This window comes from Hippoglossus hippoglossus, chromosome 17, assembly GCF_009819705.1.
Source record: "Hippoglossus hippoglossus isolate fHipHip1 chromosome 17, fHipHip1.pri, whole genome shotgun sequence".
In the NCBI taxonomy this organism is placed as follows: domain Eukaryota; kingdom Metazoa; phylum Chordata; class Actinopteri; order Pleuronectiformes; family Pleuronectidae; genus Hippoglossus; species Hippoglossus hippoglossus.
This window is the reverse complement of record NC_047167.1, coordinates 9169219-9277012: the sequence shown is the minus strand read 5'-3', so window position 1 is coordinate 9277012 and position 107794 is coordinate 9169219. Positions and strand designations below refer to the sequence as shown.

The 107794-nt window shown below is 41.4% G+C and overlaps 8 protein-coding genes and 2 long non-coding RNA genes across 22 annotated transcripts; 7 read left to right on the top strand and 3 right to left on the bottom strand.

Annotated features, from left to right (window-relative positions):
• Positions 1-2452: 2452 nt before the first annotated feature.
• grk7a (G protein-coupled receptor kinase 7a) lies at positions 2453-8916 on the top strand. The gene is made up of 4 exons (XM_034614517.1): positions 2453-3524; positions 4678-5133; positions 7641-7921; positions 8210-8916. The coding sequence occupies exons 1-4, from the start codon at positions 2928-2930 to the stop codon at positions 8547-8549; spliced, it is 1674 nt and encodes a 557-aa protein (XP_034470408.1). The 5' UTR covers positions 2453-2927; the 3' UTR covers positions 8550-8916.
• Positions 8917-13261: 4345 nt separating this feature from the next.
• Positions 13262-17024, bottom strand: atp1b3a (ATPase Na+/K+ transporting subunit beta 3a). Its single transcript, XM_034613280.1, has 7 exons — positions 16617-17024; positions 15169-15297; positions 14797-14895; positions 14509-14702; positions 14252-14302; positions 13619-13705; positions 13262-13527 (listed from the first exon to the last, which is right to left on the bottom strand). The coding sequence occupies exons 1-7, from the start codon at positions 16726-16728 to the stop codon at positions 13360-13362; spliced, it is 840 nt and encodes a 279-aa protein (XP_034469171.1). The 5' UTR covers positions 16729-17024; the 3' UTR covers positions 13262-13359.
• Positions 15525-22558, top strand: LOC117778059. Its single transcript, XR_004616721.1, has 3 exons — positions 15525-15535; positions 16308-16311; positions 22403-22558. It is a non-coding gene; the product is annotated as an uncharacterized LOC117778059 (long non-coding RNA).
• Positions 20037-28506, bottom strand: gk5 (glycerol kinase 5). Its single transcript, XM_034613278.1, has 16 exons — positions 27829-28506; positions 27645-27738; positions 27240-27315; positions 26972-27065; positions 26697-26828; positions 25931-26006; positions 25576-25637; positions 25413-25486; positions 25140-25200; positions 24533-24659; positions 24340-24444; positions 22919-23013; positions 21795-21898; positions 21651-21710; positions 21223-21356; positions 20037-20297 (listed from the first exon to the last, which is right to left on the bottom strand). Exons 1-16 carry the CDS (start codon positions 27952-27954, stop codon positions 20125-20127), a joined length of 1593 nt encoding a protein of 530 aa, XP_034469169.1. The 5' UTR covers positions 27955-28506; the 3' UTR covers positions 20037-20124.
• A 48-nt stretch (positions 28507-28554) lies between these two features.
• LOC117778056 (nucleolin-like) lies at positions 28555-38065 on the top strand. 8 transcript variants are annotated; one of them, XM_034613270.1, is made up of 19 exons: positions 28555-28708; positions 29315-29381; positions 29500-29607; positions 29691-29840; positions 30354-30497; positions 30743-30823; positions 30919-31042; positions 31136-31284; positions 31469-31598; positions 32337-32497; positions 32648-32777; positions 32864-32997; positions 33514-33640; positions 33738-33925; positions 35369-35495; positions 35592-35791; positions 36570-36696; positions 36794-36963; positions 37751-38065. In XM_034613270.1, the coding sequence occupies exons 1-19, from the start codon at positions 28694-28696 to the stop codon at positions 37810-37812; spliced, it is 2394 nt and encodes a 797-aa protein (XP_034469161.1). In that variant the 5' UTR covers positions 28555-28693; the 3' UTR covers positions 37813-38065. The 8 variants fall into 8 exon arrangements, with proteins under 8 accessions (XP_034469161.1, XP_034469162.1, XP_034469160.1 ...); XM_034613271.1 differs by having other exon boundaries at positions 29497-29607; positions 29691-29796; positions 30352-30497; XM_034613269.1 differs by having other exon boundaries at positions 29497-29607.
• Positions 38066-38398: 333 nt separating this feature from the next.
• On the top strand, positions 38399-57803 carry LOC117778471 (probable cation-transporting ATPase 13A3). 5 transcript variants are annotated; one of them, XM_034614044.1, is made up of 33 exons: positions 38400-38578; positions 41060-41129; positions 42272-42445; positions 42672-42830; positions 42975-43045; positions 43189-43272; positions 43418-43487; positions 43832-43966; positions 44154-44226; positions 44473-44604; positions 44957-45124; positions 45650-45807; positions 45889-46077; positions 46787-46848; positions 47463-47613; positions 47890-48012; positions 48156-48173; positions 48710-48860; positions 49008-49128; positions 49786-49910; positions 50003-50163; positions 50964-51095; positions 51232-51311; positions 51440-51482; positions 52178-52287; positions 52600-52696; positions 53106-53178; positions 53286-53463; positions 53925-54106; positions 54923-55011; positions 55102-55182; positions 55444-55539; positions 56203-57803. In XM_034614044.1, the coding sequence occupies exons 2-33, from the start codon at positions 41079-41081 to the stop codon at positions 56383-56385; spliced, it is 3720 nt and encodes a 1239-aa protein (XP_034469935.1). In that variant the 5' UTR covers positions 38400-38578; positions 41060-41078; the 3' UTR covers positions 56386-57803. The 5 variants fall into 5 exon arrangements, with proteins under 5 accessions (XP_034469940.1, XP_034469935.1, XP_034469936.1 ...); XM_034614045.1 differs by lacking the exon at positions 48156-48173; XM_034614047.1 differs by lacking the exon at positions 55444-55539.
• Positions 57804-65392: 7589 nt separating this feature from the next.
• On the top strand, positions 65393-67410 carry LOC117778185 (transcription factor HES-1-B-like). Its single transcript, XM_034613543.1, has 4 exons — positions 65393-65681; positions 65788-65883; positions 66318-66405; positions 66692-67410. The coding sequence occupies exons 1-4, from the start codon at positions 65574-65576 to the stop codon at positions 67135-67137; spliced, it is 738 nt and encodes a 245-aa protein (XP_034469434.1). The 5' UTR covers positions 65393-65573; the 3' UTR covers positions 67138-67410.
• Positions 67411-74798: 7388 nt separating this feature from the next.
• zgc:153913 (carboxypeptidase N subunit 2) lies at positions 74799-77364 on the bottom strand. Of its 2 annotated transcripts, XM_034614486.1 has the most exons (3): positions 77135-77364; positions 75462-77038; positions 74799-75393 (listed from the first exon to the last, which is right to left on the bottom strand). In XM_034614486.1, exon 2 carries the CDS (start codon positions 77030-77032, stop codon positions 75464-75466), a length of 1569 nt encoding a protein of 522 aa, XP_034470377.1. In that variant the 5' UTR covers positions 77033-77038; positions 77135-77364; the 3' UTR covers positions 74799-75393; positions 75462-75463. The 2 variants fall into 2 exon arrangements, with proteins under 2 accessions (XP_034470377.1, XP_034470376.1); XM_034614485.1 differs by having other exon boundaries at positions 74799-77038.
• Positions 77365-78488: 1124 nt separating this feature from the next.
• cldn1 (claudin 1) lies at positions 78489-81623 on the top strand. The gene is made up of 4 exons (XM_034614462.1): positions 78489-78883; positions 79701-79865; positions 80061-80145; positions 80978-81623. Exons 1-4 carry the CDS (start codon positions 78661-78663, stop codon positions 81138-81140), a joined length of 636 nt encoding a protein of 211 aa, XP_034470353.1. The 5' UTR covers positions 78489-78660; the 3' UTR covers positions 81141-81623.
• Positions 81624-85851: 4228 nt separating this feature from the next.
• On the top strand, positions 85852-86683 carry LOC117778712. Its single transcript, XR_004616831.1, has 3 exons — positions 85852-86135; positions 86168-86462; positions 86567-86683. It is a non-coding gene; the product is annotated as an uncharacterized LOC117778712 (long non-coding RNA).
• The last annotated feature ends 21111 nt before the right edge of the window (positions 86684-107794 follow it).

Genomic DNA, 107794 nt, shown 5'->3' with positions numbered 1-107794 from the left:
GGAAAGCTTTAAGGGGGACCATAAGAGGATATAGTCAGCCCACGTAAAGACCATGTAGTGGGCCATGTGGAAAATAGGATATGCTCTGTTCATCTTAACCTTTACTCCCTCCTCAGTCCAGCGTAATCCTCCCAAGGTTGAAGGAGCAGGAAGCTCAAAGAGCAAAACATCTAAAATCAGAAAAGATCATACGTCTAAATCACAGCAGGGACGTAGAAGAACACCAGTTGCTCTTGTGTTTGTATGTATGCATGCACCTCTGCTCAATTTCTCAATATCTCTAATTTATATAATAACTCAATTTTTTACAAGTTTTTTAAAAAGCTGGTGCCCTACATACATTTTTCTTGAATGAATGCATTAATATGTGATGGACCCTTGATGCCAGTCCCAGTGCTCTGCAGGGATCCAGTGTAGCGTAAAAAGCGAAACTCATAGAGTGATGTGTGAGTTCTCCGTTCACCTCTGACTCTCCTGACCCGGTAAAGATGAAGCCTGTGGCCTATTTTTATCCAGTCACGAGGCTTCTGCACTTTACTGACACTTTGATCCATTTACAAGATGGATTTTACATTTACAGCAGGTCTCTTTACACAAGGTATATCAAGATGCCTCTCTCCTTATCTGTGGTAAAGGTCCTTGTTCACTGCTCTTATGTCCCTTCTTCCTTTCCTACAATTTAACCATTTGCTGTTTTTCACTTTTACTCTTGGCACAAATCCAACTAAAATCTAAATTTAGCTGAGGGAAATAATTATAAATAATTTCACTGATTGCTGTGTTTATTTCATTCCTTTTTATTTTCAACCTTTTGCCCACGTCCATCTTTTTTGCTCCATGTGTGGGCGTCAGCGTGGGCATTTGTAAGTCAAAGGGCTGAGTCTGGAGCTCTCTGACGGCCAGCAAAGCCCCTGATCTACTGCAGGGCGCTGACGGCTTGAGACCATTTGAGAGAGGATTAGCTAATATTATCTGAGGTTAATCGCACTGAATTAGCCCACATCACCATAGTTGTGGCGTAGGGTGGCTGCCAACAGCAACAATGGGGGAAAGAAAGTACCAATTCATCATATTACACGAGTACAAAATGATGACGGCCCGTCTGGTGTGAGAAATGTGCTGCAGCAGCTAATGCAGCTGTAATAAAAGGAGACAGCGGATTCACATACAAGGAAATGTAACACACTGGTGTTTGTCTGAAAAGTTTTGGGTTTCCTCTCGTGTGTGTGTGTGTGTGTGTGTGTGTGTGTGTGTGTGTGTGTGTGTATGGCATCGCTGTTAGTTACCAGCTGCATCACAGGTCTTCAGTTCTGTCCTCAGGCTGTTTATCATAAAACCCTTAGAAACAAGCTTTGCTCCCACAATGATCTGATCCCCTGAGTCTCTGTGGTGACTCGTGATTTTCATAACCAATGCTACATTGTTGCTTGTTACATGAAATATATGTAGTGTGGGAATTTGGGAAAATTATCAACTTGTGTTCAAATTCTATTTTTATTTTGTGTTGTTGCTCAGTGGATAAATGGAGCAAAAATGAATTGATGGTAGAGAAAGCAACTATTGTGATCTCATACTCACCAAGCACTTACTCTGTTATTACTGATATCCCTTACAGGCATCCCACTGGGCACCTAATGTTTCTCCATAGACATGAATGCATTACTTCTCCAAATCAAAAACATATAGCAGACGCGTGTAAGTGTAGAAAGCTGTTATCCACATCTCTATTAAACGGAGACTCAATGTAAAATTGCTGTTTAATGGCGTGTTAGCCAGTATTTTGGATTATATTATAAATACAACATTTTGAAATTCCCTGAGGAGAACGTTTGAGTTTGACATATCTTATCTGTATTCATCCGGATTAGTATTTACATACTTGTAATGATAGTCCTAACATGACAAGTAAACTTTGTCACAGTAGAATATAGCAGACATCCCTCCGCCCAATCTGGCAATGTTTAAAAAAGTGTATCCACCCCCTAATCAAATCCTCAACCCCAAAATTGAATGGGGTCTTCCATGGCCCGTTCCAACCCTTCCACCAAGTTTCAAGAATGTGTGTCGTTTTTTGCGTAGTCCTGCTAACAGACAGACTAATGTCTGTTATGACCTCCTTGGTGGAGGTAATAATGCTCTGTAATGTTCAGCAGATTTTCTTAAATGTTCAAAGTTGCTGTCATTGTAAAGGTGTGGTCAATGAAACAGTGTGAGGTCAGAGAGCGAAGCAGACAGGGGATGAGTAAGCTCTCTGATGTAGCTGCTCTGTTGAGACTGGGAGCAGGACAGAGAGGGACATGAGGATGCATGAGCTTATACAGCCATGTCCTAGAGCCATGAATCACTATAATGACTTCTTCAATTAAGGTCATCTTTATTCTGCTCAAGGCTCCAAATAAACATTTATATCCATATGTTATCGTATCAAATGTAGAGACTTTCTCCAGAAAGTACAATGACAGTTATTTTGAAAGGCCTCATGCTATTTCCAGGGCATCTTCAGCCTCTTTTACTTTTGCTTCATCTCACCATGAAATGCATAGCTAACAAGACATTGGACCACTGATGGAGACTACTGAACACCATGAACAAATATAGAGGGCTACAAAGCCTCTTAGGATAGAGCCCGCTTATGATTCCCTTTACGTGCACAGCATCCTCGAATAGGCCACACAAAGATCCTTAAGCCAAAATCCCTCCCTGGTATTTAATTCTAAATGAGTAATTACTGGGTGTGTCAGTGTGTCTTAGGTTTGCAGGTAGGTTGGGCGAAGGAGCTCATTTGCACGCTGGCTTCAGAGAGAATTGCACTCTCACACAGACACACAGATTCTGAAAGAAGCCACGTCGATTGAAAGAGGGTATCCCTGGGGAGCCACTGAAGATTCCAGTTTCTGAGGGGGGACAGACCACATACAGCCGCCAAGATGTGTGACATGGGGGGACTGGATAACCTGGTGGCTAACACGGCCTACCTAAAAGCCCAGGGTGGTGATGACAAGGAGATGAGAAAGCGGCGCCGCAGCTTAGCTCTCCCCAAGACTGAGCAATGTGCAACAGTAAGAGCCGCCATTGAGAAGGACTTTACGTTGCTTTGCGAAAGGCAGCCTATTGGCAAAAAGTATTTCCGTGAGTTCCTTTCAAGTAACGCTGAGTTCAAGCTTGCTGCTGATTTCCTGGATGAGCTGTATGACTGGGACCTGGCTGAAGGTGCAGTCAAGGAAAAGGCACGCCAAAACATCATCAAGAAGTTTTGCAAGACTGATTCCAAGACCTACCTCTCATTTCTTACCGGGGAGATTGCTGACAAATGCAAGTCTGTGACAGATGCCAACTTTGAGGAGGTGATGAAAGGCAAAGTCCAGGATGGTGTAAGAGAATTTCTGAAGGACAAACCCTTCTCAACTTACCAAGCCAGTCCATTCTTTGATAAATTCCTCCAATGGAAAGAGTATGAGAAACAGCCCATCAGTGACAAATACTTCTATGAGTTCAGGACTCTGGGAAAAGGAGGCTTTGGAGAGGTAAGCATGCAAACATTTTATTCAATATGTAGAAATATGTGTTATGGCAAATGAATTATCTTTAAAATCTATAAACCTTGGTTGAATGAGTCTCCTCAGGTAAGATGGCGTAATCAATTAAAAAAAATGTGTATTACATCTATATTTTTTAAAACATAAGCTAAAATTGCAAGATAATATGCATTCAGTATCTTTTGAAATTGTAATGATAGAGCTCTAGTTGAGCAAATCACAGTTGTGCAGTGTCAGTGTCTTTGGAAAACCTGAAGTAGGAACGTAGGTGCGTTACAAAAGGATAGTATAGCACAAGTGGTCCAACGTTGCATACGTGAGGATTTACCTTGTCTCAAGGTGACCATGAAGATATCTGGTATACAGGCACAACCTACCTAGCGAATATAAAATCGAGAGAAAAAAAAAAGCGGAAACTTTGTTTAATGGTTCTGTTTTAAATGATGAACTTTATGTGGACAAATGACAAAGTCAAACATTCTCTTCAGGTAACTATGTAAATTGCAAGCTCTAAAAGCAGTGTTCCTGTGAATGAGATATATCAAGCTGAACAAGTCAGATGCATATAAGATTGTGTAATCTCTGTTCATATTTTTAAAGATTACTGATATGAATTATAAAAAAACAGAGGACCTACAATCAACCCTTAAGGGAACCCCTTCACTCCGTCAAGCTCTTAGCAAAAAGCCTACGTGTACAACCGAGAAGAACTTACTGTTTTGCTGTTGTCTAAATCTATTGTGATTGTACAATACTGTTTTCTTTAGGAGAAACACTCATGTACAGTGGTTCAAAGTTATACAAACCACATGATTGCTTTTTTGATATATGAATATATCAATATTAAAAGATGTGATGACATAGTAGATTGAGGATTTAGAGTATCGGGCAAATTTATTTTACTGCCATAATACTGAAGATCCTTTTTTATTTTTAAAAGTTTCCCTAAGAGAAATGTTCATTCCAATCACTGTTTCAAACAGAGCATGAGTAGTAGTCACTACTGATCAGTGTTGTGCAATGGTTACGGTCAGCATGTCACTCTGGTACCATGCGTGGTGGGATTGATTCTAATCAATCAATAAGGAGAACAGCTTGTACAGTGGCAGTAAAAAATACTTTCAAATTTGTCTTCCTCAAGGTATGCGCTGTACAGGTGAAGAACACAGGCCAGATGTACGCCTGCAAGAAGCTGTGTAAAAGGCGACTGAAGAAGAAGAATGGCGAGAAGATGGCCCTGCTAGAGAAGAAGATCTTGGAGAAGGTTAACAGTCTGTTTCTGGTCAACTTGGCCTATGCTTACGACAGCAAGACCCACCTGTGCCTTGTCATGACCCTGATGAATGGAGGAGACCTCAAGTACCACATTTACAACATAGGCTATGATGGCAAGGGTGTAGACAAGGGCATCGAGATGAAGCGCATCATCCACTACACAGCGCAGATCACCACCGGCATTCTGCATCTGCACGACATGGATATCGTTTATCGTGATATGAAGCCGGAGAACGTGTTGCTGGACAGCCTAGGCCAGTGCCGACTTTCAGATTTGGGTCTGGCCATTGAGATTGTTCCAGGGAAGACAGTCACTCAGATGGTGAGTAGATGCGCACACGACAATCAAATGGCTTTTGAAAGACAACAAACGGGTGCACTGAGTACACCAAGTTGCACTCTCAAACCATTGGGGTGCTGTTAAGATGAGAACACCTAGCTGGGTAATAACCGCGATGATTAATTGGATCCTTGTTAGACTTGTACAATACACCAATGGGCAAATAAAATCAACCCCAATTCTGTGCAACTGAAATATTTCAAGTCAAGTCATCATCTGTATGCTTGGACTACGTTTAAGACCACAAACATCCACACACAATCTGCAACAGAACAGAAGACCACGAGCCCAGAGACCACTGGTTCCTGTCTTTGTTAATTTATCAGCAGAATGAGGCTAAGGCTAAAACCTGAACTCAGGTTCTTGGACAGGTTGTCAATCTTGTTGGGGGTTTTTGCTTTAAATCCGGACAGGGATTACTGGAAAGCTTAAAGATCTGTGCAATGAGAGTCTCTGAATCCATTATATAACTCATTTGATCCTTTAGCAGTCAGATTATACAATGGCCATTTATAGGCTACGGACCTATGTAGGGGCCCTGTTACAGAACTCAGAGGTCCAGTGTTTGATAAAGCGTTTCGATAAGTGTATGAACGTTTCTGTCAGTGACTTGGAGGCACAGATTTTGTTAGTTTTGTGAAGGTGTTACCTCGAGAATGTTGTACGGAAGTTTCTTCCCACAATTCTTCACAAACCCTGTAATTCCTCTTCTTGCCTTGAGAAAAATTGTGAGTTCAGTTTAATGTGAAACCACACTGGCTGCACAAGGGTGTTCTTGCATCTAACTGCAGGTTACATGACAATTTGCAAAGCACAAGTCATTATCACTGTGACAGTGCATTGTGGTAGACACTCAGGTCAAACACTGCTTTAATAATGAACAAACACAACCTTTTAAAATCCGCCGGCCTAATCTATGCAACATTATCTTCAAACATTACATCACATACCTGTGCTAACCTATGGATGACCTGAAAAAAGATAGAAAGTTTGCTGCAGGGTGTCCTTAGGCCTTGTGGCATCAAAGAGTAAGCTCTTAGCTCTATGAAGGTCCAGTAAGCTCATTATCCAGTACACTGATGCTCCTCAGCCAGCCAAAGTGACTGGGCTAACCTTCTATAGGCAAGGCTGGCTTTGGTCCCCAAATCCTCTTAGTGAGCATTACACAAGTCTGTCCCCGACTAGATGGTCAGATCCAGGTAAAAAACCTACACTGAGTATGTTTAGACATGGTAGTTTGCAAACAAGGTCACTTCAACCCAGCTGAAAAATATCTACAGATGGGTCCCTTCGCATGAACCAAGATCGGATTAACTCATGTTATAACTTTATCGTGCGGTCGTACATGAAAACACTTGAGTAACCAGAGAGTGCAGTTTCTTTCTTTGTTAGTAAGTTTTTCTTTATAAGTTTACCAACACACACACACACACACACACACACACACACACACACACACACACACACACACACACACACACACACACACACACACACACACACACACACACATAACACATATGGAAGACGTTTGTGATAACGCAAACGTATAATAGATTTTTCATAGACTAAAAGGTTTTGCATGCAAACCTTTTATTAGCCTTTAAGCTTAAGTTTGGTCAATGGAGTTGTACTATCATACCTTCACTAATCAGTCAGGGCGGCTGGTCCAATCACATCCTTGGCCAAGTCGTATCACACCATACTTTATATCAGTATAACAGTAGCAGAGACTAAATATCTTATAGCAAATTGGCTATAAAAGGACAATGCATCCTACAGTTCTTATGATAGCTACTGTTTATATATCGCCTCACCTGCACCAATCTCACCTGAAAACGATTTTTGAAACAGGGTCCCTGCCAGATTAAGATCCAGGCTCTATGCCTGTTCACAGCATGTGTGTGCATTGTTCATGTTTTGGCTGTTGTGTAATTCTGCTGGTGGCGATCACATCCAGAAATGGACGGTCTTTATGCAGGAGGCTGGACAGCTCTGTCAGCGTGTAGACACATATGACTCTTGACAGGTAGTAGGCTTAGCATTAAGATTAAGCTCCTGCTCCGAGGCTGTGGATGAGGTCGTACAGGGAGATGCAGGGAGCCACGGGGGGTGGGGGGGGAGCAGAGGAGCCGGGACAGAGTTGCCCAGAGAGGGAAAGGTGAAGATGGCGAAAACTAGATTAAGGTTTCTTGTAAACCAGGCAACACATTTAGTTCAAATGTTGTTCTTTAAAAGTCTATTGTTCCACAAGTCCCTCTCTCCGTTCTCTATGTCTTTACAGGAACTAAGTTTTGCACTGTTTGCATTGCTCGTGTTTCTGAACTATACATAAATCTGTTAATTTCCTTATCCTGCACGGAGAATCTGAAATCGTCTAAACATACACACAACACTATGCATTCAAGCATCTTCAAATGTACTATAACGGCATTTATAGGTGAACCCTATTTCCAGTCTTCCCTCCTGACCGCCTCTCCCTTCCTCAGGCTGGCACTGGAGCGTACATGGCCCCTGAGCTCCTGAACAAAACCCCGTACAGGACGTCAGTGGACTGGTGGGCCCTGGGCTGCAGTATCTATGAGATGGTGGCCGGCTACACACCTTTCAAAGGCGCCGAGGCCAAGAAGGAGAAGGTGGAGAAGGAGGAGGTGCAGCGTCGCATCCTCAATGAGGAGCCAAAGTGGGAGCACAAGTGCTTTGACGCCACCACCAAGGACATCATCCAGCAGTTCCTGAAGAAGAAAATCGAAGAGCGCCTGGGCGTGAAGTAAGAGGGTCTTGTATTCTGTATAGCCTTTAGCAAGAAACATAGTGTTAATGGCTGTTCACAATGGCTTAGTGAAATTAAATTCTTCTTTTGTAGTTAATTTCTCAAAAAGGTCACGTCCACGTATAATATGGTTGTATAGGAAAGCTTAGTGGAAATGAACTGTTGAGAAACCCTTTACCTCAACTGTAACCAAAGTTTTGCACGACTTTGTTCTTCTTTCATAAAATCCGACATCGCAATCTTGAAAATCTGACAGAGAAGACTTTTTTTTTTGCTTCTCTTTAGGAACAACCTGGAGGATCCCAGGAAGCACAACTGGTTCAAGGCCATCAACTTCCCCCGCCTGGAGGCCGGGCTGGTGGATCCTCCTTGGGTACCCAAGCCCAACGTCGTCTACGCCAAGGACACCGGCGACATTGCAGAGTTCTCGGAGATCAAGGGCATCGAGTTTGACACCAAGGACGACAAATTCTTCAAGGAGTTTAGCACTGGCGCTGTGCCCATCCCGTGGCAGCAGGAAATGATTGACACTGGACTATTTGATGAGCTCAGTGATCCCAACAGGAAAGAGGGTGGAGGAGATGTAGATGACGAGAAGAAGTCCGGCACATGTATATTGCTGTGAGCAGCAACAACCACGTGTTTGATGTATCACATGCCAGTCATAACGCTCTATATTTTGTTTGTTCTCTCACTAATATTGCAGGATCCTGTTTCATGAAACATGCGAGCGCCAGCGTCGTTTAGAAAAACGTCCCTGACTTGAATGTATGCTCATGGTTTAGAGATCTACTGCTTTCAGGGTGAGGTCCAGTAAAACATGGAACATGTGATGATGTATTTTGAGCATTTTCTTTCTGGTTCACAGCTTCTCTTGCAGTTCTAATGATGTAGACTCCAAAAAACGTAAGTTTGGAACCTGTTGATAAAGAATACTAGTGTTAGAGGAGTAAGATAAAGGCCTTGGTGCCAGAAATACCATAGTAAATACGATATAACTTTATGAAGAAACTCTACAAATCCAAGCTAAAAGTATTTGCAATAGAACGATAAGCAATGCTGATGCATTCAGCACTAATCTTTAAACAAATTGGAACAAGCACAAGTCCTCTATCTATGAAACTGCTCAGTTTGAGTATCTTCTAGTGGACTGTGTAAATTTTATAGTATTTTTTAGCGCTCTCCCTCCCTCCCCTGCCCTTTATTGATACAATCACAAGGTCTCACTGTTTCTACTACAAAAAGTGCTTTTTAACCTCACATGGCAGAAATAGTTCTCACCTTTCATTTTATATGTGGTGATATTAAACCTTCTAATTAAGGCCGATCACTGCATTTACATCCAGGTGATTTTTTCCTTTGGTTCGACATTTTAGTTTTATAAAAATCTATGAAAAAAATTGTTGCAACTGTTTGTATTGTATATAAAGAAATATATTTATCTATGCACAGAGATAAAGAAGAAGATGTAAGTATTAAAAGTAGGATTTGTTTTAAAAGGAAATGAAAAATACTGAACCCCCCTTTTCACCGAGTCCCTCTACTGTCGGTGCTATGAGGCTCAGCTCGGTGAGGAAGTGGAAACTGTGTAGCCCCGGGATGCTGGGAGAGAAAGGAGAGCAGAAACAGCAGGTCACTGCTGCATGTGGAAGATGTGGAAGACTTAGAGGAATTGGACAGTAAGTTCCTGTACCAGGAATGTGCAGGATGCCCCCGTTCACGGCCCTGAAACACTGATATTTCAGGGCTTTTTTTCTTAGTTTGAGATGAGTATAAATAACTCAAACTAGCCAGATTCTGAGAAAAATAAATAAATAAATAAAAGAATCCACTGCTGTGGTTGTGAAGCTGAATTTACTTTTTAGAGACTTGGGGTAGTTCAAAATGAAAATCATTTTTATTCTTGTTTACTTGTCTCAGGGTAATTAATCGTTTTTAAATTTCAAGAGTTGAGTTTTTACAGTTTATGTTAATACAATATATACATATATGATACATGTACTTGTAAATATAACATCAGAGGAATTGCTACGATAGAAATGTCAGATTGTAAAGCAGGAATTTCCTTGAATCTTCAATCGTTTGAATAAATTAAAATATTTCTTTTAAAACCTGTTTCTTTTCTGTGGTCATGAATGTTTCGGTTTTATTCGCTGGGGTCTTGCAAATGTTCCCATTACACATGGTTGTATTATTATACGGAGGAAAGTGCTGCTGACAAATCTTGGAGTAAAACCTAAAGATATCAGCTGCATTAATCCCTTGCAGGGTGCTGACTATAGCCAGGCTGTGCTCCAGGCCGCCACAAATTGGCAAGTTCAACTCTTAGCTGATAAGGCGATAACCAGTGTTATCCTTGAGTCCTCTTTTCTTAAATCAGCTTCGGAGGCCCTCAGGTTCTGCAGTGTTACTGCCAAGTGAAGGATCTGAGGAAAAATCGGCAGCTACAGAGCTGGGCTAATTATTTACTGTATGGAAGAAATTAAAAGACAATTGTAATGTTGCATGTAAGTGCCTAAAATTTGGGGAAACCGAATCTACCGATGGAGTCTAGCAAATCGTTGCAACGTAATTATAGAGGATACACTCACAAGGGTCCTTTTCCAGCTCGGAATTTAGGTACTATTACATTTACAACATTTACAGCATATTTTTGCCCACTTTTTGACCAAAGGGATAAAAAACAGACAGATGAAAATATTTATTTTCCTTTGTCTCAGACACCACTTGTTTATAGCCTTCAAACTCAAGGACAGTAAGAGCTTAGGAGGCACTAAGGTGGATTCTTGGGTCAGCTAAACCCCAAGAGATTATCTCACGTAGAGCAGGAGTCGGGTACACACTGCTGTTCACAGTGAAGGGCAGAGCTGCTGCCTCAGGGGGCGGTGGGAGCCGGTTGGATGGAGGAGTAGTCAAATTAGAGCAGACAGGTGTGATCGGACTTCTTTTAATACCGATGTGATATAATCTGATCTCCACCAATAGTTTAAAACTATTGACACAGTGATTAGGCTGCAGTTTATGGCTCAAAAAACCTCTCAATAATGAAAAATGCAGTAAGACTATGTGGGTCAAAGCATCTGACATAACTGCTGAATCAAGCTTAAAGATGTGGTTTGGAACCATTAACAACATAAGAAAGGGGTTCAGCCAATAAGATCCTATCTCTTCTTTTGATAGACACTTACTGTTATCAGGCCTGCGGGCAGCACCACTCACACATTTAATCCCTGTGGCTTGTTTGTGGTGCCCTCGTGTGGCTGCAGGTTTGTGCTGATGTGGTGATGGTGGGAATGTGATGGAGTGAAACCCAGTCACAGCCATCTCATTCAACCTGCCTGGTTCCTCCTCACTTTAAACAACATGCTTTCAATTCAAATTCTTTTCTGTTAGATAATCTCATTTTACACCCACATTCATGTAACTGGGTTTTGCTCCATTCCCCCGCGACCCATAATAGATAAGATGTAGAGAAAATGGATGGGTATATGTATTTATTTAGATATGAATGTGTGTATTATCATTTCCAAATCAAAAAATCTAAAGCGTGTCAAACTAAGATTATAAGTTTAAATACAAAAAAATACATTTTACAGTTTACATTGTATTTTTAAAGATTAAACCAACCTTTTCAGGCTTGTGGCCCTTTACAAGAAGGCAATGTTCAGTTAGGGTCCCGTGTCACATTTCACATGTCTATACATTTTTTTTAATTTCAGATATAGGTTGTTTTTTTTATTGCTTCAGATTTAAGGAGGTAAATTGATTGCTTCCTGTTTTTTATTTTCTCCAACGCATAAATCATCTCATGCAAGTTTATCTTGTGATGCTTCTGTAGTTTTATATAAATATGATTTTGAATTCAAGACTTTTTAATTTTTAGATTCTTGAGTTTGAAACATTACTAGAGGGACTGAATACTATTTCCACCATTGTCAAAAAGCTACAGCTCGGTTAAGAAATGAAGAAGGAGAAACATTTTTCTTCAAAATCACTTTTATTCCACAATTTATTTCATCGGGTCTTAAGGCACCCTGAAGAGATGTTACAAGTTGTTCTTTCAAATGCGGGTTCCTTTTAAGACTGTGTAAACATAGCTTTGAATAAGATAATTTCCTGTAAATCTTTGCTTAAATGATTTCTTTACAGTGCACAGACATTGTGTTTTGTGACAAAAATACAGTGTGAATTAAGTAAATATGATAGTGTATTATATATATACATTGAAGAGTAATAGATTGGCAGACAATCAGATCAACAGGCTGAAGAAGAGAGAAAACTAACAAACAATCTTTGAGACCCAGAGAGATATACAGATCACGTAAAGATATACAGTACAAAGTTACAGTGAACCTCCTCCAGCACCTCTCCGCCTAAAGAGCATTTCAACACTGTACCTTCTGTGTGTGTGCGTGTTTGTGTTTGTGTGTGAGTGTGGCCTCAGTCATCATCGACAAAACGCAGCACCGTGCGAGGTGAAGCGAGACAACTCTATCCCGTCCTGGAGGGCTCACACACATGTCGGCTATTGCAGTGGAGAGGTGAGTAAACAGGAAGACAGGCAGACGGACAGACGGACATGCAGACGGACAGACGGACAGACAGCACGAGACTGGGTTGTGGCAACGGAGGCCACAACACAAAGATCTATCTATAATTCCCTAACTATGGTCAGGATCACAATGTATTTATATGTCGAAATGGACTCTTGTAATTGGAATTCAATATACAGGGATACAGTGGCTATACTTGATTATCAAGGTACGATCCTATGAAATCTTTGTGATGTGAAAAATGTGAATACTCTGGAGATGTGTCGGAAACCCACTACTTTCTCAGATACACTATACAGCAAGATCCAAATCCTCTCAACGTCAGCGATGATACAGACGCTCATACAGGTCGGAGAGATGAAAACAATACTCCTTTCCTGGCAGGAGGAAAAAAATCGAAAGAACATTGAAAAGAAAGTCGTATCAGCAACTACACAATAGCTCCAAATGGCTGGTTGCAATGGCAATAAGTTACCTAGTCACATCAATACTAAAATAAAAAATAAACTGAGTGGAGGATGAGCAGTGCAACGGGTGGAGGTATGAAAGGACGGATGGGTGGATGGATGGATGGATGGATGGATGGGGAGGAGCTGAGCCTGTGTCTTGTTCTGGGAATCTTTGAGGAGGTCAGCAAGGAATCGTGAAGGAAAGAAGAGTCACAAATGTCAGCAAAGCAACATTCCATAAATCTGTATCAACCGGAAGCCAAAACCATCTGCATTTAACGCTTCGGCCCCATCCCAACATGCAGTCTTTGAGACACATCTGACACTTCCTTCCTTTTCGTTTTTTTTTTTTGTTCTTTTTAATCTTTAAACATAAATCCTTATCAAACATGGGCAGCCTCTGCACCCGGTTTCCCTTCTACCGGCCGTCCTCTTACTCGACCACCTTGATCCTGAAGATGACGCGACCCAGGAACTTATCCCTATCGTCGTTGTTGTTGAGGTCGGAGCCCTCTATCTTGCACTCCACCGTCAGCTCCTTGTTGTAGTCCTCCTTGTTGAGCAGCAGCTTCACGGCCACCAGGGGCTGAACGTAGCTCTCCTGCGTCAGGGGAAAGAGGCGGCCGTCTGTCAATAATGTGTCAACGTGTCGACGTAAGCCGACATGATCGGACTGGGGGATGAGTACTTACGTGAGCTTTCTTGCCGTAGTAGGGGAAGTACATCTGATCAACAAGGCCTTCTCTGGGGAAATAATGCATCTGTACGGGAGTGTCTTTCTGTGGAGGAGAACAATTGTTTAAGCGTGTGGCCTTAAAGAAATGCATTATGTTGCATTGTTATCATATTTGCAAGAACACATGAGACAGGACGTGGGAAAAAAAGGAAAAGCAATGACTCTGCTGTTTATTGAAGATGTTTGAACGACTACGTGGAAAACGTGTCGTGTTCTGCTTTAATCTGCGAAAAGGACGTTTGAGGCTGAAAATAACGCAGATTAGATTAAAACAACTTGAAAAATGACACTGAGATGAGTTAAGAGGCACCTGCATGATGTTACATAATGAAATGTGCTAACACCCCTACTGGCCTTAATCCTCATCATTTACATACTGTATGTCTCTTACCCTAAAGCCATCAGAGACAGCATGCAGAAAGAAATCACACACAAGAAAACACAAACAAAAAAAGAAGGAAAAAACGAAAGAAAGATGAACAGAAAGAAAATATTGAGACTTTGAGATTTTTGTATGAGAGAAATAAAAAAGGAAAAAAAAACACATACAAGCAAGTGGCACGTGCATAGTCAGGACAAACGGGTTTACTTTTATTGCGCAGCTGATGTAAGGCTTCCCGCGCGGCAACAGGCCAATGATCTATGAAGGAGACAGGAAGAGTAGAGAATTTTAGGGGGAAAAACAAACTTACATTTTTTTTTGTATTATTTTGGGGACTAAAACAATGTGGATTTGAAGGAAGCAGAGGGGAGGAAAAGGTTGAAAGAAATTAATGTAATAAAGTGAGACAATTCTTAGGCTTCTGACCACAAGCACGTATCAGTCAAAGTGGAAGTGCGCGTTACCCTGTTCATTTTCAGCAGCACGCACGGTTTTCCCTCAGAATATCCAAAGTTGGTGTCAGAGAGGCCAGAGCAAAGACTCAGGGAGGATCTCTTGAAGCGGCAAGCTTTCTTCGTCATGTCCTCAGTGTCGTCCTGCAGAAAATGTTGTCCTTGAATGCACTCCTCATTCTTCTCCTGCTCTGTTTCGTTATATCCTGAGAGAAAGATAGAGATACATAGTGTGGAGAGTGGAATTAATGTTATTATCCGGGTTTATTAATCCGTGTTTTGGGGGAGACTTGCACTTACTTTGCAGGAAGGACTCCAGGTGTTGGACGTACTGAGAGTACTGTTGCGGGTCGGATTTGTTGAATGCGATATCCAGAGTGTTGGGTCGAATCACCAGCCCTGCAACAGAGACGGAAAGTAAAGTAAACATTGTAAGTGATTCCAACAAGAGAAACTAATGCACAAGCAATTCTCCGTCCAGCTGCACTCATGTTATCTCACAGGATCAGACTTCAAAACAGGTCGATGCAAAAAGCAGCTGTAATGTAGTACATTATTGTGACAGCATCTCATTGGTGCAAGTATGAATAATGAATGGCTCAAAGAGAAACGCTGCCAGTTACAGTACCTGACAGCCCCAGCTCTATACACTGACCGTCCAGACACACTAACCTGGAGTGGGGACGCGGTCTCTGTACTTTGGCACATAGTCATCCAGAGTGAGCAGCATCACCCACATGGTCAGGGCGAACATGCCGGCCAAGAAACAGTAGAAAACCAGGTAGAACAGCAGGATGAGGCCTGGAGGAAGATAAGAGAAAGACAAGGAGAAAAGAAGGAGAAATTAGACATAACGAGGGAAGGAGGCAGAGAGGGGACATGTATTATTAACTACAAGCTTTAACCTCACACAGGCTTGGACAAATGCCTTCAGATGTTCTTTTACCGCTCCTCGGCTGCAGCCTGGAGAAAGCTGTCATTTGAGTGTACTATCCCTTTGAGAGGAACCATTTTGGAACAAGGGGGGAAATGCTGCTCAGTGCTAACAAACGTGGAGCCAGCATTCACAGCAAGAGATGCTCCATTTTAAAAACACTGCAAGTTTGAGGGAAGATGCTGCAGCGCTCAGAGCAGCTGCTGCCTCCTCCATCCTGGAGAGGAGGAGGGGGAAAAAGAAAGGGGGTCATAGCTATGGAAAGATCTGAGTCAAAATGGTTCACCACCATCCAGGCTCTCACAGCACGGATGCCCTCTAAGTTGACAGGCAAAAAGAAGGGATGGACCCCTCAGCTTCTTGCTGTACAACCCTCCCCCCCTCTCTCTCATTCCTCTTCAACAGTGTCCCACAATGCACCTGCCTAGTGCGTGAAAGAGAGAGAAAGAGGAGAGAGGGGAATCCCATTTGACCTTGACAGGCATGCTAATGTGGGCGGCCATGCAACTGCAATGGAGCATCCTACTGCACAGCAGCACAGGGGCCCAGGCAGCCTGACAGCCCGTGTGCTAGCCTATAGGAGCTGGCAGCTGGAGGGAGGGTGCTGTGGTTCTACCTCGCTCTGGAATTTACTGGGGGATCATTACATAAAAATGTGTGGCCTGTATCAGCTATGGATTCAGCTCGGGGAGGCTGGAGCACTCTCTTCTCATATGATTAGGTAATGATGGGGGGTTTCATCATCAGCTGCGGTCTACCGTGAGAATGTGATTTCCCTGGTAATCCTATTAATACAAATGATAAATATTAATAAGAAGATGCTCATCATCATCATCATCATCATCCTCATCACCTGGTGATTTCTGACTAAACAGAGGCTGGTGCGCACACACACACACGCACGCACACACACCTTTCATAGCATCATACATCTTGGTGAGCCTCTTGGTAGAGGCTTCTCCTTTACACCTTCATGTAGGCCTGTGATGGCCCCTCAGCTAATCCATTATCTACATGGCAGTCATTGTATTGCACACACTAACACACAGGCACATATATATAAATGCATAGATAGAGATTGAAGAGGAACACCTCTATAATGATTTGATATGGATTTTTTAAAAAAGGGACCAAATGCAGAGTCCGCTCATCCCCTGATTGGGTGCAGTGTGACGGGGATCCTTACCCCAGCTGCTGGCCGTGCGTCCCAGCAGCTCCCCGGTCCTCGGGTTGTAGATGGAGTCCTTCCAGCTGGACGTGTTCTCCTTGTTAGCCGGTTTATCCTCGGTGGTCGCCATGGTGGTGGTGTTTTTGTTTTGCGTCTCTGTCTTCCCTTTTTTTTAATATATATATTTGGTCCAAAATGTGCGGTTTCTTCTGCCCTTTAAAAAAAAAAGAAAATGCAGAAAAGCGCAGCGGGGCGATGCGATGAGGCGAAGGGGCCGGCGAGGCGGCGGTGAGTGGTTGGATCAATGGTTGGGAAGGAGTGGGCGGTGTAGAAAAGAGGGAGAGCAGAAGGAGAGAGATGCTCTGGTGGAACAAAAAAAACGAGAAGGGGAAGGTGAGGAGAGAGAGAGAGAGAGAGAGAGAGAGAGAGAGAGAGAGAGAGAGAGAGAGAGAGAGAGGGAGGGATAGAGAGAGAGAGAGAGAGAGAGAACGTCAGTGACGTCTACACGAACCCATAAATAGAGCGCACATTATTTCTCCTCATCGTCACTCATGTTATAATGGCCACCGTGTGATTGGGGAACAAACTGGAGTCTCCAACATGTCGGCAGGATGCGGGGGTCGTTCCAACCGCGAGAACGGAGAAGTGACACTTTACGCGGATTTGATGCATCCAAGCGCGTCCGTGGCGCTCAGCAGAGAAGCTGCTCCATGGCTTCTGTATTATACATCACAGTCTTCGTGATTTGTTATGGGTTCGCTCCCCCTCTTCTTCTGCGTACAAGTCGTGCGCACTGAGTCACCAAACCGGTAACCAATCCAACAGAGGCTGGAGTCCACAGCGGATGCGCTTCTGAGAAAAGTCTACACATGCACGCGCGCGCACGCGCGCGCGCACACACACACACACACACACACACACACACACACACACGTTCTTATACATACTAGTAGATGATGCTATTTATGACTGACTGGCTGAGCATGGATATTTGGGGCATTTGCCAATCCTTGTTGCTATGGCAATTGAGCAATACTGAAACTGGAGAGCGTGTGCATGTGTGCGTGTGTGCATGTGTGTGTGAGAGAAAGACAGAGAGCATACAGTGTGCATGATTGTAAACAGATGTGTCAAAGTTAAGAGAGAGAACACTTCACCGCAGAGTGGGACAGAGTGCAGCCTTTTCCCCATCAGCATCCAATTGTAGGACAAATGTATCATCTGCCATGTGATGTACATTGATGTACTGCTTTGGCAATATGTGTGCACGCGCATGTTGTAGCACTGACAGGTTAACTAAACTGAGAGAGGGGTTAGTAGACGCCCAGGGAGCAGGGTTGGGGGAGAGGATGAGACACTGATAGAATGAAAAAAGACAAAAGCTTAACTTCTAACCCCCTGACACTGCAGCCAACAATCCCAATGTGTCACATAGAGAGAGAAGGGAGAGGGGGGAGTTATATAATGACCCTGGTGCAGGGTTCAGCTCATATGGGGGAGGGGGCTTGGAGTGGTCACACTGCATCTAGTTCCTGCTGTCGGAATGAATTTGTTGCAAGGCAGGGCCCACCACTACTCATACGATGCAGCACCAGGCACAATACCAGCGCACGCACACACACACACACACACACACACACACACACACACACACACACACACACACACGCATTTAACTGATTAGTGTGAGAGCTGGCGGCACTGATTCATGGGTTAGTCCTATAGTCTGCCTCACTCACTCAAGAACATTTTTCTCTGTGCAGGCATCCCCACCGTGAGCCAAGCCCACCGGCAAAAAAAAAAAAAAAACGGCCCCTGTTTGAGTTAGAGCGCTGAGATTGACAGGTGGTGCAGAGAAGTGTGTGGGTGCAGGGGATGGACGCCTCGATGCAGAATAAGCTATACAGTATTGATGTGTGCGGTGTTCCTCAAACGCGTTAACAAGTGCACAATCCTCCCATTGTTTAGGAGAACCCCCTTTCTGTGCTCTCAATTAGCAGCCCCCTTCACCATACCAGCACCATGAGCAGGAATACACACCCCATTTGTTCTCAGTCACTCCATCCGCAGGCTGCCATAGCAACCCTCACAGTGAGGTCAGTCACATCAATGGGAAACAATCCCTACACTCATCTAACAGCCTACGTTTCTGATAATTCCCCAGGCACAAGACAACGGCACTTCCCCTGAGTCCATGTGGAGGTGAATCCCTTCAGGCAGCATCTGTTCACGCACTGTGTCAGTGACACGTACTGTCGGCACGACACGCTTAAATCACCACAAGGACACTGCTGATTATTCATGTTTTTAATACTAGCCCTTTTACACCTTACAAGATACCAGGAATGTTCTGTAATTAGGTAACAGATATGATACATATATTAATGATTGGTTATGTCCCAGCAGTTTATGTTCAAGTGTTAGATAATCTTACATGTGATGACCTGAAATGTCATTTTGATCTGATGTGGTTGTTCCATAGTGTCACTTTGCATAACAAGGATAAGTACAAAGAACCATGTTAGAGCATTAAGAAAGGTTAATTATATTTTAGAACTTTTCTAGACTGAGCTTCACAGTTCACGTTGTGTACAGGCAATCGTAACACGATTAGATCGGATAGCTCTGTCATCAGAGTTCGTCAGGTCAGGTAAAAGACTTGAGTCAAAACATTATCATATGACATCAACGCGGCTATCCCTCTGCACAGAAATACGTAAGGCTGGAACAAATCAACAAAAAACACACTAGTAACTAAAATAATGGCTACACAACATGGATGGACAAGTAATAACACTTAGTACAAATTTGAGCATGTCCTATTTCTGTTATGGGTCACTTCAATTCATGTCAATATTACTTTCTGAAAGGCAACATGCAAATTTGGGTTTCTAAACAAGACTCACACCTTCAAATAATAAAGAAAATACCACGTTTAAGAAAAAGGGAAATACTAAAATGGGTTTGTTGTTGTTTTTTCTGTAAGTGGAGCCTTTTGAATCTTGAGGTATGAAGAGCAGAAAGATTAAGTGCAGTCTTTATTCCTCCGCAGAGGATCGTGTGTGAATCTGAGATGAATTATTTTAATCTGCGGCTCCTTATTGACATGTGGCATGTGGTTGCTATGGCAAGTCCATCAATTACAAAGCTGTAAAGTCAGTCATTAGCGCCCCCGTGTGGAAAAATACTATAACAAATACGATTCAATCTGGATAAAATACTAAGAAGACGCTGCAGTGACCTGAGATCGAGAACAACAAGAGGATTCATCTGAAAATGTTGCTACAGTGTGAAACAATCAAGTATAGTAACGTGGACGTTTTCCACACTCCTGCAGTGCTATACTATGACATCAGTGTGTCTGACGTTTCAGCTTCTCTGTTGTCAGTTTTTGGCATCTGGACCAGATTGTGATACACAAAGATTGACCCTGGGACTAGTTTAGGGATGCAGCTAATTGTTGTTAGTTCTGGACCATCTGTATTCAAACTAATTTTGAATGTGGTCCATCCCTGGATCTCCACTGTCAAGGTTTGTTGTACCAATTCATGGATCGTCGGAGAGCTCTCTCCCACCTCTGGAGGACGGGGATGTACTCCCGATTCCGGCTGTCAGCACCTCCCTTGGGAACCACTTGAGGCAAGAACACCCTGTCAGTGCTATGCAGCTTCTTCAGCTCTCCCTGGCTCCTCCAGTAACCTGCAGTGACAGATGAGGACAAAGGAAGACTTAGGGAAACAACGTGAAGGCAAAGTCTTTTTTTAAATTACCCAGGAAATCCTAGAATTTATCAACGTGAGTGATGCAAATGAGTTCATTCCCCCAAATGAACAGGAAGTCAATGACTTACAGTAGAAGGTATTGGATATTTTGGATATCACTCAACACTATTGTCCACTGATCCAATATGAACTAATGCTCCTCAAGCACATAAGCATTCGTGACCACTTGCTCCTGTCCTGTTTTAAAACAACAGGAACAAATCCTTCTTGTCTGTTTGATTTGAATAAACACTTACTAATGTATAACACTCTAATTACATAATGTGAATAATTAAATAGAGAACAGGTTACATAACAAAACATCAGCTTTTCATTTGCTTTCCTCTGCCATTGTCAGCAAGAATAAAAATAGGACTTTTGATCACAGATTTTCAAACGAAACTCAGTGTCATGACCAAGGGTTGGAATATTTTTAGAGAAAAGTGCTGTGAAAGAAAAGAGTGAAGGCTTGAACTGTTTGACGCACAACTTCACACAGCTGGCTGCTGTAAATTAAAAGACTTACAACTCTGAGGACACTTGCCCCCTAAAAGCCTTTAAACATGTACAGTATTGGTATTAAGTGACTATTTTATATAAATGAATAAACTGTGGATTTAATAAGCACTAGCTGAGTTCCTGTTCTAAACCTGCCTGTTTGGAAAGGGCTGTTTGCTTGGCCTGTGGTAATGCTGCTGACTGTAGCTTTCTTTCTGAAAATGTCAAAGTGACCTGCAGTAACTGAGCCACAGCAAGTACAGACTGACTGCTGGACTCAGTCTGCAGAACCCTGAACACCACTTAAGTCGATGAGTCCAATACAGCATAATGAAAATATTGTGTGTAGATGTGTCTCTGCGTACCGGCTCCCAGCCCAGCGACAAGAGCAGCCCCCAAACACGACATCTCATGGTGTTGCCGTCTTGCTACCTTCCTGCCGAACAGGTCCGCAGTCAGCTGCATGACGAAGTCATTGGCGGAAACACCACCATCCACCCTGAGAGGGAAGGAACCAAAGACAAGGCCCTAAGTTACACTGCAGCTCACTTTACTGGAGGGGTCCAAGAGAAACATGAAGTAGACATGTAATGGATTGCCAATAAAAACTGGAGAAGCAAAGTACACAAGAGTCCACTCTGGTAAATTCAGACTACTGGATAAAACCTGCATCCTACGATCAGATATTGCACAGTAAGCTGCAGTGGCCAGACGTGAGTTAAAGGCGTCTTTTCCCCCAGCAGATCCAACCCACATTACTATAATCCCATACGTACTGACATGCACAGTGTACCTGATCTTTGTGATAGGAATCCGAGTTTCTTTCAGCATCGTCTCATAAAGCTGCTTGTTTCTGCAAAGAATTAAAAATAAGGAAGACCATGAATTATCATGATTCAGGAGTTAAAAAAGAAACAATCTCTTCAAAATGACGAACCTGAAGGCGACAGACTCCAGTATGGCACGGACCAGATGGCTTTTTGTGGTTGTAGGTTTGAGGCCCATGAGTGAGGCACAGGCTTTAGGGTCATTCAGAGGAGCCTTAAATAAATAGGAGTGTGTACATAAACATGTCGAGTGAAAAACAGATGTGACGCAAAGGAGAGGTAAACAATTACCTCATATCTTTTGCAATAAAGTGTAACCCAACAGTCTCTGGACAACAAACATGTTGTCCAGAGATCAACTTTGTTCTACTTGGTTACCCTATGTAACAGTAGCTCTAGGTTAAACAACCAGAAGTGATTTGTAATCATATCTTTGCAAATGAACCGTTAACATAAGGACACACACTTACAAAGGCCAGTGCACAAAGGAGGGCATAGAAAAAAAAGAGACACACAACCATGTTACAGTGGAAAATAAGGCAAAACTGGACACACATGCATGGAATGGCTAAATATCATTATTGTCAATCAATGTGCACTAACATGTGCTGCAATACATACACAAGTTTTTGCTTTGGGTGAATAAACTGTTATATCATCTGTTTAAGTGTTGTACTTCTGACTACTGCAACTCCCTCCTGGCTGGTCTGCCTGCTAGGTTTTCAACCTACTTAAGTTCTCTCACACTACACCGCTCCTCCGCTCGCTTCACTGGTTACCAGTGGCTGTCCACATCCGCTTCAAGACACTTGTACTTGCGTACCGTGCTGCAAATGGATCGGGCCCAATCTACATCCAGGAGATGGTTAAACCTCACACCCCAGCCTGTACATAATCACGACTGTTTGCTGTCCTGGCTCCCAAATGGTGGAACGAGCTCCCCATTGACATCAGGACAGCAGAAAGTCTTCACATCTTCCGCCACACGCTAAAAACACATCTCTTCTGACTACACTTTGGTTAAGAAGTTGACGGTCTAATAAACATCCTCAAAAAAAAAATTTAAGTTTAGTTGCACATATACTGCACGTTGTAGTTTGGCTTTTTTGAAGCTAATTGTACTTACATGATTCTTGCGGTTCTGAGTTTGTACCCTCATGGTTGAATGCACTTATTGTAAGTCGCTTTGGATAAAAGCGTCAGCTAAATGATATGTAATGTAATACACGTCTACCTGCAGGCCACTGAAGGAAGGTACGAAGCACACGCCATCAGAGTCACTGACACTGTAAGCCATGTCACTGGTCTCCTTGACGTCAGAGAAGAGCTCTGTAACAACACACACATTACATCTGTCACTAACTGACTCACTCAGCGATTTACTACACTTCGATAGATTTAAAAGCTATATGATAAGATTTGTGTCCACTGGGGGCAGCAGAACAATCTGAAAACAAAACACAAGCATATTATAAACTTTTAAAGTGGCTAAGCGCAACATGTGGAAATGCAGTTGCTTATTTAAACATCCTGCAGACACAGAGAAATATTAGCCTTCACTTGGGGTCATGTTTCAGGCCCCTTGGCAAATATCACGTCCCCTGTTTGCTCTGTTTTTAGTTCCCACCCACTCCTGAGGGATATATCCGGCTGTTTAGCTGCTACATTCTTCACTATGTTCTCCAGCTAGTTGCTAAATTTGTGTGTCATTTGGTGCTGAGCAGCCTGAAAACTGAAAACAGCCATGATGGTTTGAACCCTTCACACAAATACCTGAGGACCTGCTCAGTGTCTGTATATTTGGGTTGTGTCCCTGTGTTTTGCACTGTTAAAAGACAACATCAATACATGTGAATGAGCACATGAAAAGATGAAGATAAATTATGTCAGAAATGCTGCTTGTTTTTACATAGACCATTTTCCTTAAAATACAGTTTGGTTTTATTCTAAAGAATGTAAAAATAATTTGAATGTTATGATTCTCTAAATCCACAGTTCGGATTAGATCTGGATTTTTGAGTCACAGTTCACTTCATACTTTTAATTTTTTTTAGTTTATGGTTATGAACCACCCTGAGCTAATCATACCAACTTTTACTGCAGACGTGATCATTCAGTCATGATGGGATCAAACCAGTCATGTGAGACAATAAAATATATGTCATGTGCAATTTTTCCTAAACATACAGCTTGCCCTACACTTCAAATAGAATATATGAAATAAAAAAATGTGTTTTGTCACATGCAGCAGGGGCATCTGGTTGGGGTATCGCTGTTCTGTTGTCCTGAATCACGAAATGAGATTGTATACGTTCAAATCATGGTTTTCGGGGTCAGTTTAAAAAAATTGATGTAACTACATATATTGAATCTTGAATCTTGAATGTTATACACCAATCTTTCGTAGAGGAAACTTTTTGATTGCTTATCTCGTCCACACACACATATTCCGCTACGCAATGCAAAACTGATCAAAACTAGGTTTGCTTGTCTGGGCCAATAGATACGTGTCTAATCAACAGTTGAAGCCATGGCCCTTTCCTTGCTGTGACTATGTATGGTGATGTATAGTATGAATAGGACAGTACTCAGAGCTCCTTAGTCAGGTCATATTGTCCAACACCACCCCCCCAGCTCATTGTGTATACAGCTCACCCAGATTCTGTGCCCATTTGATGGCAGTGCCTGTGTCTGCAGAATTGCCCTCTGCAAGGTAAACCACCTCTGAGCCGATCTTCCATCCCACCAGAGGATACAGACCTACAGAGAACAAACACTGGTTTGTAATTTGCCTGCATATGTGGATATATAAGTATGGAAACTCTCATCTTACTGTGTTTTGATTTACCTGCTACAGATGTATGTGGTTTGCTTCCAGTGTTGATGTCCATGAAGGTGCCTGTTCCCATGGTGATCTTCACATCACCAACATCGAAGCAACATTCTCCGAACATGGCCGCCTGCTGGTCCGCCATCTGCAGCAGAGCGACAGTTTGTTGCAAACACACTGACTCCTAAGCAGGTTTAGTCTCAATGCAGCAACACTGAGTTTATTACTCACACGGTGTATGATATGGGATAGTGCAATTCTTATGTCCTTGGTTTTACTTCTCTTCTCTATCAATTCATTCCTTCCTTGTTTTATTTTATATGCACTGTCTTGTATATTTTTAATTTCTACCATGAAGGAGCTATAAACATAATGTAATGTTTAGCACATATATTTATATTAATTGTATCTAATTAACATTTTTTAATCATCATCAACTGAATGAGAACCTGAATAAAAGCCTCATGTTCCCAGTTGCTGATTAACTAAGTTCCTGGGATTAATATCCTTTTTACAACATAACGGTAGTGACACGCTGGCATAGATGCAGAAGGTCGCACGTAATTGGTTTTATAATCATAATCACACAGATAACATGTTTGATGTCAAGACTTTGACAACTCACCATTGACATGATTGGAATGGACACTCCGAAGATTGATTGGTCTGTGGAACCAAAGTTGTGGCTGGTGCACCATGAAGGAGAGACCAGAGACAAAGCATCACTCTCTGTCAACCCCCCCAACTGGAGGCCATGGGTTTGCAATCATAATTATACGTCTCTATGCTATGATTCAGTATTTTACAGTTTCAAACATTGCTGTGACGCTGAAATGATTTGAATGTTTAAATAACTTTGAAATGTACAGTGAGCTGGAAGTTGAGATTGTTGACTCACCCTGTGTTTTCTACTTTGGGCAAAATAGAGAGAGGCAGAGATAAAAGAGAGCACAGAAAACCACTCCAACACATCTGTAGAAAAAGTCACAATGCAGGGAATTGAAAAAAAGGTAACTCACACCGTACACACAGACAGAATCAGAATGTGACATACACCAGACCTGATAGGAGTCGAAAATGCCTGTTGAACTGGCGTTAGAATAATCTGTGGCATGAACGTGTCCTAAAACAGAAAAGTTGACACAAATGAATGTATCAAAAACAAACATTTGTTTCTGCTCTTGGACATTTTTCCAGCTCACCCTCTCTCACGAGAGTCGGCTGAAACATTTCTGAGGAATTTCATCGCTGACGCAATAGGATTGGAAACACAAAGAACATTCAACCTGGGTCTTACAATCCTGTTTAACACTGAAGTAAAAGTAATCCACCGGACAAATTATATATATTACTGTGCTGTGTTTAAAAAGAAACTAAGCTTATAGACAGATGGCTTACACGTGGACTCAAGCTCACCTTTAGTGAGTTTGAAGAGTAGCCAAGTGTCTATTGTTCCAAAGCAGCAGTTTCCTTCAGTTACCGCTTGACGAACCTGGATGAAGAGGGAAACAGGATGAGGCCGAGAAGAGAGGTGAACCCACAGCCTGGTTCTACTGTTCTATGCTGTATAATAACATAATAAGATGAAAATATGAATTTTGCATTGGTCAATACATCGATTATATATTAGTATTCATTTAACTTTTAATTGTGCTAGCAGTCTGTTTGACTAACTTTGCAACAACAGTGCGGTGCAGTTGAAAGCTGAAACAATTTATACTTATTCTCTTTGTCGAAAATTATTTGCCATTATTTTGATGATAAATTAATTATTTCTGTCATTCATTTTTAAACTAAATGTGACATGTTCTCTGGTTCCAACTTTTCAGATGTGAAGATTTGACGCGTCCTCTGATTTGTATCATTATAAATTGATCTTTGGAATTTGAGCTGCCACCTTGAGCTTCAGAACGTATTATAGGACATACATTATAGTTCACACAACGGTCTCACTAATCAGAACAATCATTGCTGTGTTAATAAACAAGGAAAATAATTAGTTGGATGGAAGTCTTCTGTTATCAGGTGAGACACATTATTAGGGACTTTGGTTTACAGTGCAAACTTAATAAAAACAGTGGATCAGACCAGCACACACGTAGCACTGACTAAACAAGCAGTTTGCATTATCACTGCTCTAGGATCATTTTATGTGCCTGCACTCATGGGTGAACTGACTCACCTGCTTGTAATGTGCCAGGACCCAGACTAGACGAAAGGTCACATGTTGAGGGGAGAAGACAATAAGACTTGCTGCAAGTAACCGCTTCTGCCTGCTAAGGAAATACAGCACCTTCATCACACCATGGATTGCCTGAGGTTGTTTGAGAAAACAAAAAAACAAAAAAAATCAATATTTTGTGATGGAACTGGTTTCAAATAATTTTAAAGTTCTACTATTTCATCCCTCCTCTCTAGCTGTATTTCTTATTCACTATACTAAAGTCAAAGACTCACGTTCATGGTGCAGGATCTATTCCAGGACCTTACCAGGTCCGCTGCCCTCTGGTCCTGCCAGCTGATGAAGTTATGATAGGGAACTCCAGTTTGTCTGTCAGATGAAAAGAAGATGAAGTAAAAATGAAGCTGAAATGAAACCGGGATGGAAAAGAACTCCACAGAGGAAGGTTCAAAAGTGTTCAACAGTGATTATTTTCAAGTCTGTGCACAAATCACATATAGACAAGTTAAAACTAGTGATTTGATTATTTTTTTTTCATTTTACCTGTCCCATGTTGTGAAGGTGCTTCGTTGAGATGAAATGCCAAGGGCTTCTATCTGGCGCATTTGCACACCTGCATCTATAGCAGCGGACACACACGCGCACACACACACACACACACTAACAGTTTTGAAACTGGAACTTGCACATAGTGATTATTGTGTGCTTTTCTTCCATTATAACAGGGATGTTTTAATGTATCCCGGGCAAAACAACCATTCACGTTTGGTATAATGTAATTCGATAAAACAACAGCACAGAATACAGACACCAAAAAAAAGCATGGAGTTAAAAAAATACCTTTCTGAGAGGAATAAACGAGTCTGGTGAACAGTAGAATGGTCAGGTTTGAGGAATGCAAGATTCACATCTAACCCTTGATATGATTGTGTATAGATGCAACTGTACCTTGCACAGCTCCCTTGACCACAGTGATGAACCCTTTCCATAGAGCATCTGGGTCCATCTCCACATGTCCAACCTCTGGAAACAAGGGAACAACCTGGAGAGAGCATTAGTGCAGAATAAGAATCAATGAATGAATAACACAGAGTGGGTTGTGTGGACGCCAGAGCGATGTAAAGAAGAAGACCTGGGTGGTGCATGATCCTCGGATCTTTGCCTCCTTGTCATAGACGTAACCCCTGATGGATGTTGTACCGATGTCCACTGACAAAATGAACTGTTCCTTCTTAAAACCGTTCCTCTGAGTCCCCATGGTGAAAGAATCCTGTCCCGGGCAGTAGTCCTCAAAACAGCCGCACCACGTCCATCGTCATCTCATGCGACTCATGTCAGCCCGACAAAAACCTTTATCTGCATCGGGGGGGATGTTGCGTTGAGGCTGTAACTTGACCTTCGGACCAAGGCTTCCCCCTCCAGTCCCAGTCCATGTAGCAGTCCCACCTCCTCAAAGCGTCCGGATCAATGCGTCGCTAAAGTGAGTTTCCTGTGGGACAGACGCGGTGTGATCAACATAGCGAGGTTCAGTTCTGTTGAGAGTCAGATCTGTTCAAAAACAAGCCTCAGTACGCGGGACTGCCGCCGCAGAGCAGAAGCAAGGGGTCTGCCACCTGCAGTCGAGGCTCGGTTCACATCAGGCTAGCTCATTGGCTAGCTGGCATAATAGTGAAACCTGAGCGCGAAAGTAGCTTGGACTAAATTAACCGTATTTTAAAACAATAAACTCCACTATAACAACAGTACCTGCCTCGTATGTGATGATACATTAAAGATCAGTTCGTTCTTTCGCCATTATTTTCTGTTATTATTATTGTGGATTTCCCTTTCGTTGAATCGCCCAAACGTCACTGACAACTTCAGTCCTTGTCGGCACACGTACTATCCCACTCATGCGCAGTGCGTCGTTTCAAACCAGTCACATGTGGGTGTTTGTAGCTGAACACACGTGTGAACACCGGCTACCACTTTAACTGTTTGTTAACGCGACGCACATCATGGCGAAGACAGACGTAAGAAAAGCTTTTTTCAGCACATGTACTATTTTTCATATTAGCCAGGCGTCACCGTGCATTAAGTAACTAGCTCGAAGCTAACGGTTGTTTGGTGCTATTAGCTGCAGACTGACTAGCTAGCAGTTAGCTGGTGAGAGTCTTAGCTGAAACCAGATTTCGGCCTGTAAACACAAACTGGTTCAACTGCAACTGTACGACATTGTTAACTAGTTTGTTTTAAGCGGGTAAAAACTTATAATGATGTTATTATGTTTTACTGTGAAATTCGGCTGGTTAAAGTCTTTTAACGTGGTTGAATTGACACATCTGGATCACTAAGAGTCTCTGGGATTCCTCTAGGACAAAGTTGGTTTTAGCCTCTGGAATTTCTACGGGTTTTGTTATATATCACTCTGGATTAGTGAGACAACACTCGTCTTTTGGAGACATGACCTTGGTTTCTGGGACAAGTCAATGAATATCTCCACTTTCTGTGATTATATAACGTAAATGGAAAATTTAGAAACGTAATTGTCTAATGGAATGGATTTTAAGCTGAATCCCTTCTCCTAAGAACTCACCATCACGCCTACATTATGTAATTAATGTATTTGTGTCTTTCAGACTCCGAGACGCAAAACAAGACAAAGTCAAGTTGTCACAGATGAAGTTGGAGAAGGGCCCAACACTGGTAAGTCAATCCTTTGAAATAACAGAAAATGTACAGTGACCATGACTGATTGGACTTTACTTTCAAAATGTCAGCAAATAATTATATTAATGATTTAATTTGTATGAATTTTCAGAAGAACAGACTAAGACTGTCTGTTCAAGTGAACTACCTGTTGTCACAGAAGAGGGTGCTGCCACAGGGAGCACAGAGACGAAACAGGAGGAGAAGAACCAAGATGAACAAGGTGCTGTAAATACATCACTTATTTGGTGTGTGACTGAATTTCTGAAGAACGATAGTAATGAATGAATGTACGTACCTGTTCAGATGCTCAGATGGACTGCGTTATCGAAGTAAAGGGAAGCACACCCACTGTGGCTGTATCCTGGGAGAAGACGAATGAAGGAGAGGGTGATGATTCAGAAAAGAGAAGCAATCCAAGTGATCAGCTGACTGACCAGGAGATGAAGGGGAGTGGTAAGGCTTTTTACAAGTTAGGAAACCTTTCACTGAAATGTTTGGCATACAGGTCTTTATGTTGAAACTAAAAATATAACTCATTTGAAAAAAAATACAGCATTGTGATTTGTTAGACTCGAAAAGGACAAGGCATTGTCTGATTACCTCACAAGATTTGTAACCACTCATTACACAACCTTTTAGCCTGAATGACTACACAACCTTTTAGCCTGAATGACTACACAACCTTTTAGCCTGAATGACTACACAACCTTTTTAGCCTGAATGACTCATTTATTTCCCAAGTGAAAATATGTTTTTTGATTCAAGTTGCTGGTAACCTCAAATTATGAAACTCTCTAGAAGCTTGAGCAAGTTCTACAAAATAGTTAACTGTTTTTTCTGGAGAAGGCAGGCTGAATTCACAACAATTAGAGGTTCCAACGTGTTTACATTGTTCTTATATTGTCCTATAAACAATGTGCCCGAGTGCAGGTCTGAGCGGTGCCAGTAATGAAGTTTCCCCTTTAGAATCTCAAATGGACACTGCCACTGGAGAGAATGAAAGTACAACCACAGTAACTGAAACTGGGACAGAGAAGCCTGAAGGACAGAGCATCTCTATTCAACAGGAAACCAATGGAAATGAACAGATGGTTGTTGAAGAGAAAACAGGTAAGGACAGTTAACATTTCTTAGTCAGTGATAAAACCTCTGCTTCAAGTAGTTCAGACCTGGGAATAAAATCTGTCCTGAGTGATATAAGCTCTAAGTAGCGGACAATCTCCCGCTGCGTTGGTCATTTGTGAAAGGCAAAGTCCAAATGCTATTTTGCAGACATCCTCTTGAGTTCATGCCTAAAATGGCTTTAGTGAACAATCTTGTAACCAAATAACTAACTTGTTGTCTATATGTTACAGTGGAAACAAGGAAACGGAAAAGCAAGGCACAAGCTAACGTTGAGACTTCTCCAGCAAAGAAAACAAAGATCATCAATGACGGTATGAACTCAAAATGAGACCAATTGTTAAATTCATTCAAGTCCCTACGTTTCTTAGGTTCTGTCATCACATTTTCACTCTCTTTGTTGTTGTAGGTTTTTGTCTTTATGTTGGCAACCTGAACAACACCAAAACATTTGAAGAGGTGAAAGATTCATTAGCAAACTACTTCATGACACAAAGTCTTCTGTTTCAAGACATCAGATTAGACCGGTCCAAGTGAGTATTTGTTTTTTACTCTCAGGTTATTTGAGCAGAAAACCTATTGTAGATGAATTTGACAGATTCTAAATGAACTCACCTCTGCTGTAGAAAACATGCACATGTAGATTTGGCCTCCGAGATGGACCTGACCAAAGCCTTGACGTTGAACGGAGAGATGATCCTGGAGAAGCCAGTGAGGATTGCCAAAGCAAAGGTCAAAAGTGCTGTCACAGTGCCAACACCGGAGGAAAAAAAAGGTAACTCCTTGAATTGTTCATTTACACATTAATTTAAATCATGTTTCACTTGTCACTAGATAAAGATGCAATGGTTATGGCTCTGTTCAAAGCACAACCACAGGCAACAATCGTGATTTATGAATCCAGGAATACAAAATACAAAACATAAACATTTAATGTAAGAGGACTGCTCTGTCTACAGCTGCCAGAGATACCCGATGTTTGTTCGTGAAGAACCTGTCATTCACTGCAACAAAAGCAGACATTCAGAAAATCTTCCAACGCGCCATCAACGTCAGGTTTCCTGATCGAGCTCAAGGACCAAGCAAAGGGTGAGAGTTTTAAAAACCTCTACAATTGTGTAAAATGTGCATAATAACCTTCTATTCAGGAATGCAAGGACAATGGTGTTTCTAAGAACACAAGAAAAATGCGTATTGATATTTAGAATTCATGCTGCAGTATTAGGGCCACTGAGGGAAAAAAATCTGAGATGTCGAGAATAAAGTCAGAAATTTACGAGAGTAAAGTTGTAATATCATGAGAATAAGGTCATTGTTTTAGGCCACAAGTCATTTTAGAGTTCAAATATCAGAAGATCAGCCAGTCATCAGTGTTAAATTGTTATACTTAAGAATAAGTTTCACAGATATTAAAATACATTATCTTTCGGCTCATCAGCACCACAGTATCATTGGTATCAGGAGGATTGTACAAGAGTATTCTTAAGAAAGAATCGCACAGATTTGGAAGAAGTTTGGTTTATTGTGAGGTTATTGGTTGTATCTGCGTGTTATTCATAGAGGTTTTTGTAGTTTCTCCAGAAACTGTGAGATTGGTATTCAGGATTTTGGAACCAGAATGAGTGAAACTCCAGGGAGCACAGGTTCCCCTGCTGCTTATTCCTAAAATGTCTCTTTATTCTCTTAATATTATGACTTTTTTCCTGTTGAATTACAACTTAATTCTCGTAATATTACGACATTCTCGGGGGGAAAAAATCTTCAATATGGCTCTAATACTCTTTTGTGGTAATGTTTACTAAATGAAATTTGTTTATTTGTCAACAGGATTGCCTTTGTGGAGTTTAAAAATCCAGCCATTGCCAAGGATGTACAGAAGAAAATGCAAGGAGTCAAGATCGAAGATCGAGTTTTGATTGTGGACTTTGTCGGAGAAACAAACGTGACTAAAGTCAGCAAAGCTTCTGACGCCAAAAGCAACACAAAAGGTAAATTCTAGACAGTTTACAAATCTACTGTGAAACGTTAACATAATACTAAAGCTAATTAAATTCATTTAGTTTTGTTCTGAACATCAGTTAATTAAATATGGACTCTTTTAGCAGTTTTCACAAAAGGTTATCCCTCATTTCTCGCAGCTGTTGCTTCTCCAAACAACACGTTATTTGTGAGCAACATGTCATACGACTTGAAAGAAAAAACCCTCAAGAAATTATTCCAGAAAGCTATTGACATCAAAATGCCTCAAAGCCAAGGCAAATCAAAGGGGTAAGTACACCGGCCCACGTTGTCCTTTGTTTTTCAAAGAAGAAAGTGTTTGAATATTCTCAAGAAACATCTGTAATTCTCTGCAGATATGCGTTTGTTGAGTTCGCAACCGTGGCAGAAGCTGAAAAGGCCTTAAAATCCACCCAAAAGGTCAACATCTTCAAGAGGACAATCAGAGTGCAATTCTTTGAAATGAGAGCGGACTCAGATAAGACAAAAGGTATGCGTGATAAATCCATGTATGTTACTCGTCTCATAAGCTGCTTGATCAGGTCAATTTGATACTTAATAATGGCAACAATCAAGTGTTTCTGCAGTCATTTTGGTTCTCTTCAGACCTGGTATAAACATCTGTCCTGAGAGAGCTGATCACAAGTGAACAGCGTACCTGGCATTAAAATGAGTCCTGAGTGTGTCTCCTGTGACCCCTTGAGATTGGATCTCACTTCCCTACTCTATATACAAGTTTATTTGTTTATCATTTGTGTTCACACTGTTTGTTTTTTCACACACTGTGAAAACAATGTAGTCACATGCGTTCCAGACCAGTTCCCAATATGGTCTGAGTGATCAGGTCTCGGGACACATTTGGGTGTGATCAGTCCTGTACTTAGTGCTGACCACTTGTGATTGGATCACTCAGGACGCATGTTAATACCAGGTCTGAGCAGGGCCGTTGAGTTTGTATAAGTTATGAAAATCTTGAAACCAGAGTTGTGTTTTATTCCCTGTTTAGCGGATTTAAAAACACTGATAATAGGGAACCTTTCTGAGAAGACGACTGCGGAGACTCTGAAAAGTGCCTTCGAAGGAGCCCTCACTGCAAAAGTCGCTGTGGATAAAGAGACCGGAGCTTCAAAGAGGTGGGTGGCATCAAGTTGATCATTTACTGTGGCGAAAGTGTAAAGATGTCGCCTGTTCTTCAAGTCTCCTTTACAATGTCTGCTTCATTTTTCTCAGGTTTGGTTTTGTGGCGTTTGAGAGTGAAGAAAATTGCAAAGCTGCCAAAGAAGCCATGAAAGACTGTGAGATAGATGGCAGCAAAGTGACTGTGGCTTACACAAAACCAAAGGTGGAGCGAGACGCCAAAGGATTGTTGTCGGGACATCCCGGTGGTCAGCCTGCAGGTCGGGGCAGAGATAGAGGAGGTAACTGGTTTATCAAGGAGATGGCAGTAAATGATGAATTTAATTTCAGTGTAGGTTTATAGCTGCACAAATCTATATTGTTACATTGACATTTTTCATGAAATTCAATTTAACTAAGTGATGATATGTGTATTTTGTAATCTTAGTCTGTTGTGCTGCCGTGACAAAAAATACTATGAATGCAGCTTGAATAAATAAAGTTTAGCTAACCCCTCACACCACTAGGTAATCTATTGGATCTACCATGTCATGTCGGACTAGACTTAGTTGAGAAAGTTCGTCACTTTTACTGGATCAAATATTTTTTCTTTGTCGGTATTTTTTAAATTTATTTATACAGTTTTTTCCTTTTAGTAAATTAGGGGAGTTTATATTAATACAATTTCAGAAAACATGCCAGAGTTATACAAAAAGAATCCTCTCGGACCATGAGCAGGCAAAAGAATGTTTATGAAGCGCATTCAATGGCTGTGACTGGGGAGGTAGAGGGGGTCGACCATTATTTGGTGAGTCAGTAGTTTGATCCCCAGCTCGTCCAGTCCGCATGCAGAAGAGTCCTTTGGACAATTTTCCTCCCTGACGGCTGTGCTGTTAGTTTATGAATGGATGCACGACTGACAAAGTGCCTGATATAGGAGATAAAGCTGCTTGATCAGGTCAATTTGATAATTAATAATGGCAACAATCAAGTGATTCTAAAGTTTTGGTTCTCTTCAGACCTGGTATTAACCTCTGTCCTGAGAGAGCTGGTCACAAGTGAACAGCGTACCTGGCATTACAATGAGTCCTGAATGTGTCTCCTGTGACCCCTTGTGATTAGATCTCAGTTCCCTACTCTATACAAATAAACATGTATATCATTGTGTTCACAAAGACCAATGATGTTGTTTTTATCCTGTGTGTGTGTGTGTGTGTGTGTGTGCGTGTGCGTGCGCTAGCTAGCTAGACAGAGGAGTCAGGAGGCATTGAATGAATCTTGTGCTCCTCTGTCTAGCTAGCTAGCTAGCTAGACAGAGGAGTCAGGAGGCATTGAATGAATCTTGTGCTGATGGGAAGAAAGATTTTAGCAATTTAAGAAAGTATCAATCATTGTGATCAGTTTTGATATTGTGACAGTGGCCTCAAACAAATCAATGGATTGACAAAGAGAAGTGTACAAATATGTTTGATTCATTGTGAAACTGTAATTGGCCAGAGTAAGTCAGCTGTGTGTGTGTGTGGGGGGGGTGGGTGGTGAAAACAATGTAGTCACATGCGTTCCACACCAGCTCCCAATGTGGTCTGAGTGATCAGGTCTCTGGGTGTGATCAGTCCTGTACTTAGTGCTGACCACCTGTGATTAGATCGCTCAGGACGCATGTTAACACCAGCTATGAGCAGGGCCGTTGAGTTTGTATGAGTTATGAAAATGGTAAAAACTCAGTTGTGTTTTTCTCTGTTTAGTGGATTTAAAAACACTGATAATAAAGAACCTTTCTGAGAAGACGACTGCTGAGACTCTGAAAAGTGCCGTCGAAGGAGCCCTCACTGCAAGAGTCACTGTGAATAAAGAGACCGGAGCTTCAAAGAGGTGGGTGGCATCTAGTTGATCATTTACTGTGGTAAAAGTGAAAAGATGCCCCTGTTCTTCAAGTCTCCTTTACAATGTCTGCTTCATTTTTCTCAGGTTTGGTTTTGTGGAGTTTGAGAGTGAAGAAAATTGCAAAGCTGCCAAAGAAGCCATGACAGGCTGTGAGATAGATGGCAGCAAAGTGACTGTGGCTTACGCAAAACCAAAGGGAGAGCAAAGCGTCAAAGGAGGGATGGCTGGACCTCCCGGTGGTAAGCCTGCAGGTCGGGCCAGAGATCGAAGCAGCAGCACAGCAGGTAACTGGTTTATCAAGGAGATGGCAGTAAATGATGAATTCAATTATGGTGAAGGTTTATAGCTGCACAAATCCATGCAGCTTTAATAAATGAGTTTTAGCTAACCCCTCACCGGCCAGATAGTCTGTTAGATCTACCATGTCATTTCAGACTAGACTTTGTTGAAAAAGCTTGTTACTTTTACTGGATCAAATATTTTTTCTTTGTAGGTATTTTTGAAATGAATTTATATTTTATTTTTCCTTTTAGTACAGTAGGGGAGTTTATACTAATAAAATATCTGAAAACATGCCAGAGTTATACAAAATGACTCCTCTTGGTCCATGAGCCGGCAAAACAATATTTATGAAGCACATTCAATGGCTGTGACTGGGGAGGTAGAGGGGGTCGACCATTAATTGTAGAGTCAGTAGTTTGATCCCCAGCTCGTCCAGTCCGCATGCAGAAGAGTCCTTTGGACAATTTTCCTTCCTGATGGCTGTGCTGTTAGTTTATGAATGGATGCATGACTGACAAAGTACCTGATATAGGAGATAAAGCTGCTTGATCAGGTCAAATGAATAATTGCAACAATCAAGTGATTCTAAAGTTTTGGCGTTTTGGTCACATGTGTTCCAGACCAGCTCCCAATGTGGTCTGAGTGATCAGTTCTCTGGGTGCGTTCAGTCCTGTACTTAGTGCTGACCACCTGTGATTGGATCACTCAGGACGCATTTTAATATCAGGTCTAAGCTATGAATTTGGTGATAGCACAGTTGTGTTTTTTTTCTCTGTTTAGTGGATTTAAAAACGCTGGTAATAAAGAACCTTTCTGAGAAGACGACTGCAGAGACTCTGAAAAGTGCCGTCAAAGAAGCCGTCACTGCAAGAGTCATTCTGGATAAAGAGACCGGAGCTTCAAAGAGGTGGGTGGCATCAAGTTGATCATTTACTGTGGCGAAAGTGTAAAGATGTCGCCTGTTCTTCAAGTCTCCTTTACAATGTCTGCTTCATTTTTCTCAGGTTTGGTTTTGTGGAGTTTGAGAGTGAAGAAAATTGCAAAGCTGTCAAAGAAGCCATGGAAGACTGTGAGATAGATGGCAGCAAAGTGACTGTGGCTTACGCAAAACCAAAGGTGGAGCAAGACGCCAAAGGAGGGATGGCTGGCAGAGATGGAAGTGGCAACAGAGGAGGTAACTGGTTTATCAAGTTAGTTGAGAAAGCTCCTCACGTTTGATGGATCAAATTATGTATCTTCTTTGACTTAGTGAGTGTCTGAAATCACTCACTAATCACTATGTAGTCCACTATTTGGTGGGTTCGCCATTTTGCAGAGCTGTCCGAATGTTCAGGGAAATTTTTAATACCCTATACAGTGGATTCATTGTTTTTCGCACAATGCATCGTGAAAAGTAGTGTACAACCAATGGTCCCCAACAGAGCAATATATACCATCATGCATTGTGCTTGCGGTGGAGAGGAGAGAGTGCAGCAGGAACATCCAGACCTGTCGTGCAGATGTAAATGAGAGCAGAGCATCACAGCCCGAACTGCATCAAACAAGTTTATTTCCACATTTAAATATGGTCATTCAGTGTGGTTTTTATTACCAAATTTAAAATGTATTATTTTAATAATTTTTTCATTTTACACCGGCCGATGTTAGTTGTAAGACTGCGACTAAAGTATTAAGGGCAGAAAATGCACGGGTGGTGTCTGAAAATGTTTTTTCTTTTGCGAATGAGCTCCCTATGTAGTCCTCTACATAGAAGACACGATAGAGTAAAGTAGGTGTTGGTGAATGAGTGGGTGATTTCAGGTACAACCTCAGAGCATATCTGATTCTGGGTAGATTTCCATCACCAGCACAGGACTGTTGCTTTCTTTCATTGGTGTCTGAACATGGTGATTGTCTCTGCTGACTGACTTGAATTAGATGAGTTTTGAGCCAAAGTCATTTTTCTATTTATTTTTTTGCAGGAAGAAGACGTAGAGCCAGGACACCACAGGGAACTGTGGAAAAAGTGACAAATAAAGTCTAACTTTGTACAAGACTCTGACTTTGGGTGGATGTACAGACAAAGTTTGTGAGGCTGTGAACATGTGTACAATATTGTTTGTCCTGACTGTAGTACATGTGGCATCGTGTCATTTTTATTTTCTATTAATTCATAGCTACTATGAAGACATAAGTAAGAAGCCTGACTTGTTTTACCATTATGCAGGTTTGTCACGTGAAATGTTGAAGATTGAATCTGCTTGTAATCATGTGAAGATAAAGATTTTAAAATGTGATCAGTTGTGTTTTTTTATTGAAACTATATTGTGATTAAAGAGGGTGACAGCAGGGCTCTGGTGACACTCACCTGGAATAACACCAGACCCACAGCTAAAACATGCCCCCCCCCCACCCCCACCAGTGGGTAATAATCCAACACTTAACATTTGGACAGAAGTAAGAGGAAAACTGGGATTCCTCCACATTGCACAGTTGGATCCTGCAGCTCTGTGCACATGTCGCTGCAGGGTCCCCACGTTGTAGCGAAGTGCTCGGATTGAGCCCAAACGTGGTGTGTGTGTGTGTGTGTGTGCGTGTCCTCTAATGACCTCACATCCTGTTTTCCCACTTCCTTCACAGCGGACCGGTTTGGGACGGTCCGAGCGCAGCGCAGCGTGGAGGGTCCGCTGAGTGCAGTGTAGGCGCGTTTCTCCACACACATGTCAGCTGAAGACATCCTAACAAACTTTTAACACAACTGGCTGACAATGCAGCGTGTCACTGACTGACCGAGAAGAGGAGAAGCGTCGGTAGGTGGATTAAAAAGCGACGATTTGGGCTCTTTCCCTCGGTGTTTGTGGTTGTGTGGCGGTGAAGTGGACGCGCTCCATCTCTGCAACAGCAACGTGTTAAACTGCGATCCGAGTTTCGATCATGTGGGTGGAAGGGACAAACTTGAGCTGAAGGTTCACCTTCACTGTGTTTGCACATGGGTTCGTGGTGAAACACTAGAAACTGATCTCGGGGGGTTTTCAGTTTTCTCATTTAAAGCACGTTGCAACTCGATCAACAGCACAGTGGGTTGTTCAGGGTCCGTAGAAAGAATCCACTGTGTAACACGTTGTTATAATGACTTGTTTGTATAACTGGAACTTGTTGATGCATCTTATGTATCTTAATGTAGATTTATTACAGTAAACATAAACCACTGGTTCAGAGTGGATTTTCAGTGGAGGATCCTTTTGCAGCTGTTACACCCTTAGATCCCTGTGAGCAAGTTTGCATCAGCCTTGCACATCTGGACACTCCAGTTGTATACATGCATAACACGGCTGAACGATATGGGCAAAAATATCAAAATTCAAATCTTCATATCAGTTGATATTGTTAATTTTCACAATAAAAGTCATGTCTTGATTAAATTTTGCTCCTTAGTGGAGGTTGTGGTTTTAAACTGTTCTTTGTGATCAGAGAATGACAAACAAATCTAAAGTCGATCAGTTATGTGTTATACCTCTATGTGCTGCATGATGTATAAAACATATCAATATATTATATATATAATATATTTTGACATGGCCCTCAGGGACCTGGAGGGAGCATTCACACAGGTTGGTGCTGCCACCACCAGGGTTCACGTTAGAGATGGTTTTCATGAGTTGTTTAATGCTCCAATCGGGTCACAGAGCCTCGTTATACCTTTAAATTAGTTTTAATAAATGTAATTTGACATGTGATCCTGTATGTCATTGTCATAAGTTTGTGCCAAACTGTGATCAAGCACTGCAGCATAAGTTAAGTATAATTAGTTTTTTGTGTTTAGAGGTCTGGTCAGAGAGACTGTAAACCATTAGTCAAACATTACTCTAGGTGTGACTGTTATTGAGAATGTGTGCATGGTGCAAAGGTTTCCATGTATCTTTGCTTAACACCACAACAACGTTTCACACCGATGTACACATTTATCATGAAGGGTTTCACGGCTTGACGTCAATAGAAATGTTAGTCGATCAAATCGGGATCATGCAGAGTGACAGGTTAGTGTGGCGTGAGGTTCGGCTTGTTAAAATCCTGCAGGTCGGTTGTGTCGATGCATGTATTAATACATTCGGTGACGCCACAGGAAAGTGCAAGTGATTGTTTCAAGAAGGAGTCTTAACTCTGCAGCCCTGGACCTGGGAGGTTTTTAACTGTCCTGAGTAAAGCTGAGCCCGACTGGATCAACACTTGGAGAACTGGAATTATACCAGGGCTTTAATTTTCCTCTCAGCTAATGGTGAGTGAATAATATCAAGAACTATGAAGGAGAAATTGGGCGACTGTAAAAAAGAACGTGTTGCAGTTTGTTCAGGTTGTTGCAGGGAGTCATTCATGCTTTTATTACCTCTCAGTTACATTATTGTTGCTCCCGTTATGCAGGTGTAGAACTGTTTCCTCAGCTCGTCTTCTCACTGGAAAAAGAAAACCCAGTACTGACCTCTCTTTGGCTTCATGTCAAATTCCGGATTGATTTTAAGATTTGAAACCGTCTGGCAGTGACACCATTTAGCTGAACTGTTGCACCTTCATACTCCATCCCGTGCACTGAGGTTGACCAACCTGTCCTAAGATCTATAGTTCCATCAGTAGAGGTGACCGGGCCTTTGCAGTGGCTGCTCCTAATCTCTGGAACAGTTTACCTTTTCATATCAGAACCTAGAAACATTTAAATCACTGCTAAACACCCACTTCCTCTCACTGGCTTTCCATCCGAGTTTAGTTTGACAACTTGATTTAATCTGCTATTGTGCAACAGTTTAATTCTCAAATATTTACAATGTTTAACATTTTATTGCTTTTTTGTATTTTCTGTTCACTCTCAGTTTTGATTACATGTGTTTTTATATATTTTTGTACTGTCGCATTTTAAGCCTGTTCAGCACTTTGGTCAACTGTGGTTGTTTTTAAATGTGCTATATAAATAATCTTTGACTTGACTGGTTTTTGCTAAACACAGAGTTGTATGTCTGTGGTTTCATATTCAACTCCAACACATTCCACTTCTTCTGTTTGTCTCCAGCGATGAAAATAAACTCAATAAATAAGAATGTGAACAAATAATTGACTTCTTTTCTTTCCCTGGATGTTAATTTGCTTTAAAATCTTTAAAACTGAATCTTTTAATATTTTCTTAACTGGAAGTTGTGCTGTCCTTGCTGACCAGAGTCATAGACGTCTGTGATGAGAAACCTTCAAACATCATTTGAATTACATAGTGACTAAAAGGTTTTGTCCTTGTCTTTCTTTTGCAGTTGTTGCTCTTGTGACAGAATGAAGACGGGAGAGGTGAAGATTATAAACAAAGGCCTGGAGGATGAGATGGTAAATATCACTTCCCATCTTAAAGCTGTAGTTTCACGAAACCAATTTATATATTGTGTTGAGCAATGTATCGTCTCTGTGTTGTGTTTTTTCTCCTAAAATAATCTTCAAATTAGTAGCTCGTGTAGTAACAGTGTGATGTGTGGTTTTAGTTTTTATGTTTGTGATCACGTGTTTGGTGATGTATCGTAGAGTGCGTTGCTTTTTAAAGACTTAGGTCGTGTGTACATGTGTTAGTGTGGAATTAAAGAATATAGCATTCAAGTTTATTCCAAATCTTTCTACTACACATACTGAAACTACCCACAAGTCATTTGGAGAATTTAGAAATTTCACGGGTGATAACATTGACCTCAGATTGTTTTATGTTCCCGGGGGATATAGTTTGACATTTTAGGAAATATGAATATTTATTATGATGCTGAGTTTAATCTGCCTGGTGAAAATGAAGTTACAGACAGTTCCTTCACTGAAAGGCCAAAAAAATACACCAGCAATTCTGGTTATGTTGGAAGGGAATACAATCGGTCTGCCAGCACCACAATCAACCGCCTGCCAGTTGATTCAACAGACGGTTATTGTCTGTCTACCCACATCTACCACAGAGCTCCATTGTCGTCCAACGATTAAAAACCCATCATAGAGCGATCGGTTCTTCTTTCAGTGTGGAGTGTGCTTGTTCTCTCTGTGTCTGTGTGGATTTTCTCTGGACGTGCAGATTGGGATTAGATTGGAAACTCTAAATTGACCGTAGGTGTGAATGTGAGTGTGAATGCTTGTTTGTGTCTGTATGTCGGCCCTGTGATACGCTGGCGATCTGTCCATGGTGTACCCCGCCTCTCGCCCAGTGTTAGCTGGGATTGGCTTCAGATCCCCCCCGTGACTCTCAAAGGGAAGGCGGTACAGATATGGATTTATGGATTTATGGGTGGATGGATCATTGAGCTTCAAAAATAAGGGCACTTCCTTTTATTTTATATGCTGCCCTGCTGCTGTAAAACTCACATCTGTGTTAATCCACAGATGAAAATAGTCACTAACAAATGCACCATTTACTCATGTTCACTTAAATCTACTGAGGCAGAAACATCGCAGGCATCAAATCTCACACCCAGTCTTTACATCGGTGCTTCCCTGTGCAGGAGGTGTGGGGCTACCGGCCCTGTCTGTGGAAGACCATCCTGGTGGGTGTGGGTGTTGTCTGCTCCGGCGGTCTCCTCCTGCTGCTCCTCTATTGGCTGCCTGAGTGGGGCGTCAAGGGCACCTGCACACACACCTCGCTGAGGGACGCACACACGCTGCTGCTCAGGACCACAGTACTTGCTTTCTTTTTTTTTTCTTTCTCACTCTTACCTCTTATACGTTGTTTCCACACCAGCAACATGCATGGACACACACAGGCAGTTGCTGTCGAAACATATTTGAATCAGATTGAATGACACTTGGTTGGCACACACACACTGTAAACAGCACCCATGATGAACAGTAGTGTGCAGCCTCACAGCCAAGGAAGAGAGTCATTCTTTTGTATTGTTACCACAGGATGAGTTCAGGCAGTGGTTTCGAGCCAAAGCGCATGTGATGCTCGCTCCGTGGAAGAAACCCTTCGACAGCTTGGATTTGTCCGCGACGGCTCAGCTGCCGAACGGAGACCACAGCGAGGAGCATTATGGGAAATTGGCTCAAGGGCAGCCTACTCAGGTATTTCAGTGGAAACTGTTTGCCTCTCCTTCACGTTACATGCATCTAATCAATAGAGATGAGGTTAAGTTCTTATCTGTGATTGGCTGTTTTGAAGTGTAAAGTTGTTTCACAGTCGATATCTGACCTCCTCCTCCTCTTTAGATCCACTTCTTCACCCACCACAGCACTAAATACTACTGGGATGATGAGACGCAGAACTTTGAGACCTATAAGTAAGAGTCCCGTCGTTTTCTGCTTCCACTGCTCTTGACACCATCATTTATTATAACCTTTATTTCCTTTAATGCGACCAGAAACAAATCTCCATAATGAATCACAACCGCAGTCGACATGAATGTGTGTGTGACTTTTCTAGAGGCTTGGAAGATGTGAATGTGAGCTGTGCAGGAATCCACTCTGAACACAGCTCTGGACTCTGTAAAACCCTGCAGGACTTCAGGTTCAACACACACACACACATTCACACTCAGCATGTTTCCCTTAATTTGTTATTTATGGTACGTTTATATACTTATTGCCTTAAAAATGTCATGTTATACAACCTTGTATCAAACCCATACCGTTTCCTGACTCTTTTGCAACAGGAGGTTGTTTTTCGGGGAGAATGAGATCGCGGTGAGAGTGCCCTCTCTGTTCAAGCTCCTCATTAAGGAGGTGAGTTCTGATTTCATTTATTGAACTTCTACACGCCAGGAAAATAAACAACGGCATATAAAGTTTTTTATCTGTGAATCCTGAAACGCGTCAAAGCTGACGGAGCTCCTCATTATCAACAACAACAACTCCAACTCCAATGAGTATCTTTTTGAATCAAGAACATAGTACCAAAAGTAATGAACTAATAATAAGTTAGAGAGTTTAAGAACACAAGGAAAAAAATTGAATTTGTCTATTTTGTTTCTGATCTTATCAAGTCCAACACTTCTTCTATTAGTCTAATAAATAATATGATACGTTCTCTTTTTTTTAACGTATATGTGTTTCTCTTGCTACATCAGGTCCTGAATCCGTTCTACATCTTCCAGCTCTTCAGTGTGATTCTGTGGAGCGCAGAGGACTACTACTATTACGCCACGGCCATCGTTTTCATGTCCGTCATCTCAATAGCTACCTCGCTGTATACCATTAAAAAGGTGAGTCGTGCCTGATTGTAGGAAACTGTGACGGGAGCTCACAATCAGAGGGAAAGGGCAGTTTCAGTCAAATCCTCTTAAGAATCAAATTCCAAAATAACCTTTCAGGGACGGCCTGTATTCTGCACCAGTTGTGTGTGTGTCTGTGTGTGTCTCATTTGTTGAATCAGTGCGTCTCTCATTTCAGCAATATGTGATGCTGCATGACATGGTGGCAGCTCACAGTGTGGTGCGTGTTTCAGTGTGTAAAGGAAATAAAGGTGAACGCTCCTTACTGAATGCAACATAGAGCTGTATATGAGGCCATGTCATTGTTAATTATTGACTTTCTAAATTGAGCTGATGGTGTAAAGCAGATAATGTGTTAATCATTTCACTAGGCAGTCCCCCAAAACATTTTAATAATACATGAATCACATTAATTATTATCCTCGTGATTCCCTACACAGTGTACAGAGTGCATCACGTCATTTCCACTGCTCTTTCCCTCTTATTGTTTTACCCAGAAATTGCAGAAGCCATGTCGACAGAGCTCGTTCCCGGTGATGTCGTCATTATTCCAGCGAACGGGATGATCATGCCCTGCGACGCCGTGCTCATCCATGGAACCTGTATTGTAAATGAGAGCATGCTGACAGGTTGTATTTCCATTCGGCTGCCAAGCCCTCATAATTCATAAATGCTCTTAAGATAAGATAAGTTAATTATTTATCTGTCCCACAATGGGAAAATCTACAATCTGCCGCAGGTATGGTTTCAGCAGCCAAAACATAATCTCCTTGGCTGAGGTAATAAAGGCTTCACTGTCAGTACTAACTGAAACAAAAGAGATTTAATTGGGGGTCATTTTAAATGTAACATGAAAAGGCAAATGTATTTTTGATTTAATGACATGCTTTCATTGTGCACTGTGTTGTGTTTACACTTGTGGACACTGCAGAAATGTTTCTGTTTGAGAAGAAGGTTTCCTTGGATGTGTGTTGTCTGTAGGAGAGAGCGTCCCAGTTACCAAGACCAGTCTGCCCAGTTCAGGCGAGGATGCAGCCGTGAGTTACAGCATGGAGGAGCACAAGAGACACACCCTGTTCTGTGGCACCCACGTCATCCAGACCCGCTTCTACACTGGTGAACTGGTGAAGGCTGTTGTGGTCAGAACAGGTGAGATGGTGGGAAACACAACGGGAACTATAATGTCACCCAGTGGCGGGAGTTACAGGGTTTCTAACTCTATTTGTTACAATACAGCAGCTGAAAAAAATGCCTGCTCCACCATTAGGTCCAGATTGTTATTAGAATCTGCACCAAATTGCCCACACTCATAAGTATCAGTCCCATAAACATGCCGGATTAAAAAAAATAAAGATCCACAAATTATTCTCTGAGAAATCAACGAAACTGTTGAAAAAGCACCATCTCTCAATGTTAAAGATAAAATTCCTGGCTCCGTCCCCCTGATCCAGATCTGCACCGGAATGTAATGGGGTTATACAGTATATGTTCTTAGGTCATTTCCCACCCCTCCACAAAATTTCATGGAAATTAGTTTCTGCATAATTGTGCAAAATAACAAACAAACAAAGATGAAAATGGTGGAGGTAACAACAACTTGTGGCCTTCGTGATTAAAATAGATTTGTTATTAACAGACTGATCATCCACATATTCAGCCAATGTGTTCCCGCAGGCTTCAGCACAGAGAAAGGCCAACTGGTGCGCTCCATCCTCTACCCTAAACCCACGGACTTCAAGCTGTACCGAGACGCCTACCTGTTCCTGCTGTGTCTGGTGGGGGTGGCAGGGATCGGCTTCATCTACACCATCGTCCTCAGTGTAATGAACCAGGTAAAACTGCTCCTACAGACGACATGTGAATGTGTAAATGTCACTGCAGGTCGGTTGATGACGGTTGTTTCTGGATTCCAGGTTCCTGCTAAAACCATCATCATTGAATCTCTGGACATCATCACCATCACGGTGCCCCCGGCCCTGCCAGCAGCGATGACGGCCGGTATCGTGTACGCACAGCGGCGTCTGAAACGCGTCGGCATCTTTTGCATCAGCCCCCAGAGGATCAACATGTGCGGTCAACTTAACCTGGTTTGCTTTGACAAGGTAGGTTACGACGTCTTTTTTTTGTTTTTTTTGTTTCCTGCACTCGTCATGTGTCCCAGGAGTCTGCGAACTTGACTTGACTTGGACTGAATGGAGTCTTGGCTCAGAATGCAGAAAATTGAGTTATGAAGCGTTCAGACCCACTTCCAGTTCAAGCACAAGTTCCCGTTTGATAATGACTTAATGGTTTTGTGTTAAAACCATGCTGTGAAATGTTGTCTGGAGGCTGTGCTGCAGTTCTATTAGGCCACAACGTCAAGCACCACACATTTAAAATATGTCAACGCCATAGTATTGATTACATTTAGTATATGTTATTAGATATTAGAGCTGGATAATTTGCCCTAAATCAAACTTTGATTTGTGATATTACAAATGTTTTTTCTTTGCATAGTTGACATTGTGTATTTATGTGTATAGAACATCTGTATTGAATCAGCAGCAACGTATTTCGGTCTCAACAGCAACTTTGAGGTAGCTCATGGTTGTTTTAATTCTTAAACTCTATTTCTGTATTTCACCGAAAATATGAGTGTGTGTGTGTGTGTGTCTACATTTAGTCGTTAATCTAAAGTCAGACCAAATGCCTGTCACTCTCAGAAAAGTGACCTGTTTAGACAGCTGTCATGTTCTGAGGTGTTATTACTGTAACACATGGGTTTGTTGCTTCCCCAGCATTGTTTTAGATCTGTGTGTGTTTGTCCTCCAGACTGGTACTTTGACTGAGGATGGTTTGGACCTGTGGGGTATCCAGAGAGCTGAAAATGGCAGGTACAGTAAGAGCTGCCCTTTGCACTGTGGTGTTTGTTGTCCTATGCAAACACATCTGTATCGGAATAACTGTCAAACTGAGCAGAATCAAACATCTGGAGAGATATGATTACAGCAGCTGGAGCAGATGTTGTAGAACTGTGGAAATGTATTTTTGTATTCAGGCTAATGCCAAAGTAGATGCTTTTCCTTTTCTTTTTCATTCCTCAGAAGCTAAGGTTGACTTGAGTGTAATCTGAAAATGTTTATTTTGAGATATGTTTCACAAATAAGATTTATAGAGTAATGTAAAATGTAAAAAAGATATATACAAGCAAAGAAGTATAGAATAAAGTTCTTTAATAAATATAACAAGTCGAACAAAAGCAGTTGCAAAGAGCACACAATAGCAGTAAAGTGACTGATATAGATATAAATATGATAAATAATATGAATACTGCAAATTGCAGTCAATGTGTTGATATTGTCCTACATCTGTCAGGAAAATAATATTTTCTCATGTTGTCATAAGACGTCATTAGTTAATTACATGACCAAGGTTATACAGGGTTATATCTCCTGTCGTCGTCACAAACAGTCAAACTGCTGAGTCAGATCCTGCCTCTCTGTTGCAGCTTCTCTCCCCCAGAGTCCGAAGCAGCTGAACAGAGTCTGGTGAGCTCAGCGTTCGTGGCGGGCATGGCCTCCTGCCACTCACTGACCAAGATAGAGGGCGAGCTCTCCGGAGACCCTCTGGACCTCAAGATGTTCAGCGCCACAGGCTGGGTAAATAACATTGATCAGCCCTGACTCCCAGCATGCTTAGTCACAGGCACCGCAACCAGCATGGATACCAGTGTGTACATGAATTATGCAGCGCCACGCTCACTACCTTGGCAGAGCTAGTTCACTAAAATGGTGCCGTCATCCATTGCACCAACTCACTAAAGTCTGGCACCATGGATACTCTGAAATGCCTCTTTCATTTCAAGAGGAAAGTGGGAATAAGAGTTATAATCTCAAGACATTAAGTTACGGTGGTGTTATGTTATTTTTGTTAAGATCCTGGAGGAGCCCACTGAGGAGGAGACGGCGCTCCACAACCCCCTAATGCCAACAGTGGTGCGACCTCCAAAGCACGTCGTCCTTGAAGCCAATCAGAACAATCCACTGGCTCAAAACATGGTACAGTGGCTCTCCATGTGTTTACCTTGTGATCAGTGTATCTGTTTATGGCTGTACAGAACTACTTTATATTTATATTTAGGTTTATTTAAGTTCCTGTCTAATTTTAATATTCATTCATTTACTTATGTTTCTTTTCCCAGGAGCTATCTCAAATATCAGTGAGTTGTTCTTTCTTTAAATTCTTAGAGCAAAGAGTTTTATATTGTAGAAAATATATTTATTTACATTCGTAATTTGTGCACAGACGTGAGAGTGCTGTTATGAAAGCACATTTCTCAAAACTATTAAATTAAATTACTTTTTCTTGCAGAAATTATTTGTATGAAGATTTCATTTTACTTTGACTTGCTGTTTTCCTGCGAACCTTCCATTATCCACGTCTACTTCAGTTTTCTATATTTATCAGAATGACAGCAAACATCCAGGAATGTGCTGCCTAGAAACAAGTTGTCGTGTGAGCCTGTAAATGAGGCTGGAAAACCAGATGAATTATTTATATCAGGCCAAGTCTCTGGGGCTGCTGTGCCTTATATTGTCATTGTATTGTGTTATGATTTGTTGAGTCTACTATTGGTGGAAAAATGTACATTTTAAATGTCATTTCCATGATGGATTTCTCTCTTTGTGTTGTTGTGGGTGCATCAATGGAATATTTAGCATTTTTTAGTCTGATATTGGGATTTTTGCTCCTCAGTCCTTTGAGATCGGTATCGTGCGTCAGTTCCCCTTCTCGTCAGCGCTGCAGAGGATGAGCGTCGTGGTCAGGAGGTTAGGGGAGAAGCACATGGATGCCTACTTGAAAGGAGCGCCGGAGATTGTGGCGAGCCTCTGCAAACAGCACACAGGTCTGACACTTAACCTGCACCCTGAAGCTCGGGGGTGGATATGTCTCCTCGATTAAGATACACAAAGCAGTTGACAGTAGCTAAAGTCTCCCTGCTCAATTTTTAAAAGAGAGAAACAGACTGACATGGCTCTGTCTTTCACCTCAGTCCCACAGAGTTTCACAGAGACTCTGGAGAGCTACACCAGGCAGGGCTTCAGGGTTATTGCCCTGGCACACCGACAGCTGGAGTCCAAACTCTCCTGGCACAAAGTCCAGAGCCTGAGCAGGTACGTCTCCATTCACAGATAACACCGTCCACAGTACATGCAGCTATTGACGGGGGAAGTTCCTCAAACATGACACCCTAAAACGCTGCTAAAATAAAATCTTTGTTTGTTTGAAGATCCTCCTGATGTATAATTTGATCAATTTCCACTGATAACTGACCAACCATCAGGTGAAATTACGTAATATTATATATATAAAGTTTTCTAAAACATGAGGACATATCAGAATTTGGTGTCAGGAATCTCTGGCTCACAACAACATGTGTCCATAGAAAAAAGATTGAAAACATATAATACAGTGCAGCTACAATATGTGGTGCAACAGGACTTAAAGGTTTCCTTGCCTCACTTACAAGCTCACATGACGACTTGTTTCAAAGCAGCACATTCCTGGATGTTTGCTTTCCGTCTGATAAATATAGAAAATCATTAACATGGATAAGGAAGGTTTGCGGGAAGGCAGCAAGTTAAAATCAGATAATTTCAACTCCTCAGCTGGTGTGAAGTGAGCAACACAGATTTATTATCTCCCATAACAAATTGAATCCTTTATTGTCTGTCACCGTCACTGATTCCCTTAAATCTGGATCAATATAGTGACTTGTGCAGTGCCGATGATAAATGAATGGTGTTTATATGATGGTCTGTTATTTTCAGGGACCTGATAGAGACCAACATGGAGTTCCTTGGTTTGATCATCATGCAGAACAAAATAAAGCAGGAGACCGCCGGGGTTTTACGTGAATTACGACAAGCCAACATCCGCACCTTGATGGTCACAGGTAACCCAGCTCAGTGAACGTGTTGACTTATCTGGGGCTGAAATCATGAGCATCCATGTCACATCCCTTCTCTCTCCTGTATCCCCTGTAAGGTGACAACATGCTGACAGCCATATCGGTGGCTCGAGACTGTGGGATGGTCCGTGCACATGAGCAGGTCGTTATAGCAGATGCTGTGCCCCCTAAAGATTTCAATCCTGCCGCTATCATGTGGCATTACACTGAAAACCCTCAGACCACCAAGGACAATCAGGTAAGACTTGAAGCGGCTTTCAAAAATGCGCTGAACACTGCAAATTTCCCTGAACTTTTCCTCCCAATCCTGTAAAATATCTGAGTGAGCCCATGTGAGAATTCACCCTGAGCGCGTTGATGCCTTTTATACGGTTCAACAGATGTGAAACTGGAAGAATGCAAATATCTCAGGATGATAAACCGGTACACGTGTACACGACACAGATGAAGATGTTAACTTGGAAAGATAATGAGACGTCATGTCTGAAAACGGCTTGAAAGTCCTTGAGCCACTCAATAAAAAAACATATAAACAATATCCACATGGTCTCACAGGTAGTTTGTTCATCATCTATCTGTGAGACGACGTCGGCGTGGGACAGTTGTACTAGTTTGAAAAAACTGCGTGTGATTGTCTTCACTGACTCCTTCTCTGGTATCCCTGTGTCTGGTCAAAATAATGATTTCTGCTCTCGTTTGTTTTAAAACGTGTCAGACCTGCATGTTTAGACGTCTGTTTGCAGTAATTTGCGTCACAGTAATGTGCTCAAATGTTTGAACAAACTAAAGCAAAGAAACACACAGTTCAGCTTTTGAAGAAACCACTCAAAAATGCTTGGTGTGAATGTCTCTTTGCGCTGTCGGTACATGTATATACTTGGATTTTAGTCAAAAGCCCTGTTTGCGTGAGTCAGAAACAAGCATGAGAGGGGGGCTATGAAGATGTTTGTCAGAGACCCTACAGTGTTATTTGTCATGCAGATAGTACAGTTCGGCAGTTTTCTGCTCTGGTCTCCTGACTCACCCTCTCCTCTCTAGTCTGTGGAGATAAATCTGGAGGAAAGGGCGTATGACAAGCGACAGCCTCCGCAGGAACAAAGCTATCACTTCGCTGTGAGCGGCAAAGCCTTCGCTGTTGTCACCGAGCACTTCCCTCAACTCGTCCAAAAGGTACAAGCATGGCGATGGACAAATAAATATCTGCACATTCCCATTAGTATTAGGTGCACATTCTTTTTAAAGCAACGTGGTGTTTCCTTTTTGACATTGCTGTAACTCCTTGTCTCCCCACATGGGGGCGCTGCAGCTCGCGCTAAGAGCCACAGTGTTTGCCCGAATGGCTCCAGACCAGAAGACGCAGCTGGTGGAAATCCTGCAGAGCATCGAGTGAGTCCTCCATGGATTTTGTGGCTTCAATTTTCATCTGTTAATGAGCTTCCTCATGTGATGTTATGGCATCATCATCATCATCATATGTGGCAATTGTTAACCCCCCCACTCTGTTTACCTTCCAGCTACACTGTTGGGATGTGTGGTGATGGTGCTAATGACTGTGGAGTAAGTACGGATTAGATTTTCCAAATATGCATAAACTTTCTATGTGTTTAGTCTGAGGTATTTTAGTGATGCTTTCATTGGTGTATTCGGTGCCATCAACTGTGAACCAGTATCTGATTGGATCCCGTGAAAGTAGCGGTCAAAGTTGCAGTCTTTAGTTAGAGCAGAGAAGTATGAGTGTATCAGTAGAAATGTACTTTAGTGTCAACAATATACAACAGTATAATGCTGAATAACGTGTTTTAAATCTACCGCAGCTTTTTCTTCTTTATGCCGTATAATAAAAGACACGTTCACAAATAGAATAGAAAAATTTGTTATCGTCGTTGCACAGAGTACGTCATTAAATAGCAGTGGTGTAGGTGCATTGTCAAAAACCTGACAACAGTTAAACAATAAGAAATTAACAAAGATATAAACATAGATATAATATGTTCAAATAATATATATTATTAATAATAATAACACTAATAATAACTTTGCAAAATGAAGAATCGATTGTAATAAAAGATATTCTGTTCAGTTTAATTTAAGAGCCAAATCATAACATGATAAGGTCGAGACCTTAAGTGTTTATCTTTGTCACTTTGTGTAAACCAGTAAAAAATCCATGTAATGGAGTGAAAAGGAAATAAAAACAGTAGAAAAAAACAGAACCTGGACTAGTAGATGTTCCCTCTCTTTCTCTCTCTCAGGCTCTGAAGAGAGCTCACAGTGGGATTTCTCTGTCTGAGCTGGAGGCGTCTGTGGCTTCACCGTTCACCTCCACCACCTCTAACATCTCCTGTGTGCCCAACCTCATCAGGTATTCACTCACTGATGAGATTCCTGAATTTCATTTATTACTTAAGTTTAGTGTTCAAAGAATTTAACAAACAAAACAAATACAAACCAGTGTTCACAGCTACACTCATGCACAGTCAATTCATTAACAGGTTTGACAAATATCCTGTTATTCTAGTGGAATAAATTTCACGACGGTGTATTTTGCTGGTGTATTTTGGTGTCAACTGTGTGAACTGACCCTTTAAAACTTTGCTGAGCAGCAAAACATGGAATATTGTTATATTTATTTTTATCTCATCCTGAATGTCTCTTCTATTCTTCCCATCCACAGGGAGGGTCGAGCTGCCCTCATTACGTCATTCTGTGTTTTCAAGTTCATGGCTCTCTACAGCATCATCCAGTACCTCAGTGTCACCCTGCTCTACTCTGTAAATACCATGCTCTTTGTAATATAAACACTCTGCTCCACATTTCAGTCCCATTCAACGAAACAGTGTAAAGATAAACAAAAATATGTTATTGACGCTACTAGTTTTATTGGCCTTTGTGGTTAGCACCATTGTGTTACAAACCCTGATATAGTTCCCACATGAGATGTGAGGAGCAGGTAGAAGCAAGTTCTGCAAAGTGTGTCTGTGTGTGTGTGTGTGTGTGTGTGTGTGGGCGTGTGTGGGCGCGGGGAGGGGAGGGGAGGGTCTTGTATCAATAGTCAAACTAAGCCAGAGGCCACAGAGTTTTATGTCATTTTGTTTCTGGAAAAAGTGTCAGTAAAATAAATTGTCATTCATCTGTTGCTGTGTGATTATTAACTTCTCTTCGACATTTCTGATTTTATAGATCCTCAGCAACTTAGGAGACTTTCAGTTCCTCTTCATTGACATCGCCATCATTCTCATCATCGCCTTTACGAGTGAGTAACACGAGGAAAAGCACAGAGAAACACTTTTGATCCATGTTTTTACTTTGGGGATCAGACAAAAGCCTCCAAATATGAATACATCAACTTTTGGTTTTCAGTGAGTCTGAACCCTGCGTGGAAGGAGCTGGTGTGGCGTCGCCCTCCGTCCAGTCTGATATCAGGCCCACTGCTCTGCTCCGTTCTGACCCAGATCCTCACCTGCCTGTTCTTCCAAGTCCTGGTTTTTCTCTTAGTGCGGCAGCAGAGGTGGTACGAGACATGGACCCCTCAGTCAGAGTGAGTGACACGTCTGAAATGAACAACTGCCCAATGACAAATGCAGACATATTAATTGCACACTAAGCGTATACCGTACATTTCATCCTGGTCCCTAACCTTTGGTTTGCTGAGCACATCTGCAGATTAAAAAAATTCAAATTATGACCAGGAAGTGAAGAATCAAAATACAGTAAAAACACAGAATCAGTTGTATAAATTAGTTTTTTACAACTCTGAATTTCCTCCTGCCTTGTTTTTATTCTCACAGTATCTGATTTTAGAAACAGATTAATAAAGAATTGAATCAGTGAATCAAACTATAATTAAATTTGTAAACAATATAAGCTGATCAGCAGACAAAAAGAAACAACAGAACAGATTTTTTAAAAACCTGAATACATTGACATTTTAGAATTTGAATACTTCTCCGAGGTTTGTCTGAACTGTACATTACATTTCCCCTCTGTCTCATCCTGCAGCGCCTGTAATGTTTCCAGCTACAGTCTCACTCACAGCTCGAACGTATCAAGTCCTCACGACCACAAAAACATCAAGAACTACGAGAACACCACCCTCTTCTACATCTCCTCCTTCCAGTACTTGTCTGTGGCCATCATCTTCTCCAAGGGAAAACCATTCAGACAGCCCAGCTACAAGAACTGTAAGACTCATTCAGCTCAGCTGAGGAGAACATCCGCCTGTAGTCTGTATTAAAATGAGGAATGTGGAGAATCTGAATGGGTTATAATTTAGTTTAAGTTTCAAAAATACTATATGATAGTTAATCTTTTCACTTCAGCACCACATTAATATAAATATCAGAACTTTGAAAAGAGTGTCTAAGAAACTAAAGAAAGAATCACATGGACTTTAAGGAAGTTTGTGAAAGAGGAAATGTTTGATTGTTGTTGACTTTAATCTGCGTGATATTCAAAGAGGTTTCATAGTTTCACAATGAGATTGGCTCAAGATTTTGGATCCAGAAGGAGTCACACTTTTTCTTTATTTTCACAAGATTATGACTTTTTTCTCTAAATATTACGTCTTTATTGTCACAATTTTACGACTTGATTCTCACAGTGTCATGATTTTTTTTTCCTTGGATCTACCCTTTTGTCTGAATCTGCGCAGAACTTTAATGTTTTCTTTTTTTGACACATGTTCCATCATTCCACCAAGTGAAATAAGTTCCATAGTTTTTGCAACAAATATAAACATAAACCTTTTTGGTGGAGGTAATTATAACACATATTTAAAGATAGAAAAGTAAATGTGATTCCTGTAGAATTTGACAATTAACTTTCCTAAATCCCTCAATTCTTTGTCTAAATCCAGTTTTTAATACTTAAATATGAGTCTAACACACATTTCTGGCACTAGTCCAGTCTTGCGTACATATGTTTGATGGTCGTGAAAGTTGAAATTACCATAAACATCAATGTTGTTTGTCTAAACCTCCTCATGTTTATTCCATCAGGGCCGTTCATGCTTTCCTGCATTGGTCTGTACACCTTTCTCCTCTTCATCATGCTGTATCCTGTCCCTGCTATCGACAGCTTCCTGGAGGTAAAACCTGTGTTTCTCTGGGTTTTTTTCTGGGTGCTGCATGAAGTTGAATACGTTGTGTTCTCATCGTGCTGCTCTGCCTCCCCTCAGATCGTGTGTGTTCCCCACGACTGGCGCGTTACCCTGGTGGTTATTGTTGTAGTGAATACGGCCGTGTCTTTCATGCTGGAGGTACACGTTCTGAGACACCACACCCCACAAGCTCTCTGTGACTGATCTCCTGTTTTGAATTAGAAAAACTGTGATTTGCATGCATTGATTTTCTTTTCCCCCTGAGTGAATTAGTACATTTCTGCCTTATGAATGAAATCAATGAATCTTTTTGGAGTTATTTCTGTCTTTGTGCATTTCCGTGGCTATAACCAAAATCTTCAATCCTTCCTCTCATGTTTGACGGGCTGAGTCTTAAGTTCCCCCTGAAATCTCCCATAGATTTTGATCCTTGACATCATCCTGTGGAGGCTAGTTTTCAGAGGCAATCAGGGGGGAAATCGCCCCTCAGCGTCCCCCGCTACTGCCAAACCTCAGGTCGGGAAGCTTTTCACTACACGCTCTTCTGTTTTGCCTGGTTTCACTGGGTGGATGGTGATGCATTTCCCTGCTCTATAGCTCTGATCCTGCTGCTTTTCTTGCATATTCTCTGCAGGTGATCTGTTTCACATCCAAATCTGTCAATAATACATGCCATCACAAAAGTGACTCTATAGATTATCTATAAGCATGTATGTTATTCCGTAGGTCATATTTAACTCCACATAGCACATTATTATTGCTGTTTTTAAGGCAACAGATCTGTTCTATTTTTGCACAGACTTGGAGATGCACAACTAAAAATCAATATAGCAATAGTCTTTTTAATATTTATGCAATAGTCTCTTGGATTTTGACCTCACACTTTCACATAACCTTCAAACTATTGACTGTATATAAAGATGGATGTCTCCACTTCTCCCCACTATCCAAGCACTGCTGTCTTGTACGTTTGGAGTCTGTGCAGTAGTGATCAGGGAATCGAGCCAAACACTTATAAGAAAGACCTAAAATTACAGAAGGCATCTCAAGTTTAGTGTTAGATGTTCTGAACATCCAATCCTGAAGTGACTCACTCATCCATCCAGTGGAATCAACATATAAATATCCGCTCACAAACTTTTTTTTTTTTTCTAATTTCCTTACTGCACATATTCTCAGGAGGCCAACAGCCGCTGGGGCTCGTCCTTCCTCTCTTGGCTGTTCTGTCGGAGAAACAAACCTCCCAGGGTGCGCTACATGAACGTGGCCCTGGAGCTGCAGGACGACCCCGACTGGCCCCCCGGACCCTCCACTGTCACCTACGCTAGCGATGCTCAGTCCCACATCTCAGCCGCCCTCTGACGCCAACGTGACCAACAGGCAAACTGCGGCAAGTCCCAAACAAGTTGATGGAGCTCAGAGGTGCGACGGATGGTCAGATGATTTTATTTTGGATGTGGACAACAAAGAAGCCTTCATAAAGAAGAGGCCTCCTACTGTAACAACTAACTGACACTGTGAGCTGCTCTTACAAAATATTCTCTTCAATTGTGCCTCGTCAAAAACATCAAAATGGACAAACTCGCTGCACTAGGATTTTAGCCGTACTGTCATGTCTCGCTGCTGAAACGGAAGCCAGAGGCCTGTCAAAGGAATAGATCAGTGTTTTCAGAAACACTGTGCATTTATCAGCTTTTCTTGCTGCGAGGTTGGAACAACGTGGTCGTGTTTTTCAGATTCTTCTGACACTATGTGAATGCATTTTTAGTGTTCAGGTATGACAGTTTTTGATCTTTTTACTTTACATGAGGTATTTCACCAAAATGATGTGCCATTCCGTCAATGTCTGATTGTCCTCTACTTCCAATGGCATACAACATGCAAATACTACACTGGACAGTGAGTGTCATATGAGCCTTTCCATTGTTTTACACAGTTTTCATTAGCTGATCCTGTATCTGAACCAAGTGGACCAAGGCACATTTTCATCAGATATTTTTAGTTTAACATCAGATTAATTCATCATGAGATACAAAAAAAAACGTCTTCCACTAACAGCTGCTGCTAAAATATAAAAGCTGTGAAGCAATATGAGGTCACATGGATTCAAAGAAACACGAGGACTTATATCTGTTTGCAGTTTCATGAATAAGACTCGTAGTGATGTATTTCTCTGACAGAAAACATCCTACTGCTGCGTTTTCTTTCTTAGAGTCGCTTCAGTTGAAATTCTTCCTGTGGAAGAGAGAAACAGATGATTGTGTCCCTTTTTAATACTTCGCCTGTGTGTGTGTGTGTGTGTGTGTGTGTGTGTGTGTGTGTGTGTGTGTGTGTGTGTGTGTGTGTGTGTGAGGCAACAGTGTGCCAGTAAATATTAGAATCAAAACAAACCATTTCAGTATCCCTCAGATGCATCATGAAATGTTCTTTTACTCAACACATGAATATGAAGTTAATTACAACATTTAACATGACTGAGGAACTGAACAGAGGTGATAATGATTTAATTGATTAATGCAAACCAATTAATCAAAATTAATCTTCAAGACACTTGCTGCTGTGATCATTTTATAACAGTTGATTTTAACACGTGAATTTTATGTAATATTTCTACTGTTTACAGCTGTTGTACACATGTTTCTTTCTAGTTTTTAAGTGTAAAAAAATGAAATAAATGTGAAAATCTAAATATTAATCACCAAAATGTCAAGATTATTACTATAATAAAGAGCAATATATTATGTGTTTTGGAAAATCATAATAAACTTATTTTCCCATTTGTTTCAATGTCACAAACATATTTCAGTCCGTCAAACAAATCTCACGAGTGTTTGCTCTGCAGAACTCTCATTACTTTTCCCAATATATCTGTATATGAAGCCTCTCTTGCGTGCGTCGTGGGGGGCTGACCCTGGTCACACTTTTTCAGCCAAGACTTACTGATCAATTATGGGCTTTCCCAGCCTCCTCGCTGCCTGGCATATGGGCGCTTTAGGGCGCGAGAGTGGAGGAGAAAGAGGGGTATCATTTCATGTGGAGATCAGGGCCTATAGGCAGTGAATGGGTGGATTTAGGGGGGACTGAATAAGGGACGGGGGTCCTCACTTGTACCAAAAAGAAAAGAATGTCCCACAGATCAGGGAAGAGCCTTTTTGGGAATATTCATGATGAGGATGAGGAGGCATCATGAATTCATGTGTGTCTCCCTGACTTGCACGGATCATCTTTTCTGTCAACACCGATGTGTGCAGAGCCGCGATGTCTTGCTTTCGCCCGGTGTTTGCGGTGCAGTTCTGTGGATAGTGTTGCCTCTCCACAAAGCAATATGGGTTTTTGTGTACTCTCTGCTGTATTCTCTTTGTATCAGTAGAGCAACAGATGGAGAGTGGTGGAAAGACATAAAGACGCTAAAACACACAGCCTTTCTTCCTCACAGCTAGATACTCGCTGGAAAAGATTTTCTCAAGCTTGCACTCAGACGTGTGCTGGTTCAAACATTTTGGACTTCATCTCCTTTCTCTTTTACCCATACGTTTCTTTGTCTGAGTCGTGTACTTTCAAGATTTGAGCCTGTGCACACAGTCTTTGTCTGCTGTTTCTTTGCTTACAACGGATCCCACAGAGCGATCAGACCCGCTCTGAATATTTTGAAAAGTAACTGCCACTGTAACACAGTTTTCTCTGCGCTAAAAGTTGTTGTAAAAAATCCAGGCACTTTCCCGATGTGCTTGTTCTCACCGTGGCCACACATGCGTTCACTTATTCTTTACAAAGTCTACATGCAGACACCAGTCGGCTGCGTCTTCTCTAATTGTGGCCGGACACTCATAAGGCCCTAGTCGTGATTAATAGTCAGGACACAAGGCCAACCTGATGCTCACTTACGGTAGGCCTCATTTTACAGATGACACAAAGGCACCCACGTCTGGTAAAAGGTCTGTGACCCACCAGACGGACACAAAGCCCTTCTCCTCCCTCCTGTCCCCTAAGTATGGGCTTCTTCCCTGGGCCTTCATGGCGTTCCTTGTCCCCCTTCCTTTATCAGTCCTCGCAGGCCTGAATGGGCTCTGTGGTTGGTCAATAAATTCAGTGATTCAGGGGGTGGACAGTTGCAGCCGTGTTAACGTTTGTTCACAGGCTTGTCGGAGGGACGGGCCCCGCCCCGCGGCTCTTTGTCTCCCGTGGTCCCTCAACAGGTTAGAAGTCAATGGAGGGCCTTGTGCGGAGGTGGCAGGGGCATGGATGGAGCCGCCTCTCACATGGCGTTCACACAGGGGGAGGACCGGCTCGGATCACTGTGACACTTGTTAGTGTGGGGCCACACAACATCGCTGGGGTTGCCTCTCTCCCTCTCCCCCAAGGGCCGTGCGCGATATTCAGCCCTTTAAACAAACTAATGGTTGAGGCTGCGGGGTTGCTTCAGGGTAAGACGATCTGCACTCAGAGGCCTGCGGTGACCACAAAGAAGCGAAGTACACAAATGTATCTCACAATCTCAGTTTACCGATCGGACTTACAATTAAATGAGGTCAGACCTTCATTTGGGCCACAATCTGCAATGATGGTGAATCCAGACTTTAAAACGTAGATGAGAATGGAAGAGATACACATTTGTGGCCCCCGAAGGTGCCGCACCGCTGTAGAGTTTTGAAGACTCTGCAGGGCCAAAGCATGGGAACATCCAAACTGGGAGAAAGGAGACAGAGAGCCATAGATAGAGCAACACACAAACAGAGGACGGCTTTGGGAGACAGAGAGCAGCGGGCAGAAAAAGACGCACAGAGGCTGAAGAGGGACTTAGAGCCATGACTGAAGCCTAACTGTCATGAGAAGATGAGGGTTGCCATGGCCACCCAGGAGCCACCCAGCAAGCATGCGAGCAGGGGAGGCTCCGGGGCCAGGGGCCTGGGCCTGGGCTAGTGGATCACATGCACTAACCAGGGATTATGTGCATAAGTGATGAGCGCTAAGCCAGCAGGTGAAGGAGGGAGGCCCTGGGACAAGGAGCGCGCCATCCCTCAGGACAGCTCCCCCTGTGAAGAGTGGGGACTTTTTTTCCCCAAGTGAGGCTGATCTGCCGTGTGAAGGAGACTCAGCCAGAGGTCCTCGAGTGCTGAAAGGGCATCCCCCAGGCTGCTTTCACCGCGTAAGTGGCCAAAACGCTGGTCTTGTGAGTCATCTTGAGCGGCAAGAATGGGCCATCTTCACATTCATAAATCCCAGAGCAAACACACTCATGGATATGGACTAAGCTTGGATGAGGATAAGCACCACACGGCCGGGCATCAGCAGGGCTCGGGTTTTTCGGCGTGACGTTTGCATAAAAGATTCACCGTCTTTACCCATCAGAAAGAAAAATAAATCTAACTTAAGCACCAGCTAGGTTATCTTTACTGACTTACTAGACTTGTAAAAAGTGTTATTTTGCAACTGAGGATCAACAGGTTCACAGGTTGTTTTGCTGCAGGGAAGCAATCCTCATAATATCCATGGCCTTACAGGAATGTGTTTGAACCTTGATGGCACAAAGAAATCACATTCTCATGGAGCACGGAGAGAAAAAAACACAGTTAACCAGCCTCCCCCCAACACCTTTTCAAGACGATAGTGTCCCTGAACATATTAACATGTAAATACACTTAGATACTTTGACAATGCAGTGAAATGCATATAATCTACATGCTAACTAGTCCTTTAAAGAGTTTCCACTGCTGAATGTGGTGCAGGAGCACTTTCAAGTCTGGGTTTTAAAAATTAAATGTGAGGCCTCTCTCAGAAACTCTAAAAGCGTTTTTCAATTTGATGAGGGATAAGGCGATGACTGGGTTCCCATTTCAAAGGAGGAGACCCAGAGTTCAATAAGACTTCAGTCTCATTGCCTTTGCCTCCAAGTTGAAGATCTAAATGCTGGCTCCTTTTTTTTTTTTTTAAGAAAGAACCCACCACGTTAGGTGACAGATGGCAGGTTGTTATGCTGAAATACCAGTTGCTATGGTACCCCTTTTTCCTCCGCAGCTTCACTTGCCACAGCTAAGCATCCCCTCCGAGGCCGGTGTACTGACTTGGAATAAGCTGACTTGAAACCGCTCAGGTTGTTGTTGACAAACATGAGCCTAGATGAGTCTCCTAATCTCCCGCTCCTTTATCCGCTCTTTATTGCCGTATAAACAGGCCTGAATACGCTAAAAAAACTAAACCTCTGTTTTCAGCCCTCTCTTATCTCACACAGGGTTTAATCTAATGCCCTCTACCCTTTTTACATCTCTGCCTCGGCTAAATTCGACCATATTTTTGATTCAGCGAATCGCCATGACGACCAGTTATTTCCCATCCTGGAGCCCACCCCCTCAAGCTCCTCTTCTCCATTGATACTGCTACCTCCCCCTACCCCTTCTTTTTTTGTCCAAATAAAACAAAGCGCGGAGTGAATGTGCTCTGAGGTAGGTAAATGTATTCAGTGACATCAGCCAGGACGAGTCTATTCTGCCGGATTCCTGTACCACTTGTTTCCAGCCTTGTCTGGGGGCCGGATACTCTGTTGGCTCCATTGTCCCACGTGTATTCCACACAGGCCCGCAATTAATGGAAGCCTTGTCTAAGGCTCCTGGAGCAGAAACTGCTGTTGGGGAGGGGGACAAAAGGCGGGCAGAGCCAGGGGCTGGGAGTTGCTATGGAAGGGCCCCCCTTCCCTCTTTAAGGGGGAATTCAAAGGCAGAAGGAGGGACGCAGAGCGAGCGGAGCGCTGGATGAGATGTTTAAGTGATCCCTCTGTCTGTGCCCTCCCCTCCTGGCCTGAGATGTTTTCATACCAGCAGTTGAAAGGGAACCTTTGCGGTATTTGATGATGAGGATGGTCATTTGACTGCCCAGACAGCAGAGGTGGCTGGGTGGAGGAGAGACCGAGGACCACTGTGTTGGGACTGGGATGGAGAGCAGTGTGGCAACTGTCCATTGCTAAAATATGTATTAAAATATCATTTGATATTGAATCAATTTTACTTTGCAATGTGTCACATCTGCCTCCACCACATGAGCAGAGGTATCCACGCGCTTTGGCCCCTCAGACTTATAATTTCCAGAGATGAAGGTTCATTATATCCATAATAAAAATATTGTATATTCTATAGAATGACATGAAACCAACTTTCTCAAGTTCTTTGCTCTGATATGTAAAATCAGTCAGCTCTCATTAAAGAGGATAAAAGAGTTGGAGACGGGTTAAATAGGAAAGGATTTTGCTATCTAACTTCTTTTCCACTTGGGTAAGACATCAAGATCAGAAGAACATCATCGGCTTCAAAATCCTCCCATATTCATCTGGGCTGCATTCCTCGTACAATTCATACGACCTGGCTTTAGAAGCCCTGGATGCAAATGTCTGAACTACATCTGGTATAGGGAGACAGACATACTGGACAAAGAGGGTTTGAAACTATTTGTCTGCTCAATCCAGAGTTCTTTTGACTATAGTTCATGGTACTGGTCCCTCATAGAGGCCTTGAAACAGCACAGAGTTAGAGCCTTTGGTTTGGAGTCAGTGAGTGATGGCAAGTTACAGCTTAATAATTTATCATTTTCAATTAAATACTAGTTTATAATTGTGTTTCACGTACATCAGGAATAGATTTTTCTTCACCAGTTTTAAATCAAGGTGAAGTCAAATCCTTCTGCCAATTGGACACTTCCTATAGGTGGAGATTCTTAATAATAATTTAACTTGTGCATCTTAAACCTATTTCAAAATATATATATGTTTCAACTTTCTAACTTAACTTTCTAATCTCTTCATCTTGATCCGGAGCATTATTGGACTGTGTACCCCCCCGGGACAATGAGAGAAATAAGTCGGATGTGTCATTTTATATCAACAAAAGCAAACCCAAATCAATAGTAGCCCAATGCACGTCTTCCTGCCACAATTTCCTGTCACAAGCTGGACCTTGATAGCTTCCATCGCCGTCTGGACCCCCCCTGCTGCAGGGTTCCCACACTGATACAGATCAGGAGCGTGCTATAAACCTCATGTCTTCATCTCCATCTGCACAATAAAGGCTTGTTTGTGGCAGAGCAGCAGGCTCAGGGAAAACACAACTGATAGGACATAATTTATTGTTTCGTGGCCTCTTCTCCACAAACCTTCTCATCCTGCTGTGGAGACGGAGCTCTGCCTCCTTTAAAGCAGCATCATGTTAAAATATCCAGTGAGAAGATTAACTGAGCACTTTGTGTGAGCGGTCGTGGGGGGGGGGGGGGTGCAGAAGTGGGAAACTGAAATGTTTTTTCTACCAAATTTAATATATATATGTAAAGTAAAAAATATTCAAGATGAAAATGTATTATATGACTTAGCTTGTGATAAATAATTGTGTTTGTTTCGATAACAACAAGTACAACACTGACTTTAATGCTCTGTTTTCAATAAAGAACAATAAATCGTTATTTTTCTTTTTTTGGCTAGTGTGTTAATTACTTATATATGTATGGTTGAGCTCATTCGGCTGGAGGTTTGATTTAATTTAATATTGACTCAGGTCAGGAAGCCAGTGGTGCTTGTCGTCGGCCTGCTCGTGCACACAAGAAGCTGCGGATGCAAACACTGACCTGCTTTTGGGGTCATTTCACCTCTGAGGATTTAGGAGCTTTACAGAGAGTGTTTGAAGTCCATCAGATAGGAAAGAGGAGTCTCACAGTAAACATGGACCAGACAGAGATGTCTGTCAATAAATAAAACACTGAAACTACATGGTACAAGTAACATATGCCCTGACAGTGGGATTAAAGTGGTTCTTTACTTGTTGTTAAGAAAATTCTACTCTGTAATAAATACTGTGTAAAAACAGTGGTACAGACCAAATGATTTAGGTACGACATAAAGTGTTAATTGTCACAGTACTACTATTAATAATAATAATCACAATTTCTGTTTTATATTTATCCAGCAATGCAATAATTTCCATAACAGAAAACCATGTTTTATAGGGAGAAAAATAAAAACAAATATTATTCAAGATTCATACTGTGCTTAATATTTTCTTGAATATGTGGAAGGAGAAAAAATAAATAATGTTTGATAAATAAAAAGAAAAGAACAATAACAGTGTAAAGTTTGAGTTTTGTACCCCAGTTACCTTAAAACAATTATTAGCAGTATTTTATTAGATGTATGAAATAATCAAATAAGTATCCCAAAACATACGAGTTTCTGTCAAACAAGTGACGCCTAAAGTTGACAAACTAAAAGATGAGGAATAGAAAATGAAAATAAAATAATAACTTTAGTCATTGATGGATAAAAGTAAAAACAACTGCAACTCACCAACAAGAAGCTGCCACACAGATTGTGGAGATAAACACTTGAATCCTTTGATATATTTTCTAAAACCTCTGAATTGAAATTCTTGGTCAGACAGGTTTTAAATAACTCCTCAGCCTCATGCCCAGTCACTGATAACAGACCGGAGGTGTCAGAGTTCATGGCAGTGAGAGGACAGACTGAGTGTGCAGGAGATTTTCTTCTTCACTGGACATCAGGCCTGGAGTGTGTCAGAGGATGAGGCCTTCACTGCCTCTCTGAAGCACTCACTGACCCCTGAAACCAGAGTGTGTGTGCACCCGAGAGAGGTGAACTGCTCTGTTTCTCTATAGACACCTTGTTAAACATTCAACTTTAACATAATGAGAAAAGAATCAAGCTATGCTGTTGCAGAGGATGAACCCAACTGAGCCATGAGGCTGTTAAAAGTGATTTCTATTCTCCACTTCATCAGAGTTATTATGGGATACAGAGCCACAACACTGGCATTCAAAAAAAGATGATATAAATGTTATGCAAATGTGATGAGTAGTGATTCATAAAAACACATTTAAAGAACACATTATTTCCATGTAGCCTTTTTATGTTTTTTACATTTTAGATGTATAGACGATTCTTAATCCTTTAACTTTGTTAGGATGAATAGGTAAATAATAACTAACTCAATAAAATAATGATAGATGTCCTTAAGGATGCCACAGTACAGGATCTTAAATGAATGTGACCCAGCAACAGGTGGCAATTAAATGACAAAAACTACCAATTGCTTTAAGATTAATGGAATTTATTGGGTTTAACAGCTGTTTGTTTTCACTTTTACAACAGTATTAGTTTCAGATAAATTCTTATAGCCACATTTGCACACTTGTTCAGTGCAGCAGCTTTGCATGTTGACAGCAGCACTTTCCATCACACCTCACTCCCGCAGCATCCTGACAGCTGGTAACCAATGGCAGCGCCCGGTCGCACGAGCCCCGCCGCCTCCCTGCGCGCTCATTGGCCGCACCGACGGAAGCAGGGAACCCGCGCACGAGCCGCTCGCGTGCAGACTGCGGCTCTATAAATAAGCATCGAGGCGCGGAAACAGGAGACAGAGTCAGTCTGACATTTACCATCAGATCAGTGCGCTGAGGTTCAGTCAGGAGACGGAGGACCGCACCGGGACTGGACTCGTCTCTAACACTGATAAAGTTATTTCATTTTTTTACTGTTACACACTGTTTCAACTCACGGGAAGATGCCTGCAGGAACTTTGGCGAGAACGTCTCCATCCGCTGTGGCTGCAACTCCGGCAAGTGCACACTCCACACCGGAGAAACCCCGAGCACCGACGGAGAGCAGAAAGGTGGGTCCTCGCAGCGTTTTCATTTGAAACCTGGATTCATGTGTTTGCTGAATGTTATAATGAAAACTATCATAATAAAAGCATTTTCAACCTTTTGTGTCTCTAGTCCTCCAAACCCATCATGGAAAAGAGAAGACGTGCGCGCATCAACGAGAGTCTGGGGCAGCTGAAGACCCTCATCCTGGACGCACTGAAGAAAGACGTAAGCACATGCACAGATACAATCAATACAATGCACATGCACAGATTTCTAATTTTAACATGCTCAGATTACTACATTTTCATTTTAACATGCACAGATCAATACATTGAACCTGCACAGATTTCTAATTTTAACATGCTCAGATTACTACATGTTCACATTAACATTCTCAGATTACTACATTTTCATTTTCACATGCACAGATTACTAATTTTCATTTTAACATGCACAGATTACTAATTTTAAAATGCACAGATCAATACATTGTCATTTTAACATACAGGTTTCTTATTTTAACATGCTCAGATTACTACATTTTCATTTCCACATGCTCAGATTACTACATTTTAATTTTAACATGCACAGATTACATACACACATTTTTGATCTTTTAACCTAAGTTGTGAACTAACTTGTCACTTTTGTGTGTTCAGAGTTCCAGACACTCCAAACTGGAGAAGGCCGACATACTGGAGATGACTGTGAAGCACCTCAGGAACATGCAGCGACTTCAGATGACAGGTATTGTAACATAACCATTTGTGGATTGACCACGTAGATGTGCCTGTCATCGTTCTGGGATGTCTAACTTTAGATGCTACACATGTTCCCTCTGCAAGATTTACTGCCCCTGCATGCACAGCTGTATGTGTTTACCCTCAGGCTGCAACTGCATGAATATAATCAAACTTTTCATTATTTAACTTAGACGATTTGTCAAGTAATATAATATAATATAAAAAAATCGATCGATCTATCTATTTATCTATTTATTTATATATTTATGAGTCTTTCTTTTCTTTGGCAGCTGCTGTGAACACAGATCCATCTGTCCTGGGTAAATACAGAGCCGGGTTCAGCGAGTGTGTTGGCGAGGTCACCCGCTTCCTGTCCACGTGTGAGGGGGTGAACACAGAGGTGAGGACTCGCCTCCTCAGCCACCTGGCGGCCTGCGTGACCCAGATCAGTGCCGTCAACTTCTATGGAGCTCACCCGGGCGCGCTCGGACAAACCAATACACAGATTCCAGCTGCCTCAGCCCCACAGGTGCCTTGCAAAATTGGCTCGACGATGCATGTTTCCCCGGAAGCGATGAAGCTCTACGGTGGCTTCCAGGTTGTGCCTGCGCCAGATGGACAGTACACTTTTCTCGTGCCCAGCGCGGCTCTCATACCTCTGGGTGTACAAAACAGCCACCCCGTGTCACCCGTCGCACCGCCGGTCACCTCAGACTCTGTGTGGAGACCATGGTAGAAAATCAGCCCACAACAGATTGTGGGGAGAAAAAGGACTATCACAGAATAGAACATATTTTTGTACATTTTGTAAATGATTTTTTAAAAACCTACCCGAGAGGGATGTTTACACTTATTTGTGTTTTTATAAGGATAATAGATATTCTTGGCCTTATTTTCTTGGCCTGTGATTTCTGTTTTGATATGGCACAATTCATTTGGCTCAGGAGGTCAAGGAAACCCTTGAAAAGCTCTTGAAAAGCACTGTATTTTTAAGATGAATAAAATGTTTTTTCGATGTTTACAACAATTTCTGCTGCAGTGGTGTCCTGGTCATTTCTCTTCTTCCAAAAAACCTCCATCGGGTAATGTTGCTGATGTCCATTCATACAGAGGCAGATGAGCCTGTGCAGCCTTCGGGTCACACTTCACCTCAGACCTGTGGAAAGTCTTTATAAATTAACATCCCTTGCACATGCACAGCAGCCGTTTAAACACAGCCCCCCGTCTGCGTGCCGTGTCCACACCTGATAATCCACTTTGCAGCGACATGGGAATCTGTTTTCTGGCTTGAAATAAATACCTCCCTAATGTGGCTGGGAACCTGAGATGTCGCGTTGAGCCCAAAAGGCGTGCTGCCAGGCAGTTAGGAGGGCGGGACAGGGTCTGATGACACGCGCGTGCCTGTCTGCCCTCCTGCCAAAGGGGAAGTGTGAAATAGATAGGGCATGGTGGCGAACCTACTAGGGTTAAATGATGACTGGGCTGAACAAGATACTGACATTACTTAAGGATTAAGTGTATGTTGTTACTTTTGAGGATTATTCTTTGCACCTATCTGCTACCAGAAGATATCTGATATTCATCTAATGTGCAGACTGTCGATGTGACCTGAAATGATTTGATATGTGTGTTTGAACAAAGCCCCATGATCATCATCAGCGACAGCAGCAGCCGCCCCTGCAGAGTCAGTCAAATCTTTGTCCGTTTAGTGGACAGTTGAAGGCCTGACAGTCCCAGCGTGTGTCCTGAGCGTGGTGCTCACACAGCAAGCCACAAGCAGAGCGTGACCGGAGGTCACAGGTGCCCCTCATTCACGCTGCCGAGACAAGGGCCGCGCCGACAGCATGTTGCCCTAAATCTGGCAACCCATCAACCGACCTGGCAGCCCATCACCAGAAGACAAGGCCTCCCTTTGACGGCATCAAACAGTCGCACCTCCAGAGGCAAACTCTCCCACAATCCACAGCCATTTGGTTGTTCCTGATTTACTATTCATGGAATTTAAGAGATTATGTCGCAACAGAAGCAGAAGTAACCACTAGTCTCTGAGTAGCCTCGGTTTCTTTGAAGAACAGGTGCACAATATTTTCCACATACTGTATGTTGTTGGAACAAAATCCTTAATTAGAATTTAGTTTGCCAATGAAAAGTTATTGAAAATGTGCCAATTTGTGCAAAAGTCAATTAAGTTCACATCTCTGCTTTGGCCCGGCTGAGAGAAGAGTGGCAGTAAGGAGGACTTAAAGACAAAAATAGAGCTCCCCCTCATATCAGAGCATCCTTTGAGAAAGCCGTCCGAAACACAAAAACAAAGACGGGCCCCTCAGTGGCTCAATGGCTCCTCTCTTTGTGACCCTCTCCATCTTTATAAAGGGCCTTCCCCTTGTTTATCCAGGCAGAGGTTTAATGGCCAGGAGGGGGTAGGACCATGCTGTCACTTTCACCGTGCTAAAGAAGGTCTTATTGTCGGCTGCTCCCAAAGGTCCTGGTCCTAAAGGCTGTTTGAGAACTCTTCAGGCCGGGGCTGCACTCTTCAGATAAGAGGAGCTGTGAAGTGCCAGGTCGCTGCCACAACCACACCTTTAAGTGATGGAGGAGCTGGAGTGGTTCTGCGTGAAGCCGCTTCAGTAAAATATGACCATTCTTGATGAAATTTGCTCTGTTTACCAGTAGCGCTCCCCTCCCATTATGTTTTGTCTGATTGTGTCTCCCTGCTCCTCCCCAGTCAACACCCCACTTTTAAGTAGTATTTTCCCAAAACCAGTAAAAGCAGAGAACAGTAAACACGTAGCTGGGCCGGGCCTGAAGTCTGTGATCGATGGCCTCTTCTCACAAACACAGTGACAAAGAGTGACAGGTTCCCTGCCTAACGACACTGTCTCCCTCTGACACACACCGGAAACCTCCACCGCCTCCGCCTCTGAGGGGGAATCGGCGCGGTATTGTTCATAGGGTTGTTATGGTGCATGATGGGGGTGGAAGTAGTCAGCGGTGGTTCACATCAAGGCAAATGAATAGATTATGCACTGGATATCAATGGTGAATGGACAATACTCTTTGTCCCTTCACTCCAATTCATCCCTTTTTGATTTAGCAGGTTGTTTTTTGGAAAACTCACATAAACTGGTGGAAGTGCAGCATCCGGGGGTGGATTTAGTATCGCCATGGCTCGGTAACACTGAAGTGGGAAATTTATAACCTCGGACCCACACAGAGAGATGATGCTGTGGCCATTAATACTGAGTAGCTGAGGTAGTACATCACAAGTCAGTGCATCTTCAAAAGAAATGTGTTGAGTGTCGGAGAGGAGGTGCGAGGTGGGGGTCTTGTTTACGCTGTAGTTCTTGGCCATATGCCCGTGGAGGCTTATGAAGAGGACCATAAAGATGCACTTACACTGCAGGTGTTCCTTCAAAGTGAGACATCCCATAATACACGTGCTCCAATTACAGCCTTAACGTTTGGTCTGGCTTAGCTGATAAGACTGAAAAAACATGTGTAAGGGATCGATTGAATTAAACTGAAAGAGAATGAAACAGTCAAAGTGAAGCTGAAAGGATAAATCTGGTTCACCGAGGCATTACGTTATTTGTGTTACGGTTATTTCTGTAGTTTTGTCCATTTCTCTTACAAGTAATAACATTTTTCTTTTCAAATTTGACCTGCCGTACCTGCATTTATTGTGTGTATTGTAATTGTAATAGTTTTGTGAGCTCAATTTTACTTGAAAATAGTCCAAAACACACACAAGTGCTGGAGGAAAACCAGAAGAAAGAAATGTCTGCATGTATCGTGGCCTGTTGAACTTAATGCAGCAATGATGCACAGCAGTTACTTTGGTGAGATCACAGAACTAATGGAAGTATGACCAAAGCTCAAAGACACGTTCTGCAAGAAATGTACTGAAACCCTAAGTGTCTGAAGGAGAGGTATCGCAGGTCGTTCCTTCCTGCAGCAGTAAGACTGTACAACCAGCTCTGCTCCCAGTAAAACTACATGCACCACCACTATGGACTGTCACTTATCAACTGTGCAATATTCACTGTACTATATTCATTTGTAAAAAAAAACGTCTGTGCAATATAAATGGTTATGTGCAATCCATTCACTGTTCATATTCTGACACATTATCTTTTTCTTTACACTGTATATACCGGTATAATTACATTTATATTTTTTTCTCTATATTTCTATTTCTTTATATTCCTTAACCCAAGTACTGCATGCTACTTATTTGATGTCTTTCTGCTTCTGTAACATTGCAAATCTCCCCGTTGCGGGACTAATAAAGGACTTCTTAATTATAACACAATAGAGATTCGGTAGAAAAGGCTCTTTTAATGATGGGTCACTCAATGTGTCGAAGCAAGAGAAATAATCCCCCTTAATAAACATCGGTAAAACAATCTGGAAAAGCAATGTAGCGCATAAGGAGGAGGTTTAGGTGTTGGAGGTTTGGCTTGATTATATGTAACAGTCAGTGTTATAATGGCTGCACTGTACACATGTGCAGTATGAATATGTTTCTAGGCAGCTGATGAGGAAGCCAAAGACTGGGAAGCATGAATGAATGAATGCAAGTTTTTTTGGCTAAATGTATAATGAACCAAAATGATTCTCTAACTTTCAAGAAAAACGATATCTGGTAACACTGCTTCAACAGGATTCAAAATGTAACTAATGCTTTATAAATGTTTAATAAATCATTTATTATTGGGTTAATTCAAAACATATAGATGAGTAATAGCTGAGTAGTAACCTATAGATGATTAGTCAGAAATTAAATTCTAACCCTAAGGGTTGCCAGGTTGCAAAAAATCCTTCCTTTCGGAGCTGCCGTGGATGTGGCCAAAAACCCATTAACACTTTATTAACATTTACAACAGCCAGAGGTGAGGTGTACATTTACCTAGTTACTGTACTTTTCAAGTATCTGTACTATACTTAATCAGATTTGTTTCCGGGTACTTTACACTACATATAATCTGCAAATATCTGTACTTTCTACTCCACTATATTTTTGACAATGCATTGTGTTACATGTTCACATTTCTTTTTTAAATCTTTTTTTCATATGTATTTTTTTACTTTTGAATATTTGTATTTAAAAGCAAGTAGCTACTTATATTTACTCAAGTTGAAAAGTTAGAGTGATAATTTTGCTGTTGCTTTGGCACATTTTGGTCTATTTGTTTGTACTTTCACTTGAGTAAAAGGTTTGAGGACTTCCCCCACCACTGACAACAACAGGCAGTTGTTTTATTCAGTGCTGCTGGGAGACGATGCCCTCTCAATTTTGATGCTTACGTTTAGAAGTTAAGCAAGTGAACGTTTTCCTCTGAAAACAGGAAGCTATGACTGACTTGCTAAGTGCTGGACTCATGTTATATTGAAGATTATGGTTTGCAATATCTTTCTAAACCAGCCTTCTAAAGCATACTCAAACATCTCCAGGACTCGTTCTCAGCTGCTCATATGCAACTGGACATACTTGAGTTTCTTAAAGGACGTTTCACCTCTCTCCTTGAAGTACTCAAGCGTTCTTTTATCACGTCTCTACATCGTGAAACAAAAGCCTCTTCAGAAATTACTTCTGCCTCTAGAAGTTGGAGCGTGGGAGGTATATGTCAGTTGTTTTGCAGCTACGTTTTGCTGTGACTCTTCTCTATATTGTAATATACAATGAGGGGCTGCATGCATGCATAATAAAAACCTCTCCATCTGTGGAGCTGGAAACAAAAAGGTGGAACGCCCTATAAGAGCGAGGTCCATGGGGCCACAGATCCTGATTCATCCTCCATAATTGTAAAGTGATGATAAGGAGCTTATAGCTTCTTGTTATCCTCCAATAGGAACGGACAAGACAAAGGGGCAGTATACCGGTATGCAAAAAGATTACCATTATGGTGACACCTCCCCGTCCACTTAACACCCAGATCAGGTCATCTGTCCTTAATTTGGTCAGCAACACCAATTTGGCCTCCAGCCGGGGGTCTGGGTGCACCGAGGGGTAAATATTGACCCTTGTTTGTAAGCAAGCCTCTCGTTTAGAGTCTGCAAAATGGCCCGTTTGTGTTCCTGAGATGTTCAGGTCATCGTATCATGGAGGATGTGTGTCACCCTCTCACAGGCTGTCAGAGAGGATCTAACAGACACCTGTTCACTTTAGAGCCGTCGTTTGTCACGACTGACCGAACTCATTGAAGAGAAGCAGTGGGAAAAAAACAATGAGAGTTATAGTTGAGTAAAAATAAACTTTCCACTGAGATTGATGATGTTTGTTCTCAGGACTGACACACCTATCATGAGTTATTGATACAGTAAGATATTATAACGATAATATTGGTGACAAAACCCACATAAAGAAACTTGATGTAAAATTAGTTTACATTTTCAGATCAAATACCCTCCTCTTGAATTCTTGCCCCGGGCACTGTGTCTCAGATGACCTCCACTCTTTGTCCGGAGCACCCTGCCCTGCCCTCGACACCTCCCTCCTCACTGACCAGTCTAAACTCTGTGGGAAACCCCCCAGTGCTTTGTGTTGTTTTGGACATTGTGTGTCTCACCAGATAATGTCTCCACCCCTCTGTTTCTTTCCTCTCCCATCTGAGGAGCTGCTGTGTGGAGCGTGGTGTCCGGCACTAACTGCCCGCTATGCAGGGGCCAGAGATGGGATCTTAGTGTGGGGGGTAAGATCTGCTTTTCTCTGTGCCCCACAGGACGGCACACAGACCCTGCTGCTTAAGATTGCCCGGCCATGAGAGTAATTGGCAGTGATGGAGGGTGACAGGTTTGAAGATTACTATATTCAACCTATGAAACTAAATTGGACAAGCGCTGGTTTTGCTCAAACGTATAATTTTCCAAAGACAAATAATGTATCACGTAGAACTTTGGTTAAACTGGTAGCCATTTAAAAAGGCACCTGGGATTTGTTTAAATACAATGAAGGTTATGTATTGCAAAATTAAAAAATATCCTAAGTTCAAAATTTGTATGGATTTTAAAACTTTTCTCTTTTATTTGATCTTTTAAAGGGTTTAAACCTGAGTAAGCCAATTGTTGGCTACTTGGGGTCAGTGCAACAGGCTGTTAACACAAATGTGTATCGATGGTATGGCTTACATGCAAGTGAGTAGTTGCTTAATCACACATCCATCACACAAAGAGCAATATTAGCATTTCATTTGTGTTCAGGTTCCTTTAGCTCTATATAGGTCCCTACCAACTCATGAGAAATACAGTATCCTGCTCTTTACAGGATGCTAATGTTCACCTGCTTGTTTCTAGCTGTGTCCTTCAGCTGTTTGGGGCTGAGCAGCTTATATAAATCAGCTATTTTATTTTATGAGAGACAATCACAACAATCATTTTTGCACTATAGCAGCATTATACACCAAAACAACTTGCTAAAAGAAGCTAAAATACTAGAGTGGAGGGGAACTGCAGTGTGGGGTGAAAATCCTCTGTGGGTTCATCACCATGAGCGACACCTTTCACATTATATGTAGACTTATAACTACTGTTAATATAAAATATTGATCAGAGCAGCTTTGAGTACATAGTGAGTGTTATAACTGCTTACCCCAACGCAATCAAAACAACCTCAGAGACAGCCAAGCCCGTACAATATATTAATTAATTTAATCCATGTTTTGTCAATAAAATGTGTTTTTTAAGTTGGCAAATCTTATATACTTCCTTTTTCTTGCTGTTCTAAATAACTTATGTGATGATTTAAAAACCCAAGCTTCCCACTAAATAAAGAACATACACTTAACGTCTTCCATATGTCTTGTTGCTCCTTTCCTAACAACCCTTAATGTTAAATGCCTGTTTTACCCCGTAGTTTTAGTCAAGTGAGGATTACCCCCCGAACCTAAAGACCATCCTTCCAAACGCTGGAAACAAGACAGCCAGCACTTTTTGTCGTGTGAATTGTGATGTCATTCAACTCAGACTGAGGGCCCAATCGACCCCCTGGCCTTTGACCCTTATTAAGCCAGGGTTAGAGTGCTGTATTCAAGGTGTAGCCATCTGTGTGCCTTGTTGTGGCCCCACAGAGGTTTCCCTCCTCCCGTCCGCACCCTCGCTCTTTATCATCCCTGTGGTGATCCGAGGACGACTGGTTGGTCTCCATCCGTTTTCAAAGCGGTAGATGACAGAGTGGATGGTTCAATTAGACAAACTATGTCTAGAATATATGTTTGTCAAGGCAGTGTTGAATAACAACTAAATGTAATTACTCAAAATCTACTTTACACGTCTACTTCACTATATTGTATCGGGAAATATTGTACTAAACTTATCTGAATATCAAGATACCCAATGCATATTGATAAAAAGCAGAAGAAAATAATTTTCTAAAAGATCAGATGAAAAATCAAGTTTCCCATTTAAACCTTTCCTGTTGATATTATACAATATTCATGAGATATTACACATGTTTAACTGACTGTCTTCTCGAGTGCATCAGATCTTTTGGATCCCCAAACTGAAGAGCACCATAGGGACATTACTCACCACACCAGCAATCCTAGCTTATTGTGTTTTGATCATAGACTGAGGTCAATTTGCAGATCATGATTTTTTTTAAATGTATTATTAAATGTCTACATGAGGAAAGTATTATATTTTATTGACCTGTAACATGAACAGATGTTTCGATCTTTTTAACTGCAAAACATTTATTCTTAAGTTTTCTTCTAGAAAAACCGGTGAAGCCCGAATGCTGACAGTGTTTTACATAAAGAGCGGGTTTGCCGATCAGACACACGCCACAGTCAAAACCCACGTTGGCAGATGATTGACACATTTCTTTTAATTCTTTTAGAAGTGACAGGATGTTCAAAAGTAGTGAGTTGAACTTTGAACTTTACCACAAAAGGGTTCATCCACCTCTCTTATCACCCAGCAGCATACATGTCACTGGTTATCAGCTGGTTTGTTTACAGTGATGACTCTAACAGTCAGATCATACAATGAGAGTCTTTAAATAAAGAAAAAACAAATGCATGAGGACAGTATTTTCACAAAGAAAATTTAATAAACAGGGATCATTAGTGAACGGGGCCTTCGATCCTTGTGCCATTGCTGCATTCAGAATGTTCAGTTTTCAATACATGCTCCGTTATGCTGCCGTCGTCCTCCTGAAACTGCACCTTCACCGTCATGGGAGAACATTTATCCACTTTACATTTGACGATCATGGTGTCATCGAATGCTTGGATGCTACAGCTCCTGAGATCAGGCATCTCATCTGCAGACACCCGACACACCAGCTGGTCTTTGTCCACGGAGGCGACCACATGCTGTCTCAAAAAGCCGGGGCTGTTGCAGAGCACGCTGTCCTGCCTCTGTATGATATCGTTGTTCCTCAGCACCCAGTCGTGCAGGTACCACATGTGGCAGTCACATCTCCAGGGGTTTCCGTGAAGCCTCACCGTGTAGTCCACGATAAAGGGGTCGAAGAGGCCGGGCGGGAGTGTTTCCAGCTGGTTGTCAGACAAGTAGATTTGCTGAGTGAGCCACTGGTCGTTGAACAGTTTTGGTTCTAACCTCCTCAGATTGTTCTTGTGGAGGTGGATTGATATGATACCGGAGAGATTATAGAAGATTAGTTCAGGCAGCAACGAGAGCTGGTTTTCAGAGAGATCCAGATTCTCCAGCAGTGTGACATTTCTAAAAATGTCCTCAGGAAGGCTGGAGAGCTGGTTAGACGACAAGACGAGGTCGGTGAGAGATGTCAGACGGCTGAGAGAGGACAGCTCAGTCAGTCTGTTTCCTTTCAGGTTCAGCTCCCTCAAATTTGAGACGTTGAATCCAAACACCTCTTGACTGAAGGTTGTAAGAAGGTTTCCACGGAGGTTCAGTACATTTAGCTGGGTCAACACGGAGAAGATGCCGTCAGTGAGCTCTGATATCTTATTCCCTTCCAAGTGAAGCTCTGTCAGCTGGGAAATAGTGTGGAATGTGTCACACGTAAGATTGCTAATTAGGTTGTTGTTAACTTTCAGGATCTCCAGGCTCGTCAGACCAAAAAATGTTTCTCTTTTCACTTCTTCAAGTTTATTCTGTGACAAGTCCAGGACGCGGAGGTTGTGGAGGTTCAGGAAAAGAAACATAGGCAGATGGGATATGATGTTTCCCTTCATCTGCAGAGTTTCCATCTGTTTCAGGGAGTCAAACATGCCAGGGAGCACCGTCTTAAATCTGTTGAAGTTGAGCAGCAGTTTCGTCAAGTTTCTCTGCTGGGAAAAAGTCCCCATAAATAAATTCTCCAGCCAGGGGTTTCCACTGATCTCCAGCTCCTGCAGCTGAGTCAGATTCTCGAAAGCCTGAGCGTGAATGCTCCGCAGTGCGTTGTTTAAGAAGACCAGCTCGGTGAGTTGGGGGCTCTCCTCTAAAGTGTGAGGGAGCAGGTATGCCACGGCTGATGTCATTACAATCAATTCCTTGACCTGCCTGCACATGTTCTTGGGCAAAGATGTCATCCGTTCCTCTGCGCACAGAACCTGGAGCGGAGTGAAACACTGGCACCTGTATGGACATGAGGTTTGTGACTCCGTGTTGCTTTTGGGACAGAGAAGCAGCATCAGGAGCAGAGTCAGAGACAAGTGTTTGTCCATTTTCCACTGGAAACACAAAGACAGCTTGTATGAATTTACAGGGAACCAAAGCTGACATTAATGAGCTATCTTCATTTCTATAGATTAAGTACCATAACATACCTGTGTGTTACCAGGATCCTGCAGCCCTGAGTCTGATTTCCTCGTGGATCCCCGGGGGCGCACTGACACAAAGTGCAAACGTCAACAAGCCAGAGTGAGGCAAGACAAAACCTTTGGTCAGTTTCCAGATTCGGCCACAGTCTCATCTGCAAACACAACGTAGACGAAAGTGCAAATCAGGAAATCTCTTTCACAGAGAAGAATATTACAGAGGTTTTTTTGGCTCCTGTAAAATACGTGGGAGAAAGTTGTCTTTTTTCTATTTAATCAAGTCCGTCAGTGTTGAGTCACTGTTTGCCAAAAACAAAACAAATAGATCCAAGAGTCAAATGGGAAAAGTAGATCAATCTTTCTAGTGATTAGTTCCACGTATTTTACTCATTCAACCTCTATTTATTTTATTAATTTTAATTTAATCTGAATGTTTTTTGAGGTACAAACAACAGCAGTGTAGAGTAATCAACTCAGAGTCACGTGACTCTGAGTTGATTACTATTTGATATTATATTTTATATTTTATATTTTATTTGCTTGTAATATTCTGAGCATTGCTCGAAGAGAGCCTGTGACCCAAGCATTTCATTGCCAGCAACTGCTAAATGTAATTGTTGTGCATATGACAATAAACTCTTGAATCTTGAATCTTGAATCTTGAAAAAAACTAGTATAGCAATCAGTAGAGGTGATACGCCAAGGCCCAACAGCCATCCTATGAAACCACATTTACATCCACATTTTTATTTGGATCTGCACCAAATTTCACACACTCATAAATATCAGTCCCCCTTTTTTTCATCGAGATCCATGAATTATTATCTGAGAAATCAATAAGAATGTTTAAAAACACCCCATCTTCCCTGACCGCATCCCTTCACTAAATTTTGTGGTAATCCAACCAATACTTTTTATGTAATCCAGACGAACAAAGAAATGCAGGCAAAAACATCTCATTTTCATTATAATTGAAATGTTCAAAACAATCATATACAGTGCAGCACAAAGACATTGGACCAATGAAGCATGAAGAAGGGAGCTTGGAGTTTTAAAAGATGTACATTCTTCACGAGGACAGTGTTTCCAGATAAAGTTTGTGTTGTAAATTATCCCAAGAGTGTGTGTAATGTTCCATATATAGAAAAAAGTAAAAGACAGGATGTATTTTGCTTTCGAGGTGCAGGACAAAAGGAAACAACCACACAGCTTTGTGCTTAGTGTTTGCCTCTTGCCTTTTAAAGCTGGTAGGAGGTGTGGGGGTCGCTTTAACATCACATCCACTAGGTGTCGCCCTGCCCCTCCTAACCTCAATCAGAGGTTGCCAGCATTCCTGGATTCTTGCTCACCTCCAGCTTATTCCCTGAGGATGCACAGGTAGACTCCATTGTCCAGGATCACATCCACCACCCAGAACCTCCTGGAACTACTTGCAGGGAGTTTTGTAGTTTTTTTAGTCTTTACAGAACCCGAGGAGGTTTGACCTTTTCATTTTTGTTCTGATTTGAATACTTTACCATCTCTGAAGTGAAGCGATGGCCAACCCAGGAATACAGCTCCTCGGCTTCACACTGGCCTTCCTGGGCTTCATCGGCTCCATAGCATCCACAGTCATGGTGGAGTGGAAAGCTTCGTCCTATGCAGGAGACAACATCATCACGGCTCAGGCCATGTACGAGGGACTGTGGAAGACCTGTGTTTCACAGAGCACGGGTCAGGTTCAGTGCAAAGTCTATGACTCTCTTCTGCAGCTACCAGGTAACATTGTTTTACATCATGCCTTCATCACACTGTTAATAGATTCCATTATGAATATCAACAACTGAACAAATATGTGACAAATAATGGTTGTGGGAAGGAAATGAGCCATAATGAACCACGAATGGTCTGTTATTCTAACAATGTTGGATTTGTTTTTAATGGCAACTTCATGGAATTCAAATTATAAATGTATTCAATGTTTTGACTAGTGTAGGAATCGCCTATATAACGTGTAAAACAAACAAAATATCTCTGGTCATTCAAACCTCCCTACAATAGCCTTTTCTCCCCATGTTAGACCTGTTGCGTGCACAGACATGTCAGTCAAATACCAGCAGCTGCAGCCTGATTCCAAAGATTCTATTCCCACTGAAATCCATTCAAAAGGAATTAGAAGCTGTGGATACCGTTCCATTTCAAATGTAAACATATCTGTGTAAATAGATTTTTTTTGTCCTATTCAATAAAAGACCACTGATATCAGCTTCATCAGCAGAAACCGATGTTGAAGGAGTGAGAACACCTCAGCTGGATGAGACTCATGTTGTTGGCGTTCCCGCCTGTTTTGTCTCAGCTGAAAACAAGAGGATGTCCACTGAGATTAATGTTTAACTGATGATATTGGATGTCGTAAAAACAAGTGTGGTTTTCATAGGTTTGACTTAAAAACTAGAATATCACTCCACAACCACATTTAAAGTCCAAAGATCCAGATTTTTATTTGGATCTGCACCAAATTTCTATGAAAGAAAAAGCTCCAGAAAGTGGATGAATCTGCATGAAACCTGATCCTGTGTTGTGTCCTTGTCTCCAGGGATTGTTCAGGGCGCTCGAGGCCTGATGTTGTCCGCTGTCTTGCTTTGCTTTATTGCAATCATGGTGGCGGTGGTGGGCATGAGGTACACCACCTGCTTGGCGGAACAGCCGGAGCAGAAGGACAAGGTGGCGCTGGTTGGCGGGATCGTCTTCATCATTGCTGGTCAGAATCCACACACACACACACACACACACTGGAAAATACACACACTCATACCTGGGATGTAGGCTTATCCCTTGTCCTTTTGCAGCAAATCTCAAACAGGATTAGACTTGTCATGAATATGTGTGGTTTTTTCAGATGTTTTAACCTTTAAAATGCAACAACATGAAGTTTCTCTGCTCGTTGGTTTTCCAGGTCTGCTTGCTCTGGTTGGAACATCCTGGTATGGCCACAGAATAGCACAGGAGTTTTACAACCCATTTACTCCCACTAATTCAAGGTGAGCAACTGTGGGTAAAAGATCAGGTATGACTGAGGGTTTGTGGAATGATGCAGGGGACTGACATGGACTCACATCTTTTGTCCTGCTGTTGTTCTCCTGCCAGGCCAAGTTTTCATTTGGTTCATCATCCAATTGCTTGAGATTTGGGGAAATAGTGGAACAGCAACAGTCCCCTTGAATTCAATCAAGCTGCATCACATTTCACACATTGTACCCTGAATGTGAATTCTTCCCTGGGAAGTCAGTGAAAGTATAAATCTTTCTTTATAATGTTAAAGAAAGAAAAACTGAATCCTGAATCCGCCCCCAGATCTGGATTTGCACCAAAATTTGATGGATTCTTATTGAACCCATTCCCCATTCTTCCACCCAGTTTCATGGAAATTCAGTCAGACGTGTTTGTGTAATCCTGCTTAAAAACCAACAAACCAACCAAAAATCAGACAGACTCAGGTGAAAACATCCCCCCGTGAAACTGTGACCTGCAGGCTGTTAGCATAATATGTAAAACCTCAACATGTCATGACTTGATTTGTACACTTTGGTTGTGGACAGAGCCAGGTAAGCTATTTCTATCTCTTTTCAGTCCTTATGCTAAGCTAAGTTAATACCTAATGGCCATATAGCTTCATATTTAGTGTACAGATGTAGAAAAGGCAAATAAGAATATTTCATATAAGGTTATTTTGTTTATTGATAGTTTTTCTGTACACAGATATATGACATATGCTTACGTTTATGTAGTTCATTTAAGAATAATGATGTAAACAATGGTAAATCTTTTCCATGTTCACCTAAGTACATAAGATAATGTGTGCGTCATTCACAGGTATGAATTTGGAAGTGCTCTGTATGTGGGATGGGGCGCTGCAAGTCTCGTCATCATAGGAGGCTCCTTCCTCTGCTGCGGCTGCCCCACCAAAGCCTCAGGGAAATCTTCACGCTACCCAGCATCCAACTCTTCTGGACCGGCAGGCAGGGATTACGTGTAGAGGGGCCATCCCTCCCTTCAGCCTCCGCTCGTGGAGGAGTGATATATGTGTTTGCAGCTGCTGTAAGGGGTTTTTGTTCATAGTTGAGGAAATAAAGGTTTTTGGTTCGTCCATATGAGAATCCACACATAGTAAAGACTGATTGTCATGAAAGAAATATTCTGACACTTTCACATGTGAACAATGAATCAATAGTAGAAATGACAGCAACAGTAAATTGTGTAACTTGAAATTTAATTGTAAACCATAATCATTAACTAAGAACTCTAAGTACATCAAAATTTGTTGACATTTATTTTACATCATAATCCTTTTTTTGAATTTAAACATTCAAAAAAGTATAACTTTGCCCACAATAGACATCTCAGGGGTCTGTACAGTCTTTGCAGCTAATAACCACTTGAGTTAGATTTGTGTTACTTTGCTTTGTTCGGATGCATCATTATTATTTTATCACATGTAAAATAAAATCTTTGTTACTCTCATATGATGTCATTGTTATATATAATGGTTGTTTTTTATGTGTCACACACAGTTGTACATAGTGATGAAATATATGCATACATTTAAAATAACAGTATTAAACATTAATTCATTAGGTTCTATTCTTCATGGGGTCCAACAGCTTTACATTTGACTCAGATACAAATTAACATTACAAAATAAACATCACATCACACACACACACACACACACACACACACACACACACACACACACACACACACACACACACACACACACACACACACACACACAAGGTGGCTGTGGCTCAGGAAATAGGGAGGGTCGTCCACCAGATGGTTGATTGTACGATCCCTGCTCAACAGCAAACTGAACCCCAGGCTGTGCCGACAGTGTGTGAATGGTGTGTGATTGAATATATAAATACAGTCCATTAGGTCCATTTACACACACAGCACAACAACAATAACAGCAACAAAAATAGAGACAAGCTCCTAACAATACAACAATCAAGAACAATACTTCAATTAAGGAGCGTATCCATGAGTGTTGGCAATCAACAACATAATGTGTTGGACGACTCTGACCCAGCAACCGACCTGACAGATACCCATGAGCAACAGGATTCCTTGTTTATACTTCACTGTGTCTACACATTTATATGTTCATGAACACAATGAAGACGAAACAGGACCAAGAAGCTTGGAAACAGGGAAGTGAAGGCAGGAGGTGGCCAGTGTGAGACCTGACTTCTGTTAATGGTCAGCCTATGTGAACGCAAGTGTGGACAAGCATATAAGTGTGTGTGTATGTGGGTGGGTGGGTGAGTGAGGAAAAAAACACCTCCCATCCCACCTCCACCATGTTTCCCCCCTTGTGCGAGAGCCAGGCCACAGTGTAATCGTCATCATGAGGAAGGAGGAGATCTGTGAATGAAATACATCATTATTGTTCTATTAGCGCTGATGTGACAGAGAATCATTACACTAATACAAACTGTAGAAAAGTCATAACCAAAATAAATAGCATGTGGTTTAAAGCTCCAATGATGGAAGAACATGAAACATAGAGAAAACAATCCTTTACAGAGTTACCTGATTTGTAAAAGCAATTAAAAAGGTTTGTCTTTAGTTTCCAACATGTCGTCTTCTGCAGAAATGTGTTGCCTCAGGGAAGAAAAAAGTAGAAACAGGGCGATGTGAAGCAGGGGATAGTCTCCTGACAGGAATACCTCAGAACACCAGCTCCTGTCCCAACACGTCTGCTCACACAAGTCAAGTCTGCCACATCATGAAAACACCTCAGAGCATTTATACACGTTTCTCAGCCTGTGCGTTATCATCACACAGAAGAATTACAGAACATTTAAAACCTGCCATCCCACCAGCGCATGTACACACACAATATGATTCTATCTAAAGTTCTATCTGCACTACCGATACACAGCTGTCCTCTAACACTGTATGTACAGTGGTTGTCCGGCAGACAGCTCCACCCTGTGGTAAACCATGAGTGTGCTGCACAAACAACACTGAAGATTTAACTGGAGAGACAATCTGCTGTATTCAGAATAATGTTGGATCATTAAATCAAACTTTTTAATCCGTTGAAGGGGAAAAAATACAAATAGGAAAACACAATACACACAAAGATAATATTCCTAACTGTGTACTATAAAAAAGGGAATCTACTTATTTGCCACCTTTCCAGGTTTAAGTGCATCAACAAGTAAATTTGATTCAAAAATACTAATTTCCATTGGTACACTTCCATAGGTTACTTCTCATTCGTTCAACTTCCGATTGGTCAAAATACAGCATTTCACTGTTTGGTTCCTGCTCCATTGACTAGAACAAACAAGCTTATGAGCAAACTGAGGGAGCAGGTTAATGATTCAAAGGCAAAACCGGAAGTGTGGAAGTGTTGGGCCTGAATAAAGACTCCAGTTAAAAGTTCTAAAGTTCAGAATGAATGAAGTCTTCCTGAAACAGAGAGAAAAGTACAAAATGAGAAAGAGCACTGAGCGTTCAGGTTCGGTGGATGCGATGGGGTGTGGGGAAGAACTTTCAGGAACTAATCTGGTTTCATATGCAGCTGTCAATAATGCTACTTTGTCAATTTGCTGTAAACCCAAACTACAGTTAAGGGCATACAGATGGGGGGGGGGGGGGGGGATACGGGTAATGAGGGACACCTAAGATCAAGTCGGTTTAGTTCCTCTTCTAACAAAATATAACCTGTTATTGTTATTTTTGTTTGCTGCTGATTGAATTTTAATTATATTTAAACATTTGATACACCTTTAATAGAATGTTCTATATGAATTTGATAATTTCTTCATTTAAGATAGGGTTCTTTAAGAGAACAATTTGACTTTATTATGTCAATATGAATTTATGATATTTCTACGAATAATATACATTTTCTTCTTTATTTTTTCATAATGCTTAAAAATGTGTAATACCGAGCTCGACATACATGAAGCAAGGTGATTTAAGTTTTTTTTAAAAGCCTAATACAAGTGTCCCAGATTACAAAGTGACCTGTCCCAGTTTAAATTAATTGTTTTTTGGCACAAAGAACACTAGAAGCAGAGCCATGTCTCCTCTGAGTATGACATCTCCATTCTTTCTTCTGATTTGGTTAGAAAACATCTTGAGAATTACAGTCATGTATATTATGTTGATCTAATGTGTAAAACAGATATTGGAATAAGTCGCAGAAGTCAAAATCGCAAAAAATGTCCCAGATTACCTGAATTTGCCCTAAAATGATTCATGAAGGGCAAAATTTGAATATGAATTTAATTTTTTTTTTAAACACTGACTGAGAGGAACAAGTTGGAGGTGTGAGTGTTAAACAATGTTTATAGGAGAGGGAAATTGAGGAAGGTGACCTGCTCTTTCATAAACTTAATCCTTTAATTCTTTTATTCAGTTTTGTCCAACATATATTTATATAATATATAAGATGAGAGAATAAAATATCCTGTATAAATAAGTCCTCAATAAGCACATGGGAAAAATATTCTGTACTGCAAGCAAGTGTCAAAAGTCACCTTTGCCACTAGGGGGCATCAGAGGCCATGTTTTGAATCACTTTTCACAGAGTGACACAACGTTTAAAAACTTTATCAGAATTATTATTATAACCATAATTTACATCTGTTAAAATCTAATCACAGGAGGTGACATATAGTGTTTACTTTGATTTTAAGTTAGTGTTGTGTTGCTGTTAAAGAGACACCACACTGACTTTAAGATCTAAGAGTTTTGTCAAGTATGGAAATATAAACCCTGATGATGTCATCTCTCATCGAATTGCAGGGTCTTGTATTTTTAGAGCTCGACTAAAAGTCAAAGCATCTTGGTCTGTTACTCTGCAAAACATTGACCTGTTTTCTATTTCTTTTCTCCCCTGTAAGTTCTCTGACTTCATGAAAATGTGTGCTCAATCGCTGGAGTGACCCAATACACATGTGTATTGATTTGCCACTGAAAATAGTGACTAGTGTGACTCTGATTCACCAGATATTGCAGAGCCCAGCAGTTTCAGGAAAATACTTAACACTTTTTAAAGAAAGGTACTCTAAATATTTGACATATTTTTGAATACGTACGTCTTCAGCAGGAAACAGTGGAGTTGGGGCTGAGAGTTTCAGAGAGAAGTTATGAGAGAATATACTTGATGGTTTCACGCTTTACTGGGATTTGTTGCCTGTACCAACACTATAAGAAGGCATAACTAAGCCTTACCATCATTAAATTACAATAATACTATATTCAAAATTAATAATAAAGAGTGTTATCACTTACTGGATAGTATATTAAATGTGAAATTTAATCTTGGATTAAAGAAAGAGCCACTGAAACCACACTAAAACCGCCCAAAAGGAACAAATAGAATATTTTGCATTCTTTCCACCCACACTGGACGGTAGCTCATGACTCTCATCAGCGCTGAGAGCAGACTCCCAGCATCTTAAGTGTAAATGTTTAGGATTCTTAGAGGATAGACAAATGGGTCAAAGTGTGCAAACTTTAAATACCAGTGACCTGTGACATATACGCAGATTTAACCTTTGACCTCCGGCCCTGCTTATCGTCCCACAACCCTAAGAAGAGTCTTACATGAATATAAGATAATCCTATTTTGCCAAAGGTTCTGTGCCGCGTGCGCACAACTGCTCGATGCAAAGCCTCTGCACCAATACTTTTCTGTATTATATCAAAAATGCTGTCACATAACACATAAAATATAAAATATGGGGCTATATGCAGCAGTAAATTCAATTCAGGAGGACTTGTTTATAGAGTTTGTAAAAACGTCTGGATGCTTGGACTGATGAAGTGCGTCGACAGAGCAGCACTTAACTTGAGGGCTTCTCCACTCTCCAGTACTGGAGCTGGAGAGGATCCAGACGCTGTGATCAGCAAAGTGCAGCAGCTGCCACACGGCACAGAAAAATCATTACCAACAACATATTACTGTAATGTATTTAAATTAAAACAAATTTAAATGAAAACTTTTGTGTGATTTACATCTGGGTTTTTAGAATTCAGGACTTGGTAGGAGTATTTTTTCAACTCTTAAATACAAGGTGAGTGAGTAGCTGTAAAGATATGAAAACATCTGCCACGGTTTGTTGTTGCCTGAAAGCAGAGGTGCCCTCTCACCTGGTTTCAAAGTCACAGGCTTGTGTGAGCGTAATGCTACAAGCAGCCTGAGCAGAGATCCTCCCTGGAAGCTGAACACTCCCAAATCAAAACAACCTGGGGCCACATTCAGCCGCACCTATTGACGAAATAATAAGAAAACTCCTTAGATCCTGCTTTCTGTAAACATGTGCCCTCACAGGTAAGACTAAATGCTGGTAAAGATAAAGGTTATTCACAAAGCTCCTCACATTAAGCTCAATTAATTCTTGCATTAGGAAAAGGGGGGGGGATGAGTCTAAAAAGGCCCAATTTTAAATAAAGGAGAAATTAGGGTTATTAATTTATTTAAGATTAACTTCTATGGATGTTTTAAATGAGTGGTAGGGCATCTTTGCACGAAGAATCCTGTTTTTGTTCTAGAATCTCTGTGTAGCTCACGTTCCTCTGCTTTACGACTCCTCACTGGCGCAGCTCAACCAGAAGAAATGAGACATTGATCTGCTGCACGATTCTCCCACATCTGCTCCGAACACCTGTGAAAAGAATGCATCAGAGTTATGGTCCTCCTCCTCCTCCTCCTCCTCCTCCTCCTCGCACTCAGTTGCTCTCACAAGTTTCCTAGATCACTCCAAGGCTACGACTGAGTTAGAGGCTTTTTAAGAGAATTATTTTTAAAAAATGTGTGAGAAAGAAAAATCGGAATTTCTGACATTATGGCAGTTATAAAAAGTGAAATGGAATAAGTAAATCTACACGAAAATTTGAGATTACAGTCAGACATTTATGAGATTTTGTGCAAGAGGAGCACAGCACAATAGATTCAAAATGGGACTGGGTTATTTTCTCTTTGTGACCTTTTGTTTCTCTTGTTTGTTTGTTTGTTTTCTCCAATCTCTGTCTGCCCCTCCCCACCTCACCCAGCCCTCCATCAGCAGCTCACTAGTGATCATCGGATCTGACCTGGAAACCTTTGCCCTCGGCTTCAGTTTCACCCAAAATAAACCCACACAACCAATTCTAGGCTATAGCTGTAGCTGCTCCCTGGAGATAAACAGCTGTGATTTCAATTCATTTGTGACTTTAAACGAAAGATCTCTACTAATTTATTTTCATAGAATATGTAAAAAAAAAAATCTTGTAAAGTAGCAACGTTAAAGTCCCCCCCAACACTAATACGCTGTTGCATAGATTCTGGTCATCACGATTACAGAAATAATAGGCTTATGATAATGATCATAACAGTAAAAAATATAATTTGTAATGACCATCCATCCACCATAAGATCCACCTCAACCTCCTGCTAACTCTTTAAACTAGGTCACATGACTTCCCCCTTTACCTCCGTCATAGTTGCTATGGCCACCAGAGGTCACCTTACATTAAAAACCAGTCTGTGTTGACTGTTTGGGACAGATAGCCTCCAGGTGATAGGCTGGGGATCAAAACATCTTGTTTTGATTTTTAAAATTGTAATATTAGGTTTCAAATGTTTTCATCTGATATAATGTAAGATATAGTTCACAACACTGACCATCAATGTAATTAGTCCGTCAGCGATTATGTGTTTGTGATATTAGGTTTAGCTGCATTGCCCATGCAGTGCTTTGGAACCTTGGGCTTATCTCTGCCATGATGATGATACTTTACTTTGTCTCTCTGATGTAATCCACGGGCGTTCACCCCCGGGTCCCACGGCTGGATACAGAGACGCAGTAGTAAACACATGCAAACAGAAACACACACATTTTCAGGTCAGATCATCGTTGAAACTCAGTGAGACGTTAAGGTTTCTCATCCAGCTTGACAGGAAGTATAAATATTTTATATGTGTGTGTGTGTGTGTGTGTGTGTGTGTGTGTGTGTGTGTGTGTGTGTGTGTGTGTGTGTGTGTGTGTGTGTGTGTGTGTGTGTGTGTGTGTGTATGTGTCATATTGACTTAATCAGCTCTCATAGCGATGCACCTCATGGTTTATAAGCACTTACTCAGACTCTGCTGACCTCATTCAACACCTGGATTGCTCTCTGTGCAAAAAGCGATTGGTGTCTCCATGGAAACCAGGGTCTCTATACATCTGTATTTGCCAGGAGTAAACACCAGCACTACCTTCAATGTTTCCATCCCCTGTGAACACATGATGACACATGTTTATGTCATGCATGTTTGTGATGTGAATAAACTCTGTCCAGAGACATTGCATTTGTCTCTTACACATGACCATGTTATGTAAAGTCCATGTTATGTAAAGCGTGAATAATTTAAGTGATAGAACAGTTATATAGTTAAAGCAATATGATGAAGTAAAGTATCATCAGACATGATTAGCCTCAGAGGAAATACTTTTCTTGGACTAATTCGCTTCGACAGGGAGTTGTAAAGCTTGGACACGAATATAAGAACATACAATGTCCCAGTTGAAGCAGCGGTGCATTTCTCTCTGCATCTGCTTTTAAGCTGAAAGGATGATACAAGACTTCCTTCAGCTCCAAGGCCTTTTCTCAGAGTCCAACATTTACACATGTTCTATAATTTTATTTTCAAAAACCGGACCAGCAGTCAGCCCCCACTTGACATTTCATTGCTGAATTACAAGCTTTGCACGTTTCCTTTTTCCTTCGAGAGGAGTATTTCCAAAGTCTCTCTCCCTGTGGCAGATGCAGATCGTGGATCCCAGGCAGAAGTCTCCAAAATATCCAGAACGACGTGCATGGCCAAGTGTTGGATGTGAGTGATACTAAACCCACCCACAGAGACGCTGCCAGGGGTCGCGGCGCTGCCTCCTCCCATCTGCAGGAGAGTGGGAGCCAATTGGATTCAAAACAGCTCACCTCTGCTTCCCAGTGTAACGCCACACCCTAACCTGGCACCAATGAGGAGCTCTGCACTAATCTTTTGCGGTGATATAGAGCTTTCATTGGCTATAGATTTACTGTTATACTTCTGGAAAGAAAAGACAGCAACAGAATTTGACTTCAGCCACAAAGTATTCTGAACAATATGTCCTAAAATGTTTTCGCTTTTTCTTTTTACAATCTCATTATTTCTCTACTACTTGATACAGGAAATTGTTGAGGGTTTTTCTGGGTTATCTTAATCTCGAGAGCCTCTTAATGCAACTACAACCTTTTTTTGCAAATTCTTTAGAACTCCTTTTTAAATGGTTTTCATAAATTGTCAGTAAAGTAATTGAGACAGTTTTTGGCCTTGAGCCTTTATGAATTGAAAAACAACCTTTTTGTGGGTTTTGTTTTTTGATGTACATTGTATGTATGCGATGTCATGTGCGCATGAATAAAACGGTTGTTGTTATTTATCTGTATCTGATTGTAACTGTAATTGTTTTTCCAACTCTTACATACTGAGAGTTGCTCTGTACGAGGTGGATTTTTCCCTTCAAAGAACCACTGACATGTTTCTCTTGGAGCCTTAAACAGACACAGCGAACTCTCCACGTGGTGAACACATGGTTCTAATCATGTTATATGGAAAGACACAAATAAATCTTGATTTTGTGGTTCTCAAGTGTGATCCTTTTGCTTTTCACTACTTTGGTTTGGATGAAGTAGAATGTCCTACGTTGCTCCCGCAGATTTTAAACATTAAACTGCATCAAAGTTAGCAATAAAAATGCACATTGGGACTTTTTTCTTTGCTCTTTTGAAAATGTCAAACAATAAACATATGAAAAATATATACTAGGATAAAAGTATTCAACATGTGACTAATGTTAAATAAACAGTCCGATCCGATTCAATGTTGAATTACAGTCTGGATCCTCTACTGTATCTGGATCCATCCACACAGACACGGACGTCTCTGCAGCCTCATAGCGTCTGACATTTCTCAAACACTGTCACAAAGACTTTTGATCTGTGTGACGTTGATGTTGTCCCCAAAAGTCCACTGAAATATTTCTCTTTGAGTCTTAAACAAATACAGCAAACTCTCCACGTGGCGGACACATGGTTCTGATCACGAGACATTAGACGCCAGAAATAAATCTGTGTCCCAAACACACGCTGGCTTTGTCTTCTCCTGGAGACACAGCTGGCCACGGTCATGGATTCAAAACACCGCTTCTCAATATTTAGTGCTTTTGATATTCACTGTTTTCTTTGCACATATGTTGAATTTCAGTTCCGTGTTCAGAATGGGCCTCATGATCTGAACTGTTAATTACACATTGTCAAGTGTATCGAAGTATCTAGGTCAAATCCCAGCACAGAGTTGCACAACTCCAACTGTGCAAGGTTTTTAATCTGTGAGGGGTGACTGATAGGTTTAAGGTTAGTGACCTCGCACATTGATTACTCAACCTCGTCTCCTGCTACACTATGTTGTATGTACACAATACAGATCACTCCTTTGTAGATAGTGCCCTGTGTACTGCTGGTGAGCGGCCCTCCAGGACTGGGGTCGTCATCCACTCTCCCTCTGCCAGTGACCACTTCTTCACCGTGATGTAAGTATAGGCATGTCCCTGTGCAGCGTGGATGATCAGCCCTTGAGGCCGAGCAAGTGGATGACTGAGCCCAATGTTGTCTGTTCTCTCACACAGCGCTGACTTGGGACTTTCAGTCACCCCAATCAGAAGAACCACAGAAGTTATTAACCCTCTCTGCACGTTGCTCGTGTTGCATGTCCATGTTCCGAGAACTTTATAACTAATCTACCTCAACATTTGGGCACAAACGTATCAATCATCCCTCAAATATCAGGGCATCACATTATATAAACTGAGCCTGTATTTACCTCCACCAAGAAGGTTATAGATTCACCGTTTTTCATTTGTTTGTTGGTTTTCCAACATTTTCCTTGATTTCTCAGAGAATAAATCCTGGATATTGATGACAAAAATCTGGCATATTTAAGGAACTGATATCTATGAGTGTGTGTCATTTGGTGCAGCTTGATTTTAAGTGGACTGTCTGGCGTGGTCTTCACTCTCCTGAGTGCCATTCTAGTTTGTTTGTTTGTTAGAAGGATTATGCAAAAGAACTGCGCAACCAATTCCATGTAATTTTATGGAGGGGGAGATTTGACCCGAGGAAGAACACATTAAATTGTGGTTTGGCTTCAGATCAGGGGGCGGATGCAGGAATTTCTTTAACCTTGTAAGATTGGTCTTTTTTCCCCCTAACATTTCCTTTATTTCTCAGAGAATAATTCATTATAATTTATCAGATTTTGATGAAAGAACTCAGGCAGGATTTGGAGACTGATAATTATGAGTGTGTGCAATTTGGTGCAGATCGAAATAGAATCTACATCTAGTGAATTTAAATGTGGTTTCATAAGGGAACTATTAGGCCGGTATGAGCTGTATGTAAAATCATAGTGCTTAATGACTGTTGTCAGTATGTAGTGGAGTAAACATTACAATGTTCGCAGTTGAAATGTCATAGACGGCCAGTATAAAGTAAAACAAACTGAAATAACTCAGTAAAAAGGATATAAATTTGTCCAGTGCTTGATTCAATACAGGTTGTTACAGTCCATCGCTGTAAAGAGACGACTGTAACTATCACCAAACTCTGCCCTCTGTGGCACTTTCTCTCTCATTTGTAGCTCGTTGTTTTGTTTTAGCCTCAGGTTTCCCTCCTGGCTGCTTCAGACAACCATGTTTCCATTAGCAACCAGCAGCAGTTTTCAGCAGACTGATGTTTGGATGGGGGTGGGAAGAGACTGAGGCCCATTGGAGCACAAGAAACTGACTGATGACTAAACAGGGGAGACTTTAAGTAAATAAAAAACTTCTGGTGAATATTGTCTGGCAGGGAAGCATGGCTGTCCACACCGGCCAACAGAGGGAGTTACTGGGACATCAGTTCAGGGAAGTGACCATTTCAAATGGGAAACTGGTAAAAAACATAAACATGAGCTGCAGTTAGACTCAGATATGTGTTTTTATTCTGTGAAATTCATTCATAAATTAATTTGATTACCTGGCATCAGTAATGATGGAAATAAGACACTCTCCTCTGTTAAAAATACACCTGTCATTCAGAGTATTTCATTTTACACATACAGTAATATTTAGAGCAACTGTGTAACTGTGATAGACTGTAAATGGCAAACAGAGAGGCATTATATTGGTATGGTATTCTAAATGTAGATTTAGATTTTTAAGTGTAGTTTTGAGTCAAACAAACATTTTAACTTGATTGTAATTGGAATAATTTAACACGTTTAGAATTAATGAAGATAAAATTATGAAAAACATTAATCTTCATAGAATAATAATCTGAGAACGTTAAATGACAGTAGAGATTGTTTGAGATTGAAGGACTTGGTTTTGCACAGCACATGCTATGAACAAACAGTATTTTATTGTATCTTATTTTATTTTTACATTTGGGGAAAAACATGTAATTCTGGAAGTTACATAGAAGAGAAGAGCAATGCCAGTTTCACTTAACTGTAAATGTATTCATTGAACTTTCCCAGTATGCAAATGTGCTCACATCACATGACCAAAGGTTACACACACACACACACACACACACACACACACACACACACACACACACACACACACACACACACACACACACACACACACACAAAAACGACAAACAACAATATTTGATCACAGTACTAAAGTTAAAGAAACTGGACAGGGTGACTGCTCCATCTGGTACTGCTTCAGTAACAATCGAAAAAAAACAATTTGAAAAAAATAAACAATAAACAATTTTGTAAATGTTGGAAGAGCAATGCTACTACAAGAAATTCAGTAACGCACATCCTGCATCGGCTCTTTCCTGTTTTTATCCAGTTCATTACAAAAAGCTTGTATTATATAAATATTGTTTGAAAATGAAACAGAAATCAAGGCAAGATGTTCGTCTTGGCAGGATAATAACAGCTAAAGAAAGAGGAACTCAGGGCCATTAGATCAGATCCTGTTTAGCTTTCTACAATACTGGCTTTAGACTGTATTTAAATATACATGTACATCAGACCATGGGTAAGGGACATAGGCTGAAACTTTATGACTGTTAAAGGGATAGTTCACTGAAAAATGGAAATTCCCTCATTATCTACTCACCACTATGCTGATGGAGGGGTGGGTGAAGTGTTTGAGTCCACAAACACGTCATTTACTCAGTGTTTTAAGCCTAAAGGTTCGCTACCGGATGTGGCGATGCTAGCGATCTTTTGTGCAGTGTGTGCGTGTTTCCGGTGTGTGCGTGCGAACGCGGCTCCAGAGGAAGATATCAGAGGACATTTAGGGATGGTTTGAAGCCAAATTTTAAAAACACAAATTTGAATGTTGGTGCTTATGGACACTTGGATGACACCACAGGAGCAGTGTGGAGGCATTTTGCTGTTGTTTTATTACCTTTAAAGAAATGGTCACCAGTTTAGCCCTGAAACTTCGTCCACCCCTCCATCGGCACAGTGGTGAGTAGATAGATGAGTGAATTTTCATTTTTCTGTGAACTATCCCTTTAAAGTATATTTTTCCAAAACTTGTTATTTATTCCAACACTTTTCCAAATCTCATAGGGCTCGTTTAGAGTCAGCGATCAAAGATGAAGAAACAAACATAATTAAATCATCTTGCAAACAAAGATCACGTTTTTGTTTGGTCTCCTCTACTGACGTCTTTCAAGTCTGCTTTGCTCCTTACTGATGTGGCCGGGGGGCCTAATAGTTCCATCAAAAAGATGCAGGCACAAAGCAAAAATAATAAATAACAAAACATTCGATTGAAATATTGCCTGAGAAAGATGCAAAGTATGTGAAACATTGAGTGGAAAATTGTGGCTTTGAGATAAATCTAGTTTGATCGGGATGCATTAGAGAGCTCGTGACCTTGTTAAGTCTGTCTGCAGGGATCCTGCTGTGACTCGGACAGGACGACCAGCACAGAGAGCTCAGGTAAGCAGCAGGATGTTCAGTCCTCACCATCGATTATGGACCCCAGAGAGCATCGGTTGCTGGAGCAAATCTTGGCCTTTACGCCACGGGTCACTAAGTGTTCATTCAGGGGTGATTCATCCTTCTATGGAAAAATCAAAGTGGTTGCTGCTGTGCTGGCAGTCTGTCACGCCGGTTTTGCAGAGCCAGTGGAGATATCACATTAAGAGCCCACACACGCGCAGCATGACACACGGGCTGTTTGGGGATGGAACTTATAAGAAGCAATAGACGCAGCAATTTGGGGACAGAAAGTCAACAACGTGTGATTCATGAAAATCTGTGAGCCTGTTGAGATGTGGTGGTGTCAGTGAGAGCTCACTCCCACACTCTAGTGTTTGGAGCAACAAGTATGAGGCCATATTATGTATGCGTGTACTTGTACAGATATCTTTGTGAGGACCACTCCTTCCTATACTTTCTGACCTACTTTCAATGGGCTGCTGTAGGGTTAAGACTTGCTCTTAGTGTCAGAGTAAGTTAGTGTTCAGGTTAGAATCAGAGTTAGGCCTTTAATTGTGATGGATAAGGTATGGGTAGGGGGCGAGATAAGGCATTTTGTCCATGGGTGTCCCCACTAGGACAGAAGTGCAAGGTTGTGTGTGTGTGTGTTTGTGAGGAGAGTTGTGTAACTGCTAATGAATGCATAGATCTGGTAGTGTAGATACATCTTTTAAAGTCTACATTTATGACTGAAAAGTCTAACTGGAGCTGGAAATACAGAGAAGTCAACAGTTACGACTCAGGCAGGCCTCTTACTTGGCTATCGGTCTACATGTGGTTTTCTGTGGCACATCTACAAGCGTGAGGGGATTTGTCCATATCCACCATTATCACAACCTTTTTATTACCCTGAACTTAAGTATGCAAGCAAGGTGGCCAGTTTTCATCACTTTTCTCATATGTTTTGGATTGTTCGAAGAGCTGTTCCCCCTGACAGCAGCCAACATGTCTCGGTCTAGTTAGGATATTTCAGCAAAAGCTTTTTGGGGGGGGCCTCAAACAAAATGTATTAGAAAAGACACGATGCCTCAGCTCAGGGTAAAAAAAGCCACTGTGGACACGGACAAATCCTCACACTTATATACTGATTTGTCTACATATGTACAAATCTCAATACACATTTGCACATTATTGCAAATCTCCGCTTGCATTTGCAGATTATTTTACACTTTTACAAATCTTATTACACACACATGGATGGAGATACAGTTACACAACTCTCCACACACACACATTCACACACTGTTGCAACATCACTGTGATCTTAAAAATCTGTCTTGGGTAATACTAATAATAATATATACATATCTCTGCTATAACAAGGAATGTTAATTTACAATTTAGCAAGTCTCTAATATGTTGATACTGAACAGATGAGTACATAGTCACAGACAAAAGTGGGGGGGGAAATGATAAAAACTACAGCAGTGAAAGTAAAAAGATTGTGAGAAGACACAGGATAAAATAATTGTTCATAATACTGTGCATTTAGTACAACACATTTCTTTCACCTATGCTGAGCTGTTAAAAGACCAGTTATGTAACTATGTATATCATATACAGCAAAATACTGTGGTTAGTGCACAGCTGTGAAATTCAAGTTCAGGGAAGTTGTCAGTCCGACACATTCAAAACATTGGATGCAGTGGGATCAGTAAAAGACTGTGTTTCTCAAATAACCCGAGGCGTTCGAGATATAATTTGTATATTCATGGATTTGTCTTCCCCTACAGAAACTGTTCATCCAGTTTCATATTATAATTCAGCAATTCATGCTGTGTTTGTCTCACTTGCTTTATCCCTTTAAGAGCTTGGGGCAGAATTGAGATAACGATCTCGCTTGTCTCAGTAATGGAGTCAATCTAAAAGGGAAATAACAATTCCTCTGTTCATATGATGGCAGCTTAATGGAGACCATCAACCACTGGAATGTATCAACTTAACCAGTATTGCAGCAATGATTTTAATGTGACCCCTCACTCCTTACATTGTTTACATTATCTCTGACAGCTCTTATGTTAAGTGTTATTTTAAGGATCATTCCACTGGTGTTTGGAAAACAGGGAAATACATTAAAAGACTCCAGGGTGTCATATAATGAACAGTGTCCAGCTCACAGACTGCTCGGGTTAGAAACCACTGCATGTCCCCAAAGCACGTTGTTCCTATCGTACTGATAATAATGAATCATGCTAATTTTCCCTGAATTCTGATCTATGAATTCTCAGGAGGTAGAGCGGGTTGTCCACTAAGCAGACGGTTGATGGTTCGAACCCCGGCTCCTCCAGCCGATGTCCAAGTGTCCTTGGGCAAGACATTGAACCCCAAATTCGCCCTGACAGCTGTGCCAGCATTGAAAGAATTGTGTGTGCTGCGTAAAGTAACGCTGTATGTGAATGGGGGAATGTGGCGGGTAGTGTAAATTGCTTTGAGTGGTCGATAAAAGTAGAAAAGCTCTATATAAATAGAGTCTTTTTATGTTCACCATACATCCATAGATATAATTAAAAGGGCTGCATAACATAGTGAAAGATGCTGTCTTCTGGATCTCACGCAATATTCTCGTGAAGTTATTCCTGTAGTAAGGACAAATTATTTAGTTTCCTCAGGTAAAAATGAGATTTTTCCATTTTTAGTGAATTTTGACTGCAGTTAAATTGTGTAGATTTGATCAGATTTCCTGACTCCCTAATTGGATATACAGCGGTGATAATTACCAGATACAGCCAGAGTAAATGCCAGAATATTTAAAGTTATTTTTCATCCCATTGGCAAAGAAAAAAAAACTATACGTGGTGGTGTCCATCCTCTGCAGTGTCCTGACACAGGAATGTGATCTCTCAATCCACCCGAATCTCCTGTGGCTAACTGTGAACTGTTTGTGAACTGTTTGACCTGGATGAGGATCATCAACCTTCACAGTTCTCACAGGACACAGATCAAGACCGGACCCTGAAATAAAGACCCCGATTCCCACAAACACTGAGCTACGATGAGATTGTTGTGCACATGTAGTAATGTAAAGAAATGGTTGCATTCACACCTGAAGAAAGGATAGTTTTGTGATTTCGCAACATTGCATTTACTATAGCATTACAGTAAGAAAATAAGGATCTTATTCTACTTTTTAAATCAGTATTTGCGGTTGGGAAATAAAGTATAAAAAATACTGTAAATTTTCAATTTCCCAGCTGCCACCTTTCATTTTGCACTTGACCACTGGATGTAGCAGTGAAGTGTGTGGCTCACAGCCTGGGGACAGAGTCTCTAGCAGACGTGTGATCTTATTAAGTTTCCTCCTTGTTTCTCGTCCATGTCACCGCACTTCGGAGCAAACTGATCCAGGCTGCGGACTTTGGCCAGTCCTGCAAATCTGTCACCCTTGGGTGTCAAATGCGGGGCCGAGACAGCGGGACCTCCTCCCATTTGGCTGGGACCCAAACAACCTGGTGATTTGTCATCGTGCTGCCCTCCTTTCACACCTCCCAGCCGCTGCTGTGTGGAGCAGTTGTTTACCTCCAGGTCAGGTTACACTTGTGGTTGTGCCATGGCGAGTCTTGTGAAACCAAAGAGATGACCTGGAATTCTATCCTTTGACCCCTGTGTGAAAGGTACACTTGTGACGAGGTTACACTCACATGATTGGCCTATTTGTTTCTTTCTTTGTTTCTTTCTTTGTTTCTTTGTTTCTTTCTTAAATTCCACCAAACTATCATCAAAATAATTGACTTTGGGGTATTTTTGAAACCTTTTCAAGGGCAAGAGAGACAATGCAAAATCAGCTCCGTCCAAAAATAGAAAACCATCCATAACATCCAATTCAGTAGATAGCTCTGTCATAAATAACAACATACTCCGTTTAACACTCAAGGGCGAAACGGTGCTGCAAGTCACACAAGGCATCACATTACAGGTCACACTCCTTTAACTGGATTTACCACCTCAGTGTAAAAGCCGACCTTGAATGGTGGGGATGTGAGCCATGGTTGACACAAGGCAAACATAACAAAGAGTTATTCCAGGTAAAATGAAAAAGATTGTTCCCATCACCATAAATAACCTGAGAGTGCAGAACAGGAGCAGCAGGTAAAAAACAGACAGATTAAACGTGTTGTGACCACAACAAGCAAAGTGATACTAACGGTGCCTTCCAGTGAATTCACAGAGATAGAAATAAAAACAGACTCATTGTGTCAATATGACCAGAGCAAAAAGTCACATGGTCTTCTCACTGCCAGACAGCACTGATGCAAAATTTAATATTTGGTAATCTGACAGCAATGCAATTGATTTCAAATTCAATCTGTCACAGATTTGACTGAGAGTGCAATTCATTTGTACAATAACTAAACAATAAATTGACTGGTCATGCTTCCTGAGGATTTTGTTGTTTGCGTTCTGCTCCATTGAGGCTTTCGGTGGCTGGGATCCATTTTCTAGTGCAGTGTTGTTATCTGTGGTTTCACTCTTTGCAGTTTTACCTGGAAGCTTATGAAGCTCATTTAGGTTTGCACTGAGAATCCAGATCACGCAGACATGATTGTTGCTTTGGCTGAAATAATCTGCTACTGATGGCAATGAATTAAATACTTAAAAATTGCCAAGACTACTTTGAGCAGCATAAGCAAAGGCACAGCTTATACACTTATTTGCGTCTTTGCCAAAAGTAAGATGCGAAGATCGATAACCCTTGTCATGGCTTTTCAGTCATTATGGATCTATTGTGATCAGCCGGTTAGCTCATCTTAGCATAAAGGCTAGAAACAGGGAGGAACAGTTAGCCTGGCTCTGTCTAAAGGTACAATATCCGTCTTCCATCATCTATAAAGATCACTATTTAACATGTTGTATGTCAGGGAGCCACCTCAGCAAGATATTCCAGAAAATCCCTTCAGCAATGCTTTCCAGCTCCTCCTGGGGGATCCCAAGACCCTCTCTAAAACTATATATATATAGATATATATGTCCCTATGCAGAATTACCTTGGTTACCCATGGTTACCTGTTGTTGTTTTTGACAAATCAAAGAGGCCACATCAGCAAACTCCACTCAGTTTCTTTTGCTGTATGTTTCCTCAGAGCACGTTACGCTCTGTAAACACAATGGCATGTGGATTGTAAGTAGGAATCTGAGCAGCAAAAAAATCTAAAGCTTCAGTGAAACATGGATGATTAAGTTCATAACATCTGCTCTGTGAGTGACACTCCCCCTTTTTTTCCATGTTTCACTGCACCAACATTCTTGACACTATGAGCACATATACTTTAACTGTTGGAGAGAAAAACCCTGCAGTGAAGGGCAGGCATGCAGTTCTGCCGGATATCATATTTTCTGAGCGGCAGTTAACATTTTAACACACCCATGTGGCTGACATTTACACAGGTTACACATTAACCCAGTTTTTGGATGTGTCTACTGCAGAGCCAGCAGTCGACTGTTTGATCCCTCTGCTGTTTTTTTGAGGGCAGACGTTTACCTTTTAGAAAATATAATAAATCACTGGAGAGGCTGAAAAACACTCAAATATGCTTTGGTGAGTCGATAATGCTGCATCGTATCTGTTAGCGCCTTGCTCTTCTCATAGGTGCTGACACTTAAAACATAAGAATCTAGGAATTTACACTGGAAAAAGTTTGGAAAGTGTGAATAATGTTTAAGAAAATAACTAATTTCACTATGTTACAATAACAGTGGGTCACTGCACCAGGTGGCCCCAGTGAATCCTATCTGTAGCTAACGCTCAGGTTACACTGCTACTGACTACTGACAGTCCTAATGAAGCACCTTTCTACTATTAGCACACTGTTGCTTGGCTGACCCACTGGAAACATCCAGTGGCTGTCACTGGGTAGCCTGTATATTATGGAATCATGATGCTGTTGCGATGCTCAAGGTTGAGGATAGATCTGCAGCACAAACATGCACGGAATGCTTTCTTTCTGGTAAGCAGCAGGCAGCAGAACCGGACTGTGATTTCTACCAAAAAAAAAGAAGAGCAGGGAAGATGTTGTCAGTGAGCATTTCAAAAGAAATGCTGATCATTACTTGGTGATTTCCTCTTCCTCTGGCGAGGCCTGCAATCACAAGGATCTTGCATATATCATTTGTGCAATACTTTATATTGTTGTTTTTAAAGGCAGCACTTTATCTTGTGTTTAACCTTTTTGAATGCTGAGACTGAGTTTTTTTTTTTAAACCAGGAGGGTGAATTCAGGACAGTGGAGTGTTTTTCTTTTTGCTGAAGGGAGGGTTACAGTGATTGAAAACACAGTTCCCTCCTTCATTTTACTCTACAATTTGGTATCACAACTACTAACAATTCAAATATTTATAAAAAAATATATATATAACATATTTCAACTTTAAATTGCCATTTGACTTTTTAACTTGGCTGTTATTTGAACTGAAACAAATCTATCACCACCACATTAACGCTTACATTTTGCACTGAGCCCCATGTATGTAGGGCCATCACACTACATGTCTTGTATTTAAAAAATGTTATATTAGAATTCTTTGTCTTTATACAGCACCATGTCTGCCTGTCTCAAGGCTGCTAACTGTGTGCTCAATCAATCAATCAATCCATCAATCTATCTGTCTATCTGTCTATCTATCTGTCTATCTATCTATCTATCTATCTATCTATCTATCTATCTATCTATCTATCTATCTATCTATCTATCTATCTATCTCATCTATCTCTTCTCGTATGTAGCTATGTGAAACTCCACACATACGTATATAGATCCACACACAGAACTCTAAGTAATTCTACCTCTGCTCATCCTCGGAGCTCTGTGACCCCACTTTCCCTCCTCTGTGGAATGCAGACTTCTGGCACCTTCAGTCAGATCCTCCTGCTGCCAACTCCTTTTAGATTGTCTTCTCAGAGAGACAGTTTCTTCTTCATGCACTCACATGGAACGAGATGAAACGAGATGAAACGAGATGAAACGAGATGAAACGAGATGAAACGAGATGGCCAACTCAATGAGGTCATCGTCTTATTCGATTCATACATCCCATCTGGATTAGAAGTTTATCATCGCTGGTTATATGATATGTCCCAAAGTGAACATTTTCAGCAATTTTGACATCTGCGACTTATCCCGATATCTGTTTTACACATTAGATCAACATATTATACCTTTCTGTAATCCTTAAGAACCAGAAGAACAAATGGAGATATCATACTCACAGGAGACATGACACTACTTTTAGTGTTCTTTGTGCCAAAAAGAAAATTCTGCCTGAATCTGATAATCTGGGACAGGTCAAATTGTGTTTTTTTCTGGGAAACTATTAGGCTTAAAAAAAAAAAAACCTACTTTATGTCTGCCGACCTCAATATTACCGGTTTTTAAAAAGCATTATGCGAAAGAAGTCTATCTTAAATAAAGAACTTATAAAATTAATTTAGAACATTCTATTAAAGGTGTATCATATTTTTTTAATGTGCAATTAAAATTCAATCAACGGCAAGCCAAAATAACAATAACAGATCATTAATTAGGTTATTCAACAGTCTATTGGAGCGACTCAGGGAACAAACAGTCCTTGGAGGTGAGAGATCATCACCAGTGTCTTCTCCACATGTTTGGTGAAACCAGTGGCTGCAGACCACAGGACAGACACTCTTCTGTGCTTTTTGGATCATCTCTGTCCTAGAGAGCTAACTGATTATGTGCGTGTTAAGTCACCAGACAATTAGTTTAAACAGACAGGGACAGACCGTATTTACCATTAACTGCTGTCTGACAAAATGCAGACCATATGCTACATCTCTTTACTTTATCTTTTTTAAACTTCATGACATCTCTAAATGCACATTTCCCACATTTACAGAACTTATATGACTGTCCGACATTATCAATCAGATTTGATCAAGTGGGACAATTAAACAATGTTTGGGAAAAAAAACTAAACACATTTCAAAAACTCTTTGTTGCTTGAACACATCACAAACATACTTTGATAACAATTATGAACATTGTCTAAATTATGATTTATATCCTTAACATTAAACTTGTCAGGATCCTATGTCATTGACCTTGCCATGCAATTCCAAGGGGGGTCTTCTGATTGACAGTTGCCCCATCCCTATCTGGGACATCACCCCCATGAAGTCATGTGATTTCAGTCACATGATATCCATGATAAACTATAGTAAAAGTCCTGTTGACTAGATATTGTTAGAAAGGGAAATAAACAGACTGAAGATTAGGTGTCCCACGTTACCCAATGTCCCAGATTACCTTAATTCACCCTACGTCCCAAAATAAATCACCTGACTACAGCTTCACACAGATCAGGGTGTGTTCAGCAGTGCACCGGCACAACAAAAACATCTCAACAAGCACAGGGAGTACAATCGTTCCTTTGTGATGCTCAAAACGTTTTTCCGTTCTGTCAGTGAATGGAGCGTCGCCAGCGAGCTAGTTCAGGCAGCCAACTAGAGCTGCGCTGCGCCAATCATGTAACATACATCATGTGACATACCTCACTCTCCACAACCATCTATAATACACACCCACCTTATCAGGTGGTCTATTTAAGCAGAGAGACATTTCCCATCATCCCCTTTGCTCGCACTGCTGCTGCAGTATTGCTACCAGTTGCTTCAGCCCCTCCACCACCCCAGCATCCACCTGTAGGCTCCAACGTGGGGGTTACAAGTATTTGCTCATCACTCCCATCATTCCTGTGTAATCATATGGGGGAGTGATTAAGTTGGAGCCAAGACGCCAAACACTAAACCTGTTCTAATGCTGCAATAAATGTTTGAACTTGAGTCGTCTGACTGAAATGATTTTAGTTTAGGTGATGTTGCAATGTTGACTGTTATGTATCAAATTATACTGTCCTACAAAACCTCACAAACTGTGGCCTCACTGGATCATGTTTAAGCTTCTGTTTGACGTGTGACACTGAAAACATCGTTTACATCTTCACATCTGTGGTTAGTGGCCTTTTTGAAGGCCTTTGTGGAAATGATATTAATAATTGCCTTTGGACATAACATTGATGACTACATTTCTGAATATCATCAAAGCTAATCAAAGCCTGTTCATACCTGTGTAAAATGCTAGTTACAGTGTTTAGCTATATTCTTAGTCAATGATATGCTACGTGTACAGAACGAATATGTAGAGAAAGAAATAACTTCACTCTAAGTGACGTGATTTGTGGTTTAGACGTCATGAACAACATGCCACTTGAAAGACCATTTGTCATGTCCACGCCTTTTAAGCTTTTCACGTGTTGTTGCCGTCAAGTCCCGCAAGTCATATGACACCGCTTTAGTCAGGGTCAGAGGTTAGTCAGTGGAGAAATGACGTGGGTGAAATGACACGTGAAAATCAAAAAGATAAGTCGCGATAACTCGTGAAATGACTTTGAAATTGGATGTTGACACTGGCATGTTATTCAAATATAACACCAGGATGAACCGAACGGCTCCTCTGCCCTCGGTGCTCAATAAAGCCAAAAGGTGTGTTTTTTTATTTCATTTCTTTTTTATTAGTCAAAATAGTGACAGAAAGAGTGACATACAAGATAGATAAGACATATAGAAATAAATATATAATGAGATTACATACAGAAAAAACAAAGCAGTTAGAATGATGTAGATGATAATGATGTAATGAGGGGTTAGAGATGAAGTCGGTGTGTGTGTGTGTGTGTGTGTGTGTGTGTGTGTGTGTGTGTGTGTGTGTGTGTGTGTGTGTGTGTGTGTGTGTGTGTGTGTGTGTGTGTGTGTGTGTGAGCGCTTGTGTGTGTGTGTGTGTGTGTGTGTGTGTGTGTGTGTGTGTGTGTGTGTGTGTGTGTGTGTGTGTGTGTGTGTGTTTGTGTGTACATGTCCATGTTTAGTGGTCTTGGACAAGTTATTGTAGGGCGTGTGGAGCGGAGAGAGAGGAAAAGATGTGGTGTAAACAGTTATAATGAATACATGATGTAATATCATGTTGGGGCGGCTGTGGCTGAGGGGTGTAGAGGGGTGGTCCTCCAACCAGAAAGTCCGCAGTTCGATCCCAGTGTTCCCCATCTGCATGCCGAAGTGTCCTCGGGCAAGATGCTGAACCCCCGAATTACCCCTCATAGAAAAAAAAGTGCTGCATACAGTGATGCACTGTATGAATGTGTGTGTGAATGGGTGAATGGCAAACTGTAATGTAAAGCACTTTGAGTGGTCATCAAGACTAGAAAAGCTCTATATAAATACAAACCATTTACCATATCAACATTATTAATAGTAATAATAAACCAATATGACATGATATAATATTGTATTACCACTTTCTGCAGCCCCACATTAGCATTTCTCCTGCATCGTTTACAAAATAGTGAGCAACCGTGCGCAAAAAAACCAGCAGGCCGAAGTCCAACATGGTCCAGGGCCACTGTTTATGTATTTGAGTGACTGTCAGACAGCTGCTTTGTGCTGTGAGTTCACAGTTATCTCAAGAAAGAAGAGGAAGACAAAACATACAGGTTTTCTGACAAACTGGCACAACACAGAGTTGTTGAGGAAACAAAACAATGGGAACTAGAACAAAACAAAACCAATTGTAATGTAATGTAAATAATAAAAATCATTTAATTCTAAACATCTTTCTGTTTACATCAACATATCTTTTGAAATCAGAAAAGATAATATGTCCAATGTTTCAGTGGTTTGTTGAATGATGACATTTCCTTATTGCTACAGATAGCAGATAAGGACAGCGTATAGTGGTGATACAAACAAACACTGCAGGCAATGTTTTTGTTGTTCCTCCTAAGATATGTGCAGCCTTTATTACACTAAGCTGAAGAATTTCAAAATATAAGACCTTAAAATAACTAGAATGTCACTCAGTAGATTGCAAACCTCCGCCAAGGCCAAACCGTCCCCTTATGAAACCATGCACATTTAAGTTTACTAGATCCGTGCATTATTCTCTCGGGAAAGGGGGATTTGGATCCGCACCAAAACTCAGTGGGTTTTTCCCTAAACAATACCACATCTTTTCATATAGTTTTGTGGAAATCCGTTGAGTTTTTTGCTCACAAACAAACAAACAAAGGGTGGACACATTTTTTTTAATCTAATGGTTGTTTTGTTTGATCTCATACTGAGATAAATATTCAAAGTTTTATGTGATGGCTGTCCAATTTGAGCATAATCTGTTATGTAAATCACATTGTGTTAATAATACTAATAATACTATTATTGTATAATATTGCATTTGCTATCCTTGTTTCACTACTGCAGATTATTCAATTTGACAACCTGATCCGTGTGTGCGCGCACACACACACACACACACACACACACACACACACACACACACACACACACACACACACACACACACACACACACACACACACTGTTTGCATACACTTCCTCATTGACCCCTGGGAGCTGCCTTGTGCGACAACAGTCTTCTTCACCTCCATTCCCTCATTCATTTCCTAATCTGACTCTTTTCCCCCAGCGGCTTCATTGTAAAGGTAATTTTCCAAAGCTAAACCCACTGGAGAGGGATCACATCTATGTTCCCCCACTCTCTCGCACACATACGCATACAAACACACTCACACCCACAAACACACACACCACACCTCTTGTATCTGTGCAGCCCGGCCTGCCCCCATCCTTCTCCCCGAGGCTTTGCTGTAAAACAACAGTGGAATCTGCCATGGTGACACCACGTACTCCGGTACTTTTCCACAGATAACATGTAGCAATATGTGTTTGCATCGACTCTGCACATTTATTGCCTCACATTCCATACAGACAGGGAACACCGTGCTCAGTTTTCCTGTCAATGAAAATGTTTTGTTCTTTTCCCCTGAGGAATTGGCTGCTGATCAAACCATGCGTCATGATCATTATCTCATCTGTCAAAGCGCAAACTATAAACAGTTGCTAATAAATAGAATAAAATATAAATAAATGATAACAAACAGGGAAAGAAAAAAAACAGCATGACCTTTCAGGCCGGTGACAAACCTTCAACTGTATGTAATAATATATTTTCAATGAATTCCAACGTAGAGGTGTGTGTTGTCTTGACCGGCCGTCAGAAAGTGACACATTGCCTTCCACATGATTTACTGCACAGTGCAGTACTCAGTGTTGACCTTTCCTCTGCATGTACAATCCATTTAGCCACTTACAACTGAGGATGCATTCTTTGGTTCAGCACAACAAAGCCGCCATTCATGTTTCCCCTCTGAGCGTTTTATTCAAGGTTGGTCCACGAGGATGACAGTGGCTGTCCTCAGATGACCTGAGATTAACGAGATGATCCAAACCCTGTGATTTATATTTCAGTTGGAGATAAAAACTTGTTTTTGACTTTGGAAAAACAATCAGGAGCTCAGTGCACAGTGGGGATGCTGAATCTAAATGATTGTTTTTAATGTTGGTGTGTTGTTAATTTCACTGAATGTGAAATGAGGAATGAGGAATCATAAATCTCCAGCTGTCAGTCTTTTTTAAATGCATGGCTGCTGTTATCTTGTGCTCAGTTGAAGCAGGATGGAACAGCAATGCTCTGAATTCCTTCCAGCTCAAATTCTTTGTGCACCTGTAAAAACAACGAAAGCTCTGACCTCAACAAAAAAATAAGATGAGATGGTTCCTTTATGCAATTACAAAAACGCAACACAAAGTAGGAATACAAAATGTACCTCTCAAGCGCTGAGAGGAAACTCGATGGGCTTAACGTTCTCCCGCCAGGTTGTGGAAACAGGAGCTGAGGTTCCTGTTTGATGAGGAATAAGTTAAATGTAATTTTCCTTTATTCTAATGTGAAACTTTTATAAAATCTTCAGCCCTAATACACAACAGCAGGACCATAGTCAGCAAACATTATGGTTTGTTTCCTAATGTTTTCATTTTAAAACAATAATCTGTAGTGTTGCCTCAGGTGAAATATGTGACTGCCCTTAATTCATACCGACTGGTGACGTAACTGAAAATGTTCCCTTTTTTCTACCGAAACGTCAGCAGGATTCATGCTCTTACCCTGTCTTACATTGTGTATCAGGAAATGCCTGGTACAGTTTCCTATAAATACCAAGTCAATGTGTTCAAGTAACTTATTAAAAGAAAAAAAAGAAGATATCACATAAAGGACAGAGAAAAACAAATCCTCAAAATTAAGAAAGCATTATTAAGTTTTATTCTATTTGCTGTATATTGTAATTCATGTTAATGTTATAGAATTAATTTTAATGTCAAAATGTCTTGCCGCTTTGATTGTTGCTTTTATTATTGTTTCTATTTCAATTACACTTTTACATATAAATTGACTGGAGAGAGAAGCCTTTCTCTTTCTTTCAACCTTTCGCACTATGGACTATGGGATTGATTTAATTTTTGCTTAAAAACAGACTCAAGCATTTTTTTATTAAAAAAACATACATTTTCTTTTATTGATCGACTTATCAATAAATTGACTCATACTCTCGCACAGGTGTTGTTTTTAGGTTAGTGACGATATAAATATATAACCTGCTTCTTTCATTGAGGAAGAGTCACACCACCACCACCTGCGTCAGGTTTTTCACACCCACAGTAAAATACCTTCCGTTCTCCACTTATCTGC

Excerpts from the sequence above, each read along its gene's own strand:
- zgc:153913 (XM_034614485.1), bottom strand. The coding sequence starts at position 77,032 with ATGGACAAACACTTGTCTCTGACTCTGCTCCTGATGCTGCTTCTCTGT.
- LOC117778471 (XM_034614044.1), top strand. The coding sequence starts at position 41,079 with ATGAAGACGGGAGAGGTGAAGATTATAAACAAAGGCCTGGAGGATGAG. Across the intron at positions 43,488-43,831 it reads TCAAGCTCCTCATTAAGGAG|GTCCTGAATCCGTTCTACAT; the intron begins GTGAGTTCTGAT and ends TTGCTACATCAG. Across the intron at positions 52,288-52,599 it reads TGTGTGCCCAACCTCATCAG|GGAGGGTCGAGCTGCCCTCA; the intron begins GTATTCACTCAC and ends TCCCATCCACAG.
- gk5 (XM_034613278.1), bottom strand. The coding sequence starts at position 27,954 with ATGGGGACTCAGAGGAACGGTTTTAAGAAGGAACAGTTCATTTTGTCA. Across the intron at positions 26,007-26,696 it reads TCCTGGCACATTACAAGCAG|GTTCGTCAAGCGGTAACTGA; the intron begins GTGAGTCAGTTC and ends CTCTTCATCCAG. Across the intron at positions 20,298-21,222 it reads TGTCGCTGGGCTGGGAGCCG|GTTACTGGAGGAGCCAGGGA; the intron begins GTACGCAGAGAC and ends CTGTCACTGCAG.
- LOC117778056 (XM_034613269.1), top strand. Across the intron at positions 31,285-31,468 it reads AACACCGGAGGAAAAAAAAG|CTGCCAGAGATACCCGATGT; the intron begins GTAACTCCTTGA and ends CTCTGTCTACAG. Across the intron at positions 35,496-35,591 it reads GAGACCGGAGCTTCAAAGAG|GTTTGGTTTTGTGGAGTTTG; the intron begins GTGGGTGGCATC and ends CATTTTTCTCAG.
- grk7a (XM_034614517.1), top strand. The coding sequence starts at position 2,928 with ATGTGTGACATGGGGGGACTGGATAACCTGGTGGCTAACACGGCCTAC. Across the intron at positions 5,134-7,640 it reads GGAAGACAGTCACTCAGATG|GCTGGCACTGGAGCGTACAT; the intron begins GTGAGTAGATGC and ends TCCCTTCCTCAG. Across the intron at positions 7,922-8,209 it reads GAAGAGCGCCTGGGCGTGAA|GAACAACCTGGAGGATCCCA; the intron begins GTAAGAGGGTCT and ends GCTTCTCTTTAG.
- cldn1 (XM_034614462.1), top strand. The coding sequence starts at position 78,661 with ATGGCCAACCCAGGAATACAGCTCCTCGGCTTCACACTGGCCTTCCTG. Across the intron at positions 78,884-79,700 it reads CTCTCTTCTGCAGCTACCAG|GGATTGTTCAGGGCGCTCGA; the intron begins GTAACATTGTTT and ends CCTTGTCTCCAG. Across the intron at positions 80,146-80,977 it reads TTTACTCCCACTAATTCAAG|GTATGAATTTGGAAGTGCTC; the intron begins GTGAGCAACTGT and ends CGTCATTCACAG.
- atp1b3a (XM_034613280.1), bottom strand. The coding sequence starts at position 16,728 with ATGGCGACCACCGAGGATAAACCGGCTAACAAGGAGAACACGTCCAGC. Across the intron at positions 14,896-15,168 it reads AGACCGCGTCCCCACTCCAG|GGCTGGTGATTCGACCCAAC; the intron begins GTTAGTGTGTCT and ends TCTCTGTTGCAG. Across the intron at positions 13,528-13,618 it reads ACTACGGCAAGAAAGCTCAC|GAGAGCTACGTTCAGCCCCT; the intron begins GTAAGTACTCAT and ends CCCCTGACGCAG.
- LOC117778185 (XM_034613543.1), top strand. The coding sequence starts at position 65,574 with ATGCCTGCAGGAACTTTGGCGAGAACGTCTCCATCCGCTGTGGCTGCA. Across the intron at positions 65,682-65,787 it reads CACCGACGGAGAGCAGAAAG|TCCTCCAAACCCATCATGGA; the intron begins GTGGGTCCTCGC and ends TTGTGTCTCTAG. Across the intron at positions 66,406-66,691 it reads GCAGCGACTTCAGATGACAG|CTGCTGTGAACACAGATCCA; the intron begins GTATTGTAACAT and ends TTTCTTTGGCAG.